Raw genomic sequence first — 141173 nt, forward strand, 5'->3', positions numbered from 1 at the left:
CAGGCTGATCATGAACTCCTGACCTCAAGTGATCCGTCCACCTCGGCTTCCCAAAGTGTTGGGATTACAGGCGTGAGCCACCATGCCTGGCCAGCCCTGGACTATTGAGGTTGTGGGAGGGCTCTTCAATGTAACAAAAATTAATTGATACTTGTTCCTTACCAGATACAGAACTGAGGTCTGAGGCTGCACGGGTGAATACGAAACATTCTCTGGGAGCCCATAGTACAATGGGGAAGAAGAACACATAAACAGATGCCTTTAATAGACAGATATACATGCAGTGATACAAGAACATCCATCATAATATGGAACCAATAAGCAGACCACACGCAGCTGGGGTCAGGGCCAGGAGGAGCTTTTCAGAGAAGGGCTCCTCATTGTCGTTAATGATTGTAATTTAAGGGATGAGGAAAAATGAGGTGAAAAGGTGGGAAAGGCCAAAGGGAGGGTCATTCCAGACAAGTCAGTGCAAACAAAGACACAACAGAAGTAGCTCGATGTGTGTAGGAGAGCTGCAAGGCACATTCACGGTATAAAGGATGTGGAGCAAATTGGGGGAGCTTATTGAGCATCTCTGTGCCTGGCGTGGGCACTGTGGGTGGTGAGAAGCCTGTGAGCAAGCTCAGAGGGAAGGCCTGACCTCCCAGCCCATCGGCAGTGCTCTGGTTGTGCCCACCTCTCCCCCAGCAAACTGCCTTTCCTCATTCCTTAGCTCCATCTGTACAGTTGGAGATTGGCACTAAGGGGCTATGAGGGAACCTTGTGAGGACTTGTCCTTCCCTTTGTTGGTCAGTGGCCATCTGGTGTCTGAAGAGAACCGCTGGCAGCTGCAGTGCCTCTGCTACAGCCAGGCTGTCCCAGCTGCTCACAGACCTCAAGCTCAGCCATCCTTCTCCCTCCACTGGCCTTGACCCAGACTTTCCCTGGCATTCTGACTAGAGAACCAGGACCCCTACTCCTGGGGTCTGGACACAGACCTTCCAGAAACACAGATGAAGAGCCCTGGCAATGCTTGTTAGGGGCATATCCTCACCCTGGCTCAAGAAATTGCAGGCTGTCTGCATGAATCACAGCTGGGCCTTTCATATTCAGTTCCACATTCTCCTCTCCCAACTGAACAAAGTTGAGAGGGACTGGGATCCCAGGCTAGGCAGGATGCTATGTTGTTTGTGACAGCCACTCTACCCTCTGCCACCCCATCCCCCACTTCCCTGTCTTTCACAGCCTATATGCCTGGTTGGTACCCAGTGAACTTCACAGCAGGACTGTTTGGCATGTTTCCCGGCCTCTTCATGCCACTACTGATAGAGGAGCCACTATCCCTGGTCTCCATCCTGATGTTATGTGGAGGCCTACTATCTGTGGATAGAGTTACTGCTGACAAGGCAGCCTGAAGCTTTTAAGCATATCCATGCCTTCAACAAAGATTGTTGCAGGCTGTCTAGTATTCTACATTGGTGCCCCAAGGTTCTGTGCCTTTGAGGAGAAATTTCCACAGAAAAACAGCTTGTTGGCCAATAGCGTCACAGCAGCCTAACACTCCCCTTCTCCTTCCAGTAGAGAAGACCCAAGATGTGAACCTACTCTCCCTACTCAGCCTACAGACGAAAGGCCAGACTCCGCAGTCTGCCTGTCACCTCCTCTCCCACTATATGTCCCCACCTTGGTGTATCTTCAGGCGCCTGGAGCTGCACCTCATTCCTGTGTGTGTGTGATTTGTGGTTGTGTACATGCTCTCCACCTTGTCAAGGACCACTTTTGTCAGCATACTGCTGTTCTTTCTTCAAGGCTCAGCTTCTTCAGCTAGCCCTGCCCACTCTCGGCAGAGTCAGCCCCTTCCTCTTGTGCTCCCACATTGCCTCTTGCTCAAAAGTACTTCCCATAACCTTTCCAGGCTAGGCGCCTCCAGCTCCTTCTAGGGGCGAGCCACCACCTCAAAACTCATTATATTTGCAAAATAAACAGCCCTCAGCATTGTAGAGGGAATGGCCCAAAATCTTAGACCCAGTTCAACGCTCCACTTTGCGGTAATCATCTTGCTCAAATTTTCACCACAGCCTTGCCTAGCCTGGGCTACTCTTAGGGCAGGCTTAGAAGGAAGTGCAGCTTCCCGAATTAGCTGATGTTTGGTAAGTGGTGGTGGAGGAAAAGGGTGGGGCTTGAGGATATTATAACGGGTCACCCCTGAGTGTCACTTTTGGTCATTGGGGTGCCTCATTGCCAGACAAGAGCTCAGACGTGAGGAGAGTGACCAGCTTCTGTGCATCCCAGGTAAGCGCTTTGGTCTAATTACTGCCTGCTCCTTCCGCAGCTGTGTTGTCCTCATCCCTCCTGTTTGGCTCACACCAGGGGAAGTGGACACTGGAAAGATTAAGCCAGCTGGTTCTCTTCGTTTTTGAGATGGAGTCTCTGTGTCACCCAGACTGGAGTGCAGTGGCACAATCAGGGCTCACTCCAGCCTCGACCTCCTGGGTTCAAGTGATCCTCCCACCTCAGCCTCCGGAGTAGCTGAGACTACAGGTGCACACCACCACACCCAGCCAATTTTTGTTATTTTTTTGTAGCGATGGCGTTTTGCCATGTTGCCCAGGCTAGTCTCATATTCCTGGGCTCAAGCAGTCTGCCTCCCTCAGCCTCCCAAAGTGCTGGGATTACAGGTGCAAGCCACCACACCCAGCCTGCCAGCTGGTTCTTGATGGCAGCTCCCAACATCAGCAGAGATCCCTGGGGTACTTTTCAGGAGGAAAACTCACTTCGTGTAGCCCATTCAGCTAAGGGAAGCCACGGGGCCCTTAGTCAAACAGACCTTGGGCTCTGGGGATACTGCAGTGAAGGAGACATGTCCCTCCCCACAGGGAATCTCAGTTGGAAGAGACAGAGCTGAATACATTTACCTAGCATATAAATATTAGGGCCACTTGGGGATTACTTCACAGATTCTGTCATGTAAAAATGCTGAATAAATATTGAATGGATGAGGGAATGAATGAGTGAGTGAATGAATAAATGAACTAGCTGGGCCTTGAGAAGGCCACGTGTGTAGCCCTTAGTCCTTTTCAAAGATAATTGCCCCAGTTACCTCATTTTATCCTTGAAATAGACCTGTAGCATAGAACAAGAATTCCACACCCCTATTTGACAGATTTGGAAACTCAACATAGGTATGTATGGTTTGGGGAGATTTATCAGAAGCTGATTTGTTGCTTTATTAAATAAAAAACTACCTACTCCCCTTGCTTCCAATTTTAGAAAGGCACATTAGCACATACCTATACCAGACCCTGTGCCGGCCATGAGTGCAGAGGTGATCAAGTTGGGTGGGGTAAGGAGGTGAAGAAACTAGAAGCAGAGGTATCAGTTAGGAGGCTGTTGTAATAACCTGGCCAGAGGATGGTCTGGTGCGCTGGCTGTAGGAATGGGGAGGAGGGGACGCACAGGAGAGCTCTTAGCCTGAGATCCAATTGCATAGAGGAGGTGAGGGTCAGGGGTGCACGCAGGCAACCCGAACGGCCGTGTGAGTGAGCACACTTCAATGTCTCCAGTCAAGGTGGAGAACAGAAGAGCTTTATGGGGGTAAGGTGATGGAAAAACGAGTGCGGCTTTGTTGAATTTGAGGAGCTTCTCCACCATCCAGATTGTGATGTCTAACAGACCACTGGGATTTAGGATTTGGCTGAGGCCAAAGGTAGATTTGGGAGCCCTGACACAGCTATTAATGAAACCTTGGGAATGGGTGAGATAAAGGGAGTGTAGAGGGAGGGCATGACCAGAAACTTGGGAACCCCATTGTCTGAAAGAAGAGAAATTACTGATGAAGACTATGAGACTCAGGAAGGAGACCTAGGAGAGACTGGCTGTGAAAGCCAAGGACAGGGGGAATTCTGTAGCAAAAGAATGACTAGTGGCTTTGCATGCCTGAGAGAGGGCAGCAAAGGTGGGGACTGAGGAAAAGGCTTGGGATTGGGCAGTTAGGAGGTCACGAGTGACCACGTGGAGTGCAAATTAGTGAGCGTAATGGGAGTAGGCTAGGAGGGGAGTGTAGGGGTGGGAAGGTACTATATTTCCAGAAGTTCTGCTGTTGCAAGGAAGGGAGGTAAAGTGACTCAGTGGACAGATGTCTCTTCCCATATTGGGCCCTCTGCTGTGTTTCCTTTTTCCCCCACCCCTAAAGAGCACCTGACTCACTGAAGGCTCCCTTGGGACTATGGAAACAGCAATACCACCTCCAGCTCAGATGAGCGAAGTATCTGACATTTCTACAGTTCCTTACAGTGTGCAAAGGACCACTAACTCCTTTAATCCTCACAAGAACTGAGCTTTTCATGTTATAAGAGGAAATGGAGAATCACAGAGTTTCAGTTCAGATTCAGCTACATAAATCTGAACGCACATCTGAGCAAGTTCCTTTGCTCTCGTGATCTCATTTGCCCCACACAGGCCTTTGATACATGTTGGTCCCATTTCACAGATGAAAAGCCTTGAGGTTGAGATGGAGTGCGGCTGCCTTGTGGAGAGCAGGGTTCCCCCCTCTGAGTACAGGGCTCTTTCTGTTCTGCATCACTTCACTGTTAAAACCCACCTGATGTTTATGTTGCACAGTACATTTCATAAAGCACTTCCCCAGGTGTTATTCTATTTAGTGCTCACAACAACCTTGTGAGGGTAGATATTATTTCCTCCTGTGTTATGGATGGAAGCTGAAATTCAAAGAAGTCATAAATGACGTCCAAGTTCAGGTCACTAGTGGAACCCCTTTCTGAAGCACAGATCCACCCCTGTCCATGACCCCTGTTGCCTTCAGGATGAAATTCATGTGCCTTAGCCTGGCACAATGACTGTCCCTTGTCCAGCCTGCCTGCTTCTCTGGCAGGTCTTTGGTTCCTTCTTTGTTCCAAGCCTCTAGCATGTCCCTGACCGCCTAACCACAGCAACATGTCCATCTATTACATGTGGCCATCTTGCTCACTGCCTGTGCTAATCATACTGTGATTGTTGATGAGACTATGAGGTCCCTGAGAGCAGGGCCCAGATCTGCTTCATCTGTACCACAACGTCCAGCATAGCAGGCATCAGGAACTGTTGACTGTCAATGAATATCAGAATTAACGAATGGCATTTGGACTGAAATCAGCCTTTCCAGTGCTCTCTCATTAGATATGCTTGTGAAAAACAAGGGCCTTCTAGTTGACTGACACGGGATCTTTGATGGTTGGAGGTTCTGAATTCTGCTCCCAGCTTCCTTCCTGGTCCCCTGCAGAAGGAAGGAAGTTGGTCTGGGTTACAGACTCCTAGGGCCTATAGAGTAAATGGTTGACCCAGGTTGTCCCTTTTCTCCCATAGGTGGCCACCCTCCACTGTGGAAGCTCATGGACTCCACTGGGTCTTCAGGGTTGTGGCAGGGGGAAGAAGCCCTGAGTTGCCCTGAGGAGGGCTTGCCCGGGCCCTCAGACAGCTCAGGGCTGGTAAGTTCAGCACTGGGTTCCTGTTTCATGCTTGTCCAAGGCCGTCAAGAGCAGCGTGACTGAAGCTGCCATGGGGCCCTGGGCTCTCACCCATGCAGCCCCTTTCCACTGAGCTTTTCATATCTGAGCTGGTAACGATCTCCTTTCATGCTCCAAACAACTGCAAGGTTGGGATGATCATCTTACAGGTGATGAAGAGGGATATAGAGAAGTGATATGACTTGAGTTTAAGACATGACAGGAGCTTGAGCTGGGTGTTTCAGCTCCAAACATGTCATTTTTGCCACCTTGCCACACAGGTGCCGCTCCCGCCCCAAGTGGATGACACAGTCTAGAGTGGACTTTCCCAGGGTTATCTGGTCAAAAGCTGTGTTGTTGAGACCTTTCCTTTCCCGCCTCTCCAGTTCCTCCTGCATGTCTCCCTCAACGTAGCCGCTACTATCAGGCACACAGATGATTTTAGTGCCAAACTCATGCCTGAGGCTTGCTCAGAAGTGAGTTTCTTCTTTTTCTGTCATCTTGACCAAGATTTAGAAGCAGTCTCATACCACACCCTTGAGCAGGAAATTCTTGTGTAAGCCATTTCATATCTCTTAGTCTCTGTTTCCTCATCAGTAAAATGGAGGAAAATAAAGTCTAATACTCCTCACCCCCTGAAGGCTAATGGAGATAAAGGACTTGCCTATGGCCAGGCGTGGTGCCTCACACCTGTAATCCCAGCACTTTGGGAGGCTGAGGGAGGTGGATCACCTGAGGTCAAGAGTTCGAGACCAGTCTGGTCAACATGGTGAAACCCCGTCTCTACTAAAAATACAAAATTAGCTAGGCATGGTGGCGCATGCCTGTAATCCCAGCTACTTGGGAGGCTGAGGTAGGAGAATCGCTTGAACCCGGGAGGCAGAGGTTGCGGTGAGCCAAGATTGTGGCACTGCACTCCAGCCTGGGCAACAAGAGCAAAATTCCATCTCAAAAAAAAAAAAAAAAGGCCGGATGCAGTGGCTCACGCCTGTTATCCCAGCACCTTGGGAGGCTGAGGTGGGTGGACCACAAGGTCAGGAGATCAAGACCATCCTGGCTAACACAGTGAAACCCTGTCTGTACTAAAAAATACAAAAAATTAGCTGGGCATGGTGGCAGGCGCCTGTAGTCCCAGCCACTCGGGAGGCTGAGGCAGGAGAATGGTGTGAATCTGGCAGGCAGAGCTTGCAGTGAGCCAAGATCGCACCACTGCACTCCAGCCTGGGCGACAGAGCAAGACTCTGTCAAAAAAAAAAAAAAAAAGGACTTGCATAGAGGAGGTGCTCACTAAAGGGTTCTTGAGTCATTCTCTGCAGTTTCTTTAGTTTTCTGGCATGTTCTGACATCCACTTGACTAGACTTGTTGCCCAGATTGTGGGGGCGTTACCCCTCGCTGCATTTCATTCTCCCACTTCCCCCTTGTACAACCTGTACCCCAGACCTTGCTGCAGACAGTTCTTCTGTGCCCAACCCACAGCCGTGCCTCAGGAGTGACAGCGGTGGCTGGGCCACAGTGCCTGCCCAGCCAGGACTGGCTCTAAGGCCTGCCGTCATCTCCTCCCTCACTTCTTGCCCCTCCCTGATGACACTCCTATGCAGGCCCCCATCTGCCCTGCTGGCTCCATCACGTACACCTGTGGCTCAAAGAATTCCCTTCGGCTTTGGGGGACTTCACAGGGACACCAAATTTCCCATGGTCCTGGACCCCCAACTCAGCACCACAGGCCTTATCCTGTGCTCCCCTTCCCATGACCTTAGGTTGAAAAAAGGTTAGTTAACCACATGTGGCCAGTTCCCAGTCCCATCTTAGAGGCCCTTCCCCACCCCTTCCACCAGGCTTCTCTTTGTCATCAGAGAGGGTATGGAGTCAGGCTCTCCAGGCCGGGTGTGCTTTGTGCTCTGAGGACAGGGAATCCGTGTTCCACTGAGCATCTCCTATGTGTGACACTGTTCCTCCACTTCAGGTTTGCTGTCTTGTCAGTCCTCATGGCATCTCTGAGAAGTGGGTACTATTGTTCCTGCTAGATAGAGGGGTCACTTGCTCAGAGAGGTGAGGTGATGGGCCCAGGCCAGCAACACAGCAAGTTGGTGACAAGAGCCAGTGTTGAAACCACATTGGACTTCACACGCTCTCTAATGCCTTTCTCCTTGCTCTTCTGTCTGAGGTCTCTCCCCGCTCTTCCTGGGGTGTCGGGGGTGGCTCCAATAGCTTCTCCTGGCTTGTGTGTGCCTCACCAGGATCTGCCAGGGAAGTCCTTCTGTATTTCTTGCAGTTCTGCTGTCTTCTAGTCTCTCCTCCTGAACATCTCAATGTGCCCAAGAGGAAAAGGAAGAAAAACAATTTGCCCAAGCCATTGACTTCTCCATGACTCTACTGTTTTTATGAAGCAATACTAAAACGCCCCTCCCATGCCAACGGCATTTGGCACTTCCACATACATTACAGCCTTTAGTTCTTATGCCACCACAACCATCCAATCAACAAATCCTGCTTCCAGCTGGTGCTCCTCATGGCCCTCAGATGTAGCCTTGAGCAAGACATAGTCCCTGGCATTGGGGGACTTCCAAGTACTATTATTTTCTCCGTTTTGCACAAAGAGGTGACTGAGGCTCAGAGAGAGGTATGACTTTCCCAGGACCGCAGAGCCAGCAAAAGGGAGTGCGAGGACTCAGGTGTAAGTTTTCTCAAGCCGGATCGTCTGGGGTTTCTTTCCAGCAACTTTCATCAGCCTTGGGTTCTTTTCAAGGGAACTTTCTAGGTTTTATAAAGCTTCACATTGATGTGGAAACATCTCTGCAGTTAGATAGTTATGGGTTCAAATTCTCCCCTGCCCCTTCACAGCTGCTTGGCCATGCAGATGACTTGCCCTCTTGGAGTCTCGTTTCCATGTTTCTAACACTTGGGTGGCTGGGGCTCAGAGGGGCAAGGCTGAGACCCCACCTGTCCTGCAGCTCTGTGACTTTGCTGCCCACTGCCTGAATTCCTGGATGCACAGCCTGTGAGCAAACAGGGTCTGCAGCTTGGCTTCAACTTCTCTTTCCCTTGTCACCAGATAGGCCTGGTCAGGGGGGCGAGGTAGAGTGGGCATGGGCACCCCTAGCATGCATGGCTGCTGGAAGCATGTGCTGTAAGGCAAACGTGTAAGTGGACATCTGGCACCCCAGTTAGGATGATTTACCTTCTTAGGTATCTGTTTCCCATTCTCTTCCTAAAGCAAGAGGTGGGACTGAGTTGTCCTTATCTCCCTCAACTGGCAGCCTCTCCTCCCTGGAGGGGCCTTATTATCCAGGTGCCTGAGTTGTTATTTCAAAGATAAGGGTGCAGTTTGGGGCAATAGGTCGTTGAAATGGAACTCCCGTGTGACAGAAGTAGGGGCTTTGGAAAGTCTGAGCCTGAGGAGGATGGAGTTTCTGGGCTGTGACCCTTCAATGAATCCAGGGAGGCTGTTGGGGCTTCTTTGAAGGATGGGTGAGAGAGTCGTCTAGGGGAGGGTATTTGCTCACAGAGATGAGGTCACTGGGGCTCTTAAGCTACTGGGCTTCTGGTGGAGTGAGAGCCTGGAGTGTCCTGGCTTCTGCCTTCCCTGCCTTCTCACCCACTCCTTCAGACTCCGATCCACTCCCGGATCAGTCTTCTCCAAATCCATCCCCTCGCTCTTTCCCTGGATCTTCGAATGGCTTGTTCCCTTCCTTCATTTAGGTCACCTCCTCAGGGAAACCCTCTTGGACTCATATCTAAAAATACCTCTTTCTACCCTGGTCACTCTCTAATTTCTTATCCTGCCCCCCTACCTTTAATAGCCACCATCACTACTGGAACCAAATTGTATGTTCACATGCTTAATTTCTGTCTCCCACCCTGGAATCTAAAGCATTTGTTGCCTCTTGGGTGGTTATGTGTGTGCAGTGCTTAGAATAGAGCTGGGTGCGTAGTGAGGGCTGCAGCAATGTTTCGGAAAGGATGAACAACTGAAAAAAGGACCATTCTCTGCAGTGTGGTTTCCAAATGCTCTCGTGCTGGGCTTTTTCAGGCTTCAGAGTCTGAGAGTGGGTTAGGAGAGGGAAACACTTGAAGTTTGTTTGTGCATTTGTTTATTCTCTTGTTCGTTCAACAACTCACTGAGAGACTCTTGCTGTGGGTCCTGGGGAGCCAGAGAGCAATCATTCGTGGTATGGCAGGAAGAAGGTCTTGCCAAACCCTGAATTCAAAGAAGAAGAGGGGTGGGGTAGGGTAGAGGATGTAAGGAGTTGAGAAGGAGCCGTGAGGTAATGGGGCAGGAGGAGGAAGAAGGTGGGTTCTCTTTCCAGGACAGAGCCTTCTGAGGATGCCAGAGCTGGGTGCAGGCTGTTGGCAAGAGAGCCAGGGTGTATGAAGAGCCGAGGAGTGGGCTGGGCAGGGCAGGCCTCTGCCTTGGTTGGAGTTGGGGAGTCTGGCCAGCCCAGCAGTGCTCCTTCCCAGATGTTGGCCTGTTTCTCCCCAGGTGCAGGAGTGCCTGCAGCAGTTCAAGGTGACAAGGGCACAGCTACAGCAGATCCAAGCCAGCCTCTTGGGTTCCATGGAGCAGGCGCTGAGGGGACAGGCCAGCCCTGCCCCTGCAGTCCGGATGCTGCCTACATACGTGGGGTCCACCCCACATGGCACTGGTGGGTAGCATAGATTGAGATGCGTGGCCAGGCCTGGAAGAGGGTACTGATCTAGGGGAGGGAAACGTTCCTTATTCCTGTCCCCCATCTCTATGGCCCCTTGACCAGACTTTGCAGGCCTTAGGAATTTGGGAAGTGGGCAGAGGGCTCTGGTCTTGCCAGCTGCATGCCTTTCTGTGACCTGCTTGCCCTCCAGAGCAAGGAGACTTCGTGGTGCTGGAGCTGGGGGCCACAGGGGCCTCACTGCGTGTTTTGTGGGTGACTCTAACTGGCATTGAGGGGCATAGGGTGGAGCCCAGAAGCCAGGAGTTTGTGATCCCCCAAGAGGTGATGCTGGGTGCTGGCCAGCAGGTAAGCACTCACTGCCCAGCCTCTGGCGTCGGGGGGCCTGGCTGGGCAGCTGGGGCTCAGATGGGCAAGGCTGAGTCCCCCTACTTCTCCTGCAGCTCTTTGATTTTGCTGCCCACTGCCTGTCTGAGTTTCTGGATGCGCAGCCTATGAACAAACAGGGTCTGCAGCTTGGCTTCAGCTTCTCTTTCCCTTGCCACCAGACGGGCTTGGACAGGGTGAGGAGGAGTGGACATGGGACGCTGGGTGGAGGGTGGCTGCAGCCCCATGAAGGCCATCAGAGGAGTAACCCAGCTTCTCTACCTCCAGAGCACCCTCATTTCCTGGACCAAAGGTTTTAGGTGCAGTGGTGTGGAAGGCCAGGATGTGGTCCAGCTGCTGAGAGACGCCATTCGGAGGCAGGGGGTGAGTGGAGGGAGGGGTGACAGGAGGGCTGCCCATGTTGGCCTGGGCCTGGCACACATGCGTTGGGCCTGGGCTTCTGGGAGAGTTGCTTTCCTCTTCTCTTCATGTCCTCCATCCAGTTTAACCTCAGGTACGTGTTGCTGCCATTCCCATTGCGCAGGTTAAAAACACTGAGGCTAAGAACGGTCAAATAAACGTTCAGGACCCGGGGCAAACAAACATCAATAGACTTTGACCTCCTCCTCAAGGTTTTCACAGTCTAGAGGGGGAAGCATTCTAATAAAAGGTTGTCCGTGTCAAGGAGGAGTGCGTGGACAACTCTGGGAGCACTACGGAGGAAGCACCGGCTCTTTGATCGGGGACTTGAAGGAGGAGTTTGCCTCCCTTCAAGTCAGGCTGGGGCTGGGGCGGAAGATCTAGTCTCAGAGAAGGCCACACACAAGACTCTGGATGCTGGAGAAAGGCTGATCCGTCTGGACTAACCTCTTGTGGGGAGAAGCCAGTGCTGGGAGGAACAGGCTTGGGGAGTCAGGCAGGATGACAGTGAGGCTGGCAAGGCGCAGCGTTCAAGGAGGTGCTCAGTCTCAGGAAACTCATCCTCGTCCTGGGAGACGCTGAGGGTGGACGTCACTGTGACCTGGGGGCCCGAGTTGGGGATTAGGGAGGAGCTGAGGGTGGGATTGGAGGAAAAGCTCCTATAGGGTGGGAGCCCGGAGCATCTGTGACACAAATGTGTGTGGCATGCAGATGTGTGTTTCATGGACTCTATGTATCTCCTTCAAAGCCAGGGCCCCAGCCCTGCCCATCCCCTGGATTCCCTCCTCTGGCCACTCAGGCCAGCCTTGACCTCTGCCCTCTTCATCATCCAGGCCTACAACATCGACGTGGTTGCTGTGGTGAATGACACAGTGGGCACCATGATGGGCTGTGAGCCGGGGGTCAGGCCGTGTGAGGTTGGGCTAGTTGTAGGTGAGCCACAGACCGTTTGTGATGACGGGTGGAGTGTGTGCTGCCTGGCGAGCAGGCCCTGACAGGGTTGTCTCTGCCAGACACGGGCACCAATGCGTGTTACATGGAGGAGGCACGGCACGTGGCAGTGCTGGACGAAGACCGGGGCCGCGTCTGCGTCAGCGTGGAGTGGGGCTCCTTCAGCGATGATGGGGCGCTGGGACCAGTGCTGACCACCTTCGACCACACCCTGGACCATGAGTCCCTGAATCCTGGTGCTCAGAGGTGACCTGGCAGGGGGCCCTGACCTTTGGTTCCAGGCCCTATCTATGACTGCTCTGCTCCCAACCCCTTCTGTCCCTGTTCTCAGGCCCTTAGGCCCCTCCCTGTCACTCTGAGGGTCTCCAGGGAGCAACCTGGGGGCCCTGGCCAGGTTTAAAGAAGGAAGGGCCCAAAGTTCTAGAACCCAGAATTGTCAGCCCTTGATCTTCCCTATTCCTGACTCTGGACTGCACTGACAGGTTGGGGGTTGAGGTCTGGAAGTGGCTGAGCAAACTGCTCTCTGCCTTCCTTCGGGTCCCTCTTCCTCTCCAGGAGTCTTCTGGATGTAACCTACGTGAGAGGAGGCAGTGGGGTCTGGGCATACACCCACCTGTCCTCTGGGAGGCCATTGATTGCTTCTGGAGTCTCCAGTTTGGGAGCCCCAAAGAAAAGAATCCTTCTTTGGGAACTCTTGGAGGTAGGGCCAGGTGGACTGAGGACTTAGAAAAGGCTTCCTTCAGCCACCTTTCCCACCTGCAGGTTTGAGAAGATGATCGGAGGCCTGTATCTGGGTGAGCTGGTGCGGCTGGTGCTGGCTCACTTGGCCCGGCGTGGGGTCCTCTTTGGTGGCTGCACCTCCCCTGCCCTGCTGAGCCAAGGCAGCATCCTCCTAGAACACGTGGCTGAGATGGAGGAGTGAGTGGGGGAGACGGTGGCTTAGTGGGGGATTCTTGGCTTGGGGGAAGGGGAGGATACTCTGTCCCCAAGGTAGCCATGGGGCTTTAGTGGGATGGGGAGCTTCTGGGCTGAGCCCCAAACCACTTCCCTTTCCCCTCCAGCCCCTCTGCTGGGGCAGCCCGTGTCCATGCTATCCTGCAGGACTTGGGCCTGAGCCCTGGGGCTTCGGATGTTGAGCTTGTGCAGCACGTGTGTGCGGCCGTGTGCACGCGGGCTGCCCAGCTCTGTGCTGCCGCCCTGGCCGCTGTTCTCTCCTGCCTCCAGCACAGCCAGGAGCAACAAACACTCCAGGTCGCTGTGGCCACCGGAGGCCGAGTGTGTGAGCGGCACCCCAGGTATTGTGGAAACATGATCCGCATGATTAGGTGGCATGAACACGTGTGTGTGATACACACCCAGAGGGCCCTCTGGGATCACATGTGCATGCCAGTGGACTCGAAGGGCACTTAGGCAGAGGAAGGGCCAGACTGAGCTATGGGAGGCCAGAAGACATCCAAGGAGAGAAACGATGCTTCCCTTTGTGTGTGCAAGGGTGGAAGCCATGGCGACACTGGGGCATATGGTTGGTGCACAGAACAGATTTAGAATTGAAGTGATAGGGGAGGCTGCGTATGGTGGTGCACACCTGTAATCTCAACACTTCAGGAGGCTGAGGTGGGAGGATCATTTGAGCCTGGGAGTTTGAGGTTACAGTAAGCCATGATCACTCCGTGGCACTCTAGCTTGGGTGACAGAGCGAGACTCAGTATCTAAAAAAAAAACAAAAAAAAATGATGGAGCCTTGGGCTTCAGGAGGCCCTAGGGGTCCAGGGCCAAGCTGGGCGCACCTGTGTGTATCTGGGGGTCCAGGGCCAAGCCGGGCACACCTGTGTGTGTCTGGGAGTCCAGGGCCAAGCCGGGCACACCTGTGTGTGTCTGGGAGTCCAGGGCCAAGCCGGGCACACCTGTGTGTATCTGGGGGTCCAGGGCCAAGCCGGGCGCACCTGTATGTATCTGTAGGTTCTGCAGCGTCCTGCAGGGGACAGTGATGCTCCTGGCCCCGGAATGCGATGTCTCCTTCATCCCCTCTGCGGATGGTGGTGGCCGAGGAGTGGCGATGGTGACTGCCGTGGCTGCCCGTCTGGCTGCCCACCGTCGCCTGCTGCAGGAGACCCTGGCCCCGTTCCGGTTGAACCACGATCAACTGGCAGCAGTTCAGGCACAGATGCAGAAGGCCATGGCCAAGGGGCTCCGAGGGGAGCCCTCCTCCCTTCGCATGCTGCCCACTTTCGTCCGGGCCACGCCTGATGGCAGCGGTAAGGACCTGGCCTGAGTGTGGGACCAAAACATGGGCTCCTGGGGGTCCCAGTGTGTGCTGGGGCTGGAGCCACAAGCCCTATCCTGGCACTGAGGGTCTCTGCCCCACAGAGCGAGGGGATTTCCTGGCCCTGGACCTCGGGGGCACGAACTTCCGTGTCCTCCTGGTACGTGTGACCACAGGTGTGCAGATCACCAGCCAGATCTACTCCATTCCTGAGAGTGTGGCCCAGGGCTCTGGGCAGCAGGTACCCACAGCCTGAACCTTGATGTCAGAGGTGGGGAAGGGCTGAGCAGTGCCCACTCCTGACCTGTCCTGCCCCACAGCTCTTTGACCACATCGTGGACTGCATCGTGGACTTCCAGCAGAAGCAGGGCCTGAGTGGGCAGAGCCTCCCACTGGGTTTTACCTTCTCCTTCCCATGTAGGCAGCTTGGCCTGGACAAGGTGAGGGAGGGCCAAGAGAAGTGATTCCCAAGGGCCTCCTGCCCCCACACACACTTCATGGAGTGGGCAGGAGGCAGGGGAAAAGGCTGGGTGGTGGTGGGGCTGGGGTTGGTGGTGGTGGCAGCACTGCTGGGCTGGGCCTGCACACAGCCTCAGTTTCCCCAGACAGGGTAGGCCCAGGGTTAGGGTCTGAAGCATTTGGGAGCAGGTCAGGCCTAGACTGGCGCTGATCAGAGGACAGATCATCCATTTCAGCTATAGCACTGGTGTATGGGCCTCGGGGTCCTGCGGGAACCAGCGTTTGTTCCTGTCTCTAGCAGGGGCTTAAGGTCGCTTGGGGTTTTTTTGGCCTCTCTCCTCCTCCTTTCTTTGTTTGTTTCCTTTTCAGTGCCTGGCTCAGTGTTGGGTGCATGACTAGGGTGGCAGAGTGCCAGGCACAGGCTGACACACACATCCCTACTCAGCGCACACTTTAGCTTGTCCTTACACAAGGATGAGGGACTTCTCAATGTGCACACTAGAAGCCTGTCACGGAAGCAATACTTCTCGGACCTCTGGTCCAAACTCCCAGGAATCTGCCTCTCAACATACCCAACTTCTGCTTGAAAGCTTCTTGCCAAGGAGCTCGCTGCCCCTGAAGGCAACAGTTGCATTCTTAGACACCTGTGATCAATGAAAAGCTTCATCTCACCTACTCCAACCAGCCTCCATGTGATTTTCACCCCCTGCACCTGCTCTGACCTCGCTCTGATACGCAACTCATTTTCTTTTTTTCTTTTCTTTTTTTTTTTTTTTGAGATGAAGTCTCACTCTGTCGCCCAGGTTGGAGTGCAATGGCATGATCTTGGCTCACTCACTGCAGCCTCCACCTCCTGTGTTCAAGCGATCCTCCTGCCTCAGCCTCCCAAGTAGCTGGGACTACAGGCACATGCCAACACGCCCAGCTAATTTTTAGTAGAGACGGAATTTCACCATGTTGGCCAGGCTGATCTAGAAATCCTGATCTCAGGTGATCCGCTCACCTCAGCCTCTCAAAGTTTTGGGATTGCAGGCGTGAGCCACCACACTCCACCTGATATGCAACTCTGTACTCTGCTTTCTTTTACACGGTGGTCCTTTGGATGGCGCAGTGGGCCAGTCTTGCTGCTTGGCTGCTCTGCTCCAGGCTAAGCCTGCTCAGTCCTTTTGATTATTCCTTGTAAGATGTGAGAAGCAGGTGAGACTCCGTGTGCAAATCGGGGGGTGGGGTGGGGCAAGAAATATAGTCTTACTAATTTTCTGTAACTGAACTGTGCTGAAGGCTGGGCGCGGTGGCTCACGCCTGTAATCCCAGCACTTTGGGAGGCTGAGACGAGTGGATCATGAGGTCAGGAGTTCAGGACCAGCCTGGCCAAGATGCTGAAACTCCATCTCTATTAAAAATACAAAAATTAGCCGGGTGTGGTGGCATGTGCCTGTAATTCCAGCTACTCGGGAGGCTGAGGCAGGAGAATCACTTGAACCCGGGAGGCAGATGTTGCAGTGAGCTGAGATTGTGCCATTGCACTCCAGCCTGGGCGACAGAGCAAGACTCCATCTTAAAAAAAAAAAAATGTTGGGCCCACATTCTTTTCAGGGGTGAAAACTTAACCAGTGTGGGGATTGCCTTCCCCAGGAGCCACTTTGAAAGCTCTGCAGCAGCCTTTGCTGTGCAGAATTTGCAGGGATGTGGGAACTCAGGGAGGTGCCCCGGGCCCTGCTCTCTAGGCACTTGCCTCTGCCACTTCCTCTCTTGAGTCTCGACACCTTCCTGGGCATTACCTGGGGAAGGAGGGCAGAGGCCTCCTCTGTTCTCAGATTTCTCAGATCCCTTCTGAACAGGGGTTCAGCCCAGTGGAGAGGGCATAGGACACCTGTCTCAGGAAGCCATCAGCAACCTGGGTCTGACTTCCCCCTTTGCCTCCCCTTCCCTACTCTGGGGAGAGCGGCCCACACAGGGGCTATTACTCATCATCTGGTCTCTCTCAAACGGGTGCTTTCTCTCATTCTATCACATTCTCTGCTTTCTGTTTTTGAGACAATAAGCCTAGGACAATAAAAAAAAGGGATAAAAGGACATATTATTGGAGGAAAATGTTGCTTACTATTTCTAAAATCTTCTGCCCCAAAGATTTCCTGACCTACCCTCCGTGCTCCTCCTCTGAGCAAAGCAGTAATTTTCTCCCAACAGCTGTAGACTAATTCCTGCTCCCCCTGCCCCCTCCCTCAGAAGATGCACACTAAGAAAACAGCATTCCTTTCCAGGTAAAGTCGAGCCCCGTGTCACTAAGTTTAAGTCCCTTTTCTCACAGTCCAGGCACTCAGCCTTCATCCTGCCCAGGGGCCTGGGTTCTGGCTTTTCCATTCCTCCTGCCCCTGTATTTGGAACACACGAGTGACTCGCCCATTGACACGGCTCTATCCCTGAAGCTGAGAATTCCTTCCTCTCGAGTAACTTGGAGTTCTTTCTGAAAGGGTGGGATCTGCTGTCATCTGGGCCTCTGAGCCTTCTCTGTCCTCCCCTATCTCACACACAGCACTCACTTTACCAGCTCTGTTCATTCCTAACCCAATTACAAAGGGCCATTCCTTCTGGGCAAACGTCTTAAAATGGCCAGACCCTCTGACCGTCTGGAACTAATAATGGAAAATGTAGGTTAGATGGTTATTAATAGGTGTTTGCACACCGAAAGCCTGCTGGGGAGTAGGGAGCGGGCAGAGGGCAAGGCCTTCAACCATACAGCAAAGTAGGCAAGGAATTGTGCTTGGGGAGGGTGGAAATCCTAGGCTTGTGATGGATGCAGGTTTTGCGGAGGCAGAGTGAGCCTGAAGGGGCCTCCAGCTTCCTGCCACTTCGTCTCGGTCTTACCCCAGGGCATCCTCCTGAACTGGACCAAGGGTTTCAACGCATCAGACTGCGTGGGCCAAGATGTCGTGAGTCTGTTGCGGGAAGCCATCATGCGCAGACGGGTAGGAGCCTGTTCTAGGGGTGCTTTGGGGCTGTGGCAGGCCTTGAGGGGAGCAAAGAGTCTCTTACTTTCTGAGGGCGAAGCCCTCTGCAGTAGAGACCTCTGGGTCCAGTGCTGGTTGCTGTGACGACCGCGTTGCCCAGCAACTAGCAGCATCCTTTTGTGTGCAGGCAGTGGAGCTGAATGTGGTTGCCATTGTCAATGACACGGTGGGGACCATGATGTCCTGTGGCTATGAGGACCCCCGTTGCGAGATAGGCCTCATTGTCGGTGAGGAGGGCCCTGCCTTTTCATGCCCCTACTGCTTGGCAATTTGCTGCCTTCTGTTGATTCCTCTGGTTGGATGTTTCCTTGGCGTTGGGGACGTGGGATTGCTCTGGTCTGACCCACCAGGGCTCTGGAACAATCTCTTGGGCTGGCAGTCTGGAGCTTGGGTGTTTAGTCCAGCTCAGTGACTGACTCATGGTCATTTAAGCTCTCTGAACTTCAGTTTGCCCATCTGATAAACGAATCTGAGCTTTGGAGTTGTACAGATTTGGGTGGAAATACTAGCTTTGTGTTTCCACCTGTATGACCTTGGGCAAGTCACCAGAGCCTCAGTTTCCTCATCTCTAAGATGGAGGTAAGAATAACAATGCCTGTCTCAAGGCATCATGAGGATGACATAGGAGGGGACAAAATATAGCATGGTCCCTGGCTCATGGTACACACCTGGTGTTCGGAGCTGGGTGGGGGCAGGGGACCAATGAGCAATGAGGGTCCTTCAGACAGTCCAAGATTCCATCCTTATTAAGCACCTACCCTGTGTCCACAGGGGACTGGACAGAGGAATAGGAAGACACATAAAACAAGAGGCAATTTCTGCCTTCTCAGAACTGACCGCTCAGCAAGGGTTAAGCCCAGAACAACACGTGGCGGTCAGAGAGTGACTTGATTCTACACGTGGGCAAAGATCAGGAGGGAGTGGGTCCCAGGACAAGTGGAACTTGAAAGCCCTGAAAGAAAGGATTTGGCTCTGTTGGGGAGGAGGGATCCCACGGCTCCCGGGGCACTGGTCTCTCAACACGAGGCATGTGGCAGCCCCTCTTGAGGGGGAGGTTTTTGAACCCAGAACCTGGCATGGGTTAGGCACTTGGGAGAGGCATGCCCAGGTTGCCGTGTGCATAAACAGCTGGACAGAGGAACTCCAGGTGGGGCCAGCAAGGAGCCCACCTGCCTGGAGCTGAAGCTGTGTCAGGGAAAGGAAGGAGATGCCCTCATCCAGAGTGCGCCCTCTGCCTGGAATGCCTTTTCCTTTCTGTGCTTCTTGGGTTCAGTCACTTCCTCTCTGTTGCTTTCCTGACCCTGTTGGCAGAGACTCGCCCCGTGGTCTGGGCTCCCACGATGCTCTCCTTGGTGCTTCCACGGGGGCACAGAGGCTCCGTCAGAGCTGGCTATTCATTGCCTGACCTCTGGCCAGACTGTGGGGCTCCTCGTCTCTGATTTCTCTGTGTCCCCTGCTCTTGGCCCAGCACCTCTTAGTTGGATTAAGGGCCTGGCAGGCCAGTCCAGGGAGCTTCGGCCTCTCAACCGCAGAGAGCTAGGAGCAAGGGCGGGGGATGTCACATGTCTCCCAGGGGAATGACAGGACAGCTGGGCATTGTAGGAGCAATTGGGGGTGGCATGGTGGATGCACTGATGGTGATGTTGGTGGGAAAGGCAGTGAAGGTCCCCAGGGCTTGGAGCTGGCAGGGTCTGCACGAGGGATGTCGGGAAGGAAGAGGACCAGGACTAGGGACAGGCTGTGAGCCTGAGAGGTAGAGAGAATGAGCCCGAATGTTGCCATCTCGGTATGGGAAATGCTCAGAGGGTCCTTGTCTGCATCAATAAGTAGCTTCCACGTTGTCTGGCCTCTCTGCAGGAACCGGCACCAATGCCTGCTACATGGAGGAGCTGCGGAATGTGGCGGGCGTGCCTGGGGACTCAGGACGCATGTGCATCAACATGGAGTGGGGCGCCTTTGGGGATGACGGCTCTCTGGCCATGCTCAGCACCTGCTTTGATGCAAGTGTGGACCAGGCGTCGATCAACCCCGGCAAGCAGAGGTGTGGGCTGGGCCCAGGCAGTGGTGGCTGGCTGTGACCGGTGCTGGGGATGGTGGCCGGTGGGGCCTTCTGCCCTGTGTGCACACACATGTTCATGCAGGTTTGAAAAGATGATCAGCGGCATGTACCTGGGGGAGATCGTCCGCCACATCCTTTTACATTTAACCAGCCTTGGCGTTCTCTTCCGGGGCCAGCAGACCCAGCGCCTTCAGACCAGGGACATCTTCAAGACCAAGTTCCTCTCTCAGATCGAAAGGTGCCTGAGGCCTCCATTGCCTCCCCCACTTCAGGGGGTCTCTTTGTCCACTGTGGGGGATTGCTGGCCATGGGTGGTGACGAGGTCCGCTCTGGAGGATGAAGGGGGAGAAGTCACGACCCGCCTCCCTGTGCTCTCTTCCTTCCTGGCCCCCAGTGACAGCCTGGCCCTGCGGCAGGTCCGAGCCATCCTAGAGGATCTGGGGCTACCCCTGACCTCAGACGACGCCCTGATGGTGCTAGAGGTGTGCCAGGCCGTGTCCCGGCGGGCTGCCCAGCTCTGTGGGGCAGGTGTAGCTGCCGTGGTGGAGAAGATCCGGGAGAACCGGCACCTGGAAGAGCTGGCAGTGTCTGTGGGGGTGGATGGAACGCTCTACAAGCTGCACCCGCAGTGAGTCTGGGTGTGCGGGCTGGGGAGGGAGGTGTGGCCAGGTGGGGCTGGTGGCCTGGGCTCACCTCAGCCCTCCTCTCACAGCTTCTCCAGCCTGGTGGCGGCCACGGCGCGGGAGCTGGCCCCTCGCTGTGCGGTCACGTTCCTGCAGTCAGAGGATGGGTCCGGCAAAGGTGCAGCCCTGGTCACCGCTGTTGCCTGCCGCCTCGCGCAGCTGACTCGTGTCTGAGGAGATCTCCAGGCTGAGGAGGGCTCTGCCGCAGCCTTGCTGCACCCAGGTTGGGGTCTGCCTGTTTCCCAGCCAGGCCCAGCCACCCAGGACTCCTGGGACATCCCATGTGTGACCCCTCTGCGGCCATTTGGCCTTGCTCCCTGGCTTTCCCCGAGAGAAGTAGCACTCAGGTTAGCAATATATATATATAATTTATTTACATTCACGTCCGATAAAATCCCTATGCGCCCCGGCGGCTGGGCAAGGCTGTGTACATAAGGCCAAGTGTAAGTGCGTGAATGCACTTAAGACAAAGTCAGGACACGAGCTTCACATGACAGGCCCCGCGTGGGGCACCAGCCAGCCCTGGGGACGGGCACACCACGCCTCACACACTCGCCACTGTACAGCCCGGGACTCCCATTGCATATTCACAGGCCCCGCCGGGCAGGGCACCTCGAGGCTGGGGGAGGGGCAGGGGCAGGGAGGAGCCGTGGGGTGTCCCTGGGTGGGTGGAGAGGGCAGCATGTGAGAGGCAAATGTGCACCGACACTGGGCGTGAGACGTGAGCAGCCTCAGGTGTACAGCAAGAGATGTGTGTGGTGGGGGGGTGTCTGCATGACCCGGGAGGGGGGTGTGTGTGAGATGAGCACACGAGGCATGCGTGGCACGTGCTCGTGTGGTGGTCGTGTGCCTGAATCCAGGGGCTACCCCCTGTCCGGCTGTGGCCCTCGGTCCTGCAGGCTTGGAGCAGGGCCCCTCAGACGTGCCCCTACCCAGCAGGCACAGAAATGTTTGCATAAGGTCCAGCTCAGGCAGGAGCTCCGGGGCCCTGGCCCAGGCCCAGCGTGTGCGTGCATGGCCGTGTGTATGCGGGGCCCCTGGACAGGGACGGGAGGAGAGGTAGCATCACACGCACATACATACACACAGATAGGCTGGGCCTGGCCCAGGCTCCAGGCACTGTCCATCCTGGGCCCTGGGACCGAGTGTGAGCAGGTGGCAGTGCCAGCCTGGCTAGGCAGGCCATGGAGAGGTGGGAGTTCGGGCAGGGTCTGAAGGACCAGCATTAAGGGACAGTTTCGGCCGGGAGGGGGCCTGTCCGAGCAGCTCTCCCCGGTGTGGGGAAGGGCCCCTGTCCGGCTTCTGCCTGTCCTTGGTGGGTGCCAAAGCTGGTGAGAGTGGAGGTGTTGGGCCTGGCCGGCCTCAGCACTCGGCCTCCGACACTGTGAAGAGGCCAGCGTCTGGCTGGCCCAGTCCAGCCACTGCTGCAGCCAGCTGGCTGAGGTTGCCGTTGGGGAAGTGCCGCGCCTCCCACAGGTTGAGGATCATGGCTGTGGGGCTGGGCTTGGCGGCAAAGAAGCTGAGATGGCTGTGGAGGGGAGGGGGGGCTGTCAGCAGCCTGGCCTGGCCCCAGCCGACACCTCCTGCCCCCCTGGCCCACCCCGGGGCAGGGCCTCCCCGAAGCCAAACACAATGACTGCCCCGGCCACTAGTAGATACGGCACCGGCCCCACAGGGCCTCCTGTCCACCTTACCCACCCCCACCCCTGGGCAGGACTGTCGGTGGCCTGAGCAGGCGCTCTCTGCCCCTCTCCCGCCCACCTGTCCAGGTGGAGTTTCTGGGCCAGAGTCCGCCAGTCGGCACCCCGGCTACAGGGTGGATCCAGGCTGGAAATGATCTTCTGCCGAATGAGGAAGGGGATCTTGAAGGCACTGGGGCCCACCAGGGCTGGGACCCCCCCTTCACTCTCCAGAGCCAGCAGCTCAGCAAACCTTGTGTCCTGGAGGTGGGAGGGAAAGAGGTGCCTGTTAGAACTTTCCCCAAGCCTGGGCCCACTGCCACCTCCTGCTGGGGGAGCTCCCAGACTTCCCCAGAGCATGGGGGCGGCATGAGCACTGGTACTTCCTGGGCACCTCCCATGTGCCAAGGCCCTGCTTACTGGGGCTCAGAGGTGCAGTGACCTGCCCAAAGCCACATAGCCAGTGAGCAGAGGAGCCCTCTGTGGCCTCCCTCCCTCTCCGCCCTTCTCCCCTCCAAGTCACTCTGCCTAGCCTCTGCTGACACTCAACACACACAGCTCTCTTCATGGCCTGAGTCCTCCCTGCCCAGCTCTCACTGCCAGAAATGCTCTTCCCCTTAATGCTGCAGCCAAACTGGCTCATTCTTTGGGGCCCAGTACAAAGCCCCTCCTCAGGGAAGCCCTCCAGGGTCTCCCCTCCTGCTGCTCCCATGTCCCCTGCACTCCCCTCCCCAAGTCCCATTTGCACCTGTGCCTCCCTGTCTCTGAGTCTGGGAGGAAGCTGCCAAGGGGTTTCTAGGAGGAGGTGGGCCTAGGGACAGGCGGGAGGGAGAGTGGGTGGCAGGGCAGGCAGGGCAGGAGCGTTTTGGGGGCTGGTGGGGAGTTGGTAGTGGGAGCAAGTCACGGCGGTGCTGCAGCCCCTCCCGTCCACCTTGGTGATGTTGAAGTTGATGTTGAAGCTCTGCCCATCGCCCTCCACCTGCCACACCCACAGCTTGCAGGCCAGGTCACTAGTGCTGGGGCTGACACGCTCCAGGGTGAAGGTGCAGTGCAGGTACTGCTGCGTGCCGTTCCAGATGTGATAAAAGGGGATCTCCTGATGGGGGTGCAGAGAGGAGGTGTCAGGTGAGCCCAAGCTCCGGGCCCCTTGTGCGCTGGCCATGGCCCTGGCCCTCACCTGGTAGCTGACGAGGAGCTTACTCTTCCACAGGGAGCTGGGCACGTCGTGGATGGACAGGCGCAGGTTGTGGTAACTGTCCTTGAAGTGCAGGACCCGTGGCTCCTGGATCAGCTGTCCGCCCAGCTGCTTCTCCAGCTGCACCACCTCCTGCAGTGCCCCAGGTGGTCAGCCCAGGCCCCTCCCCACTGCACCCAAGGCAGTCAGTCCACAGGGCCAGGCATAGCTCGGCCTCCCAGCGGCGGGCGGGTGGGGGGCAGGGGGGGCGTGAGATACCTTGAGTGCATCGTGGGTGTCATGCAGGCAGTAGACCCGGATGTTGTACTCGAGGGAGGTGCAGGCCACCGGCGCAAACAGAAGCAGCTTGAGGCGCTTGGCAGCAGCCACACTGAGGGCCTCTCCCACCAGGGCAAAGCGGCCCAGCTGCTCGGTGAAGACGTAGCAGGCACTGGCCTCCAGCTGGCAGTAGTAGAGGTGGGAGGGCGCCTCCTCGCCCAGGTGCAGCACATCCTGCGGGCAGGGGTCAGTGGGTCAGTTCGGTCCAGCCTCAGAGCCCTGGGGCCAGCTGTGGCTTCAAGAAGTGGCCGGAGACTGGGGAGGGGTGGGGGTGCGGCTCAGGACCACCCAGAGGTGGAAGGCCGGGTGGAGCGTGCAGTTAGCCCACATTCCCTTCTGGAACCCGGGTCGGTTCCCTGCTCACCTCCCAGCTGCCCTCGCACGACTGCTTTTTGAGGCGCAGGCTCCAGCTGTCAGGGCTGGGCTCCCCACAGTGGTCCATAGCCAGGATGACTGGCCGGGTGAGGAGGACGCCAGGGGGTCCGCAGCTAACGATGGGACTCAGCAGGGTCTGACAGCCAGCTAGGGGCAACCTCAAGTGGGGAAATATGGGTGGGGAGGGAAAGGTGTCAGTGGCCCATCCTGGGTCCCGAGGGCCAGGCCAAGGGCAGGGCAGCAGCGTCCCAGGGGCCAGGGGCTTGGGCTGCAGGACCACGTGGGGCTTAGGCGCAGCTCTTTCCCCCGCCGCCTCAGGCCAGGCACAACAGTGGGTGGGCAGGGGGCTTCCTGGGGACCGAAGGCAGCAGGCGGGTCCCTCCCACACCCGGCAGCAGGGCCCACGGCCACACCTCACGTCTTCCGGCTTGTGCAGCGTGAGGTAGATCTCATAGATCTTCCCTCGGGGTATGGCATCTGGGGGGATGAGGAGGCTGATTCCTGGAATGGCAGGAAGAGGGCCAGGGCTTACCCACTGCCAAAGCACCCAACACCCCACCACACGGCCCCTCCAGGAGCCTTCCTGTGAGGACTGACTGGTGCCAGCCCGGCCTGGGGACAGAGGGGCCTCAAAGACTGCCATGCTGACCAACCACCCCCACAGGCATGAAGCTGAGTCAGGGGCACCCCGTGAGCAACTGAGGGAACCCAGGTGGGGAAAGCATGCCTAGCTAGCTCAGGCACAGAAAACTTGGGGACAGAAGGTATGCTGTACCGACCTCCCTTGTCCCCTGAAAGGCACTGGGCGGGACCAGGGTATTCCTTGCTTAAAACCTTCCCTGCCCCCGGGATGAAGTCCAGCTCCCTGGCCTGGTATTGAAGGCCCTTTGCCTCTGCCCCCACTGCCTCTCTAGCCCAGCCAGTGCTACAAACTTGGTGGCTCTGGAACCACTGCCTGAGCCCCCACTGCCCTCCTGTCCTGCTCCAGCTCCCCTCTCCATCGCTTCTTCTACTCTCTGCCACGCCATGGTCCCTGCAGGTGGGGTGGGTCTTGAACAACCTATCTCTTGGGCTGGATGCCCTCTCGTCGGCTGACTGGCCTCTGTTCCAGCGTCTCGGAGGAGCAGGATCAGTGTGTGAGTGGAGAGTGGAGTGGTTCAACAGGGAGGGGGTGGGACAGGATCCGGCAAAGACGGGGGCCAGGGAGTCCCTCTAGAGGTGGTGAGCAGGGACTCCCCCAGACAGGGAGCCCTTTCACCAGGAGGGGCTCCCAGCTCAGGACAGGGGGAGGGAGAGGAATTCCATGACTTTACCCCACCAAGTCCAAAAGCAAATGCACACTCCCCAGTGGGCAGCGCAGAGCAGGGCTGGGCTGGGTATCACTGTTTCACCGGAGAGTGCAGAGTCACAGCCACTACTCCCTTCACTGGCCCGCACTGCCTCACGGTCCCAGCTGTAGTGTTGGTGACAATCCCAGACATCCTCGCAGGAAGGCTCTCCATGGGGAAGGTACACGCACTTACATCCTCATTCATCAACTCCTAATGCTGGGTACTCAGGACGGCGAAGGAAAACCACAGACCCCACTGTCATGAAGTTCTTAGCCCAGCAGGGGAGAAGGACAAGTCAACCACAGCACAGGATGCGGGGGAAGTGGCAGCCGCCCCCCTGCCTGGGGAGCGAAGAGCAAGGGCCGCCGGGCCCCACTGTTCGCCTGCGTCTCTGTAAGAGCTGACAGATGCCGTCTCACCTCGTCATCCCAACAGCTCCATGAGGGGTTCGTTATCATCCGTGTGGATGTGAGGCACAGACGGCAAGAGCTGTCAGGCCGGGACCCAAAAGAGAAGTCCCAGCTGAGCCGGTGGGAGGGGCAGGGGGTCAGTGCATGCAGAGGGCAGCACCGTGTGTCCGGGATGCTGAGTCCATGGTGGCTGCCGTGTGTGGGAGGATGTGTGTGAGGGAAGAGGCCGAAGCAGCTGGCCCGCAGGGGACAGGTCTTCTCTGTGGTATCATGTGGGCTTTGCAGGGGGCAGAGGGGAGCCCAGAAGGGGTTCGAGCACGAGAGGGTCATGATCAACTCTGGCTTCATTTGGTGAAGGTTTACAGCAAGGAACCAGGTAAGGGGTTTGGTGGCATGTGTCAGGAGAGACAGCAAGGGAGGACGAGAGCAGGAGGCGGCAGGAGCTATTGAGGAGGAACTGGCGTGGGACTGAAGCTGGCGGGGGGCAAGAGAGGATGAGCAGCAGGTCAAGGTGACCCCAAGTTTCCGGCTTGAGCCACTAGACGATCCGTGAACTGGGGGAAGCCAGGAACGGGGAGGCTCTGGGGGAGGGTGGGAGACGGTTCTGTTTTAGGCACCAGGAGTCTGAGGTGCTGTGAGACATCCAGATGGAGCTGGCCAGGAGGCAGCTGGGTGTACAGTTCTGTCGCCCGGGAGAACTGCGGGCTAAGGATGGGGGAGTGGGAGTTATCTGCACAGACACGGCGATTAAAGTCATGGAGTGGGCGAGGCCGCTCCGGGAGAAGGGCGCCGGGAGGGAGCTCGGAGGCACACCTACATTTATGGAACAGGCAGCTGGAGAGGGCAAGCAAACCAGGAGCACATGGGGTCATCTAAGCTGAGGGACTTGAGAATTTCAGGTGGCAGTGGCCAGCCATGTCAGAGGCTGCAGCCACTTCTTGCAAGGCAGCCATGGAAAGAGCTCGTCAGAGGGTTTCTGTGCTGGGGTGGGTGGAAGCCAGGATGCAGTGGGGACTCCAGGATGGCCTCTGCCCAGGCCTGTGCTGATCTGTTTGCCCTTGGTTGTCTCCCTGCTCAGTTGCAAGCTCCTTAGGGCCGGGGCTTGCCCTACCTCTGGGCCCAGGGCCCCACATGGAGACTGGCACAAGTAGGCTGCTTGGCTGTGTAAATGAATGGACAATTGTGCCCACAGGCAACAAGAGGAAGACAGCTCTGGCCATGGCCTCGGTGCCAGCCAAGACTGGGTTCTCCCCAAAACTCCACCCCTTTTCCTTGCTGATCTGTCACGGGACACTGAGGGGCACGAGAGGAACATCTAGCTGTCCCGTCCTCCTCCAGGAGGGAAGTGGAGACGGAGGAGGGAAGTGGAGCTCTCAGAGCCCCCTGGGGTCCTTCCTACCTGTATTAGGGATCATCAGCCGGCCCCCGAGGAAGTTGAAGGTCCCATAGGTCATGTTGCTGGTGCCTCGGGGCAGGGAGCGGAAGTAGTTCTGGGTGGAGAGGCGGGAGACGAACTCCTCGGCCTCAGAGGTGGGAGAGCTGTGGTGCAGTGTGTGGCGGCCACCACCCAGGGGGCTGAGCAGGTGCCCATTGGTGAGCTGGAACTTGGGGCTGGGCCCGTCCTGCCGGGGACAGAGACTGCCCTGGTAGGTGGTGGTGGTGGTGCTGAGGTCCGGCTGGATGGTGAGCAGATGGGGGTTGTCTGCAGGATGAAGACAGACTCAGGCAGTGGCACCTAGGGCATCCCTGCCCCAGCAGCTCTTGGCGTGGGAGCTAGGGCAGGAGTTCTGGGGGCACGGGGCCCCTCACCTGCTTTGCTGGGCTTGATGCTGACGGGCTGGAAGCCTGAGGTGAGAATGGACGAGTCAGCCACATCCGAGTCCAGCCCCTCCTTCTTCCGGCAATAAACGAGGATGAGGACAAGCAGCAGCAGGACCAGGCAGACAGCCACGGCGATGAGGCCCACATAGAGGGCCACGTCCTCAGGGCCAGAAGCAGCTGCGGGAGACAGCACGGCCTTGGTGGGGGCAGGGGTGTAGGCGTCTGGGAAGGAGACGTCAGTGGTCTGCACCCCAGGAGGATGAGCTCTGCACCCCGGGGCATCTGCACTAGCTAGGGAGCAGACGCTCGTGGCAGGGGGCATGGAGTCCGTGCATGTGCATCCCAGCCCTGTATTTGCCATTACTGTGCTGTGTGACTCTGAGCAAATCACATTCCTCATGGGCTTGAGATCCCGGCTGAGTCTGCTGCCTGGATGGAGGAGGGGAAGAGCTACTTCCCCAGGGCGGATGACCTGGTGCCTGGCTGCTAGGTTGAACCTGCTGCCTGCTCTTCTGGGACAAGGGCAGCTTGGGCTGGGGGTGAACTCCTGGGATCCCCAGAGCAGGGGGTCTGCCTCCTGCATGGTTCCAGGTCAGTGCCTAGACTAGGAGCAGGGGTTTGGGGGCCCTTCTCTCCATCTGCCTCCCTAAGGCCTGGGGCAGGTCTGGGGAGGGGATGATTGACTGCTTGGAGGAAGCTATATTGATTTTAGAAGGGTTTTGCATAAATGGAAGAAATGTCCATCAGAAAGGAATTGACACAGATAATGAGGTTTTTAATTGAAAGAATGGGGGAGGGTATGTTCTAGAGGAAAAAAAATCCAACAGAGATCTTTAATTGTTAGTTATGGCCTTGTAATTAACAGCCCTCACAAGCCCGGCATCCCCACAGGACCTGTATGTGTACTTGGGGGACGAGGCAGATGTGAAGCTGTGGTGTTGGGCGAGCGTGGGCAGATGGGAAGCTGTGGTGTTGGGCGAGGGTGGGCAGATGTGAAGCTGTGGTGTTTGGGCGAGGGTGGGCAATGGGTGTGCATGAATCAAGGTTCAAATCTGTACATGTCTCAGGAGGCATGGGAGGTGGCGGGGCGTCCCTGGGCCCATGTGCAGGTATGCTGAGGATGAGGGGGATCTCCGTGGGTCCTGAGCCTGGAGAGGCTACAGCCTTTGGCAGGAGAATAGCTCCCTCAGCCCCCACCTCCCCAGGGCTGGGCAGGGCCAATCCAGGCAAACAGAAGAGGGCCCCAGGGCAGAGAGCACTCACTGTGTACACAGAGGTCACTGGTACAGTTGCGGGTGTCCAGGTCAGCGCCCTGGCACTCCTCCCCTCCGTTGCGGGGTGCTGGGTCAGAGCACTCACGGCTCCGCCAGTGGGTGCAGTCCAGCCCACAGGCCGACCACTTGCTCCACGGGCTCCAGCTGCCATCCACTAGACGAGAGACAAACAAGCAGAGAGGAGACGGTGCGGTCAGCCTGGGAGCCCGCCCCGGCAGTCTGCCAGTGTGGCCCCTCTGGGCATCCAGGCCAGGCAGTGCAAGGCAGCCTGGATTTGGGTGCAAAGCCAAGGCCAGGCCCACGATGCACGCCCTCTAGTGTCCAGCTGGCCTTGATGACGCATGCTAATGACAGGGAGGCGCGGATGACGCCAGGGGCTGCTTGGCTCTCTCCACACCAGGGAGGCTGTCCTGGCCCCGGGGCTCTCTCGTCACACGTTGACCCTTCTGAACCCAGGGACAAGTGGACTCTGCAGCCCTGGGCTGAGCCCTAGACCCTGTCAAACTGTACCTCACACCCTGTGACTTACACCCTATGTTGAGCCCTGACACTGGACAGATCGAGCCCTGACTCCAACCATACACCGCACCCCGATCCCCGCCTCAGACTGAGCCTGGCCCTGCGTGGCGGGTGGGATGGAGCCATGGGGGGGCAGGCTGGTGGGCGCGATGGAGCCAGGGCACGGAGATGGCGTGGTGAGGAACGATGCGGGAGGCGGCGGCCGCTGGTACCTGGGCACAGGGTGGCGCAGGCTGTTTTCTGGACATTCTGCCCCTCACAGAAAGCGCCCCCGTTGAGAGGCGCCGGGTTGGTGCAGCTCCGGCTCCGTTTCTGCCAGCCGCGCCCACAGCTGGCGCTGCAGACGGACCACTCGGTCCACGTCGACCACCCACCGTTCACTGGCCGGACAGAGAAGGACTGGGGTCAGGGAGCGGGGGCGTCCTCAGATACACTGGCCCAGGGGACGGGGCGTGAGGGCAGAGGGGCTGTGAGCTGGACACGGGTGGGCTGTGGCTGAGCTGGGAAAGAAGGCCTGGGGGAGGCCACGCTCGTGCCTGCTGGCCCCCGGGCCCTGCAGCACGCACGCCACAGTCTTCCCTTCTCCCAGGGGTCACTCGGGGTAGCCAGGCTGAACCGCGGCTCACACACTCCTGCAGCCCAGACCCCAGCCTCTCCTGGGATGACTCCCGCACCCTCCCTCTGCTGGCTCCTGGGGGTGCCTGGACTGTGTGGCTTCTGATTCCTGCCCTGGAGACTCAGGAGTGGGGACAGCCTGTCACCTTTCCTAGGTTCCCATTCTGTCCCTCCTGTCCCTCCTCTCCTTCTGCACAATGCCCGCTGCCCACAGAGGACCTCCGGTCTGTCCCACTCCTTTGCCCAGACCTGCCCCTGGGCCCCCAGCAGTCACAGCGAGCCCTTTGCTAATCCTGCCTAGTCAGGCACGGTCTGGTCTGCCTGGCCTTGGCCTCATGGCCTCTCTTCACCCCACCAGCCACATGTCACTGCCCAGGGGCACCGCAGTGCCTCTCCCTGTGACCAGGGAGCCCCGGGGCCCACCGTAGACGATGACAGCAGCAGAGGCGCTGCGGCGACGTGCCACGATGTTCTTGGCCACGCAGGTGTAGTTGGCCGTGTCAGCAAGGCGGGCCTGTCGCACCACCAGGCTGTGCTCCCGTGTGATGTATACATTGGGGTCCAGGGATGGGTCCACCAGGTCCTCGTTCCGGAGCCACTCCACCTAGGGGAGGGAGCCCTGCCATGTACTGCCAGCCCATGCTGGCCCTGCCCAGAGTGGCCCCTGCCAGGGTGACCAGGCAGGAGCCCAGGTCTAGAAGTGGGCACTAGAGGAGCCCTCACCTCGGCTGGAGGGATGCCCTCCGGCGGACGGCAGGGCAGCACGATGCCCTGCTCCAGGGACACCTCCTTGGCCAGCGGCTCCTGCTCGAAGTTCTTGCGCAAATCTAGAAGAGGAATGAGAGTGTCCTTCTGCCTGAGGGCCTCGCACAGGCTCAGCCTGGCTGGCTGTGTCCCTTGTCCTGCAGGGGCCATGGCGCATGGCAGAGGAAGTGCCAGGTGCCCAGGGGGACATGGGGTGGCTGGGCCGTGTCCACAGGCACTTTCTCCATTCATCCAGGCAGGGCTGTGAGGTTTTCTGACTGGACCCCCTCTTCCAGGAAGCCTACTGTCCCCTCTCCTGGTGACACCCTCCCGCCACGTGCCCTCCCCCAGGGCCCAGCCCTAGACTCACAGGCTATGCGGATGTAGGCCTTCTGACTCTTGGTGGTGCCCGAGGAGCTCCATGCCACACACTGGCACCAGTATTCCTCCAGCCCGAACACCTTCTCCACCTGCTGCCTTGAGACATTAATGCGGACCTCCATGGTGGGCAGCCCTGGGGGCGGGAGAGGCAGGTAGTCAGAGCCCCAGGGCCACCCTGAACCTCTGTGTGTGGGTCCCTGCGCCACCCTCAGCCACTCTCGCTGACTGGCAAGGGAGTGGACTTTGAAGGCAACGCCCAGCCCGGAGGAAACTCCAGGGGGCCCAAGGGCCGCTTGATTTCTATCTCCTGAAGGCCGGGCAGGCCGTCCATTCATTATACTTTGTTACCTGAGGCCTGACTCCCCGGAGTCACTTACAGAAATGTCCGTAAAGGGGCTGCCGTAGAGCTCTGGGCCAGAGGGTCTGGCCTCCAAAGACTCCAGGCAGAAGGGGTGGGGCAGACAGGCTGAGCTCTGCACCTCTGTGGGTAAAAGAGGTGAGGAAGGATCTGGCCCCCTCCCTCAGGGGCTAGCAGATAGATCCTGACATGTGATAATATAATAACAGTCATTAACAATATAATTGCAGTGATTATGTAGTATGATGCTAGCGCCCTGGGACTTAGGGTTTCCCACGTGCCGGGATGGGGATGTTGTCTTAATCCACTCCCTTGGACAGAAGCACAGAGGGAAGTGACTTGCCATGGGGACCCGGGACTGTCTGCATCTGAAGGGTAAGCTGGGGTGCCTATGCACTAGGGAGAAACTTTGGAAGAGGGTGAGAGGGCAGCCAGCAGAGGGGGAGCTGGCGGTCCAGGACCCGCTCTGCCTAACTAGGGTGAGCTGGGGGGACTCGGCTCCAGGCTGGACTCAGCCCCCCGCCTTCTGCCATACCTGGCCCGAGGCAGGCTCAGGACCCTCTGACAACTCAGGAGCGGGGGCAGCAACCCTCCTCCTGCCCCGTCTGTAGCCCAAACCAGCATCCCCAGCAGTGAGAAAAGACTGTTTGTTTCCAATTTCTCCTCCTCCTGACCCCAATTTCCCTCGGGTCATTGGCTTATCAGAAAGGGAGAGAGAGGCCGGCAGCCAATGTGTTTCCATTGTTAACAGCGAAATTCAATTAGGGCTGCATTGCGGGAAGAGCAGGCCGCCCAGCTGAGCCTGCAGGCTAGGAGGCTGTTTCCCTCTTAATTTCTCTAACATGACTTTCTCTGACACTGCTTCCCAGACCCCTCCTCACAAGCCTCTGGGCTCTCACACTGGGTGTCCAGATTTTTCTGTCTCTTTGTCCCTGTTGCTGGCCAGCTGTCGTAGGAGATGGCAGGGCTGTCACCTCTGGTGAGATCATGGTAGCTGGGCCGCTTCCCTCCGTTCTGGGCACCACCTGCCCCGTTCTCTAAGACACCCAATGTGGACACTCTCAGGGAGTGGGGTGGGCAGGCTGAGAACAAGGGGGTGGCTCACAGGGTCCTCGTGTAGGAGAGGGGCCTTGGGCACTAGCTATCTTTCAAGATGACTTAGGGCATCTGATAAGGAGATCTGGGGAGGGGCCCTCTACTCCCTTCCTCCTCTCTGCCTTGGGGGTTAGGGGTGGGAGACTTCCAGAACATTCTGAACTGTGTACTTTTTCTCCCTTGGGTGGACAGGTCTATTAATGGTTCCTCCATCCCCCATGGTGCTGTGGGGAGCCCGGCCCTCCTTCAGGAGCCTCACCCATGGCCCAGGCGGCTCAGCTTGGGAGAACAGCACTAAATGTAAGCCCTCCCTTTTCCTCTCCCTTTGTCTTCCCTCCCCTTCTGTCCTGTCACCTCCTCTCCTCCCTCTCACTTGCATGAGTGAGGGCCAAGTGTGTCCTCAATGTGCCAGCTCCAGGCAGTGCCTTGGTGAGGGGTGCCCTTCAGCCCCACAAGCTCCTGGAGGGCAGTGCCTGAGGCGGGGGCTGCAGACCCGGCCCTACCCCATCTTTGATGTGAGGGCTGTGCGCTCCCCTCTTGTGGATCATCAGGCAGCCTGGTTCCTGGGAGCAGTGTCTGGGCACAGCTGTGTCTGTACCTGCCCAGTAAGTGCGAGCAGGTGCCAGCCTTGGGGAGGGACCCCGGGCCAGTGGGCCTGGGCAGGTGTGTGTGTGAACCTGGGCTGCCCAGGGTTGCTAGCTGGGGTTCTGAGGCCAAGCTGGCACTTCGGTTCTCACCTTCTCAGCGATCTGCTTCTAAACAATCTAATAACCAATCAGTTTGTTTAACACAAAATAAATTATACTCCCAGACTGGACTCCAGTGCTTGGTTTTGCAAATTTCAGGCTTTTTTTAGTGTCAGCAGGTTTGGGTTCCAGCACTTCAGGCCTTGGTCCCTGCCCCCTGGCCTTCTGGCTGAGGAATGAGGGCAAACGAGAGGGAAGTAGGTGCTCTCCTGGGTGTCCATCCGGCCACCCCCAGCCCCACACGCAAATGAGTGGGCTGCAGAGCTGGGTGGGCCTCCGACCCTGCCCTACCTGTCTGACCACAGAACGTTTCTGGTTTGGGGTCTTTGGTCTTTGGCCGTGTGGCGCCACTGCCATGGTATCTGTCTGTGGGTAAGGAAAGCCTTTTTCTTCACCTCAAAGCACTTGGTGGCTTTGGGTTGAGAAATCGATGAGATCCATGAACATTCAGATGTTCCGGCCACGGGAGGCTGGAGTCGGATGCTCGGGGCAGAAGAGGACCCTAGCGGTTACGGGTGGGACGTGTCCCAAGCTCTGCCTCTCTGCCCGGCAGGAAGAGAACAGGGTCACAGGAGCCTGCTGGGGAGTGTGGGCCAGGGGCTCAAGGTGTGTGTGCTGGCCTGGGCCCGCGACTGCTCATTCAGGCAAGGGCCTGGGTTCCTGCCAATCCACGGATCTGAGCCCTCATAATGGCAGGGGTGTTTCAGACAGAGGGGTGTGTGGGGGAAGGGGGTGCTGGGAGCAGCAGGGGGCTGGACTGGAGCTTCCAGGCTGCAGGAGAGCAGCTCTCTGGCTGTGCCTTCCCTGGGGGAACTGCCACAGCAGTAGGAACTTATGCTGAAGGGACGCTGGGCCCCGGGTGTGGGGTAGGGAGAAAGGAAAGGCCCCGTGCTGGGTCCTGACTGGGCATGTGAGATCTCACAGCTTTCCCCGACCAATCTGCAAGGGGCAGGATGGGGGGATCTCCTCACCCCCATTTTACAGATGAAGAAACTGAGCCCAGGGAGGGGAGGGACTTGCCTGCGGTTCTCCTGCAGACCCTCCCACCAAGACAAGGTGGGCCCTGCTGCTGGGCAGGGAGGCCTCTGGCACCTCGGCTGGGGCCGGGAGAGGCTCTGGTCCTGGGAGGTGCTGGTGCTTAGAGTTCTGTTGGGCTACATTGGCTGCCAACCCTCTCCATCTCCCTCTGAGGGTAGGAGGTGGAGCTGGATCACTGCCCTGAGAGTGTAACTCCTTGTACCCAACCCAAGGCGTGGCACAGAGCAGGTGCTCAGCGAACACCTGCTGAGAAGTTGTTCTCAGACCACAGGTGAGAAGCTGCAGTCAGGCCAGGGTGCTGAGACGACACTTTGGGGCGGGGAGGCAGCCCCTGCTGACCCTCATGGAGGGGTGCGGTGTGACTGCTGCAGACGAGAAGGCCTGGTTGGGGCCCCAGCAGGGCTCTGGATGAGTAAGAACCAAGGCCTCAGTCTCAACCATAAAATGACAAGCTGGTTCTGGGGCTAAATGGCGCTGCCTCAATCCAGAGCTCTTCAACTCACCTCAGATCACTGCCAGAGCTTCCAAACCGTTCTCCCTGGCTGGGGCCTTGCCCTCCTCCGGTCTCCCTGTGCCCAGTGCAAGTCTGACCGCAGCCCACTCTGGTGTCTCAACCTCCAGGGGCCCCTTAGCGCAGTCTCCCGACCACTGCTGCCTGCCCTGGGGTTCACTCTCGCTCCATACCCGAGCCACCTGAGGCTGTTCTGAGCCTCTGTACCTTCCATTCTATGGGCCTGGGAGATGCCCTTTCCAGGTGGTTTTGAGACCTGAGCTTGGATGTTCCTCCTCCTCTGGGACTCCTTCCTGGGCCACCTCTCTAGGCCCAAGGTCCCCGGCCTGCCCTTGGCATCAGTGTGAGTCCTGGGTGACACCTACTTGTCCCAGCTGCACTGTGGCTTGAGCCTCACGGCAATGGCCTGTGTGTCCCACACGGGCTGTGCCTCAACAGGGTATGTGTGCTGTGTGTCTCAGGATGGCTGAGGCCTTGGTGGGAGGGGGCTCAGGACTACCCCTGAGGTGTCATTATGCGTGGGGTGCTCCACAAAGCACCAAGGGAGACGAAACTGAAACAGGCTCTAATGAGTGAGGAGGAGGAGGAGGAGGGGAAGGAGGGGAGAAGGGGGTAGAGAAGGAGGAGGAGAGGGGGAGGAGGGGAGGGAGGGGGAAAAGGGGGAGGAGGGGGAGGAGGAGAGGCTGTTGTTCACTCCTGCCTCTCTCTCTGCCAGTCCTTTCTGGGGGAGTTGTGGAACCCAGACAAGGGCTGTCTGCCCACGTCCCCAGTGCCACTTAAGGCCAGGGCTAGGGGTGGGGAATGTGGTGTCTCATGGAAGAGGTGCTTCCTGGGTCTGCTCGCTGCCTCTAGAACCCCTCTCCCTGTGCCCCCAGCTGAGTCTGGCTGGCTCCCTCTGCTCAGTGTCTCCAGGCCTGCCGCTTCCATCAGCCCCCACCCTGGCCCCTGAATCACATATAGCTCTGGCCATGTCACTCTGCAGCTTGAGATCCCCTAAGACAGTGGCATCAGTTTGGTCCCCTGCACACCCTCACCCTCACTGCTGACCCTACCAGCACGCCGGCGTCTGCCTCCAGGCTTTCCTGGGCTGTGTCCCCTGCCTGGGATGCACTTCCCCCTTCTTCACTCCCTAACCAGTTCTTATGCCTCTCTCAGTGTACACATCACCTCCCTTGAGAGGCCTCTCCTCTTGCTGAGAGGTCACTCCGCTGTCTGCCTCTCTGTGGGGGCTTGGGTTCCGAGGGTGGCGGGCTGTCCCCAGCACGGAAGTGGGTGCTCACAGGTGTGAGTGAATGCCTGACTGATCGAATGAATCGACGCACAAAGAAAACAATCACTGAAGGTGAGGTCTGGGAGCTCCTTGGTCATCAGGGACCCACTCTCGCCCCCTCCTTCTCCCCAAACCGCTGAGGGGTGTGGCCTCTGGGGAAGGCCTCCGGGGTCCCAGGTGGGGAATCCTGGGGGCAGCTGCAGGCTCCTCTGGACTGGCAGAGACTCGCCTCCCCTGGATTGGCCCTGCCCGGCCCCCGGTGCTGCTCACCGCTGCTCCCATCCGTGCTGCGCTCGATCACGTGGTCCACCTGGCGCACCCACTCCCCATTGCACTTGAAGAAGATCTGCGTGGTGGGCACAGCCTTGCACACCAGCAGCACTGGCTTGTTCTTGACGATGTACACGTCCTCGGGCTCCACCAGGAAGTGGGGAAGCAGGTCCGGGTTGGCACCAGGCACTGGGTTGGCCACGGTGGCACTCTGCTGGGCACCTGTGGCAGGGCAGAGGGGGAAGGTGAGCCAGGGGCCAGGCTGGGCAGGGCAGAGGCAGTGGCTCAGCAAACGATCCCACTGTGGGTTGGGGCAGATGGGAGGAGAGTGAGTCCAGGCTCTGCCATGTCCCAGCTGGGCAATCTCAGGCCAATGACCATCCCCCGCCCGGGCCTCCATGTCCTCCTCTGTAAAAGCGGGGAAGGAGCAGCCCATGCCATCCTTAAGACCGCGGTGAGGTGAAGTGAGACCCGGGTAGAGTCCCAGCACGGAGGTGGCCTGGCGACTGCCTTCCTAGAAGTCCAGGGATCTGGCCAGGCAGGTCCCTGCCCGGGAGGTCCAGGGCAAGGCTGGCCAAAGTGGGAAGGTCCCTGGCCAGGCAGGTGAGCTGCCTGGGGTGAGGGAGGGAGCAGCCCTGGCCAGTGGCCGCCTCTGGGGCCCTGCTTCCTGGTTGGCCCCATCCCTGGCCCTGCACATAGTAGGTGCTCAGAAATAACGTGTGTGGGGGGGGGCACGGGCAAGGCGAGAGCTGGGAGTCTGTCTGGGAATCTGAGGTACCTAGGCCACCTCCTTCAAGGAGACCTGAATATATGGGTTTCCTTCTAATTTTAACTGAAAACCACAACCATCCCACAAGTCATTTGTTGCTAATTACACAGGTAATTGGCTCTGAGGCGCTGGCAGAGGTAAAACCCCCAGAGTAGTCTGATCCCTGCCCAACCAGCAGGTCCCCTAAGAGGATGAGGTGGGGGTCACCCTCAGCTCCCACACCCCCCAGCTGCCGTTTGAACAGGCCCTCAGCCAGCCTGGCCTCCCCTGGGGCTGCAGTGATCCCCCCGACCAATGCGCACTCACAATTGCAGTCCCTGCGCATAGAGGGAAACCCTGGGTTTCCAGACCATCTATTCTGCTCCTCTTAGTGGTGACCTTGAGGAGCGAGCGGCTTGCTGTCTGTGAAATGGAGATGACAGCTGCCTGTGCGGAAGTCCGCAGGCCCCTCACATTTTTGGCCTCTGGGCTCCTCCACCCTCCCCATGGGTGGTCCAAAACCCACCGAGGGCTTCAGACTGGGAGGCCTGGGCCCACCCTACCCACCAAGGGGCACATACACCTGGCCCACTGCCCCTCTCGCTCCTGCTTGCACAGGGACCCTCTCCCCACGGTGGGAGTCCGCCCTTCACCAGGACCCTGGTTTCACGGGGGAAGGTGTGTGCACCGGCTCCTGCAGGCGCCCTGGACAGCGGGCTCGGACCGAGGGTTCAGGGGCCTCTGCAACTTCAGGCAGGTCCACCCCATCCTGAACCTGTTTCCTCATCTGCAAAATGGGGCATGATGCCCAATTCTTAAGGTTGTTGTGAGGATGAAATGAAACAGGCGTGAGGCACTCAGCACAGTGCTCAGGGATCGGGGGCTGCTGTCCATACCCCCATGGTTCTATGTGTTCCACAGCAAAGGGCTGCACCCCCTCAGCTAGGGTCATCCTCACAGCAATCTCATAGGGGGTGACAGCTAATAAGGAAACTGAGGCACAGAGCTGGCAGGTGCCTTAGGGATGGCAGAGGGAGGCTGGCTGAGCTGAGGGGCGCAACAGCTGTGTCTTTGTGAGCTCGGGGCAGATGGGTATGGAGGGCATTTGGGACACAACCCTGCGGACAGTTTGTCAGCCGCTGGGTCACCGGCCCTCCCTGGGCGCCTGCCCCTCCTCTCACCCTCTGGCCTCCCTGCCTGCCTCCTGCCCACCTGCCAGACTCCCGCCTCTCCCCAGCTTGGCTTTTTCCCTTGTGTGCCCTCCCACTGGCAACCGCCCCCCGCATGTTCCGCAGCTCTGTTATGGACACCAAGCCCTCATTCACAAGCGGGGTCACACTTGCAGTTCACATTTCGTGAAAATGAAGGTCATCAGGCCCAGACCCACCCCGCCCTGAACCACCTCTGCTGGGGTCTGTCATAGGCCTGGGAAGTGGCGGAATGCAGGCGATGCTGGGGGGTGGGACCTAGACACCTTACAGACGGGGAACCTGAGGCCCGAGGGGGGTCCCTTACCCCACAGCCTCCAGCTCAGACACTGGGCTCATCAAGTGTACAGTCACCTGTGTGCTCGCCATGGTCACTTGGCAGCCACCGGCCAGCCCTGACGCAGGGGTGGGACCCAGGGGTGGGCTCAGGGAGAGCAGGGCTGAGTTGGGCTCCCACAGGGTCCTCCCACCGTCTGGAGAATGAATGGAAGGAGGTGGTCTTGGGAGGCTGGGGAGTGTGAACCCTGTAGTGGGGGTGTGGGATGGGTGCTGCTGGCCCAAGCGCCGCTCGAGACATGCACCCAGGCAAGCCGTGGCATTTGGGAGGACCCTAGGCCGTGCAGAGGACAGGCCAAGCTGGATGCCAGAGCAAGCCCTGCAGGTGTTGGGGAGCAGGCAGGTGTCACCAAGACCCCCCAGTGGCAGGTTCCGGGCTTGCCTGTGCCATGTCCCTTAACAGGTAGACAACGCGCTGGCCTGTGCCTGCCTCTTGGCGGGGGAGCTGGGTGGGCAGGGGTCCCTGGTTGGGTGTGTGGGGGCAGGGAGGGGGTGCGCGGCCCTCCAGCCTGCCTATCGATCAGTACGCCAAGCACTGCTCGCGTCAGCCGCCCGGTGAACCCAGCACAATCCCTCATGTCTGCATTTAACTGCTAATGAAAAATAAATGTACTGTGACCAATAAGGGGCATAGCTCACTTCTCCAGGGCCTCTGTCACGCCACGCTGGCCCCGGGGGCCATTTATCCGGTGGACCCCGGGGGCACCCTCCAGGCTGCAGCTATGCCCTCTAGCAAGGACATTCTAGCGGCTATGCCCTCTAGCAAGGGCATGGGTGGGGTAAATTCGGGTGCTACTGGATGTCCTCTGGGGGCTACAGGAATCTTCCTGGGCAGTCACGGCTGGCTTTCCCTGCCTCTGGCCCCCGAGCTCACTGTGTGACTTCTATCCTTGCCATCAGTACCTGAGATCTGTCTGTCCCCCCTCGGTGTCCCAGTCAGGGCTCTCACCTGAATGAAGGCACAGCCAAGCCTCTGGCCTCCCCCACTGCACAGCCCAGGCTACTAGCGTGAGCTTCCTTTCCCTTTCCATGTAAGGAAATTTCCCTTTCCATCAAAGACAATGCCAGGCAGTGCATGCTCAGTCCCAAGGACCTAGGATCCTTTCAACAGGGCCTGAGAGCTGGCTAGTTTGCTGTAGTCCCACCACTCCCTGGATCTGTTTCTCCCATTTCCATTGTTCATCTGGCTCCCACGGGTGTTTCAGAATGGGGCCAAGTGCCTTTGACTGACATCACTGAGCCTCACGTTCTGGCCCCAGTCAGTGCTCCAGCCCTTTTCTGCAGAGACACCCATGGATCCCTCCGAGGCAGGAGCTTCCCACCTCCAGGTCTCTGCCTGAAACTCCTTTCCTTCCTCTTTGGCTAGTGCTTTCCTACCTTCTCTCCAGGGCTCACCTCCAATGTCACCCCCTCTGGAAAGAGGGTTCCCCTACCTCAACTCTCCTGGGAAACCACACATGCCGTCTCACCCTCCCTGCATCTAGGGCCCGTCCTCACTGGTGCTGGAGCTGCTGTCACAGGAGAAGCAGGCAGGAGGCTTTGTCCCCACCCCCAGACTGTGCATCCTCGGGTCCGTGCCATGCAGCACGAGGCTGCTTAATGCGGGCGTTAGCAACTGGGGCCTCAGGGTGGGGTGCCTACCGCTGCTGCCTCTGGGGCCACTGAGGGACGGGCACGCGAGAACACTGCCAGGGCAGACACGCCTTGGTTGCAGTGGCTCGTGGGCCTGCAGGAGAGCAGGCAGGTACGGGCCCACCAGCTTCACGGGCCCTGCCACTTCCCAAACCCCACTCACCCCTAGTTTCCCAGAGGCTCCTTCCGCCATGTCAAAGCTTTCCCACTGGCACAGGACGTGACCTGGCCCGGCTGCCTGCTTGGAATTAAGTTAGAAGACCTCATTCACTGACTAGCAGATTCCTGACGGGCGCTTGGTCACCAGGAACTATAGGACTTGGTCAGACGGGGCTGGGTGGATGGCTCAAGCCCTGAAGTGGGAACCCCATTTGCAGTGAGCCCCAGGGGCCCGCTCTCTCTCAGGAGGGAACTGGCTGTCCACGTCAGCTGGAGCTGGTGCCCCTGCTCGGCAAGGGTGGGAGCAGCAAACCGGGCAACCCCCACACCCCACATTTTCTCAGGAATAGCAAGGAGGAGGGGCAAGGTGTGTGTGTGTGCGCATGTGTGTGTGTGTGCGTGTGTGTGTGTGTGTGTAGGGAGGCTGGGGGCCAACTGGGGTGGCAGCTACAGAAAGGAGGGGAAGCAGATGAGGCCCCAGGGCCGGTGGCAATGGGAGGCAAGAGACCCCTGGGCAAGGAGCCTTGGACTGAACTGAGCCTGGGACGGATGCCACCTTCTCCCATGACCTGAAACATACTCATTCACAAATACTTATTGAGTGCCTGCTGCGTGCCAGGGACTGTTCCGGCGCCGGGACCCAGCGCAAGCAAGACAACACAGCCCCGCCCTCTGAAGCTTGCTTTCGAGTTGGGGACAAAGCAAAACAAAACCCAAGTGCAGCAGAGAAGGTAGAAGGGGCGGACTTTCAGAAAGGGGCGGGTGAGAGGGCTCTCGAGGGAGCGGGGCTCAGGCAGGTGCCATCTGAGGAGCGCCCTGAACGCCAAGGCCAGGCTGCAGAATGTGCTTGGAAAAGGGAACAGGGGAGGCCCTGAGGCAGGAGGCAGCTGGGCTTGTTTGAGGACAGCGGGGAGGCCAGTGTGGCCTGGGCAGAGGGAGTGAGGGCGAGACGCGTTCGGTCAGAGAGAAAGCAGGGGCTGGACCCCAGGGGCCTTTAGGGTCGAGTCAGGAGTTGGGATTTCATTGCCAGGGCCACGGGAAGCCTTTGGGGGTCGTGCGCAGGGGCGTGGTGCGCTCTCCCTGCGTGAGGATTGGGAGGGGAGGGGTGGCACTGGGCAGAGGGAAGGTGGGGAGGCTGCTGTGGGCATCCAGTGGCGTGGACTGTGGTGGACCTGCTCCACCTAATCCACCAGGGAAATGTCAGCAAAGTTGTTGCCTCCTCCTGGAGGCCTTTCTGGATCCACACTCTTTGTCACTCACCCAAGCACCCACTCCATCCCCTGAGCCTCCATCTGAGTTAATGCCACTTCAGGACCAGGGTGAGTTTGTATGCCGCTTCCCTTGTTAGACCATAAACTCCCTGGGGGCAGGAGCGCGGGTCTCACCAGGATGCTGATGGAATGTTTGTTGAGTGACTGAATGACCACTGCTTTTTCCCTCTAGAATTTGAGATCTGCCCAGGGTGGCCCCTTCACTTCTGGTCTGTGGAGAGACTCAGAGAGAGGGCAGAGCAGCCCACAGGCGGAGTGGTGGGCAGGGGGAAGCCTCTGGCTCCAGGCTGCCCCCAGCCACCCGCTGGCACGTGCTGCTCTTGGAGGCTGAGCCCCTTTCCTCACCTGCAGTCTGGGAGATAAGACTCGCCCAGAACTCTGAGGCCCAAGGTGGGTGTGAAAGTGCTTTCAAATGTTTTATTTTTAAAAGCACCAGAAAATATAAGATGTGATTAATCAAGCTATTAATGAACCCATATATACTGAGCAAGGCCTCCGTCCCTGGGGGCAGGGGAGGGGTGGGGACAGGGCATCACTCAGCCTCACTCAGCTGGGAGAGGTGGGTGCTGCTTCCCCAGGGTGGCCGCCGCCATTCCTTCCATCCTCCCAGCGGCCTGGTGGTGGGCGCCATCCGTCCCACAGGCCACATGGCGCAGTTGAGGAACACAGCGAGGGTCCAGGGTGGCAGCCCCTTCCTCTATTTCCCTGAAAGCTGTTCTGGATGTGAAACGGAGTGGAGGAGGAGGCTGGGGCACAGGAGCCGGCATTGCAACCCTGAGCCCTGGATGCTGGTGCCCAGCAGGCCTTGGGGAGCCCCTGGGCAGCCTCCCCATGGAGGTTTGCCCCCAGTAGGTCCACCAGGGCCTGGGGTCCCCGCTCTGCAGGTGCTCGGATGTCCGGGCATGGGGAGTGCCACAGGATGACGCGCCACTCGTGCCTCTGTCTGGCATTTGAGGACCTGCTGGCCTTGCCTCTAGGGATCCCTCCACACCTGGCAGCATCTTCACCATGTGCAATTCTCAGGGGTTCTACGCGTTCTGTCCCAGGTTCTGCCTCCCTCTCACTTTCTGGCTAACAGTGCCTGATTTTCTTTAAAGAATGCCTTCCCCTCAACTCCTCCCACCATGCAGGCCACATGGTCCAGGGGCTGACCCCATCTCTGGCCCCAGAGGTGGGCACACTCCCTCTCTGCCATCCCCACCAATGGTTCCCAGAAGGACTTGCAGGCCGCCCCGTCCAATAGACGGGATTCCAGCATCTTGGTTGGGCTTTTGGGAAGGGAGACCCTCTCCCTGTGCTGAGCTTGGAGCCGTGGGCATGGAGCCCTGGAGTTGCCGGGGCCCCCACAGGGAAGGGCCAGTCCTGCAGGCATTGTAGGCCTTCGTGAGGCCAAGGGTAAAGGCAGGCTATTCACAGGTCTGAAGCAAGAACTTGAAGAGTGGAGACAACCAGTGCAAGGGAGAGGCCAGCTCCTTCTGTCAGCATCAGAGGCCTGGGGTCCCATGGACCTGGAGGCAGAGCTAGCTCTGGATCCCCAGAGCATGAGCCAGTACATTCCTTTTTTTTGGCTGAAGCTAGTTGGAGTCAGGATCTTTCCATCTCATTGGTCCACCTGCCCATCTGCTGTCTGCCTGGGTGACCACTGCTCATCCTTCAAGGCCTGCTCGAACAACCCCTCTTCCAGGAAGCCTGCCCTGACCCCAGTCTGAGCTCCCACAGTCCCTGACTGAAGTCACCCCAGCGCCTTGAATATCATATCGTCACCATTTATGCATGTGTCTTCCCATATAAATTGTCAGGGCCTTGGGGGCAGGGACCACCCATCCCCACAGCCTGGCCAGGGCCTGACATACAGCCAGAGAGTTTTTGTGGAATGAATGTTGAACATCATTCCCAGCAATGGGACAAGAGCCCAGGAACGAAGGGCTAGAAGTGGAGAAGGGAAACTCAGATCTGGCTGGGAGCCAGCTCTGCTTACCTTCCAATCAACCAATGAACCCATCAGTTCAATGGGAAGGGAACCAGGTTCTTCAAATGCAAGTGCTGGACCCTGGGGAAGCAGAGGGGTCAGGGAGCCAGTGGGCACAGTGGCAGAGGGCAGGGGGTGCAGAAGCCCAGTGTGGCTCAGCCGGGCTTGCAGACACGCAGGTGAGTGGGGCTGAGCACTCCCTGCCACCTGCATCCCTGTGGCCTGAGATGGCGGCATGAGTTATTATTTTTTAAACATACACAATTCTGTGAAGAGGGAGCTTCACTAGGGGGCTCTGATAAGCAGGGACACATTCCACACTTGCTGTTAGAGAGAGAGAGAGACAGAGGCAGAGACAGAGACAGCACCTGTGGTGAGGAGCGCAAGGTGGGGAGTGGCAGGTCCCGTGACCTGGGTTCCAACCTCTACCGGAGACTACAGATCTGGGTGGCACAGTAAGAGCCATGAGAGTCCAGGTGGCAACTCAGGTATGAACCTGCCTGGAGATAACGACGGGGTGCCACGCAGCCAGCAGCAAGCTGGGGTGCACGCCCCTGAATTCTTTCAAAGACAAAACATAAAAAACCTCTGTACGGCCTGCCAGCTGCTTCCCTGGCCTTATTTGACCCCACTGCAGCCCCTTGTGCGAACCGCCTATTTCTAGAGCCTCATTGTTCTCATTTGTGAAACGGGCGAATAGCGGCTGAGGTGGGTCGGGAGTGCAGTCCACTCCGGGACCTGCTTCTCTTCTCCCCCTTCCAGTCCCCTTGGTCCATCGCTCCGTCCATCCTCTGTCTCCCTAGCAGTCACCCCCAATAGCACAGGACTCCCTGGAGGGCAGGGACAGGTCTAAGCCCAGGGTCCCAGGGCCCATGCCCAGTGTGTGGTGTCTGCCTGGGTCTGTCTAGGAGCGTGCCGCACGTGGAAGTGACCGGATGGGGGTGACAGCCCTTCTCAGTGCTCCTCGGAAGGAAGGGCTGCTCGCCCGACCTACGCTCACACACAGGCAAGCACGGCACTCTGGTTTCCATAGTAACGTGTGCATGAAGGTGTCACTGAAGCAGCAGCCACCTCCCTGAGATTGGAGGAAAGTCACCCTCTTCCCCAGTGGGCTCCAGGGGCCTGGTCACAAGGACAGACACAGGCGTCACGAGGAGGACATGCAGACAGGCTGAACCACAAAGAACAAAGTGGGGCAGGGCGGGGGCAGCACCGCTCCCATCTCAGAGGACAACTACGCTGAGCAGGGGCACCGCTGGCCCCTTGCCCGCCAGCCCCTGCAGACCAGGCCTGTCCTCCGCCCCGGCCGCTGCTCACAGGCTCCTTCGTCCTGCCTCTGGTTGTACAGACAAGGAACGTGAGGCTCAGGCCTTGCTTAAGGTTGTACAACCCACCAAGGACTTCAACCAAATGGCCGGGGCCAGGCGTGGGGCAGGACTCCTGTAACTGTTCTCAAACCCTCCTCACTCACCCCACCACAGGGCCTTTGCACTTCCCCTGCCCGCACACGCTGCCTCCGACCTTCCCACAGCTGCCTGCTCTAACCCCTCCCATCTCTGCTCCCGCGGAGTCACCGTCACCGAGGACCTGGCCTGTGTGAAGGAGCTCTTCCTCTCCCTCCCCTTTCCCAGTCTGTTTTCCTCCTCACACCTGCCACCATCTGAAGTCATCTCGTTTGTGTACTTGGTTACTCTTCCCTAAAACATGTCACAACAGCAGGACCACATCTGTCTTGCCACCGGTCCTGGCACCAGGCACAGGGCCTAGCACTGGGCAGGAGCTGAGCCAAGACGTCCCAAATGCAGAGTGAACTGGCTTGGGCCTTCCCACACCTAATGTGACACTGTTGCCATCACTAAGTGCCTGAACCCACTCGCAAAGGGAACTCAGAAACTCCCGGGGGGAGTGCTGTGATGGGAGGACGGGCTCCTGCGGCCCCACCCAGGGGCCCCTTCCTGCTGAGGGGCCTCGCCTCAGGCTAGAGAAATAGTTAATAAAGCTGAGGTCTAAATAAGCATTTGATTAACAAACGATAAAATAGCTATTGTGTCCCTGAATTAAGCTGTAATTGTGGCTGATAATTGGCTGGTTAGAATTTAATAAGCTGCAATTAAATAGAATGGAATCCAGGGTAATTATGTGGTCACACGCCCAGGAAAAACTGGGGAAGGAAGGTGCTTTCCTGCCTTGGGATCCTTGGCCGGCGCCTGTGCTTTGGTAGCTGTAGTGTGTGTGTGTGTGTGTGTGTGCGCGCGCGTGCATATGCACACGCGTGTGCGTGTGTGCTTCTGTGTGGTGTGTGTGTGCTTCTGTGTGTGTGGGGTGTGTGTGTTTCTGTGTGTGTTTCTGTGTGTGGTGTGTGTGTATTTCTGTATGTGGGGTGTGTATGTGGTATGTGTGCGGTGTGTGTGTGTTTCTGTGTGTGGCATGTGGTGTTTCTGTGTGGTGTATGCGTGTGTTTCTGTGTGGTGTGTTTCTGTGTGTGTGGTGTGTGCGAGTGTGTGTGAGCTTCCCTCACCTCTCACCTGGCAGAGGCAGGTGGCCGGCCCAGCTGCCTCACAAGCAATAGGGGCGGTAGGCAGGCTCTGAGCCCTGCCAAGGCCTGTGGCAGCCCTGGCTGAGAGAGACATAAAGAATTCCTGGCACAGCTCCCCGAGAGGCAAGAGGCCAAGGGAGGGTGGCCGGCAGGGAGCTGGGAACACGACAGAGGCAGGCAGGTGGGTAGGGTCCTTCTGTCTTCCTAATGAGGAAATGAGCTCCGAGAGGGGAAGGACTAGCTCAGGGACACACAGCCACCATGGCAGAGCCAGGCAGATCGCCTGACTGCCCACGGACGGAGGTAACTCAAAGTGGCCAGGAGGCTGGAGGAGGCCCCCAGCCCTGCCAGCTCTGGAGGCATCCTCCCCATTTCCATCCGCGCCATAAAGCCGAGTAAGGACAGCGCACCTGTTCCACAGATGCCCCTCAAGACAGGCCAGGTGGAAAGTCAGGAGCTGCCCCAACTAGGAGTGCCACTCTGCAGCCCCTCCAGAGAGTACATTCCCCCCCTGCCTCCTGCCCCCATGCTCCCCTCCCCTTTCCTGGGGCCACCCGAGGGGGGTGCACAGAGCTCCCTCAGAGGCCGCAGCCCTCCATGGCCAGCCCCACCCCCAGCCCAGGTGTGGCCCCGGCGCGGGGATGATGCACAGCGTTGCCTACGCCATTTATGACCCCATCAGCATTTTTACAATGTTGCTGGCAATTAATTTAATTAAAGACCCCATCCCAGATATGGCAGCATTTCATATCTCACTGGTTTAATGTGTGCCCAGCCAGAGCTGGGGCCGGGGTGGTCCAGGAGTGGCAGCAGCTCAGGTTGTGCAAGGTGGGGACCAGAGCCCAGAGGCACTTGGGAGGTCACACAGTCACCTGCCCTTGGCTGGTGGGAGACACTGCCCACAATCACAGCCGTCACGGCACCTGCACAGTCACAGCAACGACAACCATGGTGAACTCGATAGGATATTCTTATTTAACCCTCATAACAATTCTAAGAGGCAAGGAACTAATTTGAATTACCAATGAAGAAACTGAGGCACGGAGAGGCACAGTAAGTCGAGAGCGATGGATTCCTGCCCAGGCAGGCTGGCTACAGTGCCCCAGGCTCTCAACCAGGAGCATTCATCTGGCAACATGTCCTGGCACCGTGCTAGGCACCGATCAACACAGCCCAAGGGGGACCCACGTCCATGCCCCCATGGGGTGGCCCAGGGACCCCAGCCCCACTGGGAAGTCTTGGGTGCACTGGGAAGTCCTGGGAGCACAGCCTCCAGAACCATGCCTGCTGCAGCCCGGTCCATTAGCATTTGTGGGCACATACACCACGGCCCACACCAGGATGGTGACTGAGGCCACAGGCCACCAGCCAATCTTTGATTCCCATTCTCAGCAGATGAGCCCGCTTGGACCCCTCCTCATACAATGGCCCACAGGAAAACCCAGTCACCCAGGGACAAACCCAGCTCGCACTCATGGGTCCCGCCAGCCCAGGGTGACAGCAGAAGCCAGCACATGCAGCCACTTCTTGAAGCTGCAAACGGCTCCCTGGGCTTGGCTCTCCTGAGGCCCCACTTCTGTGGCCCCCATCAGCTCCTGCCCCGGGGTCCCTAGCCAGGCTCCCCGCCCACCCTCGCTGCCTGGGCCATCCCGACTCTCCTTCTGCCTCTTGCAGTCAGCAGGGCCCCCGCCTCCCAGGAAGCCTCCCTCCTTTCCTGCCTTGTGGCCACCTAACTCATCCAGCCTCCACCCCTGGCCCCACCACCCAAAGTGTGCCTTCCCTTGGCCACCTCCTAGCTCAGTGCCATCCTCAACCTCGCTATTTCTAGAAAGAGAATCCGATCTCACACTTCGAACCTCTGCAATGGTTCCCACACAACTAACACAGCAGTCCCATCCCTGGTCACCAACACATACCCTGCAGCCAGCTCAGCCAGGTGCATGTACTAAAGTTAGGGCTCGCACCCCGACTTCCTCCTAAACCTGCAGGGCACCCCACCTACTACCAATGCACCCAGCCCTGTTCATTCAAAATTAAAGATGTTGCCTCCTCTGGGCTGGTGTGGCGGGGATTGGGGGACGTGGGGCTGCACGGCTTGCTCCTCGGCCTCCCATGATCCTGCTGATGCAGGGCTGGCTGTGCAGGCACCTGCCTCCGCTGTCAGCCTGTGCACCCGCCAGCCTCCGCTGTCAGCCTGTGCACCCTCCAGCCTCCGCTGTCAGCCTGTGCACCCTCCAGCCTCCGCTGTCAGCCTGTGCACCCTCCAGCGCACGCAGCAGGTCGGAGCCAACTCTTCTTAGCAGTGCCCAGCTCAGGGGCTGGAAAGTCGGGGGCCAGTGATGGTGGCAGAGTTGAAATGTCTCCTCAACTTGCCACAAGCTCCAAGAGCGGGCAGTAGGGTGTCATCTCTGTCCCTGCTGGCAACTGGCCCAGGGTATGTACTTGCTGGGGGCTGGGGCACAGCCCTCAGTCGGGCATCAGGAGGTTGAGTCCCCAGCCCCGACTCTGCCTCCACCTGGCCACATGGCCTTGGGCAAGCCACTTCCCTCTCTGGACCTCAGGAGATGTAGGACTGAGTGAGAGGTGGCAAGTTCAGTGCCTTCAGGGGCTGGGTGGGGCCGGGAAAAGTGGACAGTGACAGTGTCCATCCACGGGGGCAGGTCAGACGAAAGGTGCACCATTTTTTTTTATTTTTTGAGACGCAGTTGCCCAGGCTGGAGAGCAATGGCATGATCTTGGCTCACTGCAACCTCCACTTCCCGGGTTGAAGGGATTTTCATGCCTCAGCCTCCCAAGTAGCTGGGATTATGGGCGCAGGCCACAATGCCCAGGTAATGTTTTGTATTTTTAGTAGAGACGGGGTTTCACCATGTTGGCCAGGCTGGTCTTGAACTCCTGACCTCAGGTGATCCACCTGCCTTGGCCTCCCAAAGTGCTGGGATTACAGGTGTGAGCCACTGCGTCCAGCCTGCACCGATTTTTTTCTCCCCAAGGGAAGCTGGAAATCTATTTTTATGTGAAACCTCCCATTTAAAAATGTTGACAACTAATTTAAACACTTTAAACACTGTGGGCCAAACAAGTCGGCAGGGCAAAGCCAGGCTGGACAGTGTCCAAGGCCTCTTCTGACTTTACCAGTCGGGGTCACAGCAAGGCAAGGGAACCCCCGCTGCCCCCACACTCCAGCCCTGTCCCTGCTGTGCCCTCCCAGTCTCTGCCCCGCTCTTCCTGCCCTTGCCAGCACCCCATCATTCCTGGGAACCCTCCTCATCAGAGCCCCCAGAAGAAGGCCCCTGGACAGAGGCGGAGGGGTCGGCTGTCCATTGCCCCAGGTACCTGGGCGGGTAGCAGGATGTACCTGTCAGCACCAGGTGTCCTCTCAGCTGAGGCCTGAGGGCACTGTCCCTTCCAGAGGCTGAGAGGGGAGAAGCTGCAATCCCGAGAAGCGCAGGACCCAGGCCGTGGCTGCCCGTCTTGTGTGCCCATGGTCTGAGCCTCAGCTCCTGCCCCTGGGCGAGGCAGCCGAAGCCTCCTGCAACCAGCGGCACAGGCAGGTCCAGGCGGGGGACTCCGGAGAGGAGACCCCCGAGACAGCGGCCTTCCTATTCCGAATTTGGGCGGGAAGGAGCCTGGGCCCTGCTGCGACCTTCCACCTCAGAACAGGGCGCCTGGCCGCTCCCATCACTCCCCTGATGAGACAGTAATGAGCCCTCACCCCGTTTTAATTACCCACTGTCCAAATAATTACCAGCTTGTTTACTTCACTTAATGACAGCCATACTTTTTTCTCCTGGTATTGATTTCATGTTTTCCTCGTTTGTTCATTATCTTTCCTGCCCCTTTAATGGGCTCTAAGGTCTTGGAGGAACATGGAGGAAAGAGAGAGGGGTGGCCTCAGCGTGAGCCGCTGCCCTGTCTGGGCCCTGAGTCCCAGGGCCTCAGATCCCTGCACACCCTCTTGTGCTTTAGGGTAGCAGGGGAGAGAGAAGCTGGGGTACCCCCTCCCCAAGGGTCTCTAAAGGATGTCAGACCAGGCTGAGGGGCGGAGGGATCTGGGTGCGGGGGGCGGGGCGGCAGGTTTGGTGCTAACGCTGAAATGAGGCAGGGAGGGGTGCTCTAGGAAACCAGCCTGGAGGAGGCTGCAGCGTGGGGGCTGCTGGTCAGCTGGTCAGTAGGGGCCTGGAGGGGCTGCTGTATGCCTCCTCTTCCTCTTGCCCCCCAGGTCTGGTGTGGGAAGGCAGCAGGAGCCTCCGCCCTCAAGAAGCCCAGCCCCTCCCTGGGCCTGACCTCCATCCTGGGCCTCCGCCTCACCTGCCTGCTGTTACCATGGAAACGCAGGCGTTGCTTGCATGTCATCTGGGCTGTGGAAGGGCAGCCCATTTCTCTGGTTTTGGCGGGGGAGGGTAAAGAGGAAGGGGGACACGGGGGGAGGGGAGGGCTGGGGCCTCTTTGGGTGAAGATTTAGAGTCTCTTGAAGGGGTCATTAGCTCTTAATAAATCACTAATAATTGCATGAATATTTAAATCTTAATAAAAAAAATACTGTGCCCCTCCCCCCCCCGAGTCTCCCTGGGTGGGTATTTATGGCTATCGGGCTGGAATATATAAAAGTTGGGGTCGGTCTGATTGAACTGCTGTTATCGCTGCAGCTAAATGGGTAATTGGGAGTGAGAGACGCTATCAGCGGATATAAATTACATACAGTAAACCAAGGGCATTAACTGAGGGTTTATTATCAATTATCTCTGCGCTTGTTCCCCTTAAAACGAACTTTAAGTATATTGATGAGAAAATTTACGGGTCTTAATGAATTGAGGGAAGCCAGAGGATGCTGAGGGCCCCCCCCCCCGCCTCGGCAGCCTGTTCCCAGGAGGGGTCCCCATAGAAGGGAGGCCCTGGAGGGAGGGCGGGGTCAGCCAGCCGGGCCACATGCGTGTGCACAACGCCAAGCCTGGCTCTCCCATCAGTCCCTGAGGCCAGCCCTGTCTCTCTCCCAAACGCCCATCCCAGAGTCACGCGCTGGATGGGAATGGGGCATTTTTATCCAAGCATCCTTTCATCAGTGAAGACCACCAGGGCCTGGCTCCAGCCGTCGGGCAAGGAGAATCAGCCGGAGCCCGATTTCAACGAACGGGGGCGAGGCAGACCTTCATCTGCCCCCACGAGGGAGCGGGGCACCCATCGGAGAGGCACAAATGGAATGAGAGGCGGATGGGTGGGCGCCAAGGGGCTGTGCAGCTCTCTCCTAGGCTTGACGGGGGCGCTCCCTGTGGAAGCTCTGGGAGGGCAGAGCATGTGCGCGGCTGTGCATCCATCCCGCTCCCAAGCACTTCGGCCCCTGCTGAGATGCGCTCCAGCCGCTCAGAGCAGCCCACAGGCCGGCTGGCTTCAAGGTCGGCATGACCTCCTTCTGGACCAATTCACCACCCGGCAGCCCCAGCTCCCTCCGGGCCTCCGCGCCAGGACTGTGGCTAATCTCCCTGCTGTCCTCAGCCTCTCCCACCACCGGCTGTGGGCCAGGTCCTGGGCAGCAGCTTAGAGTCACCAAGCAGGTTGAAACCAGGCCTGGCCCCTCTCTGGAGCCCGCCCACTTGTGGGTGGCAGACACTGGTGAGATCATCCAAGTGGTAAGTCCAAGGTTACCGCCCAAAGTCAGTTTGGTCAGAGAAGGGCTGGTGGCATGAGCACATAACTGGGGGGCCCGATCTGGGGCATCCAGGAGGGCTTCCTGGAGATGTCACCAAGCTGTATAAGATGCCTCAATAGCCCAGGGGTCTCCAAGGATGCTCACCTGTCCCCCATCATGGACAAGAAAACCATTCATTAAGCTCCTTTGCTGTCTTGTCCCTGCTGGTCTGGGTCCCTTTTCTCTTTCCCCCTCCCTACTCAGCTCCCCCGACCCACCTTAATCTCATTCCTGGCTCCACCTCCTACAACCTGGCTTCCGCCTCCGCCTAGCCATTTGCCGAAAGACCCCTCTGTCTCTGGTTTCAATGCTCCTTTTGGCTCAGCCTCTAGGGCTCCTCCCTCCTCTGTGCTCTGTTCTGCTCTCCGGTCTCTCCTGGAGAATGCCAGGCTCCAGTGAGGACCTCAGGGCAGAAAGTGCCCCCATCCTCGTCAGGACAGGACCTCCAGGCTCGTCACCACAGAACATTTCGCCTCAGCCATCCTGTGTGGCTATCCCAAATGACCAGCTCCCTGTGCAAACAGCATGGCCACCAACCTGGCCAGAAACCTGCTGAATGTGGCCCTTCCACCTCCTTTTCTCCTGTCACCTCAGATGCCACAGGCCACTGTCCCTTTCACTCACCATGCAGCACCCAGCCCTTTGTTGGCTCTCCCAGTGCTCTGCTCAGTCCTGCTTCAGGGTCTTTGCATCTACTGTTCCCTCTGCCCAGAATGCTGTTCCCACTGATGCCATAGCGCACTCCTCATCGCCTGGATCTCAGCTCATGGCACCTCCCGGAGGAGACCCTCTCTGTCTCCCCATCTAAATAGTGCCCTGTTGCACTGTAGTGCCTAGTGACCCCGGTGGGTGCCCTTCTGGACTTGTCTCTTTGTTGTCCGTCTGCCCGGAACTAGAGGGGAACCTCCAGGAGCAGAGGGGCTGTCTGTTTCATCCACCTGGACCAGGGCCTGGCTCACCGCAGTACAGATTTCGGAATGGGGGAATGCAGACATTTCTGGAAGGCTTGCTCTGTGCCAGGCCCCAAGCCCTGGGCTGCAGAGGGTCTGTGCGGCACTCACCGTCCAGCAGGGGAAGGCAGCAAGCACAGGTGCAGTGCATACGCCCTGCCTCAGGGCCTCGGGGAACGGGCAGGGGCCAAGAAGAGGTGGGTAGGGAAGGGCATTCCAGGCCGATGAACAGCATAAGCAAAGCATATGAGGCAGGACCTATCTGGTGGCAGCACGGGCTGGATTAGACAGGCTTTGGATCCGTGCCAGGACACTGGGCGTGGGGAAGCAGGGGCGGCAGAAGACGAGCAGGGACGAGGGGATCAGAGAGCTCTGGAGCGAGGGCTCTGTCGTGGGGGTGGTGGAGGCTATCGTCACAGGGAGCTGCCTGACCTGGTACAGGCTGCTGGAGAGGGGGAACGGCCGTGAAAAACATCCCTGGGGCAGGGCATGGAGGGTGACTCTCCTGGCGGGGAGGGAGGCGGGGCGGGAGCAGAAGATGCCTCTGTCATTTCCTGCCTGGTTGCGTGAGTAGATGGCGGTTCGGCCAGGCAGAAATAACTGGAGAAACCTTGGCCTACTGCTCACTCTCAGCGGAGGGCAAGACCACTGCCCTCTGATAAGGTGGGGCTCTTCTGGCAAGCTGCGAGCCACCAACCCACCCTGCTGCAGACCCAAGTGTGGAACTGCTGCTGTCTGTCGCGAGCATTGGGCAGGGAGTCTGTGGCTGGCACCAAGGACCGACTTCCGCGATCCACTGCAAGCAGTGCTGGAGGGTGGAGAGGGGTCTCGGGGTGAGTGATTGGGCCATAGCCCTGCTGAGTCCTCTGCTCCAACTGGAATAATAGGAGGCTGTGAACTGTGGTCCACAGACCCCTAGGTGTGATGTTGGAGGTTTAAGGCAGCATTTAAAGACTAGGAAGTTGCACAGAAACAATGGTTTCCCACCTCCTGTTGAAGAATTGGAAGCCAGGTTCACACCAGCCCATGCTCCTCCAAGCCACGGTGGGCTGTGCGTTTCGGTGTGGCACAGCGCGGCTAAGTCCCCACCGGACCTTCTCTCACCAACATGCTGTACGCAGTGGGCGCCCGCGGCCGCCTCAGATCATCCCATGTCCCTTCTCGCTCAGCCGGGACACTGTGGGTGGACATAAACCTCCCCTGGCCTCTCCTTCCCTGGCACAGGGAAGGCCCAGGAGAACAGAGTGAGGCTGGGCCCTGCACAGATCTGGGCCCATCTCCACCCTGGGACTCCAGCAGTGGGGCTTCCTTAGCTGTGCCACACCCACCAAGAGAACCCCGGTGGCCCACGGGATCCCAGGACCAAGCGTTCTCTCCAGCTCTGTCCTGAGGATCAGGCAAGGCCTGGGGCCTCTGATCTGTCCCCTGAGATGCTTCAATCAGCATGGACCTGAGTTTAGTCACAGCTTTTATTCAAAAAGCCCCATTTGCTGAACTCTCTCCAGCCCTCCACTCGTTTCCATGTCTCAGGGCCCCTCCTCCTCCTCCTCCCCCTCCCCTGCCTCCTGTCTCTGTAAATAATCCTCTCCTCTGTGCCTATAATTAGCCCCAAGTAGAATAATTCATAACAAACTTTATTTCTTGTGGCATCTTTCTTGCTAACGTGTCGCTGAGCGCCTCACACGATCAGCGGGAGGAAAGCAGACTCCAGGGAGCAGCTGAGAGCTCTCCCCACGCGCTGCATGTCTGTCAGGACACCAGGGGCCAGGGCTGGGCAAGATGGCCCATCACACACCATGGCTGGGCCCAGCCACCGAGTGGGAGGAGAGGCGCCCTCCTCGGCCAGCCTGAGCAGAGGGGGACTCCAGGGCGCAGCCTGGTGGGTCAGAGATGCAAACAATAAGCGACCAGTCCAGAGAATCCTCTGTGAATAATAATAAGAGCAGCGAGCACTTCCACACTTACTACACCCCTGGCTTTGTTTTTAAAAAATCTGGTTCTTTTTTTTAAAGCAGAAAATAAAGTTTATCCCCATTAAATCTACAGCCTGATGAATTTGAACAAATGTATCCACAACCAGCATCAAGATACAGAATCGTTTTATCCCCTAAAGTTCCCGCCAGCCCCTCTGCATCAATCCCTTCTCCCAACCCCCTTCTGCTTTCTGTCACTAGAGTTTTGCCATTTCTAGAATGTTACTGCAATGGAATCATGCAGAATGGAGTCCTTTGTGTCTGGCTTCTTTTGCGGAACACAGTACTTTACAGTCCCTCTGAGTGGCCTGAACCCGCGGCAGCGTCCTTCCCCTGCTGGGCAGTGCCCCACAGTGTGGACGCACCACAGCGTCTGTCCCCTCACCTGGGCTGTTTCCAGATTTTGATGATTTTCTTTTCTTTCCTTTTTTCTTTTTTTCTTTTCTTTTTTTTTTTTTTGAGACAGAGTTTCACTCTTACCGCCCATGCTGGAGTGCAATGGCATGATCTCGGCTCACTGCAACCACCGCCTCCTGGGTTCAAGTGATTCTCCTGCCTCAGCCTCCCGAGTAGCTGGGATTACAGGCACCCACCATTACACCCGGCTAATTTTTGTATTTTTGGGAGAGACAGGGTTTGCCATGTTGGCCAGGCTTGTCTCAAACTCCTGACCCCAGGAGTCTCAAACTCCACCCACCTCGGCCTCCCAAAGTGCTGGGATAACAGGCGTGAGCCACAGTGCCTAGCCTTTTTTAAAAAAAAGAAATTATTTTTCCATAAGTGATTGGGGAACAGGTGGTATTTGGTTACGTGAGTAAGTTCTTTAGTGGTGATTTGTGAGATTTTGGTGCACCCATCACCCAAGCAGTATACACTATACCCTATTTGTAGTCTTTTATCCCTCACCCCTTCCCACTTTTCCCCACAAGTCCCCAAAGTCCATTGTATCATTCTTTTGCCTTCGCATCCTCATAGCTTAGCTCCCACATATCAGTGAGGACATACGATGTTTGATTTTCCATTCCTGAGTTACTTCACTTAGAATAATAGTCTCCAATCCCATCCAGGTCACTGCAAATGCTGTTAATTCATTCCTTTTTATGACTAGGTAGTATTCCATCATATATATATATCACAGTTTCTCCACTTGTTGATTGATGGGCATTTGAGTTGGTTCCACAACCGTGCAATTGTGAATTGTGCTGCTATGAGCATGCATGTGCAAGTATCTTTTTTGTATAATAACTTCTTTTCCTCTGGGAGAATCCCAGCAGTGGCATTCCTGGATTAAAGGGTAGCTCTTTAAGGAATCTCCGCACTGTTTTCCATAGTGGCTGTACTAGTTTACATTCCCACCAGCAGTGTGGAAGTGTTCCCCGATCACCACATGCACGCCAACATCTACTGTGTTTTGATTTTTTGATTATGGCCATCCTTGCAGGAGTGAGGTGGGACCGCATTGCGGTTTTGACTTGCGTTTCCCTCATCATTAGTGATGTTGAGCATTTTTCATGATTGTTGGCCATTTGTATATCTTCTTTTCAGACCTGAGATTTTGATGATTTTCAGTAAATCTGCTAAGAGCTTTCACAGGCAGGTCTTTAGTGGACATATATCTTTACTTCTCTTGGGAGTGGGACTTCTCTAGAGAGAGGGATTGCTGGGGCATACGGTAAGCACATGTTTAATTTGATAGGAACTTTTATCTTTGTGGTTTGTGCTATGTACGTTTATAGAGAACTTCTCACTTCATCCTCACAGCAACGTTACGAGTTAGGTGCTACCAAGATTCCCATTTTACAGGTGACAAACTGAGGCTCAGAGAGGTTCAATCAATAACATGCCCACAGCCACACTGCTGCACATGGGACAGCCAGGCAGCCCGGCTCCGGAGTCTGTGCCCCAAGCCCCCTGCTATGCTGCAGCTCGCAGCTCTTCTAGGCTCAGCCCTGGGTGAGGCTCTGGGGTGGTGGGCACAGCTCTGATCTGGAAGCTGGGAGCCGAGTCTGAGTCCCCGCTTCACCTCTGGCCGGCTCACTCTGGCACAGCTCTGTCTGCAGATGGCACCCACAATCACCTATGTCACTGAGCAGCTCTGTGGCTCAAAGGAAATAAATTAGAACAGACATCTGGTGCCCCCTGCAACTTTAGCTCGTGATCATTACCATGTGGTCCTGACCCCCTGACCTTACAAATTTAGCTGAAGAGATGAGAACGGTTTCTGACACTCCCATTGCCTGCCACAGCTTTCAATGCATGACCAAGTCATGCTGCCTCCACTTAGCACAGAGTGGTTCATCCCCCTTCTCGGGTGAAGGAGGTGGGTGGTTTTCCAGTGGGGAAACCTTTGCCCAGACACCCAGAGTTTGGGGATCAAATGGAAGCTCCAGCCAGGCCACCCCACTGCCAGCAGCTCTCTGTGCTGCTCAAGGTTTGTGGGGGGACCCATAACAAAGGCAGGGCAGGGTGGCACAGAAGCCCTTTCCAGGGCTGTCAGCGTGGGCTCATGGGGGCAGGTCTCCCTGTCATCTGGTCCCGTTTGTCCCACTGCAGAATGAGGCTTCTCTGAAGTTCGCTTGGACTTTGTAAGTCCTCTTGGTTGTGGAGTTAGAAGATGGGCACTGGGGATGCCTGGGCCGCGGGGGAGAAGCCCCCTTTTGTCATGCTCACTTGCTCCCTCTGGGAAGTGCATCTGCAGAGGGAGGGTCCCTTGCCCTCACATGAGCCCTCTGCCATCCTGAGCTCTGCTCCGGACCAGTGGATCCTAGACAGGGTGAGGGTTCCCTCAAAGGCAGAGAGATGAAGAGATAGAGATGTGGTCACCCCCTTGCGGAGCCCAACATGTTATTAAAACAGGAGCACAAAAGAGAAAAGTGCTGATGCGAGTGTTATCTCATTTAGGAAGCTGCGGGCTGGTGGGAATGAATGATGGCTCTGCCGCCCAGCCCCTCCCCCAACTCACAGCCCAGCCTGTCCCTGCACCCTCACAGCGGGCCCCCATGCCTCGGAGTTCCTTCCCTCCTCTCTCTGACACTCTGCTCCAGTCTCCTCTCCTTCAGGCCCAGCGGGTTCCTTACAAGCCCCTGCTCTCCCCAACCACGTCCTAGTCCCCACAACCTGGGCCAACGCCAGCAAGGAGTGAAGAAGGTTCACACTTTCAGGAAGAGGCCGGGCGCGGTGGCTCACGCCTGTAATCCCAGCACTTTGGGAGGCCGAGGTGCACTGACTGCTTGAGGTCAGGAGTTCAAGACTAGCCTGGCCAACATGGTGAAACTCCAGCTCTACTAAAAATACAAAAGTTAGCAGGGCGTGGTGGTGTGCGCGCCTGTAGTCCCAGCTACTCAGGAGGCTGAGGCAGCAGACCACAAGCATGGACCACAAGCGAGGCTGAGGCAGCAGAATCGCCTGAACCCAGGAGGTGGAGGCTGCAGTGAGCTGAGATCTTATCAGTGCGACAGAGTGAGACTCTGTCAAAAAAAAAAAAAAAAAAAAAGGAAGTGGCGGTGAAGCCACAGTGGAAAAGGAGTCCAGGTGCTGCTTGCTTCTGTCTTTCCTTCTAGCATCTGCTCTCCCAGGACCCCCATGCCCTCCCCAGAGTGCCTCCACTCAGGCCAGATCACCCACTCCCTGCACATCCTCAGCCTTCCTGCCACGGGCCCTGCCAGGGCAGTTTCAGGGGCAAGGATCCTACCCACAAACCAGGGAAGTCCAACTCTTTACTAGGGGTGAGGGCAGGAGACAGCCTAGGCCATGTGACCTGGGCACCAGGGACAGCCTGGGACTGCCCAGACAGCGGCCCTCCTGGCCTGCCTGGGCTCAGCCATGCTGTTATCCCACCCCACTGAGCCAACGTGACAGCAGCCATCCATCACCAGGCTCCTGCACATGGGCCCTGGGAGGCACGTCCACTCTCCTCACTGCCTGCGGATCAGGGACCTTGCTGCCACAGAGCTCTAGGTTTCCTGGCTTTCAGTTTATCTTCTTCCAATGTGCTCATGGCTGAGTGGCCTTGGCCCCCCTACCTGCTCCCTAGCTAATCCACTTATCCCCTTCAGTATCTCCTCAGGACAAAGAGCATGTGCTAGGTGCTGTGAGGGGTCAGAGAAGGTGGACGTGATGGAAGTGACAGGAGTGGGGTAAGGGGGGCAGTCGCCTTTGAGAGGGGCCTGGAAGGTGGCACAGGGCATCAGTAGGTGGGATGATAGGAGATGGCATGTCAGGCAGAGACCTGCAAGTGCAAACGCACAGAGGCAGGAGAACACACTCCATGATTGGACACCTGCTGACTGCTTTCCCAGCTCCAGCTCCCCTTTTCCCAAAATAACAGCCCCATCTTCTTTGGAGATTCACTCTTGTTCCATACTAAGCTATGTGGTTTGAGTGGAAATGACTCCTACCAGCTTCAGGGATGGACCCTGATTGGCTTAAACCAATGCTATCTCCTGCCCTGGTTCTGGTGATTGGTTTGAGATGGGCATGTGGGCCAGCCACTGAGGTCCCAGGAGACATTCCCCAGGGCTTTTCAAGAGAGGAGGCATCTTTCCCCTGGAAGGTGTGGGGTGAGGATGTGAGGGCTGTGCTGCTGCAGTCATCCCAGTACCAAGACAGGGAGAGTGTAGAGATGTTAGCGGATGCCCTGGGGAAGCCGAGGATATGGCCAACACCAGGGAAGACAGAGCAGAACAGCGAGCAGGGTAGCTCCAGAGTGCTGTTGTCTGAGCCAGTACATCAGGCTTTGCCCGAAGTCAGCTGTACCTTTGGGATTTTCAGTTGCAAGTCAATAACATCCACTTAGTAAATGTGTTTAAGTCTGTGTGAGTCGAGTTTTCTTTCATACTGCAACCAAAAGATTGTTAACTGAGAATCCAGTTTGGCTGGAGTAAAAGAAACATGAGGAGAGGTAAGAAGACGAGACTGGAAAGATAGATCAGGAACATTTTACCACGGGACTTGAAGGACAGGTTGGGGAACTACTACTTATTTCTATAGGCACTGGGGAACCATCACAGGCTTTTTAGCAGGGGAGTGGCTTCCTAAAATCCTAAAATACCATCTGAATTAGGCCTCACCAATCCCTACTTCCCACCTCTCCAGCTCCTTCCCCCCAGAGTTAAGCAGTAGAATCAGGTTTTCAAGAAATAACAAATTGTCCACACTTCATGATCCTGCAGGGCCACTTTGCCTGGAACGAGTTCCGGGAATTTCAACGGAAGCCTATGGGGTGGGAGTCCCCACCACAAAGAATGGAGGCTCCAAAGGGCAAGTTTTTGACTATTCCGTTCAGTAGTGTACTCTTGCACAACAGTGACTGGATGTATATGTGCTCAATTAATCTTTGCAGATGGATAAATGAATTCTCTAGAGGTCTCTAGAGGTGGTGGTGGGGTTAGGAAGCCGAGTCCGGAGAGGGACAGCCTCTGTGGAGCGCCGGGGGCTGTCCACGGTGCTGAAAGCGTGCCACGTCCGGGACCGCTATCTGTGGAGCGCCTGGGGCTGTCCACGGTGCTGAAAGCGTGCCATGTCCAGGACCGCTATCTGTGGTGCTAAAACAGAGTTCCCGGCTAGTTACACAGCCCATCCATGGCAGCTTGGAAAGGGCCCAAGTCATCTTAGGAACAGCGGCGGGAAAGCATACTCCATAACCTTGCCTCCCTTGCTAATCCCATTCCCTGAAGACCTTCTGCACGTGTCAGATAACCTGGCACACACCCAAGCGTGCCTATTTCCTGATGGTGACCCTGTCCCTGGTGTGGATATCCGTCTGGCCTCGGTACCCAAGTTCTCCAGGGTGTGGGTCCCTGAAGGGCTCATACGTCAGCCCCTATTCAGCCGGCCTCTGCTAGGGACCCTGGGAGAAGCAGCCAGGCAGAGATGGGCTCTGGGAAGTCAGCCGGAGAGAGAGGCTGCAAGCCAATAGCATTCACTGGAGGGCCTGGCAAGAGGCTCCTGTCCTCACCGGCTCATGGGCACTGCCAGGCAAGGTGCCTGTGCTAGAAGACAGTACACAGAGGGAGGGGTGGCTGCTCTGTGATGGCAGATGAGATGGCAGGGGCAAGCTGGAGACAGAAGTTGGCACTGTGAGAGTGAGGTCTGGGAGTGGGGCTGGGGAACCCCACAGCATGGAGTTTAAGGGGGCCATGGGAGCAGCAACGGGGGTGAGGGACTGGGGAGGAAGGAAAGGCAATTTCACGGAGGCACAGTGAGTCTGGTGAGAGCGAAGCCACCCTCGTCAGACAAGGACAAGTTGTTCCTAAATGCAGACTCACACATACACAGAGGCGGGGTATCAGGTTGTTCTGTCTGGCCTGTGCGCTGGCTCTGGCGGGGACTTCCTCTGACATCAGAGAGGAAGATGCCTCCTAACGTTCTAATTTTGCCCAAGAACTACTTTGGCTCTGCCATCCATGAACTTATCTAAACCTTTCTGGAAGCAATTTATATTTCCAGCCTGTATCACCTCTAGGGGAAATGATTTTCAAAGTTTATTCCCTGCTGAGTGCAGCAGGATTTCCTGTGATTGGTTTTAAACATACCTCTCCTGAACTTTGCTGGGGCTGGGGAGGGGTTCGCTCTGTCAGGCTGGGGCGTAGCGAAGGAGCCCAGGCTCCCTTCTCCGAGCCCTTTCTGATTTCCTAGATCTCTGCCACAATCCCTCTTGGCCTCTCTCTGATTGAGGCTGTCCCAGGCTGGCCAGTCTGATTTTTTATGGCAGCTCCCTTCTCATCGCAACTCTCTCCATAACCACTCACCGTGGCACTGAACTTTACAGGTGCCTACACACTGTCGTCTCTGGGAGATCTCAGCTGCTGTCGCTCCCCTGTGGAGCAGGCCCCCAGGGATCGCTACTTCCATTTCATAGATGTGCAAATTGAGGGAAATGAATTATCCAGATCATGTTAAGTCTGTAATAGAATCCGGTTCTGCCCCATCTCGGGCTGGGCTCCCCTAAGGAGGCATGACCACAAGCATGCTGGATGGTTGGGTACTGGTATCCCTCACTCACCTGTTGGGAGAAGGGAACATCTACGGCTTGCTGCAATCTCCCCTGCCCATCATGTCCAGCCTGCTGTTGCCCTCCTGGGCCCTGCCTTAGGAAAGCTGCCTTCCCCCAGACTTCGTCCATATCATTCTCCCCAAACTAAAGCCTGCTGGCCATTCTCTGTCCAGCTCACTGCCTTTCAAGATAAGATCTTCCTAAAGCTCATCCCTCACCAGTTTGGCATTTTACTACCGCCCAGGAGAGTTTCGATTTAACTGCAAACTTGGTGATTTCACTATACACATCCTCTTCCAGATCTTTTATTTAAATGTTAAAAAAGATTAGCTCCAATTCTTGCCTGAGCTCACATCTTCCACTTCTCTATCCAGAAGACTGTTTATTCATCCAGGCCTTTTGTTTCGTTTCTTTGTCAGCTCCTTATCAATGAGAAAACAGTTGCTTCAAATTCCAGATGAATCTGTTAAGACACTTAGACAGGAGACCTACACCCCAGAACACTTAGGATGTGCACATCATTGCAGGACACACACACACACACACACACACACACACACACACACATCCTTTATCAAAGGCATCCATTTACACAGATGCTGGTACCTCTACACTCATGCTCAGGTGCACAAGAATTCACACCCATGCCCACACTCCTTCCTCACTGGCACACCTGCATGCTGGGGAGGGATTTGGAGCTACCCTTTGAAGGGCCCGTTGGTTTCATGTGTTTGACAGGCGGGAAGGGGCCGAAGCCAGGCAGGGAAATGCCAGCACTGGGAGCGATGAGTCGGAGGCTCTGGAGCATCTGGAACTGTTGGGAAGGAATCAGGGAATTTCCTGAAATTTGGACAGGATGGTTACAGAATCCGGGATGGGGATTTCTCCCAGCCACAGGCAGGCCCCCGCCAGGAACATTCCTGGGAGACACACATACTGGACTGGGCAGGTGGCCTCTGTTCAGACTTAGACAGAGGCAGGCCTGGCAGGTGGCCCTGAGCCCCCAGGGCCTGCTTTCCGAGACTGCAGGAAGGTCACCTTCACCCATGGGCACATACCTCCTCAGTCACACCAGTGCCAATGTTCACCTCCAGGTGTACAAGCTAGCCCCTGGCTGGAGGCCCCATTCCCAGGCTGATGGGATGTGGGAACACCTGGCACTTTAAGAAGCCACCTGAGGCTGCCTCTCTCCCTGGCCTCGCTGCCTGCAGAGTGCAGGGGTTGCCCACAGTGCCAGAAATTTCTGAATGCTTTCATGGAGCTTGTGGCTGCACGCAGGCTTGTGTCTCCCACAGCCACCTGGCACAGGATGGGCCCAGCCTGCCAGCTCCTCTGGCCCAGCTATGGGGATAAGAAGAGTGAGGCTGGTCCCTGCAGGAGCCCAGACAGTGCACACGTTGCTCCTCTAAGAACTGGGAGGGAAGGGAGAGGGACAGTGGCAGATTGAATTGTAATCAGGGACACCATCTCCTAGCACCAGGAGACAGCTTCTCCCTGGGAAGGTGGGGCAGGCTCAGACTCCTGCAGCAACACAGGGAGAGGGAGAGAGAGAGAGGGAGAGGGAGAGGAGAGAGAGAGAGAGACAGAGAGAGAGAGAGAGAGAGAGACAGAGAGAGAGAGAGAGAGACAGACAGAGAGAGAGACAGAGAGAGAGAGAGGATGGGACATGGGAAACTTCAGAGAGTAGAGGGAGGTGGGAGGGCACTTGTGCCGCTAGGTAAATATGTCTCTCGGCAAACGGAGCCCTGCTCCTTCCACAACTGTCCTGCTGCCTGGGAGTTCTGAAACCAGATCCCTCTTGTTCTCTTTTTCATCCTTTCCCAGCATTTTTCTTCCCCTTATGGTCCTCAGAGGAGAATGCTCCATAGAAAACTCTTTAAATCAATGGCCCCTCCTGGGCCCTGGGGAATAAATTAGAGTTCAGAAGTGATGGCCAAAACGGGGGAAGTAAGCCCGGGAAGACAGGGAGACGGATCGGGCCAGCTGGGCAGCTAATGCCAACCATGCATCTCGGTAGGGCTGGGGAGCTGGGAGCCACTTCTCCTGTGCAGACAGGACAGGGACGGGCAGGGGGCCCTGTCTCAGCTCCTTTGTTCTCTTCCATACTCTTGGCAGTGTGTAATTAGTTAATTTCTTCATTGGTTCACTGGTGCACCGAATCCCCTCCACTAGAGTATCAGCTCCACGAGGTCACACGCATAGTTCCGCGGTGCTCCACCTCCCCAGTGCCAGCTTAGAGCCCGGCACAGACGCGGCGCTCCACAAACATTTACTGAAGACCTAAGTTGATGAATGAGAGAATAAGGGGCTGTGTGACTGGGCCGGGCGCCATGGCTCACGCCCGTAATCCCAGCACTTTGGGAGGCCGAGGCGGGCGGATCACGAGATCAGGAGTTCGACACCATCCTGGCTAACATGGTGAAACCCCGTCTCTACTAAAAATACAAAAATTAGCCGGGCGTAGTGGTGGGCGCCTGTAGTCCCAGCTACTCGGGAGGCTAAGGCAGGAGAATGGCGTGAACCTGGGAGGTGAAGCTTGCAGTGAGCGGAGATCACGCCACTGCACACTCCAGCCTGGCGACAGAGCGAGACTCCGTCTCAAAAATAAAAATAAAAAAAGAGACTCATGGGCTACGCGTGAACCTGTCAGGGAGAGGAAGCTGGGGCCCTGCAGGTGCCTAGGGAGGCCCCACCTGAGTCCCAGGCCATGGCCTGAAGATTGTGGGCTGGCGTGGACTGGATAAAGAACATGTGGTACATATATACCATGGAATACTACACAGCCACAAAAAAGAATGAAATCATGTCCTTTGCACTACATGGGTGCAGCTGGAGGCCATTATCCTAAGTGAATTAATGCAGGAAGAGAAAACCATGTTCTCACTTAAGCGGGAGCAAAATATTGAGTACATGCGGACACAAAGGGAAACAGCAGACACCAGGGCTCACTTGAGGGTGGAGGGTGGGGGGAGGGTGAGGATGAAAAAACTACCCATCAGGCACTGTGATCACTACCTAGGTGACTAAATCACTTGTACGCCAAACCCCAGCACACACAATGCACCCATGTAACAATCCTGCACATGCACCACCTTGAACCTAAAGTAAAAGTTGGAAGGAAAAAAAGATTCTGAGTTGGGTTCCTCTCAACTCCAACTTGGCCTCGGCCTGAGAGGGTCTTGCTGTTTCCTGGCCTTGGCCAGCTACCTGCATCCTGGGTTTGAGAGTGGCTACCACATGTGCCAGTCCTGTGTGGCACTGGGGAGGGAATAGAGGATTTAAGAAGGCATGAGCCTCCTCTCGTTCCTCCTCTGCCCAAGGGGTAACCAAGCCCTGGCCATCCAGTTCTGTCCCTGCCTCCACCTCTGCCTGTCATGGCCTCCTCAGTCCTCATCTGGATCACTCCAGTACTGACGGCTCCCTCTTGCTCAACCAGCTTCCGCTTGCCACTGCCATCCTTCTAAAACTCAGATCTGAGTCCACCGCTTTCCCGATTGAAAATCTTCAGCAGCTCCTTACCATCCCGAGTGGCTCAACATCCCTTGGCGTGCCATGAAGGGCCTTGTATAAGGAGGACCCAACTTAGCTTCCCAACCTGAGCTTCCTCCACCATTACATGGTCACAGCAGCAACGGCAGCTGAGGGGTCCTGGGTTCTCACCACACACCACACAGGGCCTTCCCTGATCCTCTCATCCTAGAGGCTAGGTGACTGCTGTCCCCATCCTTCAGATGAGGAAAGTGAGGCATGATTCAAGCCGATAAGTGACTTGCTCCAGGGTGAACAGCAATAGAAGCAAAAAGAATTATTACAAGAGCTAGCTTGGATCAGGCGTGGACTTTGCTCCTGGCATCGTCCTAAGCATTTCACAACTGTCACCCCATTGAGTCCTCACTCCAGCCCTGTGAAATCAGACTGCCAGCCAAACACCCGACTTCTCCGCAGCTCATTTACTGCATCTGTAAAATGGGAGCATAATAACGGCACCTCCTCCAAACTCTGCATTGAGGTTTCAGTGAGAATCTGCATTGAGGCTTCAGTGAGAAAGTGTGAGGCCAGGCACGGTGGTGCACGCCTGCAATCCCAGCACTTTGGGAGGCCGAGGCGGGTGGATCACCTGAAGTCAGGAGTTCAAGACCAGCCTGGCCAACATGGTGAAACCCCGTCTCTACTAAAAATACAAAAATTGGCCAGGCGCGGTGGCTCACGCTTGTAATCCCAGCACTTTGGGAGGCCGAGGCGGGCGGATCACGAGGTCAGGAGATGGAGACCACGGTGAAACCCCGTCTCTACTAAAAACACAAAAAATTAGCCGGGCGTGGTAGCGGGCGCCTGTAGTCCCAGCTACTCGGAGAGGCTGAGGCAGGAGAATGGCGTGAACCCGGGAGGCAAAGCTTGCAGTGAGCCGAGATTGCGCCACTGCACCCCACCCGGGGCGGCGGAACAAGGCAAGTCTTTACTAAAAAAAAAAAAAAAAAAACAAGAACGTGTGTGAAAGTGAAAGTGCTTAGGAGAAAATAAGGTTGGTACCTGAGGAGGGACCAGCTTGAGTGGGCTTTGGGAAGATGGTGGGTACAGCAGTGGGGATGGGTGGGTGGAGGGCAGGACAGATGAGGACTTTAGCCAGGAAGCAGTGGCCAGGGGTCAGCTCTGGGAGGTGGAGGTGGGCAGGAGACGAGGAGACAGGTGTGAGGTCACTGTGCTTATGGGGAAGCCCCGCTCTGGACAGTGCAGGAGGGTCCAAGGTGGTGCACAGCAGAGCCGAGTGGTGGCGAAAGGGCCTGTCAGGGAAAAACCAGCCCAGCCCATGGCTAGGCCCCTTCCATGGGGCAGAAAGAGGGGCCAGCCCAAGGCTCGCCCCCCTAAGGAATGGAGCCCCCAGGTCACACCTGGATGCATGCTGGCCTTGAGCATTCCTGCACAGGGAAGGCCAGTATCCCCACTGTGTTGGGTAAAATGTGATGAACAAAAGGGGTGCCAGGCCCCTGGCATTGGAGCCCTGGCCCCAGGGACAGGGAGAGGGCCCTGGGGGCTCCATACAGCTCCCTGGAGTTACTAGCTGCAGCCCCATAAATCGAGCCCTGGCCCGGGCTGGCAGTCCATTAACATGAAAGATTCTATCACACTTTACAACCTTCCTGTCTTGTATGGCGACAGCAGGTAATTAAAACAATAATTGTTTTCTGATGTTGCTTCTGCAGAACGATAAAAGCTCCTAGTTATTTTCCTTTCACTGGGGTAGGTGAGGGAGGGGTTTGACCCGAGGCACGGAGGTGGGGGTGGGGCAACAGAAGGATGAGGAACGGGCTTCTGTGTGGCCACCACAGAGCGAGGCTGCAGGAACTGACTCTCGCTGGGCAAAGGCCTCATCACCTCCCATCTCTCACCACACACACACACACACACAGCACACACACACCCACACACACACACCCACACACATGCCATACACCCAGACACACACCCACACACACGCCAGCGCACACACACTAGCGCACACACACCCACACATATATGCCAGCACACACACGCCAACACACACACACACGCCAGCACACACACCTGCCAGCACACACAAATGCCAGCGCACACACACATGCCAGCACACACTCACACACGCACACACACACCAGCACACACACACGCCAGCACACACACACACCAGCATGCACACACCAGCGCCCACACACACACACACACCAGCACACACACATACACACGCACACACACACCAGGACACATGCACATGCACACACACCAGCACACACACACACACCAGCACACACCAGCACATACACACACGCCGGTACACACACACCAGCACACATACACACGCACAACACACGCACACACACGCCAGCACACAAGCAGGCGCACACCGCACCCATGCCCCATGGAGGCACATCCTCCAGCCCAGGCTTTAGTGCACTGTGAGCTGCTCTGAAGAGGGCCACCCTGTTTGGGAGCTCCTGGGAAGGGAGTAGAGGGTCCCCAGCCAAGACGACTGGCAACAGCTGAGACCTGGCGGAGCTGGTCTGTCTGAAGGCCTAGGGAGCCCCTTAGAGCGGCTCTCATGGCACCCAGAGAGGAAGGTGACAGGGACGGGCTTTAAAGAGTAAAAGTTTTGTGACCAGCCTGTCCAACATGGCAAAACCCCATCTCTACTAAAAATACAAAAATTAGCTGGGCATGGTGGCATGCGCCTGTAATCCCAGCTACTCGAGAGGCTGAGGTAGGAGAATTGCTTGAACCAGAGAGGTGGAGGTTGCAGTGAGCCAAGATCGCGCCACTGCACTCCAGTGTGGAAGACAGAACAAGATTCCATCACAAGAAAAAAAAAAAAAAAAGTAGCAGTGATGTGGAAGTGAGAGGGTTGGAGGCCTGTGGTAATGAACCAGCCCCATGGTAATGAACTTGTACTTCCCAGGTGTAGAGAAGCCTGGCACACCCAAGGTGGCCTGCCTGGAGACTGCCAGGGATGATAGGATGCCCGATATGGCGAGGGAGTCTTCTGTGCCCCCTGAACAATCATCCACCTTCCCTCCCATTGATCCATCCATCCCTATATCTACTTGTTTATCCACCCATCCATCCACCTCCCACCCATCCACCCACCCATCCATCCACCCACTTTATCCATCCATCCATCCATCCATCCATCCATCCATCCATCCATCTTTCATACGTCCACCCATCCATCCAACCACTTTATCCATTCATACATACACCCATCCATCCATCCATCCATCCATCCATCCATCCATCTTTCATACATCCATTCATCCATCCACCCATCCACCCACTTTATCCATCCATCCATCCATCTTTCATACATCCACCCATCCATCCATCCATCCATCCACTTTATCCATCCATCCATCCATCTTTCATATCCATCCACCCATCCATCCATCCACCCCCATCCATCCACACATCCACCTCATCCATCCATCCTCTTTTTTTAATCCACCCATCCACCCTTTATCCATCCATCCATCCTTCATCCATCCATCCATTTTCAACATCCCCCATCCACCCATTTATCCATCCATCCATCCATCCATCCATCCATCCATCCATTCTTTCATACGTCCTTCATCCATCCACCCATCCACCCACTTTATCCATCCATCCATCCAACCATCCAACCATCCATCTTTCACACATCCACCCATCCATCCAACCACTCATCCATCCATCCATCCATCCATCCATCCATCCATCCTCTTTTTTTTTTTGAGTGAGTCTCTGCAGCAGCGCGATCTCCGCTCACTGCAACATCAGCCTCCCAGGTTCAGTTCAATTGATTCTCCTGCCTCAGCCTCCTGAGTGGCTAGAATTACAGGTGCACCACCACGCCTGGCTAATTTTTGTATTTTTAGTAGAGATGGGGTTTTACCATGTTGGTCAGACTGGTCTCGAACTCTTGACCTCGTGGTCCGCCCACCTCGGCCCCCCAAAGTGCTGGAATTACAGGCGTGAGCCACCGTGCCCAGCCCCCATCCATCTTTCATACATCCAGCCATCCACCCATCCACCCATCCACCACCAGCCATCCAATCACCCATCCATCCATCCATGAATGAGCAGTGAGCATGAGCAGGCCACAGTCCCTGCCCTCAAGAAGCATGTGTTTTAACTGGGGGTGGTACAGAACATAAGCAAGTAAGTAAGTCAAGAAAGTCATCTCCAATGTTGATAAACGCCATGAAGAAGCTAAAGCAGAGAGTGACAGGCTGCTACTTGAGGTTGGAGGCCCAGGGGCAACCTCGCTGAGGAGGCGATATTTGAGTGAGGCCAAACAACCCAGGGAAGCCAGGGGAACATGGTGGGGCTGAGGCTTCTGGGCCTCCGTGCCCTCAAGGGACTCTTGGGTCTCCTGATCTCTACCCCCTGGTCCTGCCACCTCCAGCCCCATGCCCAGGAAGCGCAGGGTGGGCACAGGTGGGTGTGGAGTGGTGACTGCCCGCACTGGTGCCATGAGTGACATCACACCCGGGGGCTCCCTCACCCCCACTGCCCCCTAGGTCTGCAGCAAATCACCCTGATGCTTTAAAACAAATACCTCTTAATCACTAAAAATTGAAATGATTTCATGTGAAAATGTTAATGTATTCGGAATCACAGCCGCGCACTGCGTCTGACAAATTAGCACCCAGCCCGCTGCATTGTTTGTAGCTACATTTATCCTGGTGACGAGACACACACACAAAACGGCAGCGCAGAGGGGCAGAGAGGGCAGCTCCTGGCTGGGGGTGGGCATGGAGGAGGGGGAAGGAGGACGAAAGGGGGCTTGCAGAGGGAAACAGGGGTCTACAGGGGTCCAAGAGGGCTGAGAGAGGCCCAGACCCGCTCTGACCCTACTGCTAGCTGCACCTCTGGGGGCTCCCAGCTGTTTGGTCCCCTCTCCAGTCCTCTGTTGCCAATCTTGAACCACGAGACCTACACCAGGCTAACCTGACGGGCCACACACAGATTCAGGCACCAGCAAAGCAGGAGCACCAAGAGATGAGAAAAATGTTTGCAAGAATTTAACATTTCAAATATAAGAATCAGGACGTGGAGAAACTGGAACCCTCATTATTGCTAGTGAGAATGTAAAATGGTGCAGTTGTTAAGGAAAATAGTTTGGCAGTTCCTCAAGAAGTTCAACATAGAGTTACCATATGACCCAGCAATTCCACTCCTAGGTCTATGCCCAACAGAACTGAAAACATGTCTTTAAACAGATACTTGTACCCAAATGTTCAAAACAGCTTATTCAGTCACCAAAAGGTAGAAATGACCCAAATGTCTACCAATGGGTGAATGGATAAACCAAATGTGGTCCATCCATACAATGAAATATTATTTAACCACAAAAAGGAATGAAGGCTGGGCGTGGTGGCTCACGCCTGTAATCCTAGCACTTTGGGAGGCCGAGGTGGGTGGATTATTTGAGGTCAAGAGTTTGAGACCAGCCTGGCCAACATGGTGAAACCCCGTCTCTACTAAAAATACAAAAATTGGCTGGACGTGGTGGTGCATGCCTGTAATCCCAGCTACTCGGGAGGCTGAGGCAGGAGAATCGCTTGAACCTGGGAGGCGGAGGTTGCAGTGAGCCAATATCATGCCACTGCACTCCAGCCTGGGTGACAGAGTAAGGCTCTGTCACAAAAAAAAAAAAAAAAAAAGGAATGAAGCAATGATGCACGCTTTCATGCTACAACATGGATGAACCGGAGCACTATGCTAAGCGAAAGAAGCCAGGCACAGAGGACCACAAATTATATGATTCCATTTACATGAAATATCGTAATAGACAAGTCCATAGAGACAGAAAGCAAGGTGCTGTTTGCCAGGGGCTGGGGCAACGGGAGAATGGGGAGTGACTGCTTAATGGGGTCTCCTTTGTTCTGATGAAAATGTTTGGGCCGGACGCGGTGGCTCACACCTGTATTCCCAGCACTTTGGGAGGCCGAGACGAGTGGATCACGAGGTCAGGAGATCGAGACCATCCTGGCTAACATGGTGAAACCCTGTCTCTACTAAAAATATAAAAAATTAGCTGGGCATGGTGACGGACACCTGTAGTCCCAGCTACTCGGGAGGCTGAGGCAGGAGAATGGTGTGAACCCAGGAGGCAGAGCTTGCAGAGAGCTGAGATCGCGCCACTGCACTCCAGCCTGGGCAACAGAGCAAGACTCTTGTCTCAAAAAAAAAAAAAAAAAAGTTTGGAAACTAGATAGAAGTGATGGTCGCATAACATTGTGAATGTACTCAATGCCAATGAATTGTGCACTTAAAATGGTTAATTTTATGTTATGTGAATTCCACCTTGATTACAAAATGGCAAAGAAGAATTAAAAAAATGAAAAGAAAAAATATATATGCATCAAAGTCCAATTCCATTGGACTAAGCTCATTTTACCAGTTACTGTTTGATCCTGGGGTTGCTGAGGCCTGCGAAGGGTGGAAGTAACCTCCCTGGCCTTCTGCCTGCACCCTCCCACGGCTTCCACCCTTGCCCCGTCCCAGGCCTCAGGATCAGCTCCATGATAGCCCAGGCCCAGTCATTCTTCCCATTTCATAGATGGGGCAGAGGAGTGTATCTGGCCTGGGCTTGTGCTGTAGCAGCAGAGCAGGTCTGGGACCCAGGCCCCCTCCGACCAACTAACCCTAGCAAATGTGCCCTCAGCCCCTCCTGCCGTGCATCTCTGGAAGTGGAGGTGGCTTCTATGCATGTATAAATGAACACAGACACAAGTCATCACACCTCTCCTCGCCCAGCTCCACATTCCCTGTGACCAGACCAGAGTAGGCCCTTTGCTACACCCACAGCTGACTCCTTCTGTCATTCAGGTCTCAATTCAAGTGTCATCTCTTCCAGGACTGTCCTGTCTCACTGGCTACCCAGCATGCCCCTGCTTCCAGCTCCCTCAAGGTCACACGGCCCTCATGGTCATCTGCGGCACCTGACGCCAGGCCTGGCCCCAGCAGGTGCTCAATAAATGCTTATTTAATGGCCCAGGTGCCATCGTCACCTAGCTCTGTCCCTCAGTCCATCCCCTCTGCTTCTCTTAAAAGCTTGCTGAGGCTCTGGACCTTCTGCCCATTTTGCCTGCCATGGAGCTGGGGCTGGCACCTAGCTCTGCCATGGTAGCTGTGGGATGTGGGCACATCACTCACCTCTGAGCTACCCGTGGAGAGCTTTCGTCCAAGTACATCGCCAGTGCTCAGCAAGTATGCTTGTCCTGCCCTCGCCCCCCTTTCCCAAGTTTCTCCCTGAAACCTTCACTGCATCCTGTGCCTTTTCTACCTGGTATCCTTCCATGCTCTGCAAATTCCAAATGGCCTCTGTGTCCTACCTGTCTACACTGTTCACACTGTTCCAGCTCACTCCTGCTGCTTCTGAGCACAGCCTCCTCCGGCCACTCTCCCTGCCTCCTCCCAGCATGTCCTCCAGGCCTCATCAGAGGGGCCTTCGCCAAAGCCTTCCTCAAGGCTGCCTCCCCTCCTGCTCAAAACCTTACACACACTCCTGGGCCCCCACTGCTCTCTTCCAGGCCCCCTTTTGGCTTCCTCAAAATTGTCCCCTGAATCCTCCTTTCCACCCCAGCCGTGGCCATTCCCTAATCATCCTCTTAGAATGGGATTCGAGCTCATGCATGTCCGTGATCAGCTCCTTGTGAAAGCGTCTCTCATCTCCATTTCCCACCCTTATTGCATCTGAAAGTGCCACTCCTAGTTTCCAATTATCTTTTAGATGTTTCCACCTGACTATCTTCCATCACTTCAAACTGAACAGGCAAAATCTAAGGCCCCAAACACAGGCTCCAAGAGCTGGGAGGGAGGGAAGGAGAGGGATGGCCCTGCCCATGGCCTCGGTACCTGACACCCACCAAGCACTGTGCACAGGGTGGGGAGATGCAGCCTTGGTGTGCGTGGGAGCGGGGGTGAGTGGCAAAGAGAGGGCAGTGCGCAAGCACTGGGGGTGCATGGGGCGGGGGATACGGAGTGGTGAGAGTGCCTGGGACAGGGAGTACACAAGGCAGGGGTTACACAGGGTAGAGGTGTGCAGGGCAGGGCAGGCTGGTGCACAGGTGGTGGTGCTGCACAGGGCAGGGGGCAGAGGGGGACACGGAGTGTGAGAGTGCTCGGGACAGAGGGTACACAAGGTAGGGGGTGCACAGGGCAGGGGGTACACAGGTGGTGGGGGCGCACAGGGCAGGGAGTGCACAGGCACTGGGGGTGCATGGGCATGGGGGCACCTAGCAGTGGGGGGTGCTCATCTGCCAAAGTGGCATCCAGGTTCCAGCCCCAGCCACCCAGGAAAATGGGCTTGCTGGGCCCAGCCCAGATCTTTTGCTTTTTCAAGAGAAGCCTGACATTTGGATTTTTATGTGAATTCTCTCTCTCTCTCTCTCTCTCTTTTTTTTTAGAATGTTCTATCTGCCGCGTGGGGGCTAAATGCCCTGCCTGCTGCCACCTTGCTACCTCTGGGTGGGCGCTTTGCTCACATCATCATCTTTCTCCTAAGATCCTGGGCCAGGCCCCTTTCAGGTGCAGGACACAGAAACCCAACTCACACGGGCGTTAAAGCGGGAAGTTCTTGAATCTGGGGCCAGGAAGGCTGTTCAGAGCAGCTCACAGGACTGAGAAAAGCTGCAGGAACCAGAGCCTCAGGGCCTGGGGCCACTGGGACTGCCTCTTCCTCCTGCTTGTCCCTGATCTCCCTGTGCGCTGGCCTCACCCGCCTCAGCCCCACGGCCGCTTTCCATACAAGGCGGAAACAGTCCTGGGCCGGCGTCGGAACCTGCATCATTGCTGCCACCAACCCGGGAGGCATCCGGGCCGCACCTCCGCCTCCAGGCGGGAGAAGCCCTGGGAAGGATCCTGACTGGCTCAACCCAGGCCATGTGGCCAGCCTGGCCCAATCATGTGCCCAGATCTCCGGGACCATTCGCCAGCTGGGACAGGTGCTTTCCCCAGGGAGAGGCTGGGCTCCCATAACTGACAGTCCCACCAGGGCCCCAAGGTGGGAGGTCGCCAAAGGAGGGTGGAGGTGCTGTGCCCTGAGAAAGTATTTCAGCAGTGAAAACAATGGGTGGCGGAGAAACTACCAACGCCCTCGAGATGGAGCCAGCCGACCAGAAAGCCCAGTTCTCAAAGGGTAAGAAACTTCTCAAGACCGAACAGGGTGGCTGAGTGGAGTCCAAGTCAGTGTCCAGCCGTCCTTTTTCTTTTCCCACCGAGACTCACCGAGGCCACCTGCCCCTGTCCACGGTCTCCCTGACTGTCCCATAGAGCCCCCCTGTGGAGGCTGTCATTGCGCCCACATCCCCGAGCCTCTGCCTGCTGGGAGGGTCTCCCTCAGCCTCCCTGTGTCTCTCCCTGCTGGTCCCGACCTACCCTGTAGGGCTTCACAGAACCGAATAAATCCACCTTTCCCGACGGCTTTCAGTGCCCTAAAGGAAACAGGATGGCCCCAGCACCACCAGGACTTGTTGGACGTCTCTCCTGGGCCACGGCTGGCTTTAAGTCTGCCCTTTACCCCCAGTGCCTGCCTGACCCGACAACGCTGTTCCGCTCGCTTGGCTTCACGTGACCAGAGCCAGTTTCTGTTGCTTGTGACCCAGGCGCCCTGTCCACACTCTACACATAGCCTGGCAGGGTGGAGCTCCCTGGGTGGAGCCTCTTGCTCTTTCAGCTTCTCCCCTAAACCAGCTCCCCATCTATTTTCTGTTTCTGACATCACTTCCCCAGGCTCCAGAGCTCTGAATCATGTTTGCCTCCTCCCCTTCCCTCGCCCCCCCACATGCAGCATCCAGATGCAGCATCTCCCCCTTTGCAGCGTCTCCCACATCCATCTTTCTTACTCCATCCCTGCTGTCTGCCCACCACCAGGGAGGGACGCCTCGTCATTTCTTGCCTGGATGACCACGGCAGCCTCCCGGCTGGTCTCCTTGCCTCCAGCCTCTCCCTGCTCCCATCCATCCTCCATAGGCTGCCAGATTAATCTTCCTTAAACACTGCTCACTGCCTGTCACTCCCCAGCTCAGAGATGTGGTCACAGCCCTGTCGCTTGCTGGCACCCCACAGGCACCGTCTGCTCCAGCGGGGCTGCACGCCTCCCGGCTGCCCTGTACACATGCTGCTACTGGGATCGCCCGTCCACTCCTCCTCCTCCCCTCATTGTCTGGCCAAATTCCACCACATGCCAAGGTCCCAGCCTGAGTCCCTCCCCTCAGGGTTCCCAGAACTCTGGGGCAGAGGCAGGGGGTGCCCAGGGACCAGCTCTCAAGTCACAGGTTGGCCTGAGGCCGGCAGGTGGGCTGTCCTTGCTGGGCCTGTCTGGGCTCTGAAGTGCGGCTGTGGCCTCTGCCACCTCTCTGTTCTGCATGTCCTGGAGACACACCCTGGCTCCCAGGTGTCAGGAGTCCTACTCAGCCAAGTCACTCTGGTGACTCACCCTTCACCACGCCAACCTTCCTTCTCAGGCCCCCTCATGAACGCTCATTATCCAAGAATGAACACCTTCCCAAGATTCCAGGCCTGCAGGCCCTGCCCTTGACGCCCGCTGCTGCCAGTTTCATCAACCGAAGATCCTGCTCAGATTCCAGGCCTGCAGGCCCTGCCCTTGATACCCGCTGCTGCCAGTTTTATCAACCGAAGATCCTGCTCCACACACCCCTCCACACAAACACTTCAAGGGCGTGTCACAGAGGGGGGCCAAAAGTGAGCCTCCCCCGCCCCACGGGCCACACAGCTCACACCTGCAGAGCATTGACTGTGAGCCGGCATCAGGCTGCGCGCACCACATGGAATGACTCGTTCAATCCTTGCAGCCCTATGAGGTAGGAGCCTTTCATTGTCCCCGTTTTCCAGGTGAGCAAACTGAGGCACAGAGAGCTTAAATAGCCTGCCCGAGTTCACCCAGTTCAGGATTCTAACCCACATCAGAGCCCTGGCTCTTAAGCACAGTCCTCCCAGGTCCTAGTTGACTCTCTACCTTTCGACCTACCAGAGCCTGGTGTCCAGGAGGGAGGCTGCCCCTTCCAGCCTGGGAAGTCAGTTGGTCCTGCAGGGGAAGGCCTGAGATGCCTTTGTCCACTCCCTGCCTGTGGTCACTTCAGAGGGCTGGGAGTGGCCTTGGTCACGAGCAGTGGTGTATGCAGCCAGCTCGTCCTGGCTCAGGACAGCCCATCACTACAATTTCTAGAATTTTGTAAGCCAGTTGACATCACACTGGTAGCTTGATATAGGCCGTGGTGGGAGTATTTACACCAAGGAAATTGGCAAATTAGTCCCCCAGCCTGCCTGAAGAGCCAACTGTTAACCATTCAACAGGACACCACACTCTTGTGGGGGGAGGCAGAATGCTGACCGCTCTCAAGGTGTCCTGGCATTTGGGTGGTGGACTTCAGGAATTCACACCAAAGATGGGCCCCCAGTGGAGACAGGGGTCTGAAAGGAAAGAGGTCTTGAGAAGACCAAGTGGGTCTCAAAAATGGACCTCTGGTTGTGTGATCCTAAAGGAACTGGAGAAGGAAGGTCCCCAGAAAAGTGCCAGGGCAACAGCGAGATATCCAGGTAGGTAGGCTCAGACTCTGACCAGACCTGCCCAACATAGAAAGATGGCCCGAAACCAAGGACAAGCCACAGGTGAGAGGCATGGATGGAGGAACCACGCTCGGAAGCGGAGCACAGGTGCAGCGGCGTGAGGCTTATGGGCAATGCCAGAGAAACACAGGGCAAGGTCGGGGCTTGGAGGAAGGAGCCCAGAAGAGCTGAGCCCTGCTGCTGACCTCTGAGAAAGTGGTATGCGGGCAGCTGTGGGGCAGGAGCTGTAGTCTAGTCATCATAAGGAAGAAAGTTTGGTTTGGTGAATGTATCACTTAGGGTTCTTTGAAGGCAAGCAAGAAAAAAACAATTCTCACAAATTTAGGAAAGAAGCAGCACTGGCGGAAGACTGGGTTGTTGAGAGAAGGAACAGAAGCTTAAAGAGCAGGCTCTGCAGCTGGAAAAGAACCAGGCCAAGAGAAATACTTACCTAGCTCACCTGGGCCCTGCTGCTGGGATGAAGGGGCCCCCAAAACACCCCACTAAGACTGGAATGAAAGTTGGACCAGATACAAAACCTAACAAACATCCACTGGAGGTGCCACAGCCCAATGAGCCTTACGCAAACTCCAGGCACCGTTCTACAAGAGCTTCTCAATCAGCTGCAGATGACCAAAGGAAGGAGGGACCGTGAGAGGCCTGCTGGGATTCCCATGGCCCAGTCACGCCAGACCAGATTCCCTTATTATGGGGTTACTGTCCCATGGTAGATTAAGGATGGACTAGAAACACAGCATGTCTGAATTCCAGCCAGGCACCTGATAAAATATCTTAGATGGCCAAATGCAGATATATGGGCAGATGACAGCACAATGAAGGGGAGGCAAAACCTGCTGAATGGCCAGACTTGTTTTCTTTTTTTTTCTTTCTTTTCTTTTTTGAGACGGAGTTTCACTCTCTCACCCAGGCTGGAGTGCAGTGGCACAATCTCGGCTCTCTGCAAGCTCCGCCTCCCGGGTTCACGCCATTCTCCTGCCTCAGCCTCCCGAGTAGCTGGGACTACAGGTGCCCGCCACCACGCCCGGCTAATTTTTTGTATTTTTAGTAGAGACGGGGTTTCACCGTGTTAGCCAGGATGGTCTCGATCTCCTGACCTCATGATCCGCCCGCCTCGGCCTCCCAAAATGCTGGGATTACAGGCATGAGCCACCGCGCCTGGCCCAACTTTTTGTATTTTTAGTAGAGACGAGGTTTCACCATGTTAGCCAGGATGGTCTCGATCTCCTGACCTCGTGATCTGCCTGCCTCGGCCTCCCAAAGTGCTGGGATTATAGGCGTGAGCCACTGCGCCTGGCCCGGCCAGTTGTGTTTTCTAATGCTGCCAATAAAATAGTGTTGATCCAGATCCCGCTTTACTTCTGAGCCACAGGCTGTGCTTGGTGCTGTTCAGCATGCTTATTTAATACCTGGCAAAATGTGCTGACGACATCTGAGGATGATTGTGCCCACCCTTCTTGGTGGACAAGAAGCTGAGAGGAGCAGCAAATAGCCTGGGTAACAACAGGACAATGGCCTCGGTGGCTCTGGCCCAACCTAATCTGCACAATCATACCCCTGGCTATGGTGATTGGCTCACACAACTGGGCAGGGCACTGGAGGTGGACCAATGATGGAAGACTTGGACATGTGTTGGATGGTGGAGGGCAGAGATGTGCTCTTCTCCCCCATCCCGTGCGGAGCCTGGGCCTGGGCCTGTAAGGACGTAGTCCCGGGAGCCCCTGGCAGCCACCTTGGGATAGAGGGAAGAGGCTGTTGGAGAGTGGCGCCAAATCCCCAAGAGCAGAGATGAGGGAAGGATCTTGGCCATACTGTTCTCCCTGGATACGACCATGCCTGAAGCCACAGCCACCCCTGAGTTCAGTTCCATGTGCCATTATGGTCTCCCTCTTCTTAATTTTTTTTTTCTTAAGCCAGTGTGAGTTGGGTTCCAATATTTGCAACAGATACACTTAGTGTCCTATATCACTTCAAGCTGGGGCATTGTGGCACAGTGTGGTGAGCTCCCAGGGCTGAGGAGGCTGTGACAATTGGGTCACCACCCAGAGACAGGTAACAAAGATGTGGGGGGTTGGGATTCGGGCTTGGAGCCATGCTCACGAGGAGCAGCTGGGGAGGGCTGGCCAGGAAAGGGGCAGATGTGGCCAGGTGGGAGCCCTGTCTTAAATAACTGAAAGGGGCTCCCCCATCCTGTGCGGCCCCAGAAGGAAGGGCCCAAAACCATTTGAGGAGCTTACTGGGAAAGACTCCCCCTCATTATAAGAAAGTGGTTTTGAATAGTCCCAGTCGCCTGAAGATGTGTGGCCTGGACAAGTCCCTTTGGCTTAAAGCTCAGGGCTATAGGTGAGGAAAGCCAGCACCACGAGAGGAAGTTAATAATCAATGTCTGGTGGCCTGGACAGCCATTCTCAGGCTGGAAGCACACTAGGTGGGGTCAGGAGGCAGCATGGGGATGGGGAACGGGCTTGGCTGTGAGGGAGTTCACTTGAGGCCACACAGAGAATCAGGGTCTCTGGACTTTCTCCCATCAAGTCCATAGGATACCAGAGAGGCCATGGCAGTAAACAGCCACACAGGAGAGCCCACAAGGTGGGTGTGGTGTGTGCTGGGGGAGATCGGGCAGAGCAGTAGCTGCCCAGTAAGGTCCCAGCTCTGCCACTTCCTGCGGTGTGACCTCCCCTGATATGTGTCCTCATGTGACGCATGGGGCTAACTTTACCCACCTGTAGGTTGTCCTGAGGTTTTGATCAGATGATGTAGGCGGAGCCCAGATTACTACCATCACCAAGTTAATAAAGAATAAAAAACGTAACAGTCTAGAGCCCCCAGGGGCTCCTCCTCTTCCCCCCACACAGTCTCTCCTCTTAGCAAAAGGAGAATGCATTTGGGTGTCAGGCGCTGGAGTGGAGCCCCAGCCTGCAGAGGACAGCCGGGACCTGGGGCAAGTCGGTGCTCGGCCTCATCTGTAAAACGGGAATGGCGACACCGGTGCATCGGAAGCCCCGGCCTGCAGGAGGTACTCGGGTTATGGGGACGTTCTCCTCCCTTTGGCAGCGAGATCAGCCCGGGGTCTTCGGAAGCCCCAGGCACAAGATCGCCTGAGAAGCCCTGCGCCCACCCACTTCTCAGGGGGCCCAGGAAGGGCGGGCAGGGGCAGGGGCTGCAGCTGGGCTACAGCACGGAGGCGGGGCGGAGGCGGCCGCACGGCGGTGCCCGAAGGCTGGACGCCCGCTCCCCGGGCGGCAGCCGAGCGCTCAGCCAGGAACTTGTTAACAGGCCCCGAACAAAGAGCCGCTAATCCGGCGGGCGGCCGCGGGCGGGCTGGCGGGCGGAGGGATCCCGCCCCTTCCCGGCTTGGCCGCCGGAGTTTGCAACGCGTTAATTACCCCGCGCCCGGCTGCCCCGCGGCACCCACCCCCGGCCTGGAGGTCCTCGGGCGCGAGCCTCCCGCAGCCCCGCCCGACGGGCGCCGCGGCGAATGGCGAAGCCCCTTGGCCCCGGCTGCCATGGGCTCGGGCACCCGCGCTCCACGGCAGCTCACGTGCCCCCGCAGATCCGCCGGCCTGAGGGCCCCAGCGTACCAAGCTACCGAGACAGCGGGGCGGGGACTGCCGAGGCCCGAGACACGCGCTGAGGAGGGGCTGCTACCCGCCAGTGACGAGTACATTTGTTTGGGGAGGGGGATGCGGGGTGGGGGGCGGTGCTGGAAAGATGCAGACCTGGGAAAAAACCACTGGCCCCTCGGCTCCACTGGGTCCCCGCCCCGATTAGGAGGGGTAGAGTCTAATTCAGGGAGTACTCCCCTAGACCCCACAGCCTCTCCACTGGACCTGCTGGCCTGGGGCACGGGATTCCACCTGCTGCCCTGGCTGGGGACACGTAGGGCAGAGGTGGGATGCAGGGTCCAGACTTCTCTCCCCAAGGCGCTTCAGGTGCTGTCAATCTAGACAGACTCCCCCGGCCTTCCCCCCACCCCCGCCCCATCTCAGCTACATGTTTGCCTGGAGCTCAAGGTGACCCTGAGCCTTCCAGACGGACACAGCTCTGATATCCCAGTGTGGGAGAGTCCCGGCTCTGGGGGCCCCACCAGTCAGGGTGACGGCTGGCCCTTGGCGCTCCCACCACAGCACAGAAGCAGGGGCCTCACGGCCCCTCCCCCATCAAAATGGTACCTAAAACTTCCCCTTCCCCAGATACTCTGGGGCTGAGCAGCTGCCACTCAGACCTCCCAGAGCTCTGTGTGGCTCCCCCTCTCCCACCTCAAACAGGGCTGGGAGGGCCAGTCAAGGACCACCTGCCCTTGCATGATAAGAAACAGAGAGGAAGCCAGGCCTGTCCCCAGCCCAGAATGGGAAGCTCACCCCAGGCCTTTTCCCTCCCGCCTGGTTCCCCAGCCGCACCGTCTTCCACAAAGACAGCCAAGGACTCCCCCGCTTCCCGAAGGAGAGGACTGAACAGTGCCCTCTGCCATGTCATCATCAATTGCTAACATGTATTGAGTGCCCACTATGTGCCAGCACTGACACGCTTCAGCCTGCCTAATCTGCACAAAAACCTAGGAGGTGGGTTCTTTTTGAGTCCGTTGTACAGACAAGGAAACTGAAGCCGTGCAGGGAGGAGCTGGATGCAGGGCCAGGAGGCATGCACTCTTGGGGGCTGGCCCTACCTTTGTGCCTAGGCACCTGCCTGGCCTCACCCTAGTACTGGTCCAAACCCAGCCACAGAGCTTGCCAACTCACCTGTTTCACTACCTCCTCCATGTGCCTGGGGTTCTGGGCCCCTGGGGTCTGAAGCTGCCTGTCACACCTGACATCAGTGCCCAGGAAGGGGGTGGGCCTTGGGCACGTGGGCCTTGGGCACTGGGACCCTGACCTTCTGGGTGCCCTGAGAAGGCCTGTTTCTGACATAGGAGGTATTTGCCAGCAGAAGTGGGCCCTTAATTCCTGGCCTAGGGGTTGAGACTCACAGTCCCCAGCTCTGCCTCACAACCACTTTTGGCTCTGCCCCAGCAGCCACCTGGCTCTCCAGTGACGCAGGCAGCCCCTGCCAGGGCGGCTGATGTCTGTGGCAGGTGCTGGGCAGGTGTGAGCAGTTCCTGGGGGAGCCTGCTGCTGAGTGCGGAGTCCACCCCAGGCTCCAACACAGGCATCATTGGGTATACTACACCCTTTAGTATACAGAGAGGCAAACAGCCCAGAGAGGTTAAACGATTTGTCTAAAAGATCACACAGCAATCACATAGCAGAGAGAGGACTAGAATTTCGTTCTGTTCAGGGCTCCTGCCCCACTCTGTGCCATGTCCTGAGAGTCAGAGATGATCATCAACACACAGTTGCATGACAAGCTGAGCCCAAATCTTCATCTTCAGAACCTCCAAACAACTGCCCCTTGTGCACTGAAAGCACTGATGTCTGAATCAGGCCCAAGTCCCTGCAGTGGGTGGTGTATGTGCCAATGGCGGGGGAGGGGGGACGCTTCTTCCAACCAACCAGAAGGGGCCACTGCCTGGGCCTGGGGCAGTGGGAAATGAAGCAGCTCACATTGAGACGCATTTTTCTCCTGTGTCTGGGCTCGGGCTTAAGTCCCCACCTCTGTCCTAACTCATGCCATCCCCCCACAAATGCGAAGGAACACAGAGGAAGGAGACAGACAAGCTATGGCACCTACTGGGTGTCGGGGTTCACCCTGAGTGCCCTCTCCACATTGCCCATCAGTCTGTTACTATAACCCCAGAAAGCAAGCATGACCCATTCTATCAATGTGGAAACAGGCTGGGGACTGCAAGTTGCTTGTCCAAGGACACGAGGCTTGGGTTGGAAGTGGGCCCTGACTGCCTCCTAAGCCCCTGTCCTTTCTGCTCTACCTGGCAAGAATAAGGGGTGAGACTCCCCAGAAGGCAGGAGGACCCTTCAATGCCACTCCCACAGGAGCAGACAAGGAACGAAGGGGTGGGCTGGTGGAACTGATTGCAGGAAGCTGAGCTCCTGTCTGAGCGTGGTTGGGCCCTGGGGCTCAGCCTCAGGAACCAGGAGTCCCACCCCACGTAGGAGCTGTGCAGAGCAGCCCACGTCTTGACGTGACTCTGTGAATGACACCATTTGCTCAAGAAAACATTCACTCTGGGAAAATCCATGCCAGGGTGGGGATGGGGGTTCCTACTCAACAGACATGGGCATACAACTTGCGTGAGTGGCCCACAAGCATGCACCAATGTGAGCTGGTTTGCTGTCCATACATGTGGCTGGGGCACAGCATCCCCCACCCCAGGATGGGGCCTAGTTTTCCGGGTCCCCACCCTGGACAGGAGGCCGTCTCCAGCCTCCCTGGAGCATGGCAGTCCATGTTCGGGGACAGGGATGGGGTGGTTGCTGAGAGGGGCAGAGCAAACATCTCTCCCTGTCCCCAGCAATAGCAGCCCTCCCTGCCTGGACAGAGAACCCAAACTCAAAACGGGGAAATGAAGAGAAATAGCACCTGGCTGGCAGTGACTCGTTGCAAGTTGGGGCGGAGAACAGGGTCACCGCACCATAAACAATGGCAATACCTGAGGGAGGCACTGGAGGAGAAGGAGGCGGCTCAGGTCAGAGGCTTCTGGCAGTTTCCCCAAGGCTGAGGACTCAGTACCTCAGTCTTTCTTTAGCCCACCCAAAGCACATCAGTATGCCAGGGCTCCTTTGCAGGGGAGGAGGTGGGAGGCCTTTGGGAGGGGCTGGACTGAAGCTTCGGGCTTCACAGTGCAGGGATTGGCAGCAGCAAAGGGGTGTGTCCCAGGTCTGGACAGAGCCAACATTGGGGTGTTGGGTGGGGAGCATGCTGGCGGGGTCAGTGGCACGAGGCTTTGCAAGGCAAGGGAGCTACAGTCTGGAAGCCGGAGCTTGCCTGGGGGTGCCCACCCCAGCAGCAGTCAGAGCCAGGGAGGGCACCCGACCTCCAGATAGACCAGCCCAGAGCTGATGTGGGGTGATGACGAGGGAGGAAGGTATTTTCCTAAGGGCCCAAGGGGCTCAAGCTTTGGATTGACCCGCAGGCACTGGGAGTCACCGAAAGCTTTCTAGCAGATTTCCAGCCTGGATGCCAGGGGATGCCTTAGTCTGAGTGGAGGAGGCCTGAGGGCGATGGGTGGTGGTGGCTGCTGCAGTGGTCCAGGTGAGGAAGAAAGGAGTGGAGGAAGACAAAGAAGTCAAGAGACATGAGCAATGTCACAAGTAGGCCTGAGTTGGAGGACTTGGTGACATATTAGATGTGAAGCGTGAGAGAGAAGGGAGAACCAAGGGAGATGCAAAGGCTTCCAGCCCCAGGCTGGGAGAACAGGAGGGGACGACAGGGCCCTTGGGAGGAGGGGGCATCGGGAGAGGTGTGGCCTAGAACAGGAGGCCCCGCATGCATGTGCGTGGACACACAGGTTCCCAAGTGGCAGCTAGGCCCAGCACTAGAGCAGGGGAGCCCCACCCCAAGCTCAGGGCAGGCTCCTGCCTTCTGAAGCCTCAGAGCTCCAGCCTGCGGGTCTGGGCCCAGAGCAGCACTAGGCAGGAAGAAGGGTTGTGAGGACAGGGGCTCTCTGGTCCTTGGCTGAGGCCAAAGTTGGCTGCTCCTGGGAACCAGGGCCGAGACTTCTGGTTGTGGGCTTGGTACCTGGATCAATGCCTATCCCTGGTTCCCGAGAGAAGCCGCTCCCAACACAGGCAAGTGAGGAGCAGGCAGGCAGCAAGAGGACCAGCTCTCCCCTGGGGGGACCTAGGGGCCCCAAAGCCCAGGCCACCCCACCCGCAAGGCAGGGTGAGCAGGAACAGGGTATCTCCTAGCCCTGGAGGATTAAGACCCCCTCAGCCAGCTTCATTCTCCCAAGTGTGGGGTGGACAGACGAGTCCTAGGTCAGCCCTAAGTATGGGGAGGGGGTCTGAGAAGGAGGAGCAAGGCTAGATGGTTGGGGTCAGGTCGGGCAATGCGGCAATGCCACAGCATGGCACCCCTCAGCCCCATCTTCAAGGGAGCTAGCTCCCAAGTCCCTCCTGCTCAAGACTGCAGAGGTCTGGGTGACAGGGAGACCACAGGGGCAGGGTGGGGGTGTGCATGCCAGCTGCGTGTGACGGGGTTTCAGAGGGAAAATCCTGTGAGACAGATGGGTGCTTGCGTGCGCGGGCACAGAGAGGGCCTGCAGGTGCAAGCGTGCTGAAGGGACAGGCTTTGTGTGATGTCCAGCAACAGAGGGTGGGTGCGTGGCCTGGGGAGCAGGCGGCTGCAGTCGGTCGCGCTGGCCCCTGGCGCCCCCTGCTGCCCGCTGGCCATCCCTCCCTCAGCGGCTCACAGACACATTTTTCACCAGAGGCTGTTGCCACAGAGGAAAAAGGCAGCGCGGGAGGAGCCGGGGGTCACCGCAGGGCCAGCCTGCCTGGGCGTCCACATGTGCCCAGTGCCTGTGGGGCACAGGGGGAAGGGAGTCCCAAAGAAGTAGGGCCAGCCCCTCCCCACCCCATGGCCTTCAGCAGCTCCTCCCGCAGGCCCAGGGGCAGAGTTGATGCCTTGGGGCAGGCTCTGCTTCAGCCCCTGCAGCACCTGTGCCCACCTGCCAACTCCCTGGGCAACCTTGGGCCAGGCCTCAACAGATGCCCTGCCAACCAGGGATGCAGTTTCCCCACCCCACAGCCTCCTGAGGAGTCCATGTGGCAACCCCCCGCTCCAGGCTGCAGCACCCTGATTCACCGGTACCTGTGCCCCCTTATCTGTACACACTCACCTGTGCAACTGCACACAGCCGTCACACACGTGCGGCATGCTGGTCATCACACACGTTCATCAGGGCACACACATACCAATGCTGCACACACCATGCCAACCCCCCTCGTTACCCGGGCACACATGTCAACCCACAGCCTTCACACGTGCTCATGTGGGCGACATGCAGCTATGACCACACAGCCCTCACAAGCATCAACCCAGAAAACATTTCCAGGGTACCTAATGGGTGTCGGGCAACACCCCACCTGTGTGTGGGGCACTAATACCCCCACCTCATCATGGACAACAGTGCAACCTGCACCCGAGTGCTCATCTGCGGAGCTGCACACACGCCCCTAACACACACATGTGGGGGACACGGACACACACCCAACAGCAGTTCAGCCTCTCAGCTTGGTCAGGATTAGAAGGAGAGGCCCTGGAGAAGAAGAGGGGTGCTGAGGGAGAAGGGAGATAGAGGGGGTGGGATGGAGTAGAGAGGGGTACTGAGGAGGCAGGATGGGGCGCGGGGTCAGGCAGTGGCGGGTGCAGGATGCGCGCTGTGCAGAGACACCCTTTAAGGAAACAGCCATCAGCCTCAATTATCAGGCTGGCCCCTGAGCTCTCACTCATTGATCTCTGATCAATATGGTTTGGCAGCTCAGAAACCCCAATGCTCCCTTCCAACACTCCTGTTATAAGCAGCAGCCTAGCCAGGCTGGGGAGTAACCGCCCAGGTTCTAGGGGCAGCAAGAATCGAGAATTGCCAGGGTAAGCCTCAAGCCCCCTTGACCACACAAATGGCACCCACCCCCCACCACCACAGACACATACGCTCAGCTCAGCTAAGTGCATGGGGGGCAGAGATCAGGAGGCCCCCACAGCTCAGCCTAGGTGAAGGCTCAGGGAGAGCAGACAAAGGATGCAGGGGAACTTCCTCCCCCAAGCCCCTTCCCAAGGGAATGAGGTGGGCTGAGGGCTGAGTTAGCAGCGGGTTAGGGTGACCAATGGGGGCATGCAGGGACTAAGAAAGGCTATGGAGTTTAAGGAAGAAGGGGAAGCTGGCGGACCAACCACACACAACTCTGGCCCCCCCGCACCAGGGAGGCCGGGGCCGTGGCTCCTGACCGCGGCGCTTTGACTGTGCTGGCTGCAAGGACTGGGGGCTGGTGTATGCGCCTCCACGCCTGAGTGTGTGCGTGTGCGAGCGTGTGTGGTGGGGACAGAGGAGGACACTGTGTTCTGGACGTGGGCAGAGGCCAGGTGCCAAGCTGGGAGATTGTGAGTGGCTGTTTAGGGCAGATGCTACCGGGAAGAGGTATCTTAACCGCTCCCCGCACCCCCCATTTCCTGGGCACTGGGATACGCTCAAAACCCTCTAATCTTCGAATCCTCAAAGTCAGGCTCTCTGGGGTTGATCCAAACCCCCAGCCCTGCTCCGGGCCCAGGCAACCAGCAAACTTCCCCCACCCGGAGGCGTGGGGTGTCTACACTCGCCAGCCCCGCGCGCTGACAGCTGCTCCTGGACTTGGCAGAACCCAGGCTTCCGGGAGAGCGCGCGGGGAAGCTGCGCAGCAGCAAGAAGAGGCCCCCGCGTGCCGCCTCGCAAAGTTTGGCCTCGGGGGGCTCCCAGCCGGGTCTGGAAGCTCTGGTCAGGGACCCCCAGAGCAGCGAGCGTTCGCGCGCACGGTCCCCCGCATGCCTCCCCAGAGCGCGCGCGGCGTGACTCACCCGAGCCGCGGAGCCAGGCGGCGAGGACTATGCCCAGGAGTGCTGGCCACAGGCCGGGCCGGACGGCCATGGCCGCGGGCGGGCGGGCCGGGCGCGGGGCCCCGCGGGCGGGAGGGCGGCTTTAGCGCCTCAGCCCGGAGCCCCAGCTCGGGGCGCCCCCGGGGCCCATGCCAGCGGACTGCGCTGCCTCCGGGCGGCCGGCTGCCGGGCGCACGCGGCGCGTGGCTCCCTTGGGCACGGGAGCGCAGCAATGCAGCCGGGGCGGAGCGCAGCGCCAGCCGCGCCGCGCACCGAGCCAGCCGCGCCGCGGAGCCCGCAGCCGGAGAGCGGGCCGGTGGGCGCCGCAAAACCCGGACTGGAGCGACGGAGCGGGGCGGCGGCTGGGAGGGGCGGGGGAAGGAAGGAGGGGCCGGGCCGCCCCGCGCAGCGCGCGCGGGCCACCCCCAGCACCGGGAATCCCTCTGGGCGATGCCTGAGGCTCCCCCAGGGAGGGGCTTGGGGTGGTGGGCGTGGAGGCCTCCCACCGCCCCGCGCGGTCTCCAGGGACAGGGGCAGGAGTCTGAAACCCGGAGTGGATCGGTGCTCCGGATCCGGGCTCTCGCGGGCCCGCCAGTCTGCGCACAGGTGGCCCGGGAGGGGCCCGGGGCTGCGGCGACCCCGGCGCGGCGCCAGCCTGCAGAGAGCCGCCCAGGGCAGGGGTGTCCCGGGCAGGTTCCGCTGCAGTCCTCTCCCCCGCCCCTTCCTCGCGGCGGCGCTCCGGGGCCGTCCGGGCGCCGCGGTACCCTGCCAGCCCGCGGCTTGGTTAGGGGACTGCGAGAGAGCGCCGGGGCCCTGGCCCGCGCGCAGAGGTGCCCTGGCCACCAGAGCTGGCAGGCCAGACTCGGGGACACCCGCAGTCCCAGCCTCGCAGCCTGGTGGATTCCAGGGGCGCGCCTCACACCATGACCCAAGGTTTCCCTAACCCCTCGGCGCCGTTTGCCGAAGGAAAACAACCTTCAGGCGCAGCGCACCCGACTGGGCGCGCGGTGTTTGAGCCCCGAGAGCGCACGGCGCCCGCGACGTGGGCGTAAAGGAACGAGCTGGGCTTTGGCAGCTAGGGAGACCGCGGGTAGGGTCTAGGCGACTTCACCTTCTCGCTCTGTGACCTTGGTCAAGTCACGTCGTCAACTGGAGCCTCCAGCAGTGACCGCTGCTGGAGTCTCCTGCGCCCCACCCCCATTCCCTAATCGGGTTAAAATAAACAGAGGGCTGCCTTGAAGGAGAAAGGAAATGACAGCCGCGCGCAGTGTGCCTGGGGGGAGTGATCGGAAAAGAGAGGGTCCTAGTCTAGGTCGGGAGGGGAATGAGCAGGGTGAGGGCAGGGTCGCAAACTCAAACGCCTACGGGGCCAGTCGATAATATACATTGGCGCTGCAGGCTAGGCGATATAAGGAATGGTCTTGCTTCCACAAAGAGCTATGAGCTCTCCTATATTTCTTGAGACACGAGGCCCTCTCTCGGTCTGTCTTTTGTCTCCCACTTTTGATAGAGAAGGGTTATGAAAAATGTTTTGCTTTCCTCTTAAGTCTACTATAAAAAACACCAGCTAAAGCTCCAGAGGCAACCATACAGACACTGGGCTCCATCGCCAGGGAGGCAAAGGGCAGTGCTGGGGACGGGGCACAAGGATCCCATCTCAAGGGACAGCCGCCTCTTCTGCTCTAGGTGCTGGTTGTCGGGGGAGGTGACCGGGGCACAGTATAGCCGCATCTTCCAAATTTTCAACAGAAGCCGTCGTATGTGAAATATTCTGATTTAAAATTTTTAACTAGTAAAAAATAATTTTTTAGACTTCATGTGAGCCCAGGGGAAAATGTCCATCACCTTCTGGTTTGGGAACTCTGCTTTCGGGGCTGTTTGAATGTACACGGTGTCAGGGCCTGATCTACTCACATGTCTCGTGTGTGTGTGTGTGTGTGTGTGTGTGTGTGTGTGTGTGTGTAGGAGCAGTGTGTGCCCAGGCTTCTCCTGTTGGCACCATAACACCCCTCTTCAGCCTCTGCAGGAAAGAGGTGGGTGGGAGAGGTGAGTCAGTGGCAGGATCTGCCCTTGGGGCCCGTGGTATAGGGGAGATGATTAGGAACTGGGGATTGGGCACTGGAGGCTGGTAGTTGAGGATGAAGGAGGAGGACTGAGGGCTGGGGTATAAGATGACATTATAATAGTGTATGCTCTGTCTAAACGGATGGCCAGGCGTGGTGGGTCACACCGTAATCCCAGCACTTTGGGAGGCTGAGGCGGGTGGATCACTTGAGGTCAGGGGTTTGAGACCAGCCTGGCCAACATGGCGAAACTCCATCTCTACTAAAAATACACACACACACACACACACACACACACAGCCAGATGTGGTGGTGGGCGCCTGTAATCCCAGATACTCAGGAGGCTGAGCCAGAGAGAATTGCTTTAATCTGGGAGGCGGAGGTTGCAGTGAGCCAAGATCATGCCACTGCACCCAGCCTGGGTGACAAATCAAGACTCCATCTCAAAAAAAAAAAAAAAAAAAAAAGTATGCTGGACGCCACTATGTCCTTGCATACATTTATAATTCGGCTTGATCCTCACATGCAGTCCTGTTAAAGAAACATTATTATCCCCTTTATGCAGATGCAGTAGCTGAGGCATAGGGAGAGGAAGTGCCTGATTGCTCAGGGCCAACCTTATTCAATAGACTGCAGGGGTAGCTAAGATGCATCCTTGGGAGGTTTGATTTCAACGTCCATGTCCTCATCTTTCCTCCTGCTACAGTTTCTACTCTGGGATTTGAATTTGGGAAATGAGGTTTGACATACAGGAAAGGAAGGGTCTTTTCTGCTCAGCTGGCTGTTTTGTTCACTTCTCTTCTTGCCCCTCTCTCTTCAGCCGGAGTGGAATGGTCTGTGTAAGAGTCAGGATAGATTAGGGGATGTCGTAACAAATAGTCCCCAAATCTCAGTGACTTAAATCAACAAAGGTTTGTTTCTCATTTGTCCATCATGGGTCTATGACTCCAGGTCACCCTCACTTGAGGACCCAGCCTGACAGCAGCCACTCCAGAGGTACACCCACCAGCCATCAATGGCTCAGCCCAGACACAATGGATCATGTCTGGTCACAATCCACTGGCCAGAACTGGCCATACAGTCCCACCCAAGAGGGCTAGGAAGTATAATCCCACCTCGTGCCTGGAAGGCAGAGCTGAAATAGATGGAGAGTAGCATGAGTGCCTGCACAGCCTGTGGTCCCAGCAGGATCTGGCCCCTGCCTTCCTCTTCAACTCTGCCTAGGCCCTGGCCATAAGGCCCCCCAACCCCTCACTTTGTTTCTCCAGCATCCAAGCTCTTCTCACCTCCAGGCCTTCCCATTTGCCTTTCTTCCTAGAATACTCTGTCCCCAGATCTTCACATGGCTGGTTCCTTTTAGTCACCCAGGCCTCAGATGAACTGTTCCCTTCCAAGTGATGCTCAGAGTCATGTCAGGAGAAGGAGGAGGGGTGCCCCTGCAGAGAGGGGGAGTAGGTGTCTCACTGGAACTCTTCTTAAGCATCTAGGGTGAAGGGCTGCCAGGAAAGGGTTTGTCTCAGACCCTAAGGTAGGATGGCCAGATGGGAAGAGGACTCCTGAGAGCTCCAGCCTCCTTTGCTTCTGTTACTCAGGCAAATTTTTCTTCAGAAGATAAAGTCTTGATCTATCCTGAATTTTCAGGACAAACAGTTCTGCTTTAGATGCTGGCACGGCAGCAGGGCTCTGGGCCCCTGTCTCATCACCCAGACACCCTGTATGAGGCTGCTCCCTGAAAGCATCTCCTGAAGGGGTTGGCAGGTGTTCTGCCATCATGGCTTGATGGACAAGAGGAGTCCTAATCAGCTGTTGGTCAGTGACATCGCACTGCTAATATCCCCTGGACCTGGGGAGCTCAGACCCTGTGCTGAGGCCATCATTGGCTTGGACATGCACCGAAGTTCCTATGAGTTGCTTGGAGTGTAAATTTCCATGTCCTGCCTATCCTGATTTTGATCCAGGATGTCTGGGGAGGGGTCTAGGAATCTGCTTTTACCGTGCCTTGTAATACCTACAAGATGTTTCTGCTGCTGCCAGTGGTCTGAAGACTGATCACACTTTGAGGAACATTGTCCTAGGTCTTTGCTGTAGGTACTATCAACAACTGGGTGTTCCTCACCTACCCTTTAGGTTGCTGGTTTTCTGCAATTAAATGCAGACACTTAAATTCATCCCAATTATATTCCATCATATTACATCTAATCCCTCTTTCCCATATGGAGCCCTCTCAGGATGTGGGTGCTGTCAGGGAGGGTATTTGCTATTTTCTTCTGCTTCTGTCATTCCCAGATGACATTAGGAAGTCACATATACTTTCGACAAAGTCCTTACTAAACAGGTTTCTGCAGGCAGGACCAAGGACAGGGCCCAGAGGCTCCCCGCTCGAGATCAACTTGCATGTTGCACTAGGACAATAAACCAGCTGCTCCTTTGTCCTCTCAGGAAGCCTCTGACCACACCATCATTCAGCTCACACCTCACTGCTGCACCCACAAAAATAAATGGAAGACTTAGCAGAGCCCCAGAATCATGAGCTTCCAGCTTTGCTCCAATCTACCAGACAAATAACCCAATTGATCAGGAAATTACTTCAGCAAGCAGGACATGCTCTTGGAGACCCTTAAGCAAGACATTGGACTGACTTTCTTTCTTTCTTTCTTTCTTTCTTTCTTTCTTTCTTTCTTTCTTTCTTTCTTTCTTTCCTTCCTTCCTTCCTTCCTTCCTTCCTTCCTTCCTTTCTTTCTTTCTTCCTTTCTTTCTTCCTTTTTGAGATAGGGTCTGGCTCTGTCACCCAGGCTGGAGTGCAGTGCTACTATCTTGGCTTACTGCAATCTCTGCCTCCCAGGCTCAAGTGATCCCACTTCAGTCTCCCAAGTAGCTGGAACTACAGGCACATGTCACCACGCCCAGCTTTTTTTTTTTTTTTTTTTTTTGTGTAGAGTAGGGGTTTCACCATGTTGCCCAGGCTGGTCTTAAACTCCTAAGCTCAAGCCATCTGCCTGCCTCGGCCTCCCAAAGTGTTGGGATCACAGGTGTGAGCCACCACGCCCGGCCAAGACATTGGCTCTTTATGGGCCGTGCTGTCGTCCAAGTGTTCACGTCTGCCCACTGCTCAGCATCCAGCTTCTGTCTTCTGGAAGCAGCTTCCTGTCTTTCCTTGGAAGGATCACCCCTCCCCACCATCAGCACACAAGATTCAGGTCGGACTATCCCCCTCCAGTTCTAAAAGACAGCAAATGCCCAGGCCTGGCCAACCAGCATCCACTATTCCCTGAAACACAGTGATTGGTTCAGAGATGGGCACGTGACCCAAGCCAGGCCACTGAGGCTCATTTCTGGGACTTTTGTTGGAACTAAGGAGAGAAAGAATGTCTTTTGTTGCTGTACTCGAAGCTGGAAAGAAATGACCTGATCTTGGCAGCACTGCCACAATAAAAGGGCATGCCTGAGATTGAAGCTGGGGTGGAGAGGAGCAGAGCCTGGAGAAGAGAGGGTTGCAGGATCCTAGTTCATTGTTCAAGCCCTCAGATTCAGCTGCTTCTGAGGCTGCGGATACCCCTGAATTCTTCAGTTAGATCAGCCAGCACATTCCCTTTTGAGCTGTTTTAGCCCATTTGCGGTTTTTGTCATTTATATTTGAAAACAAAATACAAGACTGAGTGCTGTGGCTCACATCTGTAATCACAACATTTTGGGAGGCTGAAGGGGGAGGATTGCTGGAGGCCCTGAGTTCAAGGCCAGCTTGGGCAACATAGAGAGACCCTGTGTATTAAAACGTTTTTTTAAATGAGCTAGGCATTGTGGCATATGCCTGTTTTCTAGCTACTTGGAAGTCTGAGGGGGGAGGACTGGTCAAGCCTAGGAGTTTGAGGCTGTAATGAGCTATGATAAGGCCACTGCACACTATCCTGGGCGACAGAACAAGACCCTATCCCTAACAAAGGGAAAGAAAAAAGAAAAATAATATAGAATTATCCTTTATTAAAAATCTACAGGGTGAGCATTTATGACTGTCTACTATTTGTAAGCCTCAATGCTACCCACCAGGGGAACCTGCAGCATGTTGGGGAAGATACAAATGTCCTCCCAGTTGTAAGTTGAGGTGGAATAAGAGCCAGATCATAAAAGAAATGAGTACTTTGTGAGGGATAAGACAGGAGATAGAGCTAGAAATAAGCCCCTTCAAAGGACCCCTGGCAACATCTGGACCTGTCCCCTCTGCACACAAACCCCAACACTCACCCGTGCTCTGAATCCAACACACACACACATAGCAAGCCAGCACCTGCTCAGTCTCCACAACGAACACAACACAAATGCACTTCCCACACCCAGTTCACACACGTGCATACCTGGTAACTGATGACAAGCAATGCAGGCACTGATGTTCCTCACACAGTTACATACATGTACAGACACTTCCATATCTCCCCACTCCATTCCTGCACACACTGTTCACATGCTCACCCTCCATGCTGCCCCGTTCTGCTGAGCACTTCGTGCCTGGGCCTTAAGGCTGGCCTGGCCGTGCCTCGGTGCAAGAAGTGAGATGTCACTGCCTTGGAGCCTCCAGGACCAAGGACAGCGCCCAGCATTTCTTGAGACCTCTCCAGGTGCCCAGGACAGGACTAAACTCTGTACCTGGTTTATCTCCTTCGATTCTCACAGCCCCTTATGAAGCAGATGTGATTATTGTACCCATTATGTAGATACAAAAACTGTGGCACAGACTGGGGATGTAACTTGCTAAAAGCCACTCAGCTGGTAAGAGATGGAACAAGGATTTAAACCTGGAAGCTGCTCCAGAAATGTTTGCTGAGTGATTGAAAGAATGTTCAGTCTAAATGGTTTTATTAGAGACACATTCTCCTATGATGCATGTGTTAACACACACACACACACACACACGCACACACCCAGAGACATTTCCCAGCTCCGTGAGCTCCGTGACATCCATCTCTGAGGTCTCCCTGGCTACACAGTCCCCCTTTCAAGTTTTCCTGCTGGGCACTCTCAGGCAGGTTGGGAGGTGAGCAGTTCCCTGCTGAGGGGCCTATGTGAAAAGGAGGGGGTGGAGGATTGTCAGGAAGGGGCAGGAGGAGTGGAGGAGGAGGAGGAGGACGGGATTGGACCAAGTGGAAGCCTGGCACTGTGCCCTTTGCAGATGACCTGATGAGTATTTTGCAGAGTTAATTTCATTAGCGTCTCTGGGAGATGAACAATTAGCAAGATGCTCTGATGCCTTTAAAAGCTTAAGAGAAGGAGAAGCCTGCCTTTCTTGCTTCCCCACTGGACCGCAGCATCCCCCACCCCCACTCTTCTCCATCTCTATGCCCGTCTCTATAATTCATCCACCCTTGCCTGGTCTTCTCTCATGCCCTCATGCCCTCAGAGCTGCTTCCACCCCCACCCCACCCTGCTCCTTGGCTACCACACAGCCCCTCCCTCCCTCTTCCAGGCTCCCATCTCCCCTGCAGCCTATGCTGGAGCTCTGCCCATACCGCATCAATTGGTCCCCTGTGTTCTGATCGCTCAGACACCCAGCACTGGGGCCTGGCACTGGCCCAGCCCTCCAAAGAGACACAGCTGTCTTTGGCATCCAAAGAAAGCTGGGCCAGGTAGGGGTTCTCTGGTTTTTATTGATTTTGCTAGCAGGTCTCTGGCAACTTCCAGATGGGGTTCCAGTGGGGATTGGAGCTCCCATGTCAATCCCACGGTGGGTCTGGTAGGCAGGACAGAGGTAAGCTTTGACTCAGTGAACCGCGGGCTGGGAGACGAGGCAGAAGCTTACCTCTGCCTTGCTTACCAGACCCACCCTGGGATTGGTATGGGAGCTCCAGTCTATTAGAGAAGGTTGGGACCCACAGAAGGGAGGCCCAGGTTTGTGTGTGGGGCATCGGTGGCTTTATCAAACAGGTGGAAAATGGGACTCCAGACATTCTGGGGCAGTGTTTGTCCCAGACACCCGCTGCATGACCGTGGTCCTGGGAACACATCTCATACTGCCTCCTCCATGCCCTAAGTCAGTGGGAAGGGTTCTGGTCCAGCCACCAGCCTCCCGTAAGCCTCCTTAGGCAGCCCTGGGGTAGTGCTGGCATAGGGAGGACTGGCTAGCTGGGTCTTGAGTTCTCCAGGACCAGGTCAGGTCTCTAGACAGACCCTCTTCCCTCAGACTAGATGGCTCCTCGGTGATTCAAAACCCCCTTCAGTCCCAGACCCCCACTTCAGGCAGGGTATCAGAACCCCCTCGGAGCTTGCTGAAACCCCGATGTCAGACCCCTCTTCAGGTCTACTGACAGGATCTTTAGGTGGGGCCCAGAGAGCTGTGTGTTTTTGTTTTTGTTTTTGTTTTTGTTTCGAGATGGAGTCTCGCTTTGTCTCCCAGGCTGGAGTGCAGTGGCGCGATCTCGGCTCACTGTAAGCTCCGCCTCCCGGGTTCACGCCATTCTCCTGCCTCAGCCTCTCCGAGTAGCCGGGACTACAGGCGCCCGCCACCACGCCCGGCTTATTTTTTTGTATTTTTAGTAGAGACGGGGTTTCACTGTGGTCTCGATCTCCTGACCTCGTGATCCGCCTGCCTCGGCCTCCCAAAGTGCTGGGATTACAAGTGTGAGCCAGCGCGCCCGGCTGACAGCTGTGTTTTAAGAGATTTCTAGCTGGGCCCTAAAGACTGGGAACCACTGCACGCCACATAGGCCAGGAGTGGGAAGAGAGGGGTCACACCCCTGAAGCCAGGCAAAGAAACCCTTGCTCCCCAGCAGGGACTCTCAACAGTCTGTGGGCGGGTCTCCTTTCTCCAGGAGCAGGGTAGAAGCTGGTTATTCCAGGGCAGGTAAAAAAAATACTGTGTCTCTAAAGCACAGATATACACACACATATACCATACACACATACAGTGCATAACCAGATATACAGTGTTTCTGTGGTCTTAACATTTCAGGTGGGCTACTAGGGATGAAAAGTCCACAAAGGCTCCTTATGAGGGCAATGGTAAAAAACAGGTTAAGAAGGCCTCTTACTACTCAAAGGGCCTAAGAAGTACAAGAGCACAACGAGTACTCCACACCTGGGTGTGCACACACACAGAAACACAGGCAACACACACATATACACAGCCGACACCTGGATGTGCACACACACAAACACAGGCAACACACACACACATACACACAGCCCACACCCGGATGTGCACACACACAGAAACACAGGCAACACACACACACACATACACGCAGCCCACACCCGGATGTGCACACACAAATACACTCCACACCAAGGCATTCACACAGTCACACACACACATTGCACACCCAGACACGCAGACACACACACATACTCCACACCAAGGCATACACACACACACACCCCACACCCAGACACGCACACACACATATACATGCACCCCACATCTGTACTGAACACATACACACCCTACACCCAGACATGCATGCACACACAAATGCACATACTCCACACCAAGGCATTCACACAGTCACACACACACCCCACACCCAGACATGCACACACACACACATACATGCACCCCACACCTGGACCGAACGCACATACACACACCCTACACTCAGACATGCACACACAGATATACACATCCCACACCCAGACTGAATACATACACGCACACACAAGTCACATCTGGGCACACACACACACACACCGCACACCCAACATGAACACACACACACATTCACACATGCAAACACACCCAGGGTCATACATACACACACACACACACACACACACCTGGACATGTACACGCACACCCAGGGATACACATGCTCCCAGGCACACACACAGGCCACACCTGGACACAGCCCACGCACTAGCACACCCCACACACAAATGAATAGAAAGTCTCTCTCACACATATGCAAACACACGCACTCTCTTCTTCACCCTCCCACACAATCATCAAGAGCCTCCGGTAAGACTGCATTAGTGAAGAGGAGACTAGGTTAAGATTTTAATAAGCTTTTAAATAAATAAATATACCTTTACCAGGACACCATGTTTTTTATTAATGCGACATCTTGGCCTTATGTTTCTTGAGAATAGAGGAGCCACACAGCCGTCTTCACACATGGCCACCCGTGCATGTGTGGGGGTGTAGAGTTGTTTTTGAGATGAGTGTGTGTGCTGTTCATGGCTGTGAAGGAGATACACGTCTCCATGCAGGTGTGTGTGTGTGTGCAGGCATCTTCTAAGTGTGTGCTGAGTGTGGGTGTCATGGGCAACAACTCAGGAAGCAGTGTGTGTGTGTGTGTGTACGCTCATTGTGTGCGTGCTCATATGTGTGTTCTCATGTGTATGTGTGTGTGTGCTCGTGTGTATGTGTGCTTGTGTGTGTGCACTCATGTGCGTGCATGCATGTGTATCTGTGTGTGCTCGTGTGTATGTGTGCTTGTGTGTGTGTGCTCGTGTGCGTGTGTACACATGTGCTATGACTCTGGGGTCCTTCGGCAGACATTGTCAATTCCCAGAGCACTCAGTCTCTCAATTCTCCCTGTTCACCATCGTATTCCTTACTTTTGCCAACACAGTGCACACTCCAGGAATATGTGCTGAACGAGTGAATGAACAAATGAATGTAATTTAAGCATCTCAGTTTCTCTTCTCTTCATTAAACCTCATAAATTGCCCTGTGACTTAGTTACCATCCTGCTCATTTTACAGATGAGGTGACTGAGGCTTGGAGAATTTGAAGCAGCACCTCCACCATCGCCGTCCATGTCTCCTACCTCCCAGGCTTGCACAGGGCACACTGGCTACCCTGCGGACGCTTGGGAGATCCGGGCAGGGTGGCCCCGGCTCTGCCTTCTCTGAGGTCGGGTCAGCCCTGCTCAGGTGGTTGCAGGAGGGCCGCTGAAGAGGCAGCCTTGTTGGAATGCGGCGTCCATGGCAAGACTCTCTTGTGAGGTTTCCGACAATCCCTGCCTGCATTTTCCTCTGCTCCTTCCTGGTGCCACCAGACTCCTGGCCCTCAATGTCTGCTGCCCTGGCCCCTTGAGAGTCCGCCGGAGCTAGCGCAGAGCAGATGGGCGACGTTCACCCAGAGCAGCCATTCTGGCTCAGTCCCTCGGGGCCCGTACATACTGTGTGCCAAGGTTAATTAAGCCGGTAATTAGAAGGAGAGATGCTTAATCTATCTGGTTAATAAAGTAACCCCCCTCTCATGAGCTTGCGGACGCCGTCACTCTCTGGACAGAAGCGGAGATGCCGCAGCCCCGGCATCGTGGATCGGCCAAGCAGAAAGCTGCTTGGCTCCTGCCCCGCGCCGCTCCCCGACTCCTGGAACCAATTCCTGGGCCGGTGGGATCTTGGAGGAAGCTTCAAGGGAGGTCAAGCCTGGGGAGACAGCTGGGGGTGTCCAGTCCCAGAGAAGGTGCCGCGGTGACAGACGGCACCACAGGTTTGTCCACCGGGCACCAGGCCCAGGGCAGCGGCTCAGCACCCTGGGGGTCTCCCCTGCGGCCGGGACCCTCTCCTGTCCTTTCCTCACTCTCCTTTCCCTTCCTTCAAGGGCGAGCTCTGACCCTCGCGCTCTAAATCATATCCTTGGTGAATATCTTTAAAAATTAATTTTTAATCTTACATATAAAATATGAATACATTATTTTGTGTTTTTAAAAAAGACTGCACATCACCCCACCTCACATCCTTGGTTTTTCCAGGGAGAAAGCCGCTGGCGGAGTCTGCTGCGCGGCCTCCTGGGCCTTTCTCTCCACGGGTGCAGGTCTGTATGTTGGCACCAGTCACTAGATTTTTTACTAGCTGGTCTCTTGCTGTATGCTTCCTTCAGCGGTGCGTTTTTCCCCCTCACTAACCGCATGATGAGCTGATGTTTTCTTCAGTTACGTTGCATCGAGATGGAATTTTTCTGGATGAGGAGAGGAGCCTCCCCCGCCCTCAGGACCCCACACTGGGAACGTCCTGGAACCTGTATCAGGGCACCCCCTGAATGTGGACCCTCAGCCCCAGGGGTCCACCCTGCCCCACTCCGGGCTTGTCGCCACTGCCCAAACACTCCCCCAGCCCCTATTCCCCCGCGCCTAGAGTGAGTCAGGGTGACAGCAGGCCCCTTCCCTCCTCCATCGCGGAGACTACCGCAGTTCACAGAGGGCAGGTCTCTGTGTGCGAGGCTGCCTCAGCCCCGCTGTAGTGGCCGCCTCCTGCCAGCCTAACAGGTCCCCCAACAGGGTCTGGCTCAGGTGCAGGGTCTTCAAAGAGACAGGCCACCTCCCACTTTCCACCTCAAAGGACAGCCTGGAGGGACAGGGCCTGAGTGACAACCGCTCCCTGGGGGCTGCTCACCTGCACGGCCGCCCCACTCTCTCTCAGCTCCTGGCAACAGTGAGAGCAGACGCAGCTGATGGGCAGCAGCCGCAGGCGAGGGCGGACGTGTGCGGGTGTAGGGGAACGGGTTTTATTAACCTTGTAACGATCCGCTTAATGGGCTTTGAAGTCAGGTGCATTCAGCAGCTAGAGCAGGTGGCCCCGAGGCCACAGGGTGTGAGCTGGTGGGACGTGGGAGTTTGGAGGGTCTTTAGCCACCAGAGCTCCACGCCAGTTCCCAACCTAAAGGGAATAACAGGACACAAGTCTATTATTATTTTTTAAAGGGGCATGAAATAGATTAGAGAGTGAAGGCAGGACCGGACAGGGCATGGGCTCAGCCCACCTGGTTGCTGGTGCCAGCTGTGTGGCCTTGGGCAGGTCACATCAGCATCTGAGCACAGCCTGCTCATCGTCACCCACCCATCTGTCCATCAGATATCCATTCATTCAACAGGTATTTATTGACCCCCCCTGCTCTATGTCAGGCCTTGAGCTATGTGGAAGACCCTGTGTTTTTGGAGCCAAGTACTCCAGTGGGGGTAGCAGGTGGGAGAAAGACTGACAGTAAGTAAGCAAACAAATAGAACAACAAGATAATTCCAGAGGCTGCAGAATATAAAGTGGGTAAAGTGAGAGAGAGGGGCAGAGAGGAGGAGTGGAGTGCATCTCTATGGAAGTGTGGCCAGGGAGGGTCTCTGAGAAGGTGCCATTTCAGCAGAGACCTGATTGAAGAGAGAGTGGCAGCAGCCGTGGGGAAGACCTGGAGGAAAAGTGTTGTGGACAGAGGGATCAGCAAGTGCAAAGCATCCTGGGGGGAAATGAGCCGGATGTGTTTCCAGACCCCAAGGACCGGCAATGCAGCTGGAGCCACAGGGTGTGGCGGGAGGACATAAGTAGGGGATGGAGTCCGAGAGGTGGGCAGGGACCCAACCCCCAGAGCCCTGGAGCAAGGAGAATCTACAATATTGCGAGAGCAAAGTGAAGCCAGCGGAGGGTTCAGGAGGGAGTGACAGGATGTGATCTGCAGCCGAAATACATTCTTCTGGCTGCCACGTAAGATGACTGGGTAAAAAAGGGAGGGTTGGGGTGGCAGCCAATCATTTTTAAGCCCGTTTCAGTTCCAAAATCCTGTAGTGCCTCGCCCCTTTCCTGTTCTACAACAACACTAACGATAATCTCTAACATCTGAAGGGTGTTTTCAACGTTTACAAATCACATTTGTGAACAATTCTGTTTCACTCTCACAGAGGCTTCGTTCAATACTTTCCCAGGGAGGCGGACTCCTCTGACCACCTGCAGGGCAGCCCCAGAGTGGAGCCTCTAGGGACCTGGGACTTTCGAGTGCTCTGCTTGCAGGTCCAGCCGGAAGGCTGAGAATGCCACCATTTGCCTGGCGGTGAACATCTGTTGTCTGCCAACCAGGGTCCCAGACCCTCTCTTTGGGTAGTGGTGCTCCCATTTTCCCTTGAAGAACCTGCACCACCACCTCCACGCACAGTCTCTGTGGCTCAGATGAAGCCACTGTAGTCCTGGTTCCAGGGTGGCCAATCAGAGTTTCCCAACATCCTGGCTTCCACAGAGGTTGGTTCAAATTGAGTCCTCCATTTGTACCAGTAAGAACCAATCCTGAGGCTGAAGCCTGGGCTTATATAGAAGATGTTCCCTTTCAGGTGGGATGGGCCACATGGCAGGGTAGGGGCCGGAAGGGCTGATGGCCACAACTGGTAAAAGCCTGCCTAAGCAGGGAGCCCCACAGAGGAGGGCTGACAAGGAGATAAGGAAGGAGAGACTTGTTCTGTTGGAGCACCCTGATCTGGCCATACCTGAAGCCAAACTTCTCTCACCCTAGGGACTCTTCGATGACAAGAGCCCATGAATTCCCCTTTGAGTTTGAGCTAGTTTGAGATGGATTTCTGACCCTTGCAGCCCAATTGGGCCCTTATCAATAAATACACATTTGTACAACCCTTAAATGTTTATAAACAGACTCTCACACACAGGGCTTGATTCAGTTCTTAGAGCAACTCTGGAAAGTAGGCACTTTTTTTTTTTTTTTTTTTTGAGACGGAGTCTTACTCTGTTGCCCAGGCTGGAGCGTGGTAGTGTGATCTCGGCTCACTGCAACCTCCGCCCCCCGAGTTCAAGTGATTCTCCTGCCTCAACCTCTCGAGTAGCTGGAATTACAGGTGTTTGCCACCACGTCTGGCTATTTTTTTTCTTTTTTTTTTGTATTTTTAGTAGAGACAGGGTTTCACCATGTTGGCCAGGCTGGTCTTGAACTCCTGATCTCAGGTGATCTGCCCACCTTGGCCTCCCAAAGTGCTGGGATTACAGGCATGAGCCACTGCCCCTGGCCAGAAGTAGCCATTTTTATCCCCATTCCACAGAGGGGGGTGGTGAGGCCAGAATATCGAGTTGCCAGGAGCAGAGCGAGGATTGGACCCCAGCCTTCAGTCATTCCCTCCTGGAGGACCAGTGTGCCACACACAGGATCTCCCCCAGGGAACTTCTTTGCTGTCATGAGCCAGGCCTCTATGCCCCTCCCTTTGCCCACCGAGGCCTAGGACTGGCCTGTCTGGCTTCTTTTTCCTGGCTGCTGTCCCCTTCAGCTTGGGGTTCTTGGAAGCCAGACCCTCCTGCCTATTAAAGGCCTATTGTGTGGACGGCTGTGCTCCAGCACATGGGGACACGGCACTGAACGGACCAGCACTTGCATTCTGCAGGGTGGAGACAGATGAAAAACACAGGAAGGAGATATTTTCAGGCAGGGATACCTGCTATGCAGAAAAACAAATGGACAAAACTCAGGAGATGTGATCACGACCAGAGGAGGGAGAGGGTGCTAAGTGAGATGACGGAAGGCCTCTCCTCTGAGACCTGAGGGATGAGAAGGCGCCCAAGGCAACAACTGGCTGCTGAGTTTCCCAGGCAGAGAGCACAGCCGTGCAAAGGCCCTGTGGGGGCCTGGGCTGGAGGAACAAGGCTGCTGGGGAAGGAGGGTCAGGAGGCAGGGAGGGGTTGGCAGGGGCAGCCCTGGGTACATTTATAAATTTGGGCCTTATATGTGTAGTGGGAAGCTAGGGGTTCGGGGCGTCAATAAACAGGGGAGGGACAGCTACAAATCTCACTCAAGAAAGAGCAGTCTGGTGGCTGTGGGAGGACATGTGGTGGGGACAGAGGAAGCAGGGTGCGCCCAGCCCACTCCAGCCCTCCCAATCGGATCCTGTTGAGCCCCGAGCTCCCTTCTCATCTGCAGACCCCCGTGTTCAGCTCTGGGCACCTGGGGGAGGATGCACCTTGACAAAGTTCAGCCAGGGGGTTACTACCCCGTGGAAATGGCCTCCTATTTTCTATTACGTTCATCCACAAAGGCGCACTTCTTCAGGCTCCAAGGGATCTGCCCCAGGGGAAGAGCTTTTCCTCTAATGCCGAGGACCAGGTCCCTCCTTAGTAGCGTCTCTGGAATTTGGAGAGTCCAACCCCCAATCCCCAGCCCCCTCCGTGGCCGCAAGAGGCAGTGTCGTGAGCATGAGTGGACACTGTACCTGTGTGCCCACGGGCTCGTGAGCGGGAGCAGATGACCGAGGGCAGGAGGAAGGGAAGGACCCTGGTGGAGGAGAGAAAGGCCCCAGGCTGCGGGAACCCTGCCGCCACCTCCGCTGCCTGTCTGCTTCCATCAGGAGAGCCATCGGCCTCACAGGCTATTTTATCTGTGTTTATTCGTCTGTCTGCCTGTGTCTCGCTCTATCTTCTGATGTGCCTGTCTCTCTGCTGTCAGATGCCCCCTCAGCTGGAGCCAGTGTTGCTGAAGACAGGCACAAGCCCGCATCTTCTCCCTGAGGGCAGCATACACAGCCTTTGGACCCTGGGGCCTCGCCGCCTCTGAGAAAAGCAAAAACAGCTCCTCAGCTGCACAGCCCTTTACAGTTTGCATTTCTCTATCCCACGCACATGTTTAATTATATCCTTGCCTTGTTCTTGAAGGAGTTTAAGGCACTAACCCTCTGTTTGTTCTTCACAGTGACATTGTGGGGTGCACAGGCACAGACTTAGCCCATTGGCAGCTGAGGAAACCGAGGTGGAGCCAACGTGTGCGAGGGGCAGGGCTGGACTCCAGCCTCAGGCGCGGGTTGGGTTGCTGGTGCAGGGAGTTTCCAGAGCCCTCCCTCTCCCGGAGGTTTGGAGGTTGCACTACCTGGAGGTGTCCCATGCTACCCTGCCCTGTAGTGGGCTCAGCAGGCAAAGCTGGTCACTTCCTGGTTCTCTTAGGCCCTGGTTCCTCAGCTTTCCATCTAAATGTCCTGGGGGAGGCTGCTGTAAGTGGATCCCTTGGGAAGTGGGGGAGAGGGAAGGGGATTCAGTCTGGACCAGGGATGGAGGGTGGGGTGCTGAGGGCCGCTGTGAAGTGCCTGCCTGGGCCCCACCCTGCAGTCTGGCCACAAAGGGCTAGGCCTGGGGAGGGACTGAGGGGTCTGCAGGAGGCTCGGTGGGGAAGAGCAGGGGCTGCCCAGCTGACAGCAGGTGACAGGGTGGCTCAGCCGCTGCAACAAAGGAAGGGAGCAAGGGGGGTGACGAGGCTTGGCCACCGTTCTCCCAGCTGCTCTGGGTTTGAAGCTGAGCCACTTTGCTGGCTCCAGCACAGCGCGAACAGGTGGCAGCAAGATTGGCACAGCCAGGAAAATCCATCTTGCGGAGGCCAGCGTGCAGCAGAGCGGGAGAGGAGCAGCCAGACGGAGGGGGTGCAGAAGGAGAGGAGGGGAGGGGCTGCAAGGAGGGGACCCTGTCATCCCCAGGCCTGGCCATCCCCAGGGCAGCTCCTCCCAGCTTCCCCGACACATGTCCATGTGTGCCACAGAGCCAGCTCTGCACTCAAGAGACCTCCAGAATCCTCAGGGACCTCGGGCCGGCCAGGTCTCCTACCTGGGAGGGCCCACAGGGCACCTGCCTTCTCCTTTTGCCCTGTTGCCCCTGCCTTCCAGCCAGCCTCCCCTCCAGCTTGTGCCAGGTGGGCTTCCTGGCACAGGGAACACTTGAGCACCTGGGGCGGAAGGAGGCACCTGGAGCTCCCAGGTGGGCTCCCGGCTCCAGGAGTAGCAGGTTGAAGTTTCCTGCCTGGCAGCTCTGTCAGGATGGGCAGCCCCCAACACCTGCTGCAGCACCTGGTGGCTCAGTTGGGGGCTGGTTTGCTCAGCAGTGCCCCAATCATGACCACGTGGGCTCTGACACAGCCCCAAGAATACTGCCCATGCTCGAGGTGCTGTTTGCCACTCAGCGATCACAGGCTTGTGCATGGTGCTACCTGAACACTCAAATGAACTGGCTCTGGAATTCACTCGGTCCCCACTTGGTGTCTGTGAAGGGTCTTGCCTGGGCCAAGCCCTGTTCCAGGTGTAGAAGACGTAGCAGGAAAGAAGACAGGCAAGGTCCAGGCTCACGACGCTTACCTGGTGGAGGGAAAAGTCAAACCAATGAACAAGGTTCTTTTTATTTTTATTTTATTTTATTTAAGACGGAGTCTCGCTCTGTCACCCAGGCTGGAGTGCAGTGGCGCGATCTCGGCTCACTGCAACCTCCACCTCCCGGGTTCACGCAGTTCTCCTGCCTCAGCCTCCCCAGTAGCTGGGATTGCAGGTGCCTGCCACCACGCCCAGCCTATTTTTGTATTTTTAGTAAAGACGGGGTTTTACCATGTTGGCCAGGCTGGTCTCGAACTCCTGACCTCATGATCCTCCCGCCTCGGCCTCTCAAAGTGCTGGGATTATAGGTGTGAGCCACCGCGCCAGGCCGTGGTCATTTTAGATAGTGATAGGTTCGTGCAGAAATACACAGAGTGATGAAAAAGTACCTGGAGAGGTGGCCTTCCAGATGAGGTGGTCAGACAGGGCTTCTTTGAAGAGGCAGCATTTGGGCTGAGAATTTGGATATGGAGAGAAAAGACTTAAAGATTGCTTCAGGGTTGAGCTGGGGAGCTGGCATTCCCTGGGCTGGGAAGGACTGGGGACTCCCGTGAAGTTAGGGAGGGGCCATAGAGGATATTCTTTCTCCTCCTTTAAAAGTGCAGCTTAAAGGGAATTCCCACACTCCTCCTGCCTCTTGGGCTAGCCTAGCCTGGGGCCCCTCATCCTACCCGAGAGCCTGAGTGTTCACCCCTACCCCACAGACACGTTCACCCCGACCTGCTCTCCCATGCATTCTGAGTGAGCTGTATCCCTTCTTGAAGATGGACAGCACTTTACAAACTCCATATGCTCAGTTTTCTTTTATTATTTTAATTTCTAAATACTTGGGAAGGTTTCCAGCACTGGCTTCTGCTGTGATTCTGGTGCCAGCAAACACACTTTGCTCTGTCCCCCTCCTCCTCGTCCCTTCCTTCATCCAAACCACAAAGACTTCTTCCAACTTGGAGGAGAACTGGGATGCAGGGAGAGAAATTCAGCCAGCAAGTGGGTGCCCCGTGGGCCTGGTCGAAGAACCGGCTGCCCGGGGAAGCAGCATGGACTAGCAGGAAGGGCCTGGCCTGGCGGGTGGGAAGCCCAGGGTCTAGGTGATGCGGGGGTTTCTGAAGATGCTGTCAAATGGCCCCTGGCACAGAACAAGAATTGCAGGCCTTGCCACGCAGCCCACTCCACAGAGCACCCAGGCCTCTCCCCTTCCTGAGTCTCACAGGGTCTGCCTCCCCACCCACCAGCACCCATGTCCTCCAAGGGAGCTGGCTTCCTTTCTGGCTCTCGGAGGCCTTGAGGACTTTGCTTTGCTCTTCCTTTTGCCTAGAATGTTCTCCCCACCTCCAAACCTTCAAGAAGCTCGCCCTTTCTCTCTCAATGTTACCTCTTCTGCAAAGCCTTCCTGGACACCCAGTCTGAGCTGGCTTCCCTAAACATTCGTCACAGACCCTGTCGCTAGCTGAAATCTCATGTCCTGCTTTCATGGCGTGTTCCTATAAGATCAGAGACCTTACCTGTCTTTGCTCTCTTCTGTACCGCCAGTGACTGGAATAGTGCCTGGGGTGGAGTCATACATTCTTGTTGAATGAATGAATGAATGAATGAATGAATGAGTTTTCCAAGTTTCCTGTCCATCTCCTCCTCCTGCCAGCTCCCATTGGTGGAAGGGAGATAGGGTTCTGGGTAACTCATAGTCCGTTGTCTAGAGAAACAGGGCAACATTTATTGACTGGCTGCCAGGAGCCCCCATGTGACCACATTCAATGGGCTACCCCCGTTTTAGTTACAAGAAAATGAAAACTCAGAAGAATAAGAACCTGCCCAGAATCAGGCAGCTTGAAAGCAGGGGAGCCACGATTCAGATTCCTGGCTTTGCTACCCTACCAGGCCATAGATGGACCACAGAGAGATGACCAATTTTCAAAGAATTGGAATAATAAAGTGCACTTAGCACCACGCACTGTTGACTGTAAGTCAATGCCACTTTGATGACTCAGAAGGTGATGATTTCAGAGCCCCAAGGGGCACTGTCACCGCTGAGTCCCAATCTCATGGAGCGGCCCACACCTGTGCACAGCTCGGGGCACCGACAAAGCTGCGTGACCCCACGCCGCTCCCTGGGGGCTGCTTTCCAGGCAACAGCGCTTGTCTCCGCAGACGGTCCTCTGCTTTTTTGTTTGGAAGAAAGGAGGCTAGTGCCTTGATGTGAGGTTTCCTGCGGCGTGTAATCTTGACCAGCGGGAGTCTCCAAAGCCAGCCTCAACCAGGAGGGATGGCGACACCACTAGATCCTTTTGCATGGTGCCAGGATAGCTGTGAAGCCGCAGCTTCGCCTCCTCCCAGCCTGTGCTCACCGCCAGGCTTTCAGAGCATGAGCCAGTCTTGGCGAGGCAGCGCCCACAGCAGCCGGTGCCCTCCCTTCCCTATCTCCCCGTCCTTCAAATCACTCGCCACCATTGGTCACACCATGCATTTGATTTATTTTGGTTACATCTCCCCCTACCCACCCCTGCTGGACTGTAAGCTCCACAAAGGCAGGGCTTTGTCTGCAGGGTTCCCTGCTGCCCTCGCCCCTAGCACCGTGGCTGCCACACCACTGGCACCCCATGTTTGTGCAGTGACTATTTCCCCGTCGCCTGTCATTCACATCCCACCTTCACAATTTTGGTCGTAACTGTGCCTCACTTGTGCTATTTAATATTTTTCTTTCCATCAACCCCTTTAAAAAAAAACTTAAAGAAATGAAATGTAAGAGGAAGCTTTTTTATCACTGCCATAAATGGAAAGCCAATATCACTTGCCATAAATAGAAGACAACTGTTAAAATAAATGCCACAAAAACAAAACAATGTGATGAAATCTGAGCAAGAGCTGGTTGCCGGTGGAAGGCAAGAAGGCTGGGGCCAGCTCTCCCTCTGTGCTAAACAAGGGAGGGCAATGAGCCCTAGAGAGGAGTTAAAGAGGCTCACACCAAACCCAGACTTTGTCCTTGATAGAGGCTCTTAGAGCTGAACAAGGAGTCACTTTCTCAGCATGCAAGTGAGGCGATGTGACTGAACTCCATCCCCAGCACCTCCGAAGATCATTCCCCCCACCATGAGACTTACCTTGTGCTTTGGGGAACACAGAATCCGGGAAAGTTGGTGGGGCTAGACCTGGAGGAACTGCTCCCCAGTGCACCTGGCAATGCTAGCCCCTAAGGTGCCTTTGTACAAGTCAGAGAAAGAGCTCTCTCTGGGGGGAGGTGGCTGGGGGGAGTGACAGGGCTGGGCAACTGAACAGTGCCTTCGTGGGCAGAGAAAGGTGCTCTGTCCCCAGGGTCTTGCTTTCTTGCCAGGGTCGCGAGGCCCATGGATCCATGTGTCAGCCTCAGCTCTTATTCCAGTCTTGCTCGTGTTCCGGTCAGTTTTGTCTGAGCCTGTCTTCCTCACCTGGAAGCAGCTCCTGGCTGCAGGGGCTGTCTTGCTCATATGCGTGTATTCCACCACACGACAGAGTGTCCTGCATGTGACCAGCTTTCAGGAGACATTTGAGGACTGGAATGGAATTGATGATTAATCAAACTTCAACTAGCCAGCACTCCCTCCTGTCCAGACAAATAATACCAAAAAGTTCATCTACGCTCTCAGCCTTGGCGGCTTTTTTCTGAAGTCTTCCCAGCACCAGGTGGGCCGCTGGGTATTTCCCAGTTCCCATGCCCTTTGAAAGAATTTTGTCTTCCTGATTCCTGAGCTCTCCTGCCTGATCCAGTCTCTGGTTTAGGCCTCAGGGAGTTTCCATTAGAATGCTTTGTGTTGCAAGTGACAGGAAAACCCAAGTCTAATTGATTACCTCCTGGGCAGTTTATTGAGTGGAGGTAGTGTTAGCATCATGTGAGGCTTGGTCCAGCGGCTCCAAAGATGTCACAAGGATCTTGTTCCTTCCCATCTCTCCTGTCTGACCTCCAGGCTCCTTGCAGAACATTCCGTCCTCCCACTTCGAGCAGTTCCAGGCTATCCCTTCCTGGTAGCAAAATTCCAATTTTATACCACATCCTTCAGGGAAACAATGAAGGTCTCTCCCAACAGCTTCCATGGAAGACAGGAGAAACCTTGCTCTACCAGAAACACTAGGAATATTCTTGCGTCTTATGTGCTGATTGGGTTACGTGCCCATCTCTCAACCAATAGCCACAGCCAGGAGGAGGGAATACGCTGAGTGGCCAATCAGGGCCTGCTCCTGAAGGTGGGTGTGAAGTCAGCTCACCAATCATGAGCTGAGAATGGATAAGGGCCACGAGGGGAATGCAGGTGAATGGTCCCAGAAGGAAGAGGGGTTGGATGCTGGGGGCAAACCGTAGATGTCCCACTTGTGGGGGAGGTGACTCAAGAAAGCCAGCCATTGTGGGACTTGGAGTTTCGCTGCTGTTTCCATTGCGCAGATGGGAAAACTGAGGCTAAAGAGAATCTGTGATTTGCTCAGGCTCACGCGTGGTGTAATGGGTTCAAACCCAGGTGTCTCTGTCTGTTTTATCTCCATTATTCCTTAGAGCCATTCAGTAATGCGAGATCAGGCAACGTTGTTCAAAGGTTCTCAAAACTGCCCATCTACAGCCTGAGCATGAGAAAACCACCTCTAAAAGGGGGTCCATTTTTGCCGTGCCTCTAAGTATGTCCACCCAGGACTCACAGGCTTGGCTTCTGATCGACTCGACAATCTCAGTTTGCTGGCTCACCTCTCAGAGCTTCAGGTCCCTCATCCTTAATGGGACCCAACAGTCCTTATCTTGCAAAGCTGTTTGGGGGGTCCCCATGGGTCCTTGTTGGGATAACATCATGTGCATGGCAAGGCCTGATGTGGGAGAGAGGTGGCTCTTTGGCCACCTGGATTCAAATCCCAGCCTCACCATGACCATGTCACCTGGACCAAGTGACTTTCCCTGGGCTGCCATTTCTTTGTCTGCAGAATGGGGGTGTCCACAACACCTGCTCAGTGGGGTTGGAGCATGACACGCAAAGCAGCTGGTACAGAGACTCCGCTCCCCAAATGTGGACCACGGCATCTCTTAGAGGTCATCTGGTTGCACACTAGGAACCCCAGTCTTCCTTGGCTTGGGGATGATTTCCCCATGGCCGACAGAGGACATGGGCGAATCATTTAGAGCGACAGCATGGGTCGGGAAAACGAGCTGACCTTTGGGGAATGGCGTCTCTATGCCAGGTGTTTTGCATATATTACCATGCTCCAGCCCCTCAGTGGCACGGTATATTGATGAGGTTGAGATTTGAATCCAGGTCTGTCTAAGGCCAAAGCTGTTGCATTTTCCCATACCGTGCTCGCCATGAGCCGGAGGACAAAGTGCATTGCTGTGTGATGGGGACGCTCCGGACGGCAGCAAGGCTGGCCTGACTAGCTTGACCATCATTTAATTTAGACCTGTTCTTTGCTAGCTCCTTAGGGAGGTGCCAGGGGCAGGGGCCTGCACAGGGACAACTGGCCCAGCCTCATTGCTTCTCCTGCCCAGCCTGCCACCTCCAGTGCAAGATTCAGTGGCCCCACTGCCCCCTGCAGGCCTGGCTGCCCTTTGGGTTCTGGCATGGAGGAGTGGGGGGCTTCCTGCTCCAGTGGGCAAAGCTGCTGCCACCACACACTGCTCCGAAAGCCATAAAGCAGCTGAGGAAAAATGACGGCAGCCAAGGAAACGAGCCACGGAGGAAATTAACTCGCACCCAGGGAGCCGCGCGGCTTTCTGCTGACAGAGGGGGCCGGCTGCCTCATAAAACTAAACACTTAAACTCTCCTCTTTACAATAATTACGGCTCCTTGAATGCCTCTTCCCGCTGCCCCGGCCCAGCCTGGTTCCTCGCAGGGCACCAAAGAGGACCCGTGGGTGGGAGCCGGGCCTCCCTGGGGGAAGGGATGGGAGCCAGGTATGGCTGCTGGAGCCCAGGTGCCTTCAGCGGGGATGCCTGGCCAGGGAGCAAGAGGATGCTGGAGCCAATGGTGCCTTGGGGCCCGGCTGCTCCAGCCTCCTCATTTGACAGATGAGGAACCTGGGAGCCTAGAGAGGGTTTGTGACTAAGTGAAGGTCACCCAGCCAGATGGAGGCAGGACCGTACTGAAAGCAGCGCCTCTCCCTGAGGGCAGGGGTGTTCATTTTCCTCCTGAATCACTGGCCTCCCCACCTACATTTCCTGAGGGCCCGTGCCTGAGCCAGCCCCAGTGTGGAGCCCAAGAGGGAAGAAAAAGCACCTGGCCTTGGTCTCATTAGAAGGCAGGCCCCTGGGAGCCGAGAAGGCCTCTGCCCGCTTCACGCTGTGTCTCGGCCCCGCTAACAGGGCCAGATTCAGGTGGGCCCTTGGGCAACGCCTGGCTCTCACAAAGCCAGTCTGGGGGGCTTTGGAGCAGCAGCCCTGAAGCCCCTATGAGAAAGCGAGTGTCCTTTTCACCTCCTGGCCATCTGGGGCAAGCCCAGGAAGACATGGAAGCCAGCAGCAGTTTCCCAGCACAGTGGAGATCCTGTCTGCCAGAGGGGCAGGTGTCAGACTCTGAGCCTGGAGGGGCACCGCGGGTAAGCAGTCTGTCCCTGTAGGTCCCAGACAGGGCTTCTTCTCCCGAGCAGCAACAAGCTGCACTTTGGGCCGTGGACCCCAGCTTCTCCCTCTGCCTGCCTGCAGGGCTGCCCATCGGCTCTGCAGGGGAGGAACCCTGCCCTCTGTGACCCCATAACCTGCTCCCCAGGCCCAAGTCCAGCCAATCTCCTCCACCCTCCATCCCGCACTCCTCCCTGGGATTCCTCCCCCAGCAGCAGCCTTCCTCTCTGCTTGGCACTCGCTGCCTTCTGTGCTTCCAGCGCCCCCCAACCCCCTCCCCAAGTAGGGGACAGCTGTTGTTTTTTCCTGCAGGCATCGTCCTGCTCAGTGGGACCCCTCCTCCCCCTTGCTCAGTCCCTGAGCTTTGGAAGAAGCTGCTCGCTCACTCAGAGGGGTGGGCACATACCCTACGCCTGGCCAATCAGTGGAGCCCATCACCCTGGTTACCAAGAGTGGTTTGAAGCTGTTCAGGTCAAGTCGAATCAAGGCAAACCCTAGGATTGTAAGAAGGCCCTATAGCCTTTTGCTGGAATTGCCGAGCTGGGGTGGGGGTGAACCTGATGTTGCCAAATACTGGAGAATGCAGCTGACTCAGGAGGCCAGACCTCAGATGGGGCTTCAGCTTCCTGATGACTCACTGGCACCTGGATCCTGCCATGCCTGAAGTCATTGGCCAGGATTATTTATTTATTTATTTATTTATTTATTTATTTTTGAGGCAGAGTCTTGCTCTGTCACCCAGGCTGGAGTGCAATGGTGTGATCTCGGCTCACTGCAACCTCCGCCTCCTGGGTTCAAGTGATTCTCCTGCCTCAGCCTCCTGAGTAGCTGGGACTATAGGCGCGCACCACCATGCCTGGCTAATTTTTGTATTTTTAGTAGAGACGGGGTTTTACCATGTTGGTCAGGCTGGTCTCGAACTCCTGACTTTGTGATCCACCCATCTCGGCCTCCCAAAGTGCTGGAATTACAGGCGTGAGCCACTGTGCCCAGCCATATATATGTATGTTTGTATGTATATATGTATGTATGTATTTTGAGACAGAGTCTCTCTGTCTCCCAGGCTGGAGTGCAGTGGTGCAATCTCAGCTCACTGTAGCCTTGGCTTCCCAGGCTCAGGGGATCCTCCCACCTCAGCCTCCCTAGTAGCTGAGACTATGAATGCACACCTCCACGCCCAGCTAATTTTTGGATTTTTTTGTAAACATGGGTTTTGATATGTTGCCCAGGCTGGTCCAAACTCCTGAGCTCAAGCAATCTGTCTGCCTTGGCCTCCAAAGTGCTGGGATTACAGGCGTGAGCCACTGTGCCTGGATTGTGATTATAATAATTATTTCAGTATTTATATTTTGCCTCATCCAGTCTGAGTTTAGTTTCTGTCTCTCACAACCAAAAGGTTCTAATGTGGCCAGACCTCCTGTTTAGGGAGCCAGCTCACAGGGTAACGGCCTCTCCCCAGTTCCTTCCCACTGAGGAGGCCCAGAACCTGCCTGGGCCTGAGTCTCTCTCCTCTGTGAATTTACTCCCTCTATAAGCAAAGGGCTGGATCTTTTTGCTCTGTTCAGGCTCTGCTCTCTGTTGCTCTGGGGACATTGCATTAAGCAGAAGGGTCCGAGTCACCCTGACCAGGCCTCTGAAGGTCCATATCATGACTTTTCCCCAGATGCTGGTTCCCAAGTAAGTGAGCAGGAATTGAGCCAAATGAGTCAGGTCTACAGTTTTATGTTTTCAGTGGCGAATGTTGTTGGCACATACATTCCAATATTAGATGGCACACTGGGCTGTTGAAAACGAAAAGGGCCGGGCGCGGTGGCTCACACCTGCGGTCCCAACAATTTGGGAGGCCCAGCAGTTGGATGTCTTGAGCCCAGGAGTTCAAGACTGCAAGGAGCTTGCACCACTCCATTCCAGCCTGGGCAATAGAGTGAGATCTTATCTCAAAAAAAAAAATAAATAAATAAATAAAAATAAGGAAAGAAAATGAAACGGGAAATGAGGAACGAGTGTGTGGTGGCCCCTGCCGTGTGGTGGCCTCAGCATCTGCCCTCCTCTTCCTGGGTACTTCTTCCTGGAACCACCCCTCTCGGAGATCACGGACTGGGACAGACACCTAGCCAAGGCTTGGCCACCCAGAGCGTGCCATCCCTGACACAGCGATGTCTGGGAGGACACCTGTCCCTGACCAGGCAAGAGGACTCCATTCTGGGACATTGATCATATCTGAAGAATGAGGCCCTGTCCTTCCTGTGGGGTTGCTTGACCTGTGTGATATAAAGCTGGAGTTGCTGGGAACCTCCATGGTGAAAGAGCCTGTCAAAGAATGAAGCCAATGCATGGGGAACAGCAGGATGTGGCAGGGAGCAGAGCCCCAGTGACAGTGCTTTTACGCCGGGATCCAGCTGTGCCCCACGCTGCGGTTCATGCCCTTGAATTTCCCAGTTCCCTGTTTTCTTGAGCCACTTTGAGTTGGGTTTTTGACTCTTTCAAACAATAAAGTACTAATGTAGGAAAGGATTTGAAATTAGTCATTTTTTTTAAATGATGACATTTTAGAGGATGCCAAATTCATTTATGACTGTTAGAGTACACAAGATTTTAAAAACAGGATGTAACAGACTATGAGAGAAGACGGGCCCCTCCCCTCTGTGCAGGTCAGACTCCGAGAAGCCAGGGCAGATAGGATGGTACTCTCACCTTGCCTCTTTGGTACATGCCGTAATTAAGGCGATAGATGGCTTCCAGCCACATTTGCAGGTGGCTGTGTTTGACTTTGTTGACTGGCTCAGGTTTCCCCTCCCTTTCCTGTCAGAGGTAAAAACAGGGGGCACCTTCAGTTAGCGGAAGCTGGGAGGCTGACCTGCCATCCATCCCACCGCCATGGCCGGAGAAGAAGACAGTGGGGGCTTCCGGCAGAGCAGGAGCCATGCATCGGGACCCCCAAGCCATCTTTCCTGCTCCTGGGGTCTCCAGGCGCAGCACACAGGCTGCATCCTGCACCACTCCAGGGAGCGCCATCCCATAGACCATGATGGGAACGTCCTCCCCACTGAGCATTTAACACGGGCACCCTGCCTGTTACCAGCCCACTCCAGAACACTAATTGGCAAAGATTTCAAGCTGGAAGACCCGCTACTCAAGAAAAGAATTACTGTCAGGGCCCAAGTTGTTGATAAATTGATTCTAGAGTTCTGTTTCCCTGTATTTCCCCTTTCCACACAAAAGAAACAAGACACAGATGGCTTTGAAAATTTCTCCAAAGGAAATTGCCAAAGATCCTTAACCTTCTACATTCTTCTCTCTCTCGCTCTCTCTCACTGTCTCTCTCTCATTCTTTCAATCTTTCCCTCTCCCTCTCTCTCTCCATCCTGCATCAATTAGACTCCGTGTCACTCCCCAGCTCCAAGACCCTCGATGGCAACCTACTGCCAAGTGAATGGAATCCAGAGTTTCTGCCCTGATCAAAATGCTTTCTGGGCTCCATGCTCCCTGCATCCCTTTCTGGAGCCTGCCTTACTATTCCAGGCACTCAGCTGCTCACAGCTCCCCAAGCACGTCCGACAATTGCCTGTCGAGCTCGCGCTGCTCTGTCCCCTGGAATGCCCCTCTGGCCGACAGCCACCATTCATCCGTCTCCCAACACGTGCCGGTCATGTCACTCCTCGCGTCTCCTGGGAGATATACCCGTCCCTGCCCATTCTAGGAATAGGCAAACAAGCTCTCAGAGAGGTCAGGTGAGTCGCCCAAGGTCACGTAATAATAGGAAGAGGGTCAAGAGTCCAAACCCCTGTGTCTGGCTCCAAGCCCAGACCCCTTTCCCAGCTCCAAGAGCCCTGTTCCCTTTCCTGCTCGTGGAGACACTGCAGACACCACACACAGAGCCCTCCATCCTGAAGAATGCCTGTGCCTCCCCGTAGAAGCTGATCAGCAGCTGTTTTTTTTTTTTTTTTTTCTTATGATCACATCCCGTGTATCAGGCGGATTTCTGGCAGGAGATGGAAGGCTGCTCAGCTGGGATTTGAGGAGAGCTTAATGAAGGGTCTAATTATATAGGTGCAGGCCGGGTTATAAGAGAAGCCACAGGGGTGTGGAAGCACCAGGGACAAGCCACCCAGAATGCCACTGTGTTGTGACCTTGGCTGGAAGTAGAAGAGCATTCAAACGACACAGCTACTGTTAGAACCACAACCCAGGCGGGGACAGAGCGGGGAAGAGATGCCCCGGCCCCTCCTTCCACCTTCCAGTTTCCCGTGGGTGCTACCCATTGGCTGGCCCCAACTGTAAGCCACAGCACTGAGGAGCCTGGTTTGCAGTCAAGGAAGGTCAGCCTTCCAGGCTCAGAGCCACAGAGAGAAGGGCTGGGGGGCACTGGAGTGGGGAGGGTGCTGTATTTGCTTCCACTTGCTGCTGTAACAATACCAGGAACTCGGTGGCTTAGAAAAGCACACGTTTCTTATCCTGCTGTTCTGGAGACCAAGTCCAAAATGCATCTCATTGGGCTACCATGAGGGCATCAGCAGGCCTGCATTCCTTCTAGAGGCTCCAAGGGAGGATCTGTTTCCTTGACTCTTCCTGCCTCTGGAGGCTGCCTGCCTTCCCTGGCTCGTGACCACTTCCCTCTTTAAAGCCAGCCATGGCCAGCTGAGTCCTGCAACACCGTCTCCCTGGTTCTGACTCCTCTGCTTCCCTCTTCCCCACTTAAGGACCCTGTGATACTTTGGCCCCATCCAGATAATCCAGCGTTATCTTGGTTTAAGGTAAATTGATTAACAGCCTTAATTCCATCTGCAACCTGAATCCTCCCTTTCCATGTAGCCAACATATTCACAGGTTCCAGGAATTAGGACATGGACACTTTGGAAGGGGGCATTATTCTGCCTGTCACAGGCGCCACACAGAGAACAATGGGCCCACCTGCCTTATGTTCTGGGATCTGGGTTAGTTCTCCTACTGTGGAGGCTTCTTGAGGACAGGAACTGTTTGGGTTGTCTACTGCTGTGTAACAATACACCCCAAGATTTCAGTGACTTGACCCAACAGTTATTGCTCATCATGCATGCATCTGTGGATCAGCTTGTGCTCAGCTGACTGGGGCTGGGCTGCTGGCTATCTCTGTGCCTCACTGTGGGTCACGAGTTTCTCATCTTCCTTGGACCAGTGGGCCAGCTGGTGGGATCTTCCCAGGCAATGACAAAGGTGCACAGCAAAGGTGAGAGAAAACACACGGTGCCTCCTGAGGTTTGTTTCTGAGCCGTCACTTCCACTTATCTGCCACTGGCCGACGCAAGTTCCATGGCCAAGTTCAAAGTGCAATCTACCTTCCACAAGGCTGTGGCAAGGATGAATGCGGGGGAAGTGAAAAATGGGGGGCACAATTCATTTCAGGGGCAGCACCTTAATCACATTTGTTTTCCGTGCTGTACTAAAACATTGCTTTTTACTGAGTTGTGCATAGAAATGTATAAGTGAATGAATGAATGAATGAATGAATGAGTTCTTACCAGTAGAACATACTCAGCCAGGCTCTGAGTGTCTCCTACTGTGGTGGAGATGGGCTCTACGCTTTCGCTCTGGTTCTCTGCTGGAGGTTATAGCTGGCAGAGCACGAACACCCCGACGCTGTGTCTCCTGCACGCTGGGAAACATCTCGCAACTCTGGAGGGAGAACAGGCCAGGAGCTTGCCTCCCTTCTAGGGAGCATCCGGAGTGCTGCGGAGTGCCTGGGAGGGTGCAGCTCCTGCAGATGAGTGCGCACCATGCCATCAATACCATCCCTGCTACCTCCACTGTTTCACTCCCTCCTTCAGAAGTCTCTGCTCCCTGAGTTCCTGCCTATGGAACTGGGCCCACACTGCTTAAGGCTGCCACTGAGGCAGAGCTGAGAAGACCCTGCCCTGCTGTCAAGATGCTTATGGCCTCCCAAGGACACAGGGCTCCACAAGCAAGAACAAGATGGGTGCTTTAGGAGAATCTATGAAAGGAGTGTGGGAGGAGCAACCCAGGAGGACTACATGAAAGAAGCACTGGAGCCAAGGCTCGAAGAATAAATCAGGGTTTGCCAGGCAGACAAGTGGAGATGGGAACTTTCCAGGGGCCAGCGTGGATGGCATAGACGAACATACAGCCCATATGTGCATGGACTGCTCTGGGAACTAAAGTAGTTCATTACTGCTGGAGAGTAACGTGTGTGTGTATTTGGGGAGGGGTGGTGGGGGGTGGTGAGAGTGTGTGATGGATGAGAAAGCAGCAGCCTTATCGCCAAGGCTGTTTCCTGCAAGATGAAGGGTTTAAATTTCTTAACTAAGCCAGGGGCTGACAAACATCTATAAAGGACAGGATAGTCTAGGCGCGGTGGCTCACACCTGTAACCCCAGCACTTTGGGAGGCTGAGGCAGGCAGATCACCTGAGGTCAGGAGTTTGAGACCAGCCTGACCAACATGGTGAAAACTCATCTCTACTAAAAATACAAAATTAGCTGGGCATGGTGGTACATGCCTGTAATCCCAGCTACTTGGGAGGCTGAGGCAGGAGAATCGCTTGAACCCGGGAGGCAGAGGTTGCGGTGAGCCGAGATCACGCCATTGCACTCCAGCCTGGGCAACAAGAGTGAAACTCCGTCTCAAAAGAAAAAAAAAGGCAGGATAGTAAATATTTTAGGCTTTGCGGTCTCTGCTGAACGTTCTCACTGCCACTGTGGAGCGCAGGTGTAGTCAGTATGTAAGTGAGCACGGCTGTGTTCCAATAAAACTTTATTTGTAAAAACAGGTGGTAGGCCAGATTTGGGCTGTGGGCTACAGTTTGTTGATCCTTGCTGTAAGTCCAAAGTCACAGACTGGCAGCCTTCCGGCCAATTTTGTCCCACAGATTTTTGTTTTCTTTTGTATTTTTAGCCAACATTAAAAGATGAGGTGATTTCATGATTTCACATACAAATCTAGATTTCCAGGTTCTTTAGAGAGTCTGAAGCTCAGGCCTGCAATCCCACGCGGCAACAGCCAGCTGGAGCCGGCTTCCACTGGGCTATGGGCTCTCCAGTTTGCCAGAGCCCCCTCCACTCCCTATTGCCACCCAGATTCTATTCCCTGGCTGTGCCAATGTTCCGCTTGGTGTCCTCCCCACCCCTCACTGCATTAATTTCCCAGGGCTGCCTAGTAACAACGTACCACAAACTAGGGGGCTAAAAGACAGAAATGTGAAGTTCAAGATCTAGGCGTCAGGGTTGGTTCCTTCTGAAGGCTGTGAGAGGGAGTCTGTTCCATGCCTCTGCTCTTGATTCTAGCAGCCTCAGGCATTGCTGTAGATGGCATTCTCCCTGTGGTCTGACATGATCTGCCCCTGTGTTTGTCTGTCTTGCCCAAATTGCCCATTTTTATAGATGCCAGTCATATTGTATGGGGGCCACCTTAGTCACCTCTCTTTAACTTGATGACTTCTGGAAGGACTCTGTCTCCAAATAAGGTCACGTTCTGAGGTGCTAGGGGTTAGAACTCTAGCCTACCTTTTCTGGGGGCATAGTTCAATTCAACCTGTCACACTCACCCAGTTCCTTCACTGCCTTATATTTCCTTCCTGGCTCCCACCATTAGTAGTGAGGATCCAGCCACGTGTCCCCTCCCACCATTAGTAGTGAGGATCCAGCCACGTGTCCCCAACACAGTCAGATCTGCCTGTCACAAAGATTTTGCAGGTGACAGCACAGAAAACATATTTGGATGGGGCAGGGCCTGGCCCCAGGATCATGGGGTGGGGGTAGGGGCCCTGGACAGGAGGCGTCAGGGTCAGGAGGGACCGAGGAGAAGATCCTCAGGTTTGGTGCGATCTTGGACTTGGGGAGAGGAAGGCGAATGCCTGGGTCTCAGGCTTGAGAGAACAGATGGGCAGTTGTGCTTTTGTTTGTTTGTTTGAGATGGAGTCTCGCTCTATTGCCCAGGCTAGAGTGCAGTGGGATGATCTTGGCTCACTGCAACCTTTGCCTCCTGGGTTCAAGTGATTCTCCTGCCTCAGCCTCCCAAGTAGCTGGGATTACAGGCACCCACCACCAAGTGCAGCTAATTTTTGTGTTTTTAGTAGAGACGGGGTTTCGCCATGTTGGCCAGGCTGGCCTCGAACCCCTGACCTCAGGTGATCTGCCCGCCTCGGCCTCCCAAAGTGCTAGGATTACAGGCGTGAGGCACCGTGCCCGGCCGAAGTTGTGCTTTGGCTGAAGGAGCGAGCACATTTTAGCGGAGGTTTTGTACAGGGCGGAAACTGCAGACTGAGCCGGGAGAGAAGACACAAAATTGTGCTCCCAGAATTTCCATGGGGAGAGACCTGGGCCCAGGCTGACCAGAAAGAAGATGGGGGTTAGGGAAGTCCCCAGACGGGAGGACTCAGGGCAGCCACAGGAGAGGGGGAAGGGCTGATTGGACCACCTCAGCCACATAGAGTCAGGGGTAGCTTGATTTATTGGCCTCAATTTTTTACCCCTCTCTGTATCCATACCCTTTGCAGTTTCTCCTCCGAGGAGCTGCGTGTTCCCCTCGACCTTTAACTTTGGGTACAACCATAAGACACGGCCTGGCACCCCACTGGTCCAGGAAAGATGAGAAACACATGGAGCAGAGCCTGACCCAACCGCCCTCCCAGCGCAGCCCAGGCTGGGCTGCCAACATCCAGGCAGTCTGCACACGTGGGAGTCACATACACCCGGTCCCTGACTTACGATTTTTCAACTTTACAGTGGTGCAAAGCCATGCGTGCTCAGTAGAAACTGTACTTCGGCTTTTTGAGATGGAGTTGCGCTGTTGTTGCTCAGGCTGAAGGGCAGTGGTGCTATCTCGGCTCACGGCAACCTCCGCCTCCCAGGTTCAAGTGATTCTCCTGCCTCAGCCTCCCAAGTAGCTGGGATCACAGGGATGCGCCATCACACCCGGCTAATTGTTGTATTTTTAGTAGAGATGAGGTTTCTCTATGTTGGTTAGGCTGGTCTTGAACTCCCGACCTTAGGTGATCCGCCCACCTCGGCCTCCCAAAGTGCTGAGATTACAGGCGTGAGCCAAAGTGCCCGGCCCTCGATTTTCACATTTGGTATAGTGTTCAACAAATTACATGAAATATTTGACACATTATTATAAAATAGGCTTTGTTTTAGATGATGTTGCCCAACTTAGGCTGATAGAAACATTCTGAGCGCGTTTAAGCTAGGCCAGGCTAAGCTATGATGTTTGCCAGGATAGGAGAATCAAATGCATTTTCCACCTACAAGATTTCTAACTTACTGTGTGTTTATCAGGATGTGACTCCATCGTATGTCAGGCACATCTACAAGGTCTATTGCCATTTGCCCCTGAGAGTTTATGGTTGTTTGCTACATAGCAACAGCTGACTGACACACAGTCAAATTGTACCATTTTACAGATGAGGAAATTGAGGCCTTAGAAGGTAAGAGGCTTGCCCAGTGATTTACAAATAATAAATAGCAAAGATCCAGGTGTCCCGATCCCTAACCCAAGATTCTTTCTTTCTACTCCATGGCAGCAACTGTCACCTAGCTTCTGGTTCGTTCATTCATTCATTCAATTTAATAAACATGTGTTCCTGGAGAGACGTAGATGATTTGGGTTTATTCTCAGCCCTCAAAAAGCTCTGTGTGGTGTTGGTGGGAAGACAGGCCTCAAACGAACCACAAGGAATGTGGCAAGAAGTAACAGAGATGTGCTCAGGCACCAAGAAGAGTCACGGAACCTAGCTCGAGGAAACCAGGAGAGGCTTCCTGGAGGACGGGGCGTCTGAGCTGAGTCATCATGAATGAGAAGGAGCTGACCAGCAAACTGAGGAGGAGTGAGGTTGGCGTGAGCGTGGGCTGGAATTGAGGCACAGCGTGGGACTAGTGTGTGGGGCTACGGGCAGGCGGGAGCAGCCGCCGGCCAAGGTCAAGTCCCCTTGAGTTGTCCCAGCCATTCAGGTGAGGCAGGGAATGACAGGAGATGGGCTGGAGAACGGGGGCAGGGCTCACATCCAGGCGTTTATCTCCTGGAAGGAGCTCGACCCCTTTCACAGCAGGTGATTGGGGGCCCTTGGGGATGTGACCTCGGACAAATGAACTCATTTGCTGGGCCACGGTTTATCCAGCCCTAAAACCAGGTGCTGGACAAGCTGGCCTTCAGGGGCCCCTCCAGCTCTAAAGCCACTGTGGGGGCCTCACCAGGGGTGAGCATGCCACACAGGAGGTTATCTGTCCTGGCAGCCGATCCAGGCCCAAAGCGGAGAAGAGAAGCCCCCTCCGTCTGTGGGGGGTGGGGGGTGGCACCTCAGGGAGCCAGGAGACCCTTCCCTCCACCTTCAAGCAGCAGGGAATGTCCCTCTAAGCCAAAGGCTGGTCAAGAACAGGAAGAACGAGGACACATTGGACATTCGACATTAAATATAGGACTATCCAGATGGGGGAAATGACTTTCTGTTTCCCTTCCTCTTCTCCTCACAGAGGGAACATGGGGGAGGCTGGGATTAGTCATTGACGCGAGGGGGGCCGGCCAGCTCCAAAGAACCCTGTCCTCACACCCTGCCTCAGAGCCCAGGCAGAGACCACCTGAAGGATAAACAGACGCCTAACACAAGAACCCCCTATTTGACAGGAGAGGGGCAAGCCGGCCAGGCTGGCAGGAAAATTCCAGGTAATTGATGTTATTTTCCCATTGACTACGTTCTGCCAGAAAAGATTTCAGTTACAGGGTGTAATCAAACCACACTTAAGAATTCTGCTAAAAGATTACTTTTATAACGAGGAAAAAAATGTACTTTTAAAGAGGAGTCTGTGGTATAATCTCCTCAGAGGGCAATTTGGCGATGCCTTTAAAACTATGAAACGCGCACACTCTGATGCTGCAATTCCACTTGTGGGAATTGGCCTCACAAGTGTGTTTGCACAGGCATGCTCACACCTGTGCGAGGAAGATGTGCAGCACTGTCTGTGGAAGCAGATGACTGGAAGCGACCCCAGCATCACCAGTGAGGCGTTCGGGGCCGATGAACAGGATACCCCATAGGCTGGAATACTATGCAAGCATTCAGAAGACCGTGGCCACTGCCTGTGGGAAAGATTTCCAAGCAACAGTGTTCAACAGAAAAAAGCAAGAGGAAGGCCTCTTTCCTTGGGCATAGCTTGCTCTGTGTATGCAGAAAGCAAGGAGGATGGCTGTACAGAGACGGGCAGGAGCTCTGTTTCTTGCAGCGACCATAACAAATGACCACGCACTTGGTGGCTTCAGACAGCACAGATGTATCCTCTCTCTGGAGGTCAGAACTCTACCATCAAAGTGTCTGCAGGGCCATGCACCCTCTGGAGGCTCTACTTTCTTCTTCTTTGAAATGAAGTGTTGCTCTGTTGCCCAGGCTGGAGTGCAATGGCATGATCTCGGCTCACTGCAACGTCCACCTCCTGTGTTCAAGAGATTCTCCTCCCTAAGCCTCCTGATATCTGGGATTACAGGTGCTTGCCACCATGACCAGCTATTTTTTTTTGTATATTTAGTAGAGACGGGGTTTCACCATGTTGGCCAGGCCGGTCTCCAACTCCTGACCTCAGGTGATCCACCCATCTCGGCCTCCCAAAGTGCTAGGATTACAGGTGTGAGCCACCGCGCCTGGCCAAGGAGGCTCTACTTTCCTGTGTCAACTTGACGGGGCCATAGGGTGCTCAGTTATTTGGTCAAACTTTCTTCCAGGTGTTTCTGTGAGAGTGTTTGGGATGAGAGTAACGTTGGAATTGGCTGACTGCATTGAGCAGACTGTCTCCCTAATGTGGGTGGGCCTCATCCACTTGGTTGAAGGTCCCTATAGAACTAAAAGTGTGTCCAGAGTTGCTTTCTTCTGGTGGGTTCATGGTCTTGCTGACTTCAAGAACAGAACCACAGACCTTCATGGTGAGTGTTGCAGCTCTTAAAGATGGCACAGACCCAAAGAGTGAGCAGCAGCAAGATTTATTGTTAAGAGCAAAAGAACAAAGCTTCTACAGCATGGAATCCCTGAACGGGTTGCTGCTGCTGGCTGGGGCGTGGCCAGCTTTTATTCCCTTATTTGTCCCTGCCCATGTCCTGCTGATTGATCCATTTTACAGAGTGCTGACTGGTCCATTTTACAAACCTCTAGCTACAGAGTGCTGATTGGTGCATTTCTATACAGCACTGATTGGTGCATTTTACGAACCTCTAGCTAGCTGCAGAGTGCTGATTGGTGCATTTTTACAGAGCACTGATTGGTGCATTTTACAAACCACTTGTGAGACAAAAAAGTTCTCCAAGTCCCCACTCGACCCACAAAGTCCAGCTGACTTCACCTCTCAAAAGGCTGACCCTTCCCCCCACAAGTGACAGGATTCCTCCTTCCTGTCTACTCCTAACTGGAGTGTCAGCTTATTTTTTCTGCCTTCAAACTTGACCTGAAACTTTGGCTCTTCCTGAGTGCTGAGCTTGCTGGCCCTTGGTCTGGAACTAAACCATCAGCTCTCCTGGGTCTCCAGCCTGCCAACTCACCCTGCAGATTTTGGGACTTTACCCAACTCCGTGATCCCATGAGCCAGTTCGTGTGTGTGTGTGCGCGTGTGTGTGTGCGTGTGTGTGTGTGTGTGTGTGTGTGTGTGTGTGTGTGTTTATAATGTAGAGTTCTCTGTTCCTCTGGAGAACTCTGATCAATGCAGGAAGAGTCTGTTCACTGCCTCTTCCAGCTTCCATTGGCTGCTGGCATCCCTTGGCTTGTGGCCGCATCACTCCAAGCTCTGCTTCTGTGGCCACATTGCCTCCTCCTCTTCTTTGTGTGTCTCTTTTATAAGGGTGTGACAGTCCGTGGACTTAGGGATCACTCAGATAAGCCAGGATAATTTCCTCATCTCAGGATTCTGATTTAGTTACATTTGCAAAAACTTTTTTTTTTCAAATAAGGTCATATTCACAGGTTCCAGGGATTTGGACATAGTCTCATCTTTTAGGGGGCCACCACGGCCCTACTTCAGATCCCAGCTCCATGACAGTGAGGAGCCCTCTGGGAAGGGAGACAACAGTCCAGGGGGTCTGGTGAGCAGGAAACTTGTTTTTCATGGTAACTGTTTCTGCAGTGTTCGGCTTCTTTCCCATAAATATGTATTACCTGTTTTCACAAACCCCAAACAATCAGCAGTAATGCAGCTAGCCAACTTTTCAAGCACCTTAAACGGCCTTCTGTACACATGATTTGACTACAAGCTGGCTGCCCTTCTGAGAGTCCCTGACTGCAGTGTCCAGCTCCCCAGGGCAGGGTGGTCCTAAACATGTTTTGGAGCAGGACCCAGAGAAGAACATGCCTACGAGGTCTTCAATCCATATTCAAATAAAAAATGGTAACTTTCTGATTCACTAAGCATTTGACTCAAGATAGTCACAATATTGCAGTGTACTCAAAGCAGGTTACACACTTACATTCTGCATCATGAGAATATCTTTTCTAGTGTTGTCCATGCAATAGAAATAGCTTCCAATGTAGAAACAACAACCCACAGGCAGAAGCCAAAGGCTTCTTGGCAGGATGGGCTGCAGCTTGGTTCCCGTGTAACCCAGGCAGGGTTCTTTGAAGGCAGACACACTTTTGCTCACACATTCAATGTGTTGGAGCTGTCTCTGCTTCCTTAATTTTCTCTCTTCCCTGGTTTTTTTGTCCATGAGAGGGTTGGTTATATTTTTTTTTTTCTCTCTCTTTTTTTTTTTTTTTTTTTTTTGAGTGGTCTGGAACTCCCCAACCTCAGGAGTTCCACCTTCCTTGGCCTCCTAAAGTGCTGGGATTACAGGCATGAGCCACTGTGCCCTGCTCTTCTTAAATCACCAAAAGAAAAGGATCTGGGAAAATATGACAATAAATGGCAACTAACACTGGCCTCAGGGTGGGGAGATGTTGAGGAGTGGTGGGGACTGTGACAAAGAGTTCAGCGCACGCCTTGTCTAAGGGATGGCCACTCTGGAATATGTGCCCATGGATGCCACAGCTTCTGGTTTTTCAGGAGAAGCTTAACATCCAAATTTTAATGTAAACCCTTCCAATAATTTAGTGTAGGAAACTGATTTAAATCTTTTCAAACTGCTGTGTAGGCCAAATAAAATGCACTCTGGTCGGATTTCGCCTCCAGCCCCCATGTTCAAACCTCCCTCCTAATGCGTTAGTGCTTTAAGTTGCTGGTCAGCCTTGAGCTATGTTTTCACCTCTACTTTCATATCCAAGCAAATCCTTATTTATTTATTTTTTCATTTTTTCTCAATTCTTCAACTAGCAGCTTCATGTGGTAGTAACGACGCGGCCAAGGCGGTGTCCTGGGACGGGGATTCGTAGCGTGGGGAGATGCCAGCAGGAAAATGGGCTCCGCTCAACTGGGCAGGTGGGGAGATCTGTCCGGCATCGGCTGGAGGGGCAGCGGCTGCTCCCTGGCTAGCTGCCTGGTTGTTTTGGACATTTGCTTGTGTAGACTGTTCTGTTCTCAACCTAATGATGCCATTTTTAGTGACTCATTAGGAGCCTCATTAAGCGTTGTTAGCACATCAAAACAACGTTGGTGAGGGCTGGCAGAGGGCGGCTTCCTGGACATTAGCCGTTGTCTGAATTTCCCTGGCAGCAAGGAAGGGACAAAATGGCAATGCACAGATTCCCAAGTGCGTCAGTTCAGAGGGTGCTGTTTCTTTGGCAAGCACTTATTGAGCACCTACTGTGTGTATGCCTGGGCATACAGTGGCTTCCTCTGGTACCAGAATGAAATGCAAAGTCATGATGTCCCACCCTCTCCCTGGCTCATCCACTCCAGCTATGCTGACCTTTCTGCTCCTCCAATGCACTGCCTGGGCCCTGCCTCAGGGCCTTTGCACTTGCTGTGCCTCTCTTGGTATGCTCTTCCCAGGCCTCAGCCCCAAATATCCCATTTCTGGGGAGACAGCCCCTGACTCCCTGTCTGCTGCTGACAAACCCTCGCCTGTTACCCTCCAATCCACTGTCCTATTTTATTCACTAAATGATTATTGTACTTATGTGCTTACTAGTTTACTGTCTGTCTCCCTCCACCAGAATATCAGCTGCACGAGGGCAGGGACGTGGTCTGCTGTGTCTCCAGCCCCCACAGGAGTGCCTGGCACATAGTAGGTGCTCAATTAATACAGGTTGGTGCAAAAGTAATTGCCACTTTTGCCATTGAAAGTAATAACAAAAACAGCAATCACTTTTGCACCAATCTGGTTTTTTTTTTTCTTATTTTGAGACAAAGTTTCACTCTTATTGCCCAGGCTGGAGTGCAATGGCATGATCTCGGCTCACAGCAATCTCCACCTCCTGGGTTCAAGTGATTCTCCTGCCTCAGCCTCCCAAGTAGCTGGGATTACAGGCATGCACCACCACTCCTGGCTAATTTCATTTGTTTAGTAGAGACGGGGTTTCACCACATTGGTCAGGCTGGTCTCGAACTCCTGACCTCAAGTGATCCGCCCATCTCAACCTCCCATAGTGCTGGCATTATAGGAGTGAACCACTGCGTCCGGCCCAACCTGTTTAACAAATGCAAAACAATGAAAAAATAGCCCATCCTCTCAGCCCAGGGTCACAGATGATCTGGTATGCCCTGTACACCCCCCGTTGTGCATCTCTGAGCAGTACAGCTTGTGGCTTTATTAAAGAAATCTGAGATCATTCTGAAGGAAAGATAACGTGAGATAACGTTTTACTTTCTTCAGTTCACAGTTCCCTTCAGCAAAGAATACCTGTGCAGGAGCCCCGGCCCTGGCCCCTGCCTCTCCCCAACTCTGGTCAGTGCCTGGAGCGAGCCTCAGGTGCTGTTGGCAGCAGGCGGAGATCGGACAGGGGCATCCCAGGGCCAGGCTCTGCCAATAGATTATTTCTCTGAGTAATTAAGATGGAATTAAAAATTAATTCTTTCCTTCAGCCTGATTGCATTTCAAGGGATAAACTGAGTGTTATGGCTTTTGTGTAGTTTTTCTACCTAAATTAAATTGGATTGTGTTTTCAGAGATGGAGGAAATGAAATACTAAGATTAATCCAGCAGCTAAAAATCCCTGGGGAGGGAACCTGGTATTCTGCCCTGGATGAACTCGAAGGTTTGGCTGCTCTGGCCATCACAGTGGACGTGGGTCCCCAGGGAGCAACTTGAGTCCGTGCCAGGGACCCAGCAATTCCAATCTGCTCTTGTCCCTGAAATGCAGGACATCAAGCTATCTTGTCTACTCCCCCTGGAGAATGAGCTGAATTGACCGGAGTGAGCCCATGCTCCCAGTCAGTTCTGCCACTCGGTTCTGCCATTTACTGGTGGCAGTTCATCTCGTGCATCCCTCTCTGAGCCCCAGCTTCCTCCTCTGTGAAATGGGTGTAAACCATGACTTTACAAGGATTGGAGGCATTATATGACAATGAGGTGAGCCCAGGGGAATAGGCATTCAATAAATGCCTGAGTCCACCCATCCACCAACTCCAGGCTGTAGAATGAGTTTCCTTCCCTTCTTCTAAAATATATTCATTTGTTCACTCATTCATTTATTGATTTATTCACTCATTCATTCACTAGGTAGTGCATTCCCATGATTAAAAAATCAAAAGGTAGAAAAGCCCTATGGCAAAAATCTTACTCAAGCCACTGCCCCACAGCACTAGCTCCTCTGTGCAAAGGTAGCTAGTATTATCTGTGTCTTGTTTATCCTTCCAGAAATATTTTATGTACCCATGAAAAAATATGTTTGCATTACTCCTCCTCTTTTTGTTTCACAAATGACAGTGGGTTAGATGCATCCTTTGGCCTTTGCTTTGTTTTTCCTCCACAATATATTTTGGAAAATATTCCACATTGGTGCATAACCTAATTCCTCAGTCATTCCCACACCTGGATAGTTATCTATTGCATGGATGTTTCATGGTGCATCTAACTAGTCTCCTGTTAATGGACATTCATATTGTTTCCAACCTCTTGTTGCTTCAAACAGTACTGCAATAAATAACCTTAGACAAAGTAATTTTTCTCATATGCATATATCTCTCTAAGGTAAATCCCTAAGCATGAAAGTGTTGGTCAAAGAGAATAAACTGCATTTGTTAAAAATAAAAACTGTGTCTAGGGGAGAGGGAATGGATACAAGAAGAACCATAGAATATTTGTAAAAGTTGATGCTGATGGTTACATGTGACTTCGTTATATAATTCTTTCTACTCTTGTCTATATTTGAAAATGTCAGCCGGGAGTGGTGGCTCACGCTTGTAGTCCCAGCACTTTGGGAAGCTGAGGTGGGCGGATCATGAGTTCAGGAGTTTGAGACCAGCCTGACCAACACAGTGAAACCCCGACTCTACTAAACATACAACAAATTAGCTGAGTGTGGTGGCAGGTGCCTGTAATCCCAGCTACTCGGGCAGCTGAGGCAAGAGAATCGCTTGAACCCGGGAGGCAGAGGTTGCAGTGAGCCAAGATCGTGCCATTGCATTCCAGCCTGGGCAACAGAGCTAGACTCCGTCTCAAAAAAAGTAAATAAATAAATCATAAAGAAAGAAAATGTTCATAATTTATAAAAACTGCAAAAAGAAATGGGATTTCCTGTCCTATATCTTCCAGTAAGGAGCTTGAAACTCATCCCTGTCATCCACACAACAAGAAAAAAGCTGAACAAACTGAAAATCAACAACGTTTCTTAGATTCCTCAGAGATCTGAGGTCACAGGGCAAACTCTTGCACCAAAATTGACAGATGGATACAGAGAATCACAACTTACCAGAGCAGGAACCTCTGGTAGAACAATTCTGTGACAGGAAAGCCTAGACTGTAATTGATGGATTGCTGGAGACTCCGTGTAGACAAGTTTGAGAGTTAAAAACTCCACGGGGTCGAGCCCTAGGGGATGTCACCCTACCCCACCCCACTTATGTGAGTTTTACCTCCAGAAGCCCTGCCACGTTCTCAAAGTGAAGATCGAAGAAAAAATCCCCGTGTGCTTTTAGCAGATGGGGGAGAAAAGCAGCCATTTTGAAATGTGCCAGAGCATTCTGTCCTTAACCAAACCCTGCCCTAAAAGGCAACTATTTTACCAGAGCTTAACTGACCTGGGGGAAGGAAGATAACCAACTCTAGCCCCCCTACCCCAGTTTTTGGCATGAGGGGAAGGAAATTCTCAACTGCAGCCAAATCTATCCTTCTTGTGCCACCCAAGAGGGAAAGGTGGGAATAAGTGAAAGGCATTGTGAGGATCACAACCCAGGGGCACAGGCTTGACAAAAGACTGAGACCTAATGATAGGGCTATAGAACCCTTCTCTAACTTCCACACCTTACCACTACTCACTAAAGACCTTATCACAGTTCCTTTTACTTAGTACATCAAGTCCAGCTTTCAACAAAAAATTACAAGACATGCTAGATGACAGAAACATAGTTTGAACAGACAGAACAAGCATCAGACTTGATTCAGACATGGCAGGGATGTTGGAATCATCAGATGAGGAATTTAAAATAACCATGGTTAATATGCTAAGGGCACTAATGCAAAAAGTAGATGTGCAAAAGCAGATGGGTAATGTAAGCAGAGAAATGGAAATTATGAGAAAGAATCAAAAAGAAGTGTTAGAAATGAAAAATACTGTAACAGAAATGAAGACTGTCTTTGATGAGTTCATCAGTAGACTGGACACAGCTGAAGAAACAATCAATGAGCTTGAAGATATGTCAGTAGGAGCTTACAAAATTCAAATGCAAAGAGAAAAAAAGACTGCGGGAAAAAATGGAACAAAATATCCAAGAACTTTAAGATAATTACAAAAGGAGGTAACATATGCATAGTGGGAATACCAGAAAGAGAAGAAAGAGAGAGAAGAACAGAAGAAATATCTGAAGCAATAATGATGACTGAGAATTTCTCAAGGTTAATCTCAGACACAAAACTGCACATCCAGGAAGCTCAGAAAACACCAAGCAGGATAAATGCCCGAATAGTTATATCTGGGCATATCATATTCAAATCGTAGAAATTCAGGAACAAAGAAAAAAATCTTGAAAGAAGCCAGAGGGAAAAATCTCTTACCTATAGAGAATAAGGATAAAAATTACTTCAGATTTGTCTTCAGAAATTATGAAGGCAAGAAGAGAGTGGAGTGAAATATGTAAAATGTTCAAATAAAAAAACCTACCAACCTACAAATCTGTATTCAGCAAAGTTATCCTTCAGAAGTGAAGGAGAAGTAAAGACTTTCTCAGGCAAACAAAAATTGAGGGCATTTATCCCTATTAAACCTGCTTTGCAAGAAATGTTAAAAGAAGCTTTTCAGAGAGAGGAAGAATGATATGGGTCAGAAACTCAGATTTATGTAAAGAAAGAAAGAGTGTTAGAGAAGGAATAAGTTAAGGTAATGCGAACACTTTTGTTTTTAATTCTTCATTGATCTAACAAATAAAAGTTTAAGATTATAGTAGTAACAATATATTTGGTGACTATAGCTTGTAGATAAGCAAAGTAAATTGCTGAATGACAGAAGTGAAGGATGGAGGAATTAGGAATATTTTGTTATTATAAAGTTACTTGCACTACCCATGAATCAGTACAGTGTCATTTGAAAGTGAACTTGGATTCATTGTAAGTATATATCACAAACTCTGGGGCAACCAATAAAAAAATTTTTTAAGTATAATTGATGTGCTAAGAAAGGAGAGATTATAGAATCATATCAAATGCTCAATTAAAACCACAAAAGACAGAAAAATAGTACAAGACAAAAATAGAAACAGAGAACAAAGGCAATGAATAGAAGATTAGCAAATATGGTAGATATTAATCCCACTATATCAATAACCACTTTAAACATTAATGGTATAGCTATTTTATTCATAATTGTGAAGACTTGGCAGCATCCATGTATTGATACCCTTCAGTAAATGAATGGATAAATTACCTAAACAAGGGAATATTATTCAGCACTGAAAGAAATGAGCTATTAAGCCACTAAAAAACATGAAGGAATATGGAATGTCTGCTGCTAAGTGAAAGAAGCCAATCTGACTTCCAACCAGATGACTTCAGGAAAACTCAATGCTATGGAGACAGTAAAGTGATCAGTGGTCACCAGGGGTTGGGGGGAAGGAGGGATGAATGAGTGGAGTGCAGAGGACTTTTAGGACAATGAAACTACTCTGTATCAAACTATAATGGTGGACACATGGCATTATACATTCATTCAAACCCACAGAATGTACAACACCAAGAGTGAACTTTAATGTCAACTCTGGACTTTAGCGATTACAGTGTTTTACCATGTGTAGGTTCATCATTTATAACAAATGCACCCGTCTGGTAGGGGACGTTGATAATGGGGGAGGCAGTGCATGTGTATGGGCAGGGGGTATATGGGACAGTTCTGTAAGTTTCTCTCAATTTTGTTGTAAACCTGAAACTGCTCTTTAGAAAATAAGACTTTAAAAAACCTCAGAAAATAGCAAATGTTGACGAGGATGTGGAGACATTGAAACTCTTGTGCACTGTTGGTGGGAATGTAAAAAGGTGCAGCTGCTATGGAGTACATTATAGTGATTCCTCAGAAAATTACAAGTAGAATTACCATGTGGGTATTTGCCCAAAAGTAATGAAAGCAGGGACTTGAGATATTTGCACACTCATGTTCAAGCAGGGACTTGAGATATTTGCACACTTGAGTTCAAAGCAGTATTATTCACAATAGCCAAAGAGTGGAAGCAACCCAAGTGCCCATCAATAGACACAAATGTGGTCTATACATGCATGGAATCTCAGCCATAAAATTCTGACACGTGCAACAATATGGATGAATCTTGAGGATATTTTGTGAGTGAAATAAGTCAGGCACAAAAGGACAAATACTGTATGATTCCACTTACATGAGTTATCTAGAGCAGTCCAACTCAGTCCAACTCACAGAGACAGTAGAATCATGGTTGCCAGGGGCTGGGGGGAAGGCATAATGGAAGTTGTTATTTAACGGGTATAGAGTTTCAGACTTGCCAGATGAAGAGTCTAGAGTTTCTAGACTCGCCAGATGAAGAGTTAAAATGGATGGTGATAATGATTGCACGACAGTGTGAATGCCCTGAATGCCATTGAATGATACACTTAAAAACGGTTAAGATGGTAAATTGTATTTAAGACTTTAAATTTAAAACTTTAAAAATTAAAATCTTTTAATTTTACCACAATTAAAAGATCGGCCGGGCACGGTGGCTCATGCCTGTAATCCCAGCACTTCGGGAGGCCAAGGTGGGCGGATCATCTGAGGTCGGGAGTTTGAGACCAGCCCCGACCAACATGGAGAAATCCCGCCTCTGCTAAAAATACAAAAATTAGTTGGGCATGGTGGTGCATGCCTGTAATCCCAGCTACTCGGGAGGGTGAGGCAGGAGAATGGCTTGAACCCGGGAAGCGGAGGTTGTGGTGAGCTGAGATTGTGCCATTGCACTCCAGCCTGGGCAACAAGAGTGAAACCCCGTCTCTAAATAAATAAAAATAAATAAAAGATCAGTGGTTGCCAGGGATTTGAGACAATGGAGGTGTGAATTGGAGCACAGGGGATTTTAGGGCAGGGAAACTGTTGTGTATGGTACTATAGTAGCAGACATGTGTCCTTCTATACTTGTCCAAACCCATAGAATGGAGAACACCAAGAGTGAGCTCTCACGGAAACTATGGACTTTGGGTGATAACGATGTGTTAACAGAGGTCCATCGATTGTAGCAACTGTACCACCTGGTGCAGGATGTTGGTAGTTGGGGAGGCTGTGTGGTCAGGGGATGAGGCAGGCCAGAGGGCGCCCTGTGGGAGCTCTCTGTACTTTCTGCTCCATTTTGCTGTGAATATAAAACTGCTCTAAATAAAGGTTTATTAACTAAAAAAAAAAAAAAACATAGACTCTACAACTCAAAGAGTGAGCCCTAATGTAAACGATGGGCTTTAGTTGATAGTGACGCGTCAGTGCTGATTCACGGACAGATGCACGGTGGGGATGTGTAGTGTTGGGGGAGGCTAGGGGGAGGGGCATGTGGGGATTCTCTGTACTTGATGCTCACTTTTGCCGTGAACCTAAAACTGCTCTCAAAAAATAGTCTATTACTTTTTTTTTTTTTTTTAAGATACGTGCATTTGTAACTTGGTAGATTGTCAAATCTCCCTCTGCAGGGGTTGTGTGCGTGCAATAGCTCTTGAATCTTTGCCAGTTTTTGGTGTCTTGGCATAATTTTTTTATGAACAGAGTTTTTTATCTAAGTCTCACATACTTACAGAAAACAGCACAAATACTAAGTGTACAGTTTGATAAATGTTCACAAAGTGAACATATATGGTAGACAGCACCATGATCAAGACATAGAACATTATCTGAGAGTCCAGAAGCCTCCTCATCCCCTTCCAGTCACTATCTTCCCTCCCCAAGGTAACATTCAACCTGACTCCTATCACCATAGATTAGTTTTGCCTCATTTGCCTTTCATACAAGTAGAGTCATACAGCCCATACCCTTGTGCCAGGCATCTTTCATTCAACATAACATCTGTGAGATTCATTCTTGTTGTGTAGTTGCAGTTCATTCATTTTCATTGGCGCATAGTATTCCACTAAAGGACTATGCTGCAATTTATTTATCCATCCTACTATTGATGGTCATTTGGGTTGTTTCCTGTTTGGAGCAAATAGTGATGCAATAAACAGTCTTGTACTTGTCATTTGGTCCAATATATACTCATGACTGTTGGGGAAACATCTAGAAGTAGAATTGTGTTCTACTTTAGTATGTGTTCTGCTTTAGTAGATAATGCTATGTTTTCTGCTTTAGTAGGTAATGCTACACAGTTTTCCAAAGTAGTTTTTTGATTTACAATTTTGCTGTGATAAGAATTCCACAAGATCTATATCCTCATGAACACTTGAAAATGCCAGTCTTTTTCACTTTTGGAGTAGTTCTCTCAAATGGTTTTAATTTGCATTTCCCAGATGACTAAAGAAGGTTAGCGCCCTTTCATATGCGAAAATGCCAGTCTTTTTAACTTTGGGAGTAGTTATCTCAAGGTGGTTTTAATTTGCATTTCCCAGATGACTAAAGAAGGTTAGTGGCCTTTCATATGTGTATAGAGAGTCTTTCTTATGAAATGCCTGTTCAAATCTTTTACTCAGTTCTCTGTTGAATCTTCCTTTACTTATTGATTTGTTGGAGTTCTTTGTATGTACTGGATAAAGGTCTTTTGTAAGTGACCTGGCGTGGTGGCTCACACCTGTAATCCTAGCACTTCGGGGGGCTGAGGAGGGTGGATCACTTGAGGTAAGGAGTTCGAGACCAGTCTGGCCAGCATGGTGAAACCTTGTCTCTACTAAAAATACAAAAAATTAGCTGGGCTTGGTGGTGCACTCCTGTAATCTCAGCTATTTGGGAGGCTGAGACAGGAGACTGGCTTGAACCCGGGAGGCGGAGGTTGCAGTGAGCTGAGATAGTGCCATTGCACTCCGGCCTGGGCGACAGAGTGAGACTTTCTGTCTTGCTTTGTAAGTGATATGTACAGAAGATATCTTTCACTTTCTGGGCTTGACTGCCCGTTGTATTAATAGTCTTTTTTTTTTTTTTTGAGACAGAGTCTCACATTACCACACTATCACACTTGGCTAATTTTTGTATTTTAGTAGAGACGGAGTTTCACCATGTTGGCCAGGCTGGTCTCCAACTCCTGACCTCAAGTGATCCACCCTCCCTGGCCTCCCAAAATGCTGGGATTACAAGCATGAGCCACTGTGCCCAGCTGTGTATGAATAATGTCTTTTGATGGATAGAAGTACTTGATTTTAATGCAGTCCAATTTATCAATACTTTTCTTGATGCTAGTGCCATTATATCCTATATAATAACCGTTTGCCCTGCCCAATGTCACAAAGATATTCTCCAATGTTATTTTCTAGGAGCTTTATTATTTTGCTTTTCATATAGTGTAAGATAAGAGCTAAGACTGATTTTGTCCATGTGAATATCCAGCTGACCCTGCACCATTTATTGAAGATCTTTATTATAGGCCGGGCACGGTGGCTCACGCCTGTAATCCCAGCACTACTTTGGGAGGCCGAGGCGGGCAGATCACGAGGTCAGGAAATCGAGACCATCCTGGCTAACACGGTGAAACCCCGTCTCTACTAAAAATACAAAAATTAGCCAGGCATGGTGGCAGGCGCCTGTAGTCCCAGCTACTTGGGAGGCTGAGGCAGGAGAATGGCGTGAACCCGGGAGGTGAAGCTTGCAGTGAGCCAAGATTGTGCCACTGCACTCCAGCCTGGGCGACAGAGCGAGACTCTGTCTCAAAAAAAAAAAAAAAAAAAAAGAAGATCTTTTTTATTAAAGGATGAGCTCATCCTTTCCCACCACTCTGTCATATCAACTTTGTAAAAAACTCAAATCCTCACCTGTATGTGTGTATCTGTTTCTGGACTTCATTCTGGCCCATTGTCTACCCTTGTGCCAATATTATACTTTTTAAAATTATTGTAGCTTTATACTAAGTTTTGATATCTGATAGTATAAGTCCTCTCACTTGTTTTGTCTTCAAGATTGTTTTGACTATTTTCCACACTTTATGTTTCTATATAAAGTTTAAAATTAGCCTGTCAATTTACACACACACACACACACACACACACACACACACACACACACACCCTGTAGATTTTTATTGAGATTTCATGGAATCTACAGGTCAATTCTGGGGGAATTGACATCTTTATAATAATGAGTCCTTCTCGCTACAAACATTGTATCCCTCCATTTACTTAGGTCTTCTTTAATTTCTCTCAATAATGTTTAGTAGATTTCAGCATAGAAGTTTCATTCTGATATTTTCCTGTGGATTTTCTAAATACATAATCATGTTATCTATGAAAAATGACAGATTTATTTTTTCCTTTCCATTTTGTTTACTTGCCTATTGCACTGGCCAGGACCTCCAGTACAGTGGGTAAGAATTTAAAAGAAGTGGAGAAAGTAGACATCCTTGTCTCATCCATAATTGCAGGCAGAAAACTTTTAATATCCACCATTAAACATGATATATGCTATACATGTCTTATACATAACCTTTGTCATATTAAATACGTTTCTGTCGATTCCTAGTTTGCTAAGAGCTTTTTAAAATTGTAAATGGGTGTTGATTTTTATCAATCGCTTTTTCTGCATTTGTTGAGATGATTACACAATTTCAGCCTTTATTCTGTTAGTGTGGGAAATTACACCCTTCTTTTTTTTTTAAAGCCAGCCTTGCTTTCCTTGAATAAACCCAAGTTGGTGGTGATGCATTATTCCGTGTTTCTGGATTCAGTTCACTAATAATTTATTCAGGAGTATATGTCTGTGAAAGAGATTGCTGTGTTCATAAGAGAGATTTTCTTTTCTTATGCTTTTCATAATCAAGTTTTAATATGAAGGCCATGCTGGCTTTATATAAAATAATTGGAAATTATTTCTTTTCTTCTATTCTCTGGTGAACTATATGTAAGATTGGTGATATTTCTTCCTTATCTGTTTGGAAGAATTATTCAATGAAGACACACTGGTGCAGGGGTTTTCTTTGTGGGAAGGGTTTTAGCTACAAATATAATTTATTTAATGGATAGAAGAATTTTCAGATTTTCTGTCTCTTCTATCAGTTTTGGTAAGTTGTGTTTAGCAATTCTCCTATTTTATCTAAAATTTCAAATTTTCTAGTATACAGTTTTTCATAATATCCTTTTATTTTTAATATATGTAGGAGCTGTAATGATGTTCCTCTTTTCATTTCTGATATTAGCTAGTTGTGCCTTATCTTGCTGTCTCTTAAAAATCAGTCTTGCCAGGCATGGTGGCTCACATCTGTTATCCCAACACTTTAGGAGGCTGAGGCAGGAAGACTGCCTGAGGCCAGAAGTTGGAGACCAAACGGGGCAACATAGCGAGACCTTGTCTCTATACAAAATTTTAAAATTAGCCAGTGGTGTGGGCCTGTAGTCCCAGCTATGCAGGGGGACTACTTGAGCCCAGGAGGTCAAGGTTACAGTAAACTATGACTGTGCCACTGCACTCCAGCCTGCAGTCTTTGCAAGAGACCTTGTCTTAAAAAAAGAAAGAAAAAAAAGTCGAAAGAAAGAAAAAGAAAAAAAAATCGATCTTCTAGGGGTTATCACTTTTATTCCTCTTTAAGAAAACATTTGACTTAACTGATCCTCTCTGTTGTTTCTTTCCTGTTTTATTAATTTCTGCTCTTATTTTTTTCTTCTAAGTTTCTTTAAGGGATAAATATGCTGTTCTTTTTACATCTTACTATTTTCAGTCTTCTTCCTTTTTAAATGCTACCTCTAAGCATGACTGTAGCTGTACCCACACAGGTTTTAATATCTTGTGTTTTCATTATCATTCTGCTTAAAATGCTTTCTAATTTTCTTTTCTTTCCTTTTAATTGTTATTTTAGGTTTGGGGGTACATGTGAAGGTTTGTTACATAGATAAACATGTGTCACGGGGGCCTGTTGTACATACTGTTACATCACCCTGCTATTAAGCTTAGTACCCAAGAGTTAGCTTTTCTGCTCCTCTTCCTCCTGCCACCCTCCCTATTCAAATAGACACCAGTGTCTGTTGCTTCCTTCTTTGTGTTCATAAGTTCTTATCATTTAGCTCCCACTTATAAGTGAGAACATGCTGTGTTTGGTTTTCTGTTCCTGTATAGTTTGTTAAGGATGATAGCCTCCAGTTCCATCCATGTTCCTGCAAAAGATCTGATCTTGTTCTTTTTTATGGCTGCATAATATTCCATGGTATATGTGTACCACATTTTCTTTATCCAGTCTGTCACTGATGGGAGTTTATGTTGATTCTATGTCTTTACTATTGTGAACAGTGCTGCAATGTGTGTACCCAGTAATAGAATTGCAGGTCAAATGGTAGTTCTGCCTTTAGCTCTTTGAGGAGTGCGTTCCAATTTTCATGATTATTTTAATGTTGAACTGAGGCTATTTAGAAGGATAGTTTATAATTTCCAAACATTTGGGTTTTAAAAAGTTTTTTAAAAATTGTTTTTTAGCCTAACTCCTATGGTCAGGAATTTCAATCTTAGGAAATTTGTTGAGACTTACTTTAAGGCCAAGATATGGTTCATTTTGATAAATGTTCCATGTGCACACACACACACAAAATGTATACCAGAATTTGTGGGGCTCAGTGTATTGTATATGTCAGTTAGGTCAAATTTGTTATATATATGATTCAAATATTCTATATCCTCACTGATTTTTTGGTCTGTCCTAAACATTATTGAGAGGGCTATATTAAAATCCCTGGATGATGATTGTGACTTCCTCTATTACTCCATTTAGTTCTATTCAGTTAGTTATATATGTTGAGGTTATGTAATTAGAAATATAAAATATATAAAGAATTATTCTATTTTCCTAGTGGATTTAACCTTTATTATTAAGAAATGTCTCTCATTATATCTAACTAAATATTCTGCTTTGAAGCCCCCTTTATTTGATAATAATGTAACTACCTCAACTTTTTGCTGTTTTTAGTAGTTTCTTTGTAAATTTTTTTTATGTTCACCTTTTTATATTGGAAGCTTATTTCCTGTAAATAACATATAGAACTTAAAAAATCAAATCTAATAATATCTGTCCTCTAATTGGGATACTTAGTTCATTTACATTTAGTGTAACTACTTCTATATTTGCATTTAAATCTACCACCTTATGATTGGTTTTCTATTTGTCCCATCTGTCCCTTACCTTCTTTTGTATCAATCAAATACTTATTTTATTCCATTTTCTTTGTCTATTAGCTTATTAGCTTTGGCAATTAGTCTAAAATTTCATCTTTGGCTTATTCAAGTTGAATATAAATTAATAATTTTATCCCTTCCCAGAGTCATAAGAACCTTATAACACTTAGTTCTATTTACTCCTCTCCCACCTTTTATGCTGTTGTCATTTTGTATTTTCATTTGATTTTAAACCCTAAGATACATTTTTATTGTCTTATATAGTCAATAATAATTTCATTTACCCTTATATTAACATTTTCTGTTATTTTTCTTTCTTTCTTGCAACTTGATGTTTCCAACTGTGGTCATTTCCTTTCTGCCTGAAAAACCCCTGCTAGTATTGGCTTCAGTATGCATCTGTTAGTAACAAATGATCTTAGTTTTTGATAGCTGAAAATATCTTTTTATTATTTGAAAAATATTTTCAGTAGAATTTGAGATTGGAAGTTCTTTTCTTCCAGTGTTTTCAAGTTATCAGTCCAATGTCTTCTTGATCTCATTACTTCTGTTGAGAAATCAATTATCAGTCTTACTGCTGTCGTTTGGAAGCAATTGGCATTTTATCTCTGGCTGCTTTTAAGATTTTCCTTTTGTCCTTGATTTTCAATAGTGTTAAACTGGTATGTCTAGGTGTGGTTTTCTAGCTCTACTTGAATTTGTGGCATGCTATTATTATTATTATTATTATTATTATTATTATTTTTGAGACAGAGTCTTGCTCGGTTGCCCAGGCTGGAGTGTAGTGGCAAGATCTTGGCTCACTGCAACTCCACCTCCCCAGTTCAAGCGATTCTTCTGCCTCAGCCTCCTGAGTAGCTGGGATTACAGGTGCGTGCCACCACATCTGGCTAAGTTTTTGTATTTTTTTTTTTTTTTTTTTTTTTTTTTTTTTTAGTAGAGTCTGTTTTACCATGTTGCCTAGGCTGGTCTTGAACTCCTGAGCTCAGGCAATCTGCCCGCCTCGGCCTTCCAAAGTGCTAGGATTACAGGCATGAGCCAGCGCACCCAATGCATGTTATATATGCTTTTAAGAAAATTCTTAGCCATTGTCTTTTCCAATATTATTTACTTCTCTTTCTGTTCTGTCTTCTCTTTCCTTCCCTTCCCGGATTCCAGTTGCATGTCATATTAGCCCTTTCACCATGACTCATATAGTTCTTATTCTGTTTTTTTTTTTCCTTTTTCTTTCTTTTCTTTTTTTTTGTGGGGGGGGGGACAGGGTGTCACTCTGTCACCTAGGCTGGAATGCAATGGCACAATCAGAGCTCAATGCAGCCTAGAACTTCTGGGCTCGAGGGATCCTCCCACCTCAGCCTCCTAGTAGCTTGGATTGTAGGTGCACAACACCACATACCTGGCTAATTTTTTTACTTTTTGTAGCGATGAGGTCTCACTATGTTGCCCAGGCTGGTCTGGAACTCCTTGCCTCAAGCGATCCTCCCACCGGGGCCTCCCAAAGCATTGGGGTTACAGGCCTGAACCACCATGCCGGGCCTATTTCTTATTCTTTTATGTATTTTCCATTCTACATTTTCTTCTGATGCAATGTAAGATATTTCTTTCTGATCTATCTTACAAGGTGACTTCAATGGTTTCTTAACCCATTATTTAGTTCTTACTTTTAGTTA

The 141173-nt window shown here is 54.1% G+C and overlaps 2 protein-coding genes across 4 annotated transcripts; one reads left to right on the forward strand and one right to left on the reverse strand.

Annotated features, from left to right (window-relative positions):
• Nucleotides 1-5351: 5351 nt before the first annotated feature.
• Nucleotides 5352-20641, forward strand: HK3 (hexokinase 3). Its single transcript, XM_032158745.2, has 18 exons — nt 5352-5465; nt 9965-10127; nt 10324-10478; nt 10574-10693; nt 10785-10880; nt 11750-11849; nt 11930-12113; nt 12630-12785; nt 12929-13162; nt 13827-14122; nt 14235-14371; nt 14451-14570; nt 17463-17558; nt 17728-17827; nt 19458-19641; nt 19742-19897; nt 20054-20287; nt 20372-20641. The coding sequence occupies exons 1-18, from the start codon at nt 5370-5372 to the stop codon at nt 20514-20516; spliced, it is 2772 nt and encodes a 923-aa protein (XP_032014636.1). The 5' UTR covers nt 5352-5369; the 3' UTR covers nt 20517-20641.
• Nucleotides 20642-20690: 49 nt separating this feature from the next.
• UNC5A (unc-5 netrin receptor A) lies at nt 20691-87647 on the reverse strand. 3 transcript variants are annotated; one of them, XM_032158743.2, is made up of 16 exons: nt 87300-87647; nt 36293-36514; nt 30994-31137; nt 30603-30706; nt 30303-30483; nt 29477-29644; nt 28735-28899; nt 27460-27648; nt 27050-27352; nt 24323-24410; nt 23899-24067; nt 23475-23708; nt 23199-23348; nt 22953-23117; nt 22104-22282; nt 20691-21870 (listed from the first exon to the last, which is right to left on the reverse strand). In XM_032158743.2, exons 1-16 carry the CDS (start codon nt 87367-87369, stop codon nt 21705-21707), a joined length of 2697 nt encoding a protein of 898 aa, XP_032014634.1. In that variant the 5' UTR covers nt 87370-87647; the 3' UTR covers nt 20691-21704. The 3 variants fall into 3 exon arrangements, with proteins under 3 accessions (XP_032014634.1, XP_032014635.1, XP_058296166.1); XM_032158744.2 differs by lacking the exon at nt 29477-29644; XM_058440183.1 differs by having other exon boundaries at nt 23899-24410.
• Nucleotides 87648-141173: the final 53526 nt, after the last annotated feature.

The sequence above is a fragment of the Hylobates moloch genome, unplaced genomic scaffold (genome assembly GCF_009828535.3).
Source record: "Hylobates moloch isolate HMO894 unplaced genomic scaffold, HMol_V3 SCAFFOLD_6, whole genome shotgun sequence".
In the NCBI taxonomy this organism is placed as follows: Eukaryota; Metazoa; Chordata; class Mammalia; order Primates; family Hylobatidae; genus Hylobates; species Hylobates moloch.

Bases quoted from the DNA above. Each gene is read 5' to 3' on its own strand.
- HK3 (XM_032158745.2), top strand. From the start codon at position 5,370: ATGGACTCCACTGGGTCTTCAGGGTTGTGGCAGGGGGAAGAAGCCCTG. The intron at 5,466-9,964 runs GTAAGTTCAGCA...GTTTCTCCCCAG, and splicing joins CCTCAGACAGCTCAGGGCTG to GTGCAGGAGTGCCTGCAGCA. The intron at 14,372-14,450 runs GTACCCACAGCC...CCTGCCCCACAG, and splicing joins CCCAGGGCTCTGGGCAGCAG to CTCTTTGACCACATCGTGGA.
- UNC5A (XM_058440183.1), bottom strand. From the start codon at position 87,369: ATGGCCGTCCGGCCCGGCCTGTGGCCAGCACTCCTGGGCATAGTCCTC. The intron at 30,707-30,993 runs GTGAGTCTAGGG...TTCCTCTTCTAG, and splicing joins GGCCTACATCCGCATAGCCT to ATTTGCGCAAGAACTTCGAG. The intron at 23,118-23,198 runs GTGAGGGCCAGG...CACCCCCATCAG, and splicing joins AGCTCCTCGTCAGCTACCAG to GAGATCCCCTTTTATCACAT.